Source organism: Amborella trichopoda, chromosome 8, assembly GCF_054954075.1.
Source record: "Amborella trichopoda isolate Santa Cruz 75 chromosome 8, AtrichopodaSantaCruz75HAP2 v2.0, whole genome shotgun sequence".
In the NCBI taxonomy this organism is placed as follows: Eukaryota; Viridiplantae; Streptophyta; class Magnoliopsida; order Amborellales; family Amborellaceae; genus Amborella; species Amborella trichopoda.
In genome coordinates, this window is record NC_142343.1 from 25,869,696 (window position 1) to 26,013,874 (window position 144,179).

Below are 144,179 nucleotides of genomic sequence, written 5' to 3' on the forward strand. Positions count from 1 at the left end.
GGATTTACTTGATTTTAACCATTTTTGGAGTTTAAAATTTTATAATTAGATATGACAATAAACTTTAAGATAATCCACATAACTATTTTCACCAAAATTACATGTTATGATACAATTTGGAGGTTGCCTTAACTGGATTATCTAAGGCTGCAACTTTATAGAAGCCACACCTATTAGATTTTGTCCGAGAGAGTAAATAGATAGAATATTCCTACAAGAGTAAAGTAAATGGTCTCTTTGTATCAGGTTGTAAATAGGTATCTGTAACTATTTCATTAGAGTATATATATTTTATCTACAAATAAATAAGTGGTGTCATTGTAAAATGAAAGATAACCTCGCAGCAGTTCTTGGAGGCCAGCCAACATATTTTGTAGAATTGGAGGGTTGGCAATAAATAAATATTTTAAATATTATTTGATCTTAATTTTTAGAGAATATATAGTCTTTAATATGGAGATCATGAATAAGGAAAAAACAAAAAATTGAAAACTGCAAATAATAATTATATTAAAAAAACATTTGGACAGTTAGTTACAATTGTTTTAAATGGACTACCTATTTGTATCGATCTTTAAGATGGATGTTTTGTACCTCTGAATCGCATATTGCAGAAATGAGATCCAACCCATCCGAAGCAATTTTCCTTATAGTTTTGGGAGAAGAAATGTTGGTAAACTATGGGGCATTTTGTGAAAATCGTGAAAGTTTTATGACAATAAAGAATCAGTAGTGTAATAAGAGTATGTTGACTGCCTCATTGGGCTCTGGATATCTATTGTGGAATGGGCTTAGCTCATGAGCCTTCTTCCGCTCTGGATCTCAGTATGGGGTGGGGCTTTGTTAATGAGCCAATAGGCCTAGCTTGGGCCAAAAGCTTATCTGTTGCTAATTTTTGCAATTGAAAACACAAACGTAGAAAAGTATATAAAGAGATTATTTACTTTTAATACGAGTCATAATGATTCATGTTTGTCAGATTTCAAATGAGGTGGAAGTGATACCTATAGAGTGAGACTATTTACCTTCGATACAAGAGGGTCATAATTCCTTACAACTATTTGATGTGAAATTTGATAGTTTGGATGTGTCACAAAGTTTGAAATTTTTTTTTTTAAAATGTATGCTTGGTCAATGGAATAATTGTAGCCACCCAAAGTCGCATCCAATGGTCAAGATTAATGTGACCACCTTGTATCAAAGGTAAATGATATCATTCTATACTTTTTCCAATTATTTTCGCAACCCTAATGTTCAGTGTAATGGTTTTCCAATGCTTGAATTGCAATGTGCGATAAGTTATATGGTAGGACTTTGACTTAATAGGGCTGCAGCCCTATGAAACAATTTTCCTTAATTGTATGTCTCAAAGAAACAACCACCAATCGAAGATTGCGTACCATCCCACAAATATAGGAACGTCCTACTAAAATTGAGTTAGATAACCAATCTAAAACAATTGGAAAGGGCTTCACGTATCCAACATTCTTGAGCATATAGATATTGTCCTCTAAAAATTAGAATATTAGGATGTTTATTTTTTAGGCATATAGAAAGTGAGCAGTTTTTTTTCATCCCAAAATTTGAGATCTAATAAATATCCTATCCAAAATAATATCCTAATATATAGTTTGCCTGAGGAATAAATTAGCAGTATACTACCACGGAAATATGAAATCTTTTGGCATAACAAATTCAAAATCTCTAAACCAACTTGCATGTACCAACAAGTTAATATCAAGAAATGTAAACACACGTGAACAATATATCATGTAATAAAATTCGGAAAAAAATACCCAAAAAAAAATAATTTAAAATTACAACAAATCCCTCCAGACCACAACCTAGACACTACCGACATACAAATGTACGTGATTTACCTTAATTAATCAACTTGGGTAACTTGGGAAGGATATTATCTTAATTACCTTAAAGAATAAAATTCGTAATTAGAAATTTCAAAAAACTAAGAAAATTCCATTGCCTTATTTCATTATAGAAAAAGTTTATATAAGGATCCTACCTTAAAATGTAGAACTATGGATGCCCCTCAAAAATCCATCGGAAAAGGTAGTTTTAATGTTGAAAATCCCTTTGATTGATCATCTCGACATCGAGATGTATGACTATAAAAAATAATAAGATTTTAAGTCTCAGAACTAGTGCATTTTACAACATATTATCCACACCGTCCATTTTCAAGATTTTCATATGTTTATAGATCTACTTGATTTTAACCATTTTTGAAATTTAAAATTTTATAATTAGATATAAAAGTAGATTTCGAGATAATCCTAAGATCATTTTACATCAAAATTATATACCATGATAAAATTTGAACGTGCACCTTACCTCTACAGCTATGGATGCATCCGTATGCCAACTGCACCCAAAAATAAATCATCATCATCAAGGTTTTTTTTCCAATTAATTGGGGTAGGCGACATGAATCCTAGTCCTCCACCATCTCTTTTTGGACTACTTCCAACCATGTCCTTTTGAGTCTACCCCTTGTCTTTTTTTATCTTTCCACTTGAACTAACTCGCACCTCCTAACAAGTGTTGTACTATAGGGTTGGCACCATACATAACTAACCCACCTAAGCCTACTCTCTCTCATCTTATAAAATAAAGATTCAAATCCTATAAGAGAGTTACAAGCTGGAAATTAAATCACAAATCATACTTGCATTGATTTTAAACTTGTACATTATCTTACTTTGTTTCCTATTACAAGTAGAATTCTTGGTTTCTAGAATATAAGTGCTTATTAAATATCAAATAAAAAATAAAAAAATAAATATCAAATAGAATATAAGGGCTTATTACCTGGTATTATAAATAGGGAGACGTAACTTATATTTCTTAACAACAAAAATTGGAGTTCGGCTTCTTCTTTAAGGTGTTCTCTTCTTGTTTCTTACAAATTATTTGAATGTAAAATTAAGAAGGTAATGCATGGTTTAATTTAATGGCGATGTTCTTCACTTCATTAGTTTGATTGTGTAAAAAAAAAAAAAAAGAAGGTTCATGTTCATAGTTCCTTAGTTGCAGTTAGTTTCCATTCTCAACAGTTGGAGTGAGATTTGATGTTTAATATTCTGTTGGGTTGGATCCATTGTCCGATATTCGGGTTCTAAATTCAGTGATTTCTTTCCTCCTGGTTCTACTTTTTAATGCCATCTTTTTTATTTTCTTCAGTTCATCTTGATGGTGCAATTAAAAATATTTAAAAGAAAAAATTAATTATATATAGGTCAGATTAAAAAAATATATTTTCTTCTACTTTATGTACTTTTTTCTCTTCTTGGGATCTAAGTTCTGGTTTTATTTGACCATGTATACTGTTTCAAACTTTCGATCCTAACGTATTTTTTTTCGTTTTCCTTTTGCATTTCTTTCTTCTACATTATACTTTGATGCTCGGGCCTCAGCCTCAGCCTCGGTCAAGTGGATCCAGCTGAGTTATGCACAAGCCCATGACATGGCCCAAGTCCCATATTTAAGGAGGATACTTCTATAGAGGGGCTTGTAGATGCGCTTTTGAATTTCCTATTTAAACTGAAATTTGGTTTTATGATGTACACTGGTCCTTTATGTGCCATGCTGTGTCTATTGATGGAGCTTAAGTCCCATAGCATATTTCAACCTATTTATTCAATTTTCTGAAAATAAAGTACATTTCAAGTGTTAGGTCATGTATTATGTGTTAAATCAAACATTGGTCCTGCTCCAACTGACCAAACGGTTATTTTCTCTCGAATTGAAGACTTTTGAACTTTCAATTCATTTAAAATTATCTGTATTTCCAATTTTTCCCTTCATTTTCATGTCTTATTGTCATCATGTTTAAGGTTTTAGAGGCTTCATGTCTTATTGTCATCATGTTTAAGGTTTTAGAGGCAGAAAGTATATCATGTGGAAGTGTTTCCTGTGGTCAAAACAGGATTTAGTTTGTGGTTTGTTAGAAATAGAGGAAACAGTAACAGTAGTAGTTGTTGGATCCATTTCGATATGAAGACTATGTTTTCTAGGCAAATCCCACCCTTGTTGGTGGTGTTGATGGATCCATTTCGATATGAAGACTAGGTTTCTCTAGGAAATTCCACCCTTTTTCTGTGATATATTGTTAATTTGGTTTTGGTGTCCACTCCGTGTCATTGTGTGTATCATCTTCATGCACGACTAAATTCAGCTGCTGACTGATGTTCTAAAGTTAGTTCTAATTGAAGCTCTACTCCAATTTTTGAATTAGGGTTCATTTGATATGAAGGGTTCCCATTTGATTTTAATTAGGCTTTAATCACCGTGTTATATTGTATGTGTCATGACTAATTGGATTCACCTTACATCAAATAGGGCTCACTCTATTCTGTGTTTTATCGTGTCCATCATGCCTTCCTCGTTGAAGTTTTGAAATCTTGATTGTTTGATACTGCTTTATCCATATTTCGAATTCTAAATGAAGATTGTTCTCTTTCAGATTATAAGAAGAAAAGATTTTAAGAGGTAATCATACAATAAGGATCAAGTCTTTGTTTGAAATTTGTTTGTTCCTTCTTCTTTTTTTTGGCTTATTTTATTGACTATAGGAGCACAATTTGCTATGTAGAAAAATGCGGGTATCGATCTCTTTTTGTTGTATTTTTTCTGGTTTTAGACAGAGAGAGACTCTCGTTGTTTAGGCAATTTATGGAGCAAAAGCTTATCCCAAGTCCGCCAGAAGCTTCAAGCTTTGTTTTCTTCACCACAGCCTTGGGTCCAAAGCTTACAGGTCAATTTTATGTCTTTTTGGTTATGAATTTTATATACCTTAAAGCTTTCACGTTTGAAATTTTAGCACAATTGATCATTTTTGGCAATATCAGTGAGATCAACATTTTCTACGGAGCAAACTGTGGTAAACTAATTAGTTTACTGTCTTTCTATTTTTGAGGGATTTCTGATAATTATAGCCTTGATTGATTTCTTTTATTTGAGGGATTTCAGAAAATTTATTAATTTTGAAGTTTGAAAATTTGATGAATTTTGATGCGAAAGCCTCAGCAGAGAGTTTAAAATACTCTTAATATTTGAAGTTTGAAGTTTGAAAATTTGATGTGTTTAAAATGCTCTCTTTTTTCTTATCATATTTAATTCTTACATGAAATTTCACTTTCAATATTTTCTTTTGATTGATATCATGTACTCCAATGGAAAAACTAATGAACTTGCATTTCAGATTTCGTTCACACTCTCCCTGTTATTTGTCACTAGTTGCTTAGACATTCTATATGTTATGAGTATCTACGATTAGTCTTGGGAGAAAGTTCAATGCAACCATCTTGTGGTTGCACTGATTAGCCCTCTGATGAGGGCTGTTAGATATATAATTTGATATTGTAGGTTACGTTTTGAATATTGTTAATAGCTTGCATCAGGAGGAAGTATATCTTTCATCCAGTATGTTCAAGATCATCCTTGTTCTTGAGGGAGATGTTGGGGCCCCATCCTATGTAGGTTACTTTGGTGATATTTGAAAAGGGATTTTGACATTGAAGGTTCCAGTTTGAATATTGTTAATAGCTTACATCAGGAGGAAGTTTATATTTCATCCAGTATGTTCGAGTTCATCTTTGTTGTTCTCGAGGGGGAGGTGTTGAGGCCCATCCTATGTAGGTTGTTTTGGTAATATTTGAAAAGGAATGTTGAACATAGTTGGCATGATTCTTCTTAATAATAATGGTTGCCATTGTTGTTAGAGGCTTGGAGACATTTTTTTTTCTTTTCAATGCATCTATAGTCATGGCTTACACCTTATATCATGCCCGATTATTATTATTGTTTAATAAAGTGAACCAAACTTATGATTTAAACTTTTCATTTTTGTTCAAACATAATATGGATTAAATGTTTTTAAAAAATCATCTTAATTGGATAGACATCGATATCAAATCATCTATATTGCAATAAAATGGTTAAAAGTACGCATCAGTCTAGATTCTGATAGATAGTTTACAGATTGGGTTTACAAACATAAAAAACTGGGTACACGAAAATTCCAGACATGTGAACCAAACATGGAAAAAAAAAAGCATTGGAAAATTCTTGCATAGGGAACTGTTTACAGATGAAGATTGTTTTATATATGCAAATTGTTACGCATGAACCAAGTGAGCCCTCGGTCTTTTCTTGTGGATTTTCTCTTTTAACTTGCTGAGAGAATGAGATTGCTTTTAGGGAGTTGGGTATTAGTAAACTTGGTACCACGATTCTGGCAAGTTTATGCTGGCTTCAAACCTAACACAACCCTCCTCCTTTCTCCGAGCTTGGGACCCGGCATGACTGGCTGGGATTGGCCACGGCAGAGTTGAACCGGCTTAGGACCAGCCATTGCTCTACAATGAAAAATCTCATTCCCCTTGGTGATTTGTAAGGAGGATACTTCCCCAAAGAGGCTTGTAAATGCACTTTTGAAGTCCTTATTTAAATTGAAATTTGTTTCTTTGATGTACACTAGTCCTGTATGTTGTGCTGCATTTATTGATGGTGCTCAAGTTCCGTAGCATATTTCAACCTGTTTCTTCATTTTTCTCAAAATAAAACATATTTCAAGTGTTATGTCTTGTATTATGTGTTAAATCAAACATTGGTCATGTTCCAACTGACCGAACAAGGTTATTTTCTCTCGAATGAAGACTTCTGATATTTCAATTCATTTAAAATTATTTGTATTTCTATTTTTTCCCTTCATTTTCATGTCTTATTGGCATCATGTTTAAGGTTTCAGAGGCAGAAAGCATATCATATGGAATTGTTTCTTGTGGTCAAAACTAGAATTTAGTTTGTGGTTTGTTAGAAATGGAGGAAATACTACTAGTAGTAGTTGTTGTTGTTGGATCCATTTTGATATGAAGACTAGGTTTCTCAAGGAATATCCCACCCTTGTTGTTGTTATTGTTGGATTCATTTCGATTTGAAGATTAAGTTTCTCTAGGAAAATTCGACCCTTGTTGTTGTTGTCTTTGGATCCATTTCGGTATGAAGACTAGATTTCTTGAGAAAAATCCCACCTTTTTTCTGTGATTTATTGTTTAACTTGGTTTTAGTGTCTACTCCATGTCAATGTGTATATCATCTTCATGCATGACTAAATTTAATTGCCAACTGACGTTTTAAAGTTAGTTCTAATTGAAGCTCTACTCTTTTCATATTTGAAATAGGGTTTATTTGATATGAAAGATTCCCATTTGTTGTTAATTATATTTTACTCACTATATTATATTGTGTGTGTCATGCCTAATTGGATTTATCTTCCATCAAATAGGGTCCAGTCTACTCTATATTTTATTGTGTCCATCATTCCTTCCTTGCCGATGTTTTGAAATGTTGATTGTTTGACAATGCTATATCTATATTTCAAGCCCTAAATGAAGATTGTTCTTTTTCAGCTTTAAAGAAAAGAAGAATTTAAGAGGGAAACATACAATACGGATCACGTATTAGTCATAGTAATTCAAACGATTTGAAAAATGTCAAGCAAGAAAGAGGAAAAGGCGCAGGCTGCTGCCGACCGTATCAAGGCAGCAACATTGACTACTGCCAAAGCGCTCAGCCATGCTCAAGCTGAGCGAGCTGCAGCTGCTACAAGGAATTTGAATGCGTATGGTCAAAAAGAGGAGGGCCCGAGTCGATGGCAAGAGAGAAAAGAAGCAAAAAGATAAATGTACTTAATGAGTACTGAAAAGTCCGTGAAATTAGGAGATAGGAAGGACCTTAAGGCCACCATCTCTTTGGGGGCTTCCTCCTATCAATGCCAGAAGTGCTTCCAAGCAGGTCAATGGACATATGAATGCAAGAACGAGCGTGTATCTATATCACATCCCTTAAGGACCCAACAACTCAAAAACCCTGAATCGAAAATGAGGCTCTTGGTTTCATATGAACTTGACAATCCCGACAATCCCTTACATGGGTCAAACCCCAAAGTGGGTCAATCTGAAAATAGTGATGGGAAGAGCAAAAAGAGAGCGAAGAAGACCAAGGAGAAAGCATGATTTAGATAGTGATAGGAATGAGGCCTCTATTTTTTCCAGTGATAGTGGGGTTTCTAGTGAGGATGGTTCAGGTTCTGATTATCTGATGTAGGTTCAAGTTACAGTTCTTCGGTGTCTGACTCTGAGGGTCATTGGCGTTCTAAGAGGAAGAAAGAGATGATGAGGAAGAAGAGAAGGCATCATCGAAAGTACATGAGCTCTTTCGATTCTTCAGATTCAGATCGCTTCTGATTCTGACTCTGATTCTAATGATAGGCGAAGAAAGGGCAAGAGACATAGCAAAAGGCGTTGATTTGGTGGGCTTGGATTCATTGCAATTTTGCTCCTTTTGTATGTCGCTCCAAGGTTCTTATGAAGACGGTACTTGTTAAACATGTTTTCCATTTATTAATTGTTGACTATGAAGCTTTTTGCGGTTGATGGGTTTCTCTCTAAAGCCAAGGTATTAAATAGATAATTTGTGAATACACAGATGTTGAGCAAGTGTTCATGGGCACTCTCTCTTTCTCTCTACCCACACACACACTTTAACACATGTTGTTTGTATTAATTCCAAAGGTGTTGTGATTTATGAATATCTATTAATGTAATTGCGACTGGTTTTGTTTTAGAGAGCTAGAAATAGTGTAACATAGAGGTATGCTAGTTCCTAACAATGTTGTTATCGGACACCAATGAAAAAATTGGTTTTGGAATTGCTAATATATCATCTGCATTCTTGCATGTAAGTAGTTTCGTATCCTTATCTTTGTTTTGCGTAACGTTTTCCATGCAGGAGATGGAATTGTTTCTGGAGTACTATTCGTTTTTACTCTACTATCATGTGCAATTTGTTTAGTTATTATGGGTGTATTCAATCAATATGGCACCACCCTTGCATGCTATGCGTTTAGAATCCTAGGGCGCCTCCATCAATCACAATTATGCCCTAGAGATATCATTTTAAGCCCCCATGATTAAATCGGTGATCTATACTCCTTTTGTAACTTGTATTTTTTGTTTCAATACAAACAAAAACCTCCTTTCAAGGAAAAAAGATATCATTTTAGGGATGCTACAACACATTGCAGTTTCAATAATTTATCAAACTCTAAATGTTAATTTCACCTACTTCAACATGATACAATGCACTTGACAACTGAAATTCAGATATTGCTTTTGAACATTTGCAATGACAAAGGCAATCTTTCCTTTTCTTGTTTCTCTGGGCATAATCATCCAATAGTTGGTCATATAAGCACTTGCGTTTGCGTTCTTTTCATAATGCTTATCAGGCAGTTTTTATGCCCTCACACTTTAACTAAGACCATAATTCTAAGAATGATTCACCAAACCAACTTATTAAATGAGTTCGATAGGAATTTCTGATTCTCATTGCACAGAAACAATAATTCTAGCATCCAAATTCATCAAAAATATGATATTAGTTGGACAAAAGTACTACATTTTTCAAGTAGGTAAAGGGCACGAGATATCTTAAGAAACTATTTGAATACATTGCTTGCTCATTTTGTGCAAAATTACAGAAAGTGATCCCTGGAAATATTATTGTCCGGCAAAGGGGCACTCGGTTCCACCCTGATGACTATGTAGGCATGGGCAAGGACCATACTCTCTATGCTCTAAAGGAGGGGGAAGTTAAGTTTGAACAACATAAGTTGAGCTGCCGCAAGTGGGTGCACGTCAAACCAACCGGGGGTCATGTTCTCCATCCCATTGACAATAATGACGCTCTCAAATCGGCATAGATCACTCTTTCCCTCATGTCTGCCTTATTATAATGTCATTATATGAATCAATTCTGGATGTTGTTGCTCTTCCATTCGCAGCTGGTTTTGAACTTACAACCTCAAGATTGCAACAAGAAGAGCCTTCTAAATGAGGGAGCTATGTATTCAAATAGTTTCTTAATAGGCTTAAATCTATTCAAGATCTCTCATGCCCGTTACCTACTTGAAAAGTGTTGTGCTTATGTCCAACTATTATCATGTTTTTGATGAATTTGATCCTAGAATTATTATTTTTGTTGAATGAGAATCAGAAATTCCTATCAAACTCATTTAAGGAGTTGGTTTGGTGAACGATTCTTAGAATTATGGTCTTAGTTAAAGTGTGAGGGCATGGAAATTGCCTGATAGGCATTATAAAAAGAACGCAAGGGCTTATATGGCCGACTAATGGATGATTATGCCCAGAGAAACAAGAAGTGACAGACGGCCTTTGTTATTGCAAATGTTCAAAAGCAATATCTCAATTTCAGTAAAATGATATCTTTTTTCCTTGAAAGGAAGTTCTTGTTTGTATTGAAACAAAAAATACAAGTTACAAAAGGAGTACAGGTCACCCATTTAATCATGGTGCCTAAAATGATATCTCTAGGGCATAATTGTGATTGATGGTGACGCCCTAGGATTCTAAACGCATAGCATGCAAGGGTGGTGCCATGGTGATTGAATACACCCATTATAACTAAACAAATTGCACATGATAGTAGAGTGAAAAAGAATAACCAGAAACAATTCCATCTCCTGCATGGAAAAAGTTATGCAGAACAAAGATAAGGATACAAAACTACTTACATGCAAGAATGCAGATGATATATTAGCAATTCCAAAACCAAATTTTCCATAAGTGCTAAATAACAACATTGTCAGGAACTCTCTCAAAAAAAACCAGTAGCAATTACATTAATAGATATTCATAAATCACAACACATTTGGAATTAATACAAAAAGCATGTGTTCAGGTGTGTGCGGGTAGAGAGAGAGAGAGAGCATCCCATGAACACTTGCTCAACATCTGGGTATTCACAAAATATCTATTTAATACCTTGGCTCTAGAGAGAAACCCATCAACCTCAACAAGCTTCATAGTAAGCAATTAATAAATGGAAAACATGTTTAACAAGCACCGTCTTCATAAGAACCTTGGAGCGAAATACGAAAGGAGGAAAATTGCAACGAATCCAAGCCCACCAAATCAATGCCTCTTGCTATGTCTCTTGCCCTCTCTTTGCCTATCATTAGAATCAGAGTCAGAATCATAAGCGGTTTGAATCTGAAGAATCGAAAGAGCTCCTGTACTTTCGATGATGCCTTCTCTTCATCCTCGTCTTCTCTTTCTTCCTCTTAGAACGCTAATGACCCTCAAAGTCAGACTCCGAAGAACTGTAACTTGAACTTGCATCAGATGAATAATCAGAACCTGAACAATCCTCACTAGAAACCCCACTATCACTGGAGACAACAGAGGCCTCACCCCTATCACTATCTGAATCAAGCTTTCTCCTTTGTCTTCTTCCCTCGATTTTTGCTCTTCCCATCACCATTTTCAGATTGAACACACTGTGGGGTTTGACCCATGCAAGGGATTGTCGGGATTGTCAAGTTTATATGAAACCAAGAGCCTCATATTCAATTTAGGGTTTTTGAGAGGGACGTGATATACACACGCTCGTTCTTACATTTGTGTGTCCAATGACCTGCTTGGAAGCACTTCTGGCATTGAGAGGAGGAAGCCCCCAAAGAGATGGTGGCCTTGAGGTCCTTCCTCTCTCTTAATTTCACGGCCCTTTCAATACTCATTAACTACATTTTCCTTTTCGCTTCTTTTCTCTCTTGCCATCGACTCGGGCCCTCCTCTTTCTGACCATACGCGTTCACATTCCTTGCAGCAGCAGCAGCTCGCTCATCTTGAGCACGGCTGAGCCCTTTGGCGGCAGTCAATGCTGCTGCCATGATAAGGTCAGCAGCAGCCTGCACCTTTTCCTCTTTCTTGCTTGACATTTTTCAAATCGTTTGAATTACTATGACTAATACTTGATCCTTATTGTATGATTCCCTCTTAAAATCCTTTTTTCTTTAAACCTGAAAAAGAACAGTCTTCATTTAGAGCTTGAAATATAGATAAAGCACTGTCAAACAATCAACATTTCAAAACATTGGCGAGGAAGGAATGATGGACACAATAACTGAGCCCTATTTGATGGAAGATAAATCCAATTACACATGACTCACATAATATAACATAGTGATTAAAATATAATTAACAACAAATGAGAACCTTTCATATCAAACAAACTCTATGTCAAATATGAAAGGAGTAGAGCTTCAACTAGAACTAACTTTAAAACATCAGTTGGCAACTAAATTTAGTCATGAATGAAGATGATATACGCAATCACATGGAGTAGACACTAAAACCAAGTTAAACAATAAATCACAGAAAAAGGGTGGGATTTTCCTAGAGAAATCTAGTCTTCATACCGAAATGGATCCAAGGACAACAACAAGGAATTATCCTAGAGAAACCTAATCTTCAAATCGAAATGGATCCAACAACAACAACAAGGGTGGGATTTTCCTTGAGAAACCTAGTCTTCATATCAAAATGGATCCAACAATAACAAGTACTACTACAACTATTTCCTCCATTTTTAACAAACCACAAACTAAATTCTAGTTTTGACCACAGGAAACAGTTCCATATGATATGCTTTCTGCCTCTGAAACCTTAAACATGATGCCAATAAGACATGAAAATGAACTGAAAAAATGGAAATATAAATAATTTTAAATGAATTGAAAATTCAGAAGTCTTCATTCAAGAACAAATAACCTCATTCGGTCAGTTGGAACATGACCAATGTTTGATTTAACACATAATACAAGGCATAACACTTGAAATATGTTTTATTTTGAGAAAATTGAAAAAACAGGTTGAAATATGCTATGGGACTTGAGCACCATCAATAAATGAGCACAACATACAAGACCAGTGTACATCATAAAAACAACTTTCAATTTAAATAAGGACTACAGAAGTGCATTTACAAGCCTCTTTGGTGAAGTATCCTCCTTACAAATCACCGAGGGGAACGAGATTTTCCATTCTAGAGCAATGGTCGGTCCAAACCTGGTCCTAAGCCGGTTCAACTCTGCCATGGCCAATACCAAGCCAGTCATGCCGGTCCCAAGCCTGGAGAGCAAGGAGGAGGGCTGTGTTAGGTTGGAAGTCGACATAAAACTTGTCAGAATCGTGGGTACCAGGTTTACTAACACCCAACTCCCTAAAAGCAATCCCATTCTCTCAGCAAGTTAAAAACGAAAATCCACAAGAAAAGACCAAGGGCTCATTTGGTTCATGCGCAACAATTTGCATATATAAAACAGTCTTCATATGTAAACAGTTCCATGGGCAAGAATTTTCCAATCCCATTTTTTTTTCATTTTGGTTCACATGTTTGGAATTCCCGTGTACCCAGTTTTTTATGTTTGGTAACCCATCGGTAAAGTATCTCCTAGAATCTAGACTGATACCTACTTTTAACCATTGTATTGCAATATAGATGATTTGATATTGACGTCCATCCAATTAAGATGATTTTTTAAAACATTTAATCTATATTATGTTTGAAAAAAAATGGAAAGTATAGATCATATGTTTGGTTCACTTTATTAAACAAAAATAATAATCGGGCATGATATAAGGTGTAAGCCATGACTATAGATGCATTGGAAATAAAAGAAAGGTTTCCAAGCCTCTTAACAACAATGGCAACCATCATTATTAACAAGAATCAAGCCAACTAAGTTCAGCATCCCTTTTCAAATATTACCAAAGCAACCTACATAGGATGGGCCCCAACACCTCCCCCTTGGGAACAACAAGGATGAACTCGAACATACTGGATGAAATATATACTTCCTCCTAGTGCAAGCTATTAACAATATTCAAAATGGAACCTACAATGTCAAAATCCCTTTTCAAATATCACCAAAGTAACCTACATTGGATGGGGCCCCAACATCTCCCTCAGGAACAAGGATGAATTTGAACATACTGGATGAAAGATATACTTCCTCCTGGTGCAAGCTATTAACAATATTCAAAATGTAACCTACAATGTCAAAATATATATCTAACAGCTGTCATCAGAGGGCTAATCAGTGCGACCAAAAGATGGCTGCATTGAACTTTCTCCCAAGACTAATCGTAGATACTCATAACATATAGAATGTCTAAGCAACCAGTGACAAATAACAGTGAAGAGTGTGAACGTAATCTGAAATGCAAGTTCATTAGTTTTTCTATTGGAGTACATGATATCAATCAAAAGACAATATTGAAAGTGAAATTTCATGTAATAATTAAATTTGAGAAGAAAAAAGAGAGCATTTTAAACTCATCAAATTTTCAAACTTCAAACTTCAAATATTAAGAGCATTTTAAACTTTCTGCTGGGGCTTTTGCATCAAAATTCATCAAATATTCAAACTTCAAAATTAATAAATTTTCTGAAATCCCTCAAATATAAGAAATCAATCAAGGCTATAATTATCAGAAATCCCTCAAAAATAGAAAGACAACAAACTAATTAGTTTACCACAGTTTGCTCCGTATAAAATGAGGATCTCACTGATACTACTGAAAACGATCAACTGCACTAAAATTTCAAATGTGAAAGTTTTAAGGTATAAAATTCATAACCAAAAGGACATGAAATTGACTTGTAAGCTTTGGACCCAAGGCGGTGGTGAAGAAAAGAGAGCTTGAATCGTCAAAAAAATGGTAGACCTGGGAAAAGCTTTTGTTCCATAAATTGCCAAAACAATGGGAGTCTCTCTCTAAAACCAGAAAAAGTACAACAAAAAGAGACCCATACCCGCATTTTTCTACAGAGCAAATTGTGCTCCTATACTCAATAAAAGAAGCCAAAAATGGAAAAAAAAAAAAAACAAAACAGCGACAACAACAACAAATTTCAAACAAAGACATGATCCTTATTGTATGATTACCTCTTAAAATCCTTTCTAATAATCTGAAAGAGAACAATCTTCATTTGGAGGTCGAAATATGGATAAAGCAGTATCAAACAATGATTTCAAAACTTCAATGAAGAAGGCATGATGGACACAATAAAACACAGAGTACAGTGAGCCCTATTTGATGTAAGGTGAATCCAATTAGGCATGACACATACAATATAACATGGTGATTAAAGCCTAATTAACAACAAATGGGAACCCTTCATATCAAATGAACCCTAATTCAAAAATTGGAGTGGTGCTTCAATTAGAACTAACTTTAGAACATCAATCAGCAGCTGAATTTAGTCGTGCATGAAGATGATATACGCAATGACACGGAGTGGACACCAAAACCAAGTAAACAATAGATCACAGAAAAAGGATGGAATTTCCTAGAGAAACCTAGTCTTCATATCGAAATGGATCCAACAACACCACCAACAAGGGTGGGATTTGCCTAGAGAAACTAAATTGAATAAATAGGTTCAAATATGCTATGGGACTTGAGCTCCATCAATAGATACAGCATGGCACATAAAGGACCAGTGTACATCATAAAACCAAATTTCAGTTTAAATAGGAAATTCAAAAGCGCATCTATAAGCTCCTCTGGGGAAGTATCCTCCTTACAAATCACCAACGAGCGTGAGATTTTTCATTGTAGAGCAATGGCCGGTCCAAAGCTTTGGTCCTAAGCCAGTTCAACTCTGCCAATGCCAGTCCCAAGCTGGTCATGCCGATCTCAAGCCAAGAGAAAGGAGGAGGGTTGTGTCAAGTTGGCAGCCGGCATAAAACTTGCCAGAATCATGACACCATATTTAATAAGACGCAACTCCCTAAAAGCAATCCCATTCTCTGAGTAAATTAAATAGAAAATCCACAAGAAAAAACCAAGTTTTTTTTTTCCCAATAGGTTCATAAGAAAGAACCAAGTTCTTTGAACTAGCACCCACATATCCAATCCTCATCCATCCACTAATACTTTTCGTTTCGAAGCTTAGTTGCCATTAGTAATCACATTATTATCGTCTCAAAAATCTAATAAACCCCATATTTTGCATCAAATCAAAACTCAAATTGGTGAGAACAATGATCCAAATAGAAAAACCATCATTCCAATAAAAATTGGGTCATTGTAGAGAAGGAACAGCAACTAAAAAACCAATAAACCAAAGCCCCGAAACCAGTAGTCATCCCGCCTTTCTCTATAAAATGAACAAAAAGAAACCAAAACACCCTAGAAACTTATTACCTTGAACCCATCTGCATAATCTCTATGACTACCCATGAAGCCAAGCTTCAATAAAATAGGTAAAAAAAAAAACCATACATCTTCTCACTAGTACCATGAATTAGACCTTTTTCTATAGAAAAGATGACTGCAGAAGGCCATCAGAAAGCTAAATCTCCAATTAGTACATGTTTTTTACCAGAACAAAACCCTAGCAAATCCCAACCTCATTGTACGTTAACCTCACACATGCAACCCTAAAAACTCACATTTATTGCAAAAAATTCTTTTTCGGCATCACAATACAGCTCGAAATCAAAGCATGATAAGGGAAACTAAAGATCTATATTAGACCGTTTTGATTTCATATACAGAACCTCGATAATAATACAGGGGAGAATGAATTTTTGAAGGAAAGGAATCAAGTTCCTCTCTAAATTGTTACAGAAAAATTAACCATTTCAATGAAGAGAGACAGAGAAAAATTACTTGGGATCTTGAACTTCGTCTCGAGAAACCGTGACGTGAATTGAAATTGTTTCAAAGGAGTTCAATATAAGTTATTTAAAAAAAATACTTTAAAAGTAATCTTCGAAAATAATGGTTACCAGTTTTATCACCGTTTAATATGTAAATGGATCGTGATGAGAGAGCGAATACTATGACTTGAGTTATTCATGTGAGGTGGGCCTTTTCTCTTTCAAGAATCAAGGGCGATCAATTGGACGGTGATGATGCTTGTGACGGTCAAGGTTTCCAAAAATGCTAGGCGGCCTCCCTGGCGGCCCGCGCTTAAGCGGGCGGCCCATAGTTTTAAAAAAATGAAAAACGCCTTACGACCCTCGTTGCCCGCTTAGCCCACCAGTGTAGGGCCATCTGGGTCTAGGCAAGCGGATTTTTGGTCCAGGCAGCCTAGCCGCCAGGCAGACCGGTTTTTAAAACATTGATAATACCCATGCAAAAGTCTATCGTAGAGAGAGAAAGTCCATTTTTAGTGAGAGAGGGAACGCGACTACCATTATTTATGCAATTTATGGAACAAAAGCTCATTCCAAGTCCATCAATTTTTTGAAGCTCCAAGCTCTGTTTTCTTTGCCATAGCCTTTGTTCCAAAACTTGTACAGGTCGATTTCATGTACTCTTGGTTATGAATCTTATACCTTAAAGCTTTCACTTTTGAAATTTTAGTGCAGTTAATCGTTTTCAGCAATATCAGTAGCCTCATTTTCTACAGAGAATTTGTGGTAAACTAATTAGTTTATTTTCTTTTTATTTTTGAGGGATTTATGATAATTATAGCCTTGATTTGATTTCTTTTATTTAAGGGATTTCAGAAAATTTATTAATTTTGAAGCTTGAAAATTTGATAAGTTTAAAATGTTCTCTTTTTTTGATAAAATTTAATCATTGCGTTAAATTTCATGTTCAATATTTTCTTTTGATTGATGTCATGTACTCCAATAGAAAAGTAATAAATTTGCAGTTCAGATTAAGTTCACACTCTTCCTTGTTATTTATGACTGGTTGCTTTTTGTATGTGTTATGGGCATCTACCATTAGTGTTCGGAGAAAGTTCCATGCAGCTATCTTTTGGTTGCACTGATTAGGCATTTGATGACAACTGTTAGATATATATTTTGACATTGTAGGTTCCATTTAAAATATTGTTAATAGCTTGCACTTGGAGGAAGTATATTTTTCATCCAGTATGTTCAACTTCATCCTTGTTGTTCTTAGGGGATGTGTTAGGGCCCCATCTCATGTAGGTTACTTTTGTAGTATTTAAAAAGGGACGCTGAACTTAGTTGGTATGAAAGCTTGCAAACATATCCTCCCTTGAAGAAGATGAGGTACTTTGACACAGGTGTTTGAGGGTATTTTTCAACACTTAGATCCTCCCTTGAAGATGAAAGGATACTTTGACACAGGTGTTTGACGGTATTTTTCAATACTTATATCCCCGATACAAATAAGGAAAGAGCAGTTTGCGACCTAGGGCCACAGGACCAAAATGCTTGTGGACTACGAAAGCCATAGGACAATAAGCCTTGATCCAGAAGTAAAATTTTCGACAGTCTCAGAATGGCCCAAGAAGGTTCAAGATTGTGCCTAAGGGTCTCCTAAGAACACTTGCCAAGTTTTGTCGCGATCCGACAAATTTAAGGCAGTGTAGATACAAAAACAGTTTTGGAAAATCGACCTTTGACGTGCTGGAAATGGACCTTATCAATGTTTTAAAAAATAGACCGCCCGATGCTTAGGCACCCAAAAAACATTTTTCGCACGCCTAGACCTAAGTGCCCCAACTTGGGCGGCTGTACCTGGGCGGGCGCCCAGGCGGGCTAGGTGGGCACCCAGCGCTCAATCTGGGCAGGCGCCCAACATAGTTTTACTAATTTTTTTTTTTTAACTTTGCCCAAAAGGGCAAAGGGGGTCATTTTGACCCCCAAGTTTGTATAAAATAAGTTTAGGGGTTTATTTTCAACCCCAAACTGAAAAAAAAACAAGAAACCCTCAATCTTAAACTTATTTATTGGAATCTAAAGCAATTTCTGAGAATAAAAAATAATACTTGTGGATTGAAAAAGTTTGTTTTTCTTATTGAAATTATTTTTAGGGTGTTATTGGTGGTATTAGAAGACTTTTAAGTTGATTCGTAGCTCGACTGAGATAGCCAACATCGAAGATCAGAGATTGGGTAGAAAAGGTCAGTCTGTAATCTTTATTTGAGATTTATTTTTTCAATTTGAGATGTTTTCTGCGGGGTCTACTAGAGGTGGAGATCCGGGATGGAAATATTGTGTTAACCCAGATAAGAATGACAGAAATAAAATTATGTGTAATTTCTGTGGACATGTTTCTAATGCCTACATAAATAGATTTAAGAAACATCTTGCCGGTATTAGAGGTGACGTCGTCCCATGTAAAAAAGTCCCAGATCTTGTAAAGAAAGAAATTTTGGAGTATATTGAAGCTGAAAAGAGTAAAAAAGTTGCAAAAAAGAAGGATATAACAGAATTAAAGTCAGGGGTTCATATTTTTGACAATAATACTGAAACTGAAGAAGAGGATGATGAAGAGGGGGAAGAAGAGGTAGCCATGGTTGGTACCCATAGCTCTAAGATCAAGAGGGCTTTTGGGTCTAAGAAGGCTCGTACGAGAGGGCCTATGAGTTTCTTTACACTTAGCCCTGAGACAGTAATTGAGAAAGGCAAGAGAAAGGGGAAAAAACAGTTGACAATTGAAAATAGGTTTAAAAAGGAAGATAGAGCTAGGGTGATTCAGTATATTGCTCGGTGGTTTTACTATGCAAACATTTCTTTTAACTCTGCTAGTTTGAATAGCTCCATACAATGTTGGAAGCAATTGGGCAATTTGGGCCAGGTTTGAAAGCTCCAAGCCACTATTGAAGAAAGAAGTCGAGTATACTAATGAATATCTCAAGACTCATAAGGAGGGATGGGCTAAATTTGGGATTTCTTTGATGACAGATATGTGGAGTGATAGGAGGAGGAGGAGCAACATGAATTTATTAGTAAATTGTCCTACGGGTATAGTTTTTTTTAGCACAATCGATGCTTCCAATGATGTTCATGATGCGCATTATATTTTTTTTTTCATTGTTAAGGGTATTGAAGAGGTTGGGGAGGAATAATTCAAGTGGTCACAGGTAATGCTGCTCCCAATCTAGCTGCAGGTCGTTTGCTTCGACAAAAGAGGCCTCATATATTTTGGACTCCTTGCGCTGCACATTGCGTAGATCTTATGCTTGAGGCAATTGGTGAATTGCCTCTTATTAAAAGAATTATTTTTAAGGCTAAGGAGGTTACAATCTTCACATACAATCACATAATTACCATAGCATGATGCGCAAGTTTACAAAATAGAGAGGGCTAGTGAGGCCTGGGGTCACTAGATTTGTCACTGCCTACCTTAGTCTACAGAGCGTATATAAGAGGATGATCACATTAAGGTCTATGTTTGCTTCAGATGAGTGGAGTAGGTGTAAGTGATCTAGAGATGCCAAGGGAAAGAAGACAAGAGACATTATTCTTTCGAAATATTTTTGGCGTGGGGTGAAGCATGCGATATTAGTATTTCTTCCTTGGTGAAGGTCTTGCGCTTGGTTGATGCTGATAAGCCCTCCATGGGCTTTATATATGATACAATGGAAAGGGCTAAGAATGAGATTGCAGAGAATTTGGATGATGATGCAGCGAAGTATGCCCCAAGATTATAGATTGGGATATGCAGCTCCATAGACCATTGCATGCAACGAGGTACTACTTGAACCCCAAATTCTTTTATGCAGATGCAAATATTGAGTCAAAAGGGGTAATTATGGATGGTTTTAATGAGTGCCTTGAGAAATTAGTTCTTGATCCAAATATCCAATATAAGATATCATTTGGAGAGCTAATTTCGTACAAGTGTTCGTTGATGTCATTTGGGAAAGATATGGTATTTTAAGGCAGAGAAACAAAGACGAACCAGGTAATATTCTTTTGATTATGTACTTTTGTTTTATAAAATATAAATTTATAATTTTCTTTCAAGTTTTGATAACGTTAAATACCTAAATTAATTATAAAGGTTGCCCGCATATTGCAGCCCGATGGTGGAGACAACATGGGAGTAGCGCTCCAAACCTTTAGAAGATGGCTATGCGGATCTTGAGTTTGACAACCAGCTCTTCTGATTGTGAGCACAATTGGAGTTCATTTAAGATGGTATTTTACTATTTTAAAGGAATAAAATTTTTTATGCTTTTTTTGTTTATAAGGTCATATTCATTTTGTAATATAGCTTCATAAAAGGTAAGAAGATCATAGACCTATAGTAGTTACTTATGCATTATTTTTCCTTATAGTTGCATACAAAGAGAAGAAATAGGCTTGAGCAAAAGAAGCTCAATGACTTGGTTTTTGTTAGAGAAAATCAAAGGCTCAAGGAGAAGAAAAACCAGCCAAAGGAGGACCCTATCTCTTTGAAAGACATGGAGAATGCTTTAGATTGGCTAGTTAGTGACCCTAATACTGAGGAGGTCTTCCCTGGGGAGGGTTTGACATGGGCAATGGTCGATGAGGCTTCAGGGCAAGCTTTTGATCTCAGGAGGGCCACTCGAGCAATTTCTTCTGCTGGTACTTCACGGAGGGAGATAGAGGAAGAGGAGGCAGATTCAGAAGAATCTATGGAAGAAGAGGAATATGTTGAAGAGGGTGATGATTATGATGATGACGGCCTCAATTCTGATGCAGATGAAGGCAATGAAGATAATGATTCTGATTCTTATCGATGTCTTGATTGTCTTCTCTCTTCTTTTGAAGTAACTTTAATACTTAATTGCACCATCTTGGTTTGGGCTTTAGACATTTGGAGTTTGAATGATTTTTATTTAGTTATGTGGTTTGTAATTTTTTTTGCCTTTTTGGGCTTTTTGTTGTGTGGTTTACTGATTTTTCTATAGTTTTGGAAGTCAGTTTGTTGATGACTTAGAGAGTTGGAGACTTGGAATCTTGGATGTTATTGTGGTTTATTTTATGGATATAGAATATGCCAATATGGAGAATTTCTGAATTTGAGAGTTGGAGACCTTATTACTGCCTATTAGACTTTTAAATGTTTTGTATGGTTCAAATTTTGGAATAAATTACAAATTTTGACACAAATATATGCATATATGTGCATTTGGATAACAAATATATATAAAAAAAACTAAGAATTTGCACCGCAAGGCGCCCGAGGTTTTGGGCGCCCGCTTAGGCGTTGGGCGTCAGGTAGGCCACCTAGGGGCCGCCTATTTTTGAAACCTTAGACTTTATAACTACAATCCTATCACCGGAGAGTCAAACGATTGTGGGACCACTGTCATTGGATCCGAAACGTTTGAAAACCCCCAGGAACCAAGTTTCGACTTGATCGGACGTTTTTGGACCAAGTTATGGCCAAATTACCCAAAACGGGTAAGTCACAAATATTGCAGTGCACCCTCATTGAACAAAATTCCATTAATGGAAACAGAGTTTTATGATTTTGGGCTGAACTTTGGAAGGCCATATCTCTCTAGTCCCAGGTCAAATCAAGCCCAAATTTTGGAAGCATGTTCGTCTCGTCGGTCTGAACGTTTCGATATATGGCACGACCCATGTCGTGGCTTGAGCCGGGAGAAAAACTACAGAGAAGATCATGATTGAACAGCCATATCACTACGCTCGCGTATCGGATCGGCCTCAAACTAGATCCGTTACGACCACAGCATCGGAGGGTTCATCCGGACCTAACATCATGTACGATGGACGGTTGGATTCACTGTAAAAAGGTGATGAAGTCACTGCAATTTCTAGCCACCATAAACCAAATTTCGGCCACCAAATCGAGCCACGTTCGTTGCCAAATGTTCATGACAACATGCTCGTCAAAATACAGTGAAGAAATCTTCGAAAGATAACAAGAAACAGACGTGATCTTCAATCAAAGATCGCACATTTCTTATAATTTTCACACCTTGTGATCGTGACCGAAAAACCCGATCCATGGCTCGAAATAGGTATCAAAACGACTGTCTCCCCTGAGCTAATCAAGAAAGAAAATAATCTTTTGGCTGGATAGAGATGGGAGAGACCCTGAACGGATCCCGAAAGATCGCAAGGGTTGCATGTTCATGATAGGGACTAAATTGAAATTTCAAGATTTGTGGGAGTGGGGCAAAATAGTCATTTTGCCCCTATTTTATTATTTTTATTTAATTAAATTAAATATTATTTTTTAGCAATTAGGTTAAAAATTGGGCATCGACCCATGTTTGTATTCAATTTCTATATAAGCACGTGATGCTCTCTTGTAATAGGCCCCATCTTGATGAATTAGAAATTTGGGATTTTGCTTAACTTTTGGGTCGCGATTTTCTTCCTTGGAGAGAGAGAGAAAGGAAAGAGAAGATTTTAGGCGGGTACCCTTGGACCATCAAGGTAACATTCTCTCTCCTCTCTTCTTTCCATTCTCTCTTCTTTCCTTTCTCTCTCGTCCTCTTTCCTTTCTCTCTCTTCTTCTTTTCTTTTCTCTCTCCTCTACTTTCTTTTCTCTCTCTTCTTTCATTTAAATTTCTTCTTTTCTTTCTCTCTCTTCTTTCATTTATCTTTCTTCTTTCCTCTTTCTCTCTTCTTTCATTTATCTTTCTTCTTTCCTTTCTCTCTCTTTCTCTTTTTGCTTGCTTGATTGGATGGCAGGCTGAGCCTTTTCCCGTGTGGTAGGCTCAGTTGTCATCTATGTCTTTTATCTTCTCTCTCTTGTTTGCTTTCCCCTGATTGGCACGGCAGACTAAGTCTCTTCTTGTGTAGCAAGCTCAACTGCCGTCCATGTCTTTCTATCTTCTCTCTATTGTCTGCTTTCCTCTGATTGGCACGACAGACTGAGCCTTTTCCTGTGTGGCAGGCTCAGCTGCCCTCAATGTCCTTTTATCTTCTCTCTCTTGTCTGCTTCCGCTGATTAGCATGGTAGATTGAGAGCCTTTTCTCGTGTGGCAGGCTCAGTTGCCATCCATCTCTATCTCTCTCTCTTTCTGGCACGACAGATCTACCTGTCGTGCCCAACTTTTTTCTTTTTCTTTCTCTTATTTTTCTCTCTATTCTGTCTAGCACGACAGGGTCAACCCACCGTGCCTGACTTCTCTCTGACTACTCTCTTTTCTCTCTCTGTCTGGCACGGCAGGGTCAACCCTCCGTGCACAACTGTTATCTCTCTCTTCTCTATCTGGCATGGTAGGGTTAAGCCGTCGTGCACAACTTCTTTCTTGTTTCTCTCTTCTCTCTGTCTGGCACTACAGGGTCAACCCGCCGTGAACGACTGTTCTCTCTCTCTTCTCTGCCTGGCACGACAGGGTTAACCCGCCGTGCACGACTTCTTTCCGTCCTCTCTCTCCTCTCTGTCTGGCATGACAGGGACTCCCCACCATGCCTATTTTTCTTCTCTCTCTTCTTCTCTCTTCTCTTTCTCTTCTCTTCTCACTTCTCTTCTCACTTCTCTTCTCTTCTCTTCTCTTCTCTTCTTCTCTCTTTCTTTTCATCTCTTCACCCTTTTGGAAGGTTTAGCGAGAGCCAAGCTAACCTTCACCCTCTTTATTTTCTCATTCCTTTTCTTCTCTCTCTACTTTCTTCTTCTTCCCTCCTTCTTTCTTCTTTCTTCTCCTTTCTCTCTTACTTCTTTTTGTTTCTTATCCCTTTTGGAAGGTTTAGCGAGAGCTAAACTAACCTTCACCCTCTTTCTCATCCCTTTTCTCCTTTCTCTCTTTGAAGAGCTAGGTGAAAGCCAAACTAGACTAGTCTTCATTTCCCTTTTTCCCTTTCTACAAAAATATTTTCTTTCTTTACCTCTGAAGAGCTAGGTGAAAGCCAAACTATCATTCGTTTCTATTTTATTTTTGTCTATTCTCCCTTTTGGAAGATTTAGCGAGAGCTAAGCTAACCTTCACCCTCTTTCGCATCCCTTTTTTTCTTCTTCTCTCTGAAGAGCTAGGTGAAAAGCCAGACTAACCTTCATTTCCCTTTTTCCCTCTTTACAAAAATATTTTCTTTCTTTAATTGAAGAGCTAGGTGAAAGCCAAACTAGCCTTCGTTTCTATTTTCTTTCTTTACTCTCTTTCTTTGAAGAACCAGATGAAAGCCAAACTGGTCTTCGTTCCTTCATTTCCCTATTCTCTCTCTATTTTCTCCTCGTTCTGTCTCTTTTTTTTCCCTCTTTACTTTCTTCATCTCACCCCTTTTCCCTCATTATTTTAATTAAGGAATGATATCTGAGTCCCCTATTAAGAAGACGACGAAAGGCTGTTCAATTGACATGGACTTAACGACAATATTCCCCATTTTCCCTTTTGAATGTACACACTTGTGTGCATTCACCCAAAGATAAGATGGGGTCTTCTGACCCACTTGTCTGTATCTCTAATGTGTGTGTGTGGTTGCAGGAAAAAAGAAATAGGTCAAGGGAGGTGATTCCGAACCGTCCACAAGCCATGAGGCATTCCGCGTGATCTAGGAAGATGCCCACGTGAGCTGCCCGAGTGTGTCACGGACCCACCTTAGGTGAGTCCCACCTCACTATCCAAATTCCTCTCTCATCAGTTGGTATTCCTACCCACGTCCTCTTTTTGCAGTTCCCTATAGAGCAATCTCAGGTCTCGGATCCGTCTCGAACTCGAAACCACGCCACTAGGTCATCTCGACCCAGAGGGTGAGATCGAGGCATCTAACCAGCACGAGGTTTAGAGAAAGACGATGCATGGGGTCGAGACAAAAAGAGCAGGGATTTTAGGGCATTGAGAGAGAGGGGAGGGTTTGGTTAGAGAGGCCCTAACGGTAAAACTCAAACAGAATGCTATTTCGGATCTGGGCGAGTGATAATTTCCGGGAACCTACTGCCCACCTCCTAACGTGGGGATTACATTTCCAAATATTTGCTCTCTATCATGGTAAAACTTCGTCCTATGAGACAAATTTACATTGGCTTTAGGCAAGAAGCAAACTTCGTCCATGCTTGACTGCTGGCGTAGGCAGTAAGAACACTTCCACGAGATCGCATGCCAAAAGTGTATCCCAATGCCCCCACGGGAGTCTCACAACCCATCCAGGATTTCCCATGTGGGCATAAGGTATCCCAGATGGGTTAGCCAATAAGATAAAATAACATATGATTTGGTTTATTGCATTTCCTTTCATTGTTATGCATCTTTCTTTGATAGTTTCCACGCACACAACACACACACACACACACACACACACACACATATATATATATATAGGAAGAGACTAACAATGCCTATAGGTGAAATGCTACAGTGATTTTGCCTATAGGTTCATAACCGTCCGAAAAAAATTAGACGGCATGGATAAAATGATCGTTACGGACCTAGCATGACCGTGTCAACAATTCACGCAAAAGCGCCACGGACATTACACCATCTGTTGCGGGTATGTTCAATAAACCGCCATGTACATAGCAAGTCCGTGGCAGGGTGAAACACTATTCATTTTCGCCTGTAAAAGTTTTCAAGAATTTGTCATATATATATATATATATATATATATATATATATATATATGGGAGTCCCTACTGTACGCCCATACGCGACTGCTACAGTAAACGCCCACGGCCCAGATTGAATTTGGGCCGATCTGACGGTTACGACCTCATTTCGTGTTTGAATTTTCATTTTTTTCCTACAAATCCAAATCACTTGAAATTTGGAGCATCTATTATTCAAAAATAGGAGAATTTAATAAAAATATAAATAATAATAATTTTTGGGGGCATTTTAGTCAATTTATATTTCGCGAACTATTTTTTTATATTCTTAGTAGGTGTGCCATGATGAGAAGAATGAACGCTCCAAATTTCAAGTGATTTGGATTTGTAGAAAAAAATAAAAATTCAAACACGAAATGAGGTCGTGACCGTCAGATCAGCCCAGATTGTATTTGGGCCGTGGGTTGTCATGAACGCGAGCCTTTGTGATTCACCTAACACCGTGATCGCATTGTACATTGTACAATGTTGTTCAGTGTAACCTTAGGGTTGTCCTGGACGCGAGCCTTTAATCTTATTTGCCACCCAATAACTTGAAGCAAGCGGCAGATGAACCCTTTCCATTGGATCAATACAAGTGTGCTCATTAATCATGGATTTCACTTTAAAGTATGTGGTGATGCCTAATCTTAAGCATCGTACTTGCCACATGCATCCCTCTACCTTGCAATTTTCCCAAACCCCACCCCTGCTTACTTTTGACAAGCTTCAAAACTAAATTATTGTGCACAACAAAATGAACCAGATGACGCCGACACTTATTTACATTTTCGAAATATTGGCAAATTTCCAAAACAACCTCTATACCAATTCCTCTAAATGGACTGTCAATTGGTTCAATATCGTCCATATTACGCTCTAGTACAAGCTCGAACTCGTTCTCTATTTGGACAACACCACTTGACTGCCCTCCAAGTAAAGGTGCATTAGACCGTATGTTAACACAACAACAATAAGCTAACCTAACCAAATAACAAATATTTGTGAACATGGATGATTCACATACCTCTTAATTGTAGATAGGCCATCACCATTAGGTTTTGCCGTTTGAAATTCTATTCCATAAAAAACGATAGAGGAATGTTCCTAGGATCAAACTATTTCACGGAAATTTAGTGAAATGACCATAAATATAATTCTGGAGCTTTCTAATGTACGAAAAATCTGAAAAACATTAATATATATAACCATATACTTGTTTTAGAAGCCTTTTTGGTTTTTTATAATAAAATCTTATGCATGTCCCTTTACTATAAGATAGATTTACTTTTGGGTTTTCTATTCCTCAATCTATATTGCTTTCAATAAATCTGAAGAGGCCAAAAAGGTAGTATTGACAAGCCCTATGATGATGTCTGTGACTCGATTCTCACCAAAGGGTAGAGACCCAAAATCTCCACTGACTTACCGGTTTTTTTAGAATGACCTGGGGCCAAGCCCTATGATGAGGTATCTGACTCCATTCTCACCTAACGCATTAAAAAACCACTAATGATTTTAAAAACAGGTAGGGACTCATCATCCTCATTGAATTACCCCAAAAAAAAAAAAAATGGGGTCATGGTGGTAGCATCACTTGTGCCCCAGAAAACGTCTAGGATTCCATTCTCACTTAATACATTAAAAAATCACTAATAACCTAAAATGGATATCACTTAACACATTAAAAAATCACTAATGATTTTAAAAGGGTAGGGCCTCATTATCCCTACTGAATTACCAAAAAAAAACAAAAGGGTTACCGAGGAAATGAGCCTCAAGGTGCTCATATCTCGTTTGACATTGACAATGAAATGGGTTGTGCCATATTTTGGTCGGTCTCTATGTATAGTAAGTGCTTATGGTTCTTAGCCACTTCAGGAATTGCCCTTAATGAGGATTTTAGAAACATTTATTAGGAGGTGAGTCATAAAAATTGTTCCTAGTTTTGATAATAAAGGGTTTTCACAATACTTATTCGGCTATACGTAATTTACTCCAGAAACTGGGAGGTCAACTAATTCATGGTTCTGAATGAACTTTGCCTACAACATGCCATCATACCAGGATATTAGATTTATTTGGCCATCATGCCAAATTATAATCACCTGCACCACACCATGGAAGATCACCCACCAAATTATAATCAAACATGCCCCTAATATTCCAATAGAGTATCTTCATCTTCATATGAAATATAGCATGTTCCTTTTACTGTGATTGAGCCAAAATGTGCAGGCAGTGGCTCATTGTTAGATTACACATCTATGACATGCACTCTGTCATAGGTAATTTGACTCACTAGCCCTCAGGCTCTTTGTTTATACATTTCCTTTACTGCGTCCATCATGCCTTCTATTGTCGTGTCCTCCTTCTTGAGCCACCTCTTATGGCAATAACCTGGAATGCTCCCGCAATCTCTTCCATCTCACACACTACATTCATAGTTAAGAACATTTCTCCCATATTGTCTCTCGGCATAGAGATCCTTCATTCCTTAGCCGAGTTAGCAAACCACTGGTTTTCATCTTCTAGTGTGTCATCTTCTGGACCATTGAGCCCCTCCAATTTAGTCACAGAGACCACTGATAGAGGGTCTACCTCTAACTATTTGATCAACTCCATTCTACGTTGGAGCAGGTCATAAGCCCTCAGGTGATGGAGAATGGATGTTTTCTCTTTCTATCAGAAAGGCTTCCAATAGTTATAGAGCACTTCAAAACCCTTGAACACCACTGCTACAAGCTTGGCTTATCTATAATACGAGGGCTGAATGATCCAACTATGACTATTTTTAGCAAAACCTCCCTCTCTCAAACCACCTCTTTCTGCATATCGAGCATTGTGGTTTTAAGAAAAGATATCCTACTTAAAATGTTGCCCTCTTATCTATCTCTCCAATAAGAAAAAGGGCAAAAAAAAGGAAAACAAAGAAACAAAGATTGATAGTGGGACAAAGATCCCGACTCATATCAAATTAATAAGAATTAAACATGCAAATATCGATATTGACAGGAGTATGTATCATAACAATGGACATTTCGTTGATTCTGTTTACATTAAGATTTACGATAGAATGTGCATGACTCCATTCTGGATAGAAATTAGCCAACTTCATTAATTTTTGATGGCTTGACCATGTTTGATCTATAAGCTGGTTCATTGCAGTACGATGTGACTTTGGACATCATTTCTTGGCCTATTCCAACTCAGTTTTTTGGTAAGACGACCTCATCAACTGGCTTAGCTAGGGACTCACCCCACTGTGCCTCACTAGAATTTTTGGAGACATCACGGGGTCATTGACTGGAAGCTCTCTTTGATGACTCAAGCTTGAAGGGAAGAATACATTTCTTTCGACCTTGCTGGGCCCGGGTAACTAAATTAGCTGGGGTGAAAGTATTGTTTAACTACGGGATGAGAATGAATTTGCATTTAGCTCCTTTATTTTATCTCTACCTTTTGGCGCCTCATCTCCCCCTCACCCTCCTTGAGCTCGTGTCTCAAATACAAAATGTATAAATTGTGTTTCTTTGACCCAATCTTGAGATGCTTGATATGGATATTCTCTCCTTCAAATCCTGCTCGAGCTCCAATAGGTCGTTGGGATTTTAGAGATTACTGAGATTTGAGATTCTTGGGCATGATGAACAACTGATAGAGATTCGTCACCACCATCAATGGATGAAGAGCTAGTCCGCCCCTTCCTCTTGGAGGAAGCCCCTTGTGGGTGGTGAGTGCTGTTAAAATCGCACCTTGAATACTTGCAGGAGAAGAACAAGTTGTGGCATGCATAGAGATGGATAGAGAGGAGGCCAAAGGAGAGTGATGCGACCCCTTATTCTTTTTTAAGTGAGGGGCTGCAGTCAAAACATATATGTTTTCTAACTCTAATTAATTGAGGGTTAGATACGGATACAACTAAATCTTGAAATTACATAATTTCCCTTTATAATGAAAACAAAACTATAAATACAATAGTAAGCTGTAGCAGTATACGAAATTGCCGATATTTTCTTGATCACTTATGGCTAAAACTCCCCCTAAACCTGTACATCATGTTTTGACATGTACAACTTGTCCTTCAAATACAATGTTGCTCCTTTGGTAGCCCTTTTGTAAGTATATCTGCTATTTGTTCTTTTGTGCTCGATCTTGCTACAATTTCTTCGGCTTCAGCTCGTTCCAACATGAAATGATAACCTATCTGAATATATTTAGATCGATCATGATCTATTGGATTTGCTTCCAAGGCAAAGGCACTCTTATTATCACGAAAGGATTTTTGAATATTTTTTTCATGCCCAATGTGGTCATCAGACTGTGGATCCATAACATCTCTAATATACTAGCTCCCTGCGATAGATATTTTAGCTTCAACACTTAGCTAATGTCTTGTATTTCTTACTTCTCCACGATATCACGTTTTTCCCAAATTAAAAACAAAATCCAGAGACTGAACTTCTTGAATTGGAGTCACCAGCCCAAGCAGCATCCGAGTGTCCCATTGTTGATGCAATTTGCAAGTTGACGAGTGACTATAGAAAATGGATGGGAGGAAGACATTTTTGTAAAATGAAGAATATGGGTATCCCATTGTTGATGCAATTTGCAAGTTGACGAGTGACTATAGAAAATGGATGGGAGGAAGACATTTTTGTAAAATGAAGAATATGGGGCACAGTAGGTCAAAGGAAGAACGTGGGTCAAAGTAAGTCCAATTGATTTATCACAAATTAATGGCGGATCTTCTTGTAGTACACATAAAGTTCTATCTTGGATGAGGAGATATTTCATCTTCCTCTTCCACAAGCCAAAATTAGACCTATTCAGTTTTTCTATTTTTGAAATTTCAATCATAACAATTCTACTAGTCAGGTCCAATATTTTTTAAGTTCTAAACAAGTAAGTTTGCAAAAAGGCAAAAATGAAGCACCAAAATTATTTAATATGTGGTCAATTCCTACACACAGAGAGCTCCAATTACTTGATAACCAATATTAATGATACTTGAGTATCCATTAGAGAAAAAGAGAAAGAAGAGAAAAGTATTAAAGGATCGTTTTTTCATTAAAAAAATTGAATCGTAAATCTAAATTATTCTTGATCAAAAAAGAGAGAGAAGAGAAATAATTTAAAGGATCTTTTTTTTAGAAAAAATATTGAATCGTAAATCGTAATTATTCTTGATCGAAGGTTGCGATATCAATAGAAAGCTTCGGAGAGAAGTTTAGAGAATGAACAGAAAGCGAGAGACCTTGAGAAATTAAAAAGATCACATGAACATGCGTTCTAGTAACTAAATAACACCTAAACTAGGGGATATATCGAGGGTATCCTCATTGTCTATGTCAAACGAAATATGAGCACCTTGAGGCTCATTTCCTCGGCAACCCTTCATTAGTGATTTTTTCATTCAGTGGGATAACAAGCCCTACTCTATTTAAATCATTAGTGATTTTTTAATGTGTGGATGAGAATGGAAGCCTAGACATTAGCTGGGGCACAAGTTATGCTACCACAACGACCCCTAGTTATGCTACCCTATCCTTCTTGACATATCACATTCTTTATTCCCTTACCCCATTATCATCATCTACCAACCTTGCCCTCACCTTCTTCAGAGTGTATTTCTGACTCTACTACATACTTGACATCTTCAATCAAGCATGCGTTTAGAACGTACTTAGTCTCTATATGGGGGCTAAGCAATATATTTCAAGGTGATCATTGGAATGTATCGAGTCTTGTATAAGACTAAAAGTACACCACTTACCCAAAAAAAAAGATTAAAAGTACACCCAAAAATGATGAAAAGATCCATAGAATGCACTGTTATGATCACTGGTTATGGAAATCATAGGTGTGGAAGAGCCTCTCTCTCTCTCTCTCTCTCTCTCAATGAAAGAAAAAAAAAAATCTGGTTTCTCAAAAGGCCATGGTCACAGGGTATTCTCAAAATGGGCTTCTAAATCAAACCATGATAAATGAGGAAGGCATTGTAACCCGAGTTAGCTACCATTCCCTAACATCCGGTCAAATGGGCCCTCCAAAAAACCATGCAAACAGTAAGTAATCATGTTGGGTCTTTATGTGCAAGTATACACATGTAGGTTCCGATGTGTGTGCATGCCCATGCATATGGAAGGTATGTTTCTTTGTTACATAAAGCCAAGCTCTTAGACCATCTGAAATACAGAGCGTGAATCATCTTTCAAGGACCAAATAAGTTAACAGGAAATATAAAGGTAATCATATTGCCGTAATATTAGCTTTGGAAAAAAATTAAGAAAATAAACTAATTTTTATGGGTAAAATTCATATACATCATCAGACAATTCGAAAGATATATTCATTTAGCCATTGTTCAACAATAATGGACATAGTCATAAAGTTGGAAAACAACTGGCCCCTTTTTAGATAGCATTCAACTTTTATGAATGACACATTAGTCAGGAAGGGGTATTCAAATATCAAACTTCAAATACTCAAACAAGCTATCTCATTGCCCCATTAACTAGAAATAGTTTGTGACATAGGTCTAGTGAAAACTTGTGCCCTCAAAATCAAGAAAGAGTTGGCTGCTCATTCAATTATTGAGATGATTAGACTTGCAAGAACTATGGAAACTATGGAACATGTGCATACAAAGGATCCATATGAAAAGCCAATAATTTAACAATAATTTACTCTATTTATATCAGTTATGGTGCATATCTGCAACGAAACACACAAGATATATCAACCAAAGATTACGAAAATGCACCTGTTGGAACCTCCAAAAAGGAGTTAAACCAACAAGGGCACCACTGAGTTCATTCCAATGCAAAACCCCAACAGTAGGCACCACTGAGTTCATTCCAATGCAAAACCCCAACAGTAGGCATCACTGAGTTCATTCTGATGCAAAACACCAACATCTGTCATGCGCTTTACAAGGCCAATATGAGTCGGTGAAATTCTCATACTAGTAAAGCAATGTTCTCATAAAATATTCTCATACTAATCATGGAATATATAAGGTATCACTAATAAGAAGAAGACACTTTTCTTTATAAAACAGTGATGCAAAACTCACTATCAATCTATGAAACATTACACTCAACTATGTTTCATGGATTTTTTTTGTTTGGGTGTCATACCTATGTCTAACACGTATTGACCCACTACGGATTCAAATTCTTCTAGCTTCGACTTGTTCAATAAACATTATTACATCATTTTAGAGACTTGCTTTTCTTTTTTGATTTGAGTAGACGTATGCGAAATTTGAAAATGTCCATGGAATTTTAAAATAAGTTATGGACTCAGCCAATTAAGTTTTGTTGATTGTTTCGAGCTACTTATAATTAGATAAGATAGTAAACCTTGTCAAAATTTGTTCTCTTCATAATATCTTCTTCCTCGTGGCATGACGAATCTGACACTCTATACCCATAGTCATAAAACATCGCTCCAAAACAAAGCATTCAAATCAAGTTCCAAATCGAAAGCATGAAGTAAACATTTATTTGAGGAAGCCAAAAAGGTGAAGCTTCAGGGCTAAAAATAAAGCTATCCCTATATGACCGAATTCTTTGTTCAAACATAAGACATTGCCTAGGGCAGTTCATCAGCAATAGTGCAAATTCTTGTTTTTCAACCCAAACAAAATAGATGATGAAGATCAAGATCAGAATAGGAAACGAAGAAAGTTTAATCTAAGGAGCAATTTAATTGGTGGATAAAAACATCCTTAGAGACAACCAGGAAAAGCGCCAAGAAGATGCATTCCTAGCAGACAAATCATATTGTGATAATGTGAAGCACAATGTATAACATATTCCTTGTTTTTCAACCTAGACAAAACACATGACGAAGATCAAGATCAAAATAGGAAACTAAGAAAGTTTAACATACAGAGCAATTTTAACGCAAAAGCAAAAAATTTTATGGATAAAAACATCATTAAAGGCAACCAGAAAAAGTGTCCACAAAATGCATTCCTAGCAGACAAATCATATTGTGATAATGTGAAGCACAATCATGTACGTAACATTACGTTGGGATAAATATAATAAACATAAACTATTTTAGTATATAATTGGGTAGACGCTATGCACTCTCAAGGAAAACAGTGAGGTAAACAGTAGTTTCAAAGACAAAATTTCCCAACGTAACTGTATTGTACACTGTGCACAAGACGTAACTGTTTCCATGTGTTTTGTAATGGTAAAAACATGTGACTAGGCGCTAAGGGCATATAATGGAAATGAGATGACGGGTGACAAAGCTACTGGTAAAGAAAATCTCGGCAAGAGAAATATTCCCATTGCGAAAAATTGAAAAGCGACTTTCAAATTTCGAATCAAGTACGAGATAAGAAGATAAAGATCAAATGATAAAAATCAACATGATCTCGGAAAATTAAAGCGAATAAATATGAATAAGGAATTGCCACCACAAATAAAAAGGGACAAATGAAGTTCAAATTCAACTTTCAATCGACAATGAAGTGAATAGGGTGGCGCAGTGTTTCAAAATACGGACTGCCCAGTGCCAAGGGATCTGGGCGCATCACCCAAGCCTAGGCACACGAAAAAGGCCGAAATCCCTGGGTGCTAGCCTAGGTGCCCAGGATCCTGCCTAGGCACCCGCCCAAGGACTGTGCTTCGCTCAGAGGTGGAAAACACTTTCGGTAGGGGCATTTTTTGCTTTTTTTTTATACTAAGGGATCAAATTTGTTGTTTTTAGGTTTATTTGTAACCTGAAACATATTAGAGACCATTTTAGAGAGAGAAAAACCCCGAAAAACTAATTTTTTGTGATTTCTTTAGGATCAAAGGGTTTCTAAAAATTATGAGAAATTGACCAAAGCATCACCCATTGATATTAAATTTAATTTTTGATGTTTTATAAATCCATTGGAGGGTTTTTTAGAAGATTTTGAGTCCTTAAAAGTATCTTTGAGGTGGAAATTTGGAGATTGGGCAAGTAAGTGATTTTTTTCTTTTATTGCTTGTATAAGTTGTATTATTTTGAGATGTCTTCTTCGAGATCTAATAGGAGTAGTGATCTAGAAACATCTTGTCGATATCAGAGGGGATATTGCCCCATGTAAAAAGACTCTTGATGTTGTTAAAGAGGAAATAACCAACTTTTTTAGTATGGTAAAAATGAAAACAGATGAGAAATTTAACTCTATAGTGGAGATTAAGTATGCGGTTCGAGTTAGTTATGATGATGATGATAGTCATGAGGATGGGCAAGGATGTCAAGAGGTAGAACAATCCATTACTCGGGGGAAGGGAAAGGGAGTTGTAATTTCTTCCGGTCCTGAGAGTAAAAGGCCTCGGGTTTGAAGCCTAAAGATAGTTATTTGCCCTGCCTGACCCTGAGGTTGCAGAAGAGAAAACAAAGAAATAAACCACCATTGAAAATAGAACGAGGAAGGAAGAGAGAGATAGAGTTATGTTTCATATTGCTACATGGTTTTATGAGGGAGCATTCCTTTCAATACCACTCGCTTAGGCAGCTTCTATAACTTGGTAGACCAATTGGCCAATTTGGGCCTGAGATGAAACCACCAACCCCATATGAGCTTTTAGAGCCTCTTTTGAAAAAAGCAGTGAGTGTCACGAAGGATGTTGTTGAAGTTAAGAATGATGCAAGCTGTTGAAGTTAAGAAGAATGCATGGGCTCAGTATGGAGTTTCTATTATGATAGATGCTTGGAGTGATAGGAAGAGAAGAAGCCAAAGGAATTTGCTTGTGAATTGTTGTCACATCCCAAGAATTTACAATACTGTTATTCCTGAGATGTGACAGACAAAACATATATACATCTATTGATAGGACAAATTTACAATTGCAAGGTCTTACAAAGTGAATAAAGAAAGCTAGCACAACAACAATATCTTCCAAGGTTGATCTTGATTAGCACTCAAAATGAATCCGCAGTTATCCTGAAAAATATTTACCATAGTTTGATGAGTTTGGCTACTCAATAAGTGATCATCATAATCCTAAAAATAATCATGATTGAAAGATATCAATATTTTCCAAAATGAGATCTATTAACAGAAATGCATCAACACTTTCACTTTCAATAAATGCATAATTAAGTATAATCCGAGTAATTGAAATGCTTATAACACTTTTAACGGCAGTACATAATTCAAAGGATTTCGCAAAATACCCTACTGACGTCCCAAGTAGGTCACCTATATACCCCATCAGCGTCCTGATGAGTCCACTTAATCCCTATCGACGTCCCAGATAGGTCCACTTAATCCCTGCAGGTCCACTTATACCTCACCGGCGTACCGGATGAGTCCACTTAATCCCTACCGGCGTCCCAAATAGGTCCACTTATACCTCACCGGCGAACCGGATGAGTCCACTTGCATACTTAAATTATTTCTAAATCTCTTTAAACATTCGAAAGCAGCAATATCATGTACTCAACATATCACTGAAATCATTAATATGAATTTCACTTAAACCATTAATAACAGTCACTCTCTATAACATTTCAAAAATAACCAATCAAATATTTTGGGCTCAAATTTACAAAGGTAGCAGTTTGTAAATGCATTCTAGCATAATTGCCAATTTAATATGTATAGAAAAACTCTTATAGAAATTCAAGAATACGGAATTATCACAATTTATGGGATATCAATCCACAAATAAATATTTCACAACAATACTATAATCAATTGCAAAAATGTCAATTTTTTAAATAATAAGGCAGTCATTTGCACATGAATTTTACAATATCTAAACATTCAAAACAGCAGAAAGAAATATCACAATTTTACTAAAAGCAGAAATATCACATTTATTTCTAATAATTTGATAGTATCTAAAATTTTCTAATAATAGCCTAGAAAAATAAATAAATTTATTTTTCTAAGAATTTACAGCATTTAAAATTTCTAACATAGATAAAATATCACAATTTTTATTAAAAAGAGTATTTTTCAAGATAATGAGGTCGTGTGCGCATAAAATTTATCGCACCTAAAATTCATGATAATAAGCAGAAATAATTATTTCATTTTATTTTTAAAAAGAATGGATTATTTTTCGAGACAATGAGGTCACTTACACATAAAACTGATAAAATAAAGATCCTAGACGAAAATATCACTATTTATTAGAAATAGACTATTTTTCAGGAAGACGATGTCACTTACCTTAACTTCGAAACTGGGGAAGCAGATAGAACTAAGAAAACCAGTCTTCTGTTTTTTTTTTGAATGGGGCTTTTCTACGATTGATCATATTTTAAATTCAAAGAAAAAGGAAAGAACCTAAATGATTTTCTATCCACTGATTTCAATTTGTAGGATGGAACGCCATTAACGCGATTCACAGGTTCTTGCCGCCATCAATCACTATTGATCCTAGCCACTTTTGTATTTAGAGAGAGGGTGGGAACAAATTTGTTAAAAGAGATGTGCATAGGAGAGAGAGAGAAAAAGACGTATAAAAAAGAAACACCTCAATGCAAGGTGTCGTTTAAATGAGTGTTCTTATAAACCTTTAAGGTGGTGGACCTAAGGTCCACCCAAGTAAAATTGGACCCTCAAATATATTAACAATAATATCTTTTATTTATTGTTGATATAAAATCAACAATATTCTAACGGTATATTAGTATTATTATTATTATTATCATTACTAATATATACTTATTATTTTATTTATTTATTTTATTTTATTATTATTTTATTTTTTTTTGTATTTATTTCTGTTAACAACATTATTATTATTATTATTATTATTATATATATATATTTTTGAAGGTTTAGGATTGGTACATTCTTCCCTCCTTAAAGAAATTTAGTTGTCTAAATTTGTGTACCTGATTACTGAAAAAGATAGGGGTATTCTTCTCTGATTTCGTCTTCTCGTTCCCAAGTCGACTCTTCTCTTGAATGGTACTGCTTTAATACACGGACCAAAGGAATCTCCTTGTTGCGCAACACTTGCACCCTTCTATCCAGTATCAAAGTTGGCTGCTCAATGAAGGATAGGTCCTTCCTGATCGGTAAATGTTCATATTTCAAGATATGGGATGGGTCGGGCTGATATTTTCGTAGTGAAGATACATGAAAGACATTATGGACGTTTGCCAATTCGGGTGGTAAGGCAAGTCTATAAGCGACACGTCCGATTCTTTCCAGGATTTCAAATGGTCCGATGTAACGTGGGCTCAACTTTCCTTTCTTGCCGAATCTCATAATGCCCTTTATTGGTGAGATTTTTAAGAAAACTCGATCACCTTCTTCAAATTCAAGATCTCTCCTTCGGTTATCGGCATAACTCTTTTGCCGACATTGAGCTGTCCTGAGCCTTTCACGAATTAATGCTATTTTATCTGTGGTTATCTGGACAATTTCTGGCCCCAAAAGCTTTCTTTCACCAACCTCGTCCCAACATATGGGTGACCTGCATTTCCTTCCATACAGGGCTTCATATGGTGCCATCTGAATACTGACTTGGAAGCTATTATTATAAGCAAACTCAATCAGGGGTAAATGGTCATCCCAGCTTCCTGTAAGGTCAATAACACAGGCCCTCAGCATATCTTCCAAGGTTTGGATGGTCCTCTCCGATTGTCCATCAGTTTGGGGGTGAAAGGCAGTACTAAAGGTGAGTCTCGTCCCCATGGCTGACTGTAGTCTAGCCCAAAATTTAAAAGTAAATCGAGTATCCCTGTCCGATACAATACTGACAAGAACTCCATGCAACCGCACTATTTTCTTAATGTACTGCTGAGCCAGTCGATCCAAAGTGTACGTCGTGCGAATCGGTAGAAAGTGGGCAGCTTTGGTCAACCGGTCCACAATGACCCAAATGCTATCATGTCCTGAATTTGTTCTAGGCAAGCCAGAGACAAAATCCATAGAGATGTGCTCCCACTTCCATTCTGGCACGGGTAAAGGCTGCAACAACCCAGCGGGCCTTTGATGTTTAGCTTTTACTTGCTGGCATGTTAGGCATTTAGACACAAATAGTGCTACCTCTTTTTTCATATTATTCCACCAAAAGGTTTTCTTCAGGTCCTGATACATTTTAATACTTCCGGGATGTATCGTATAACGAGAATGATGTGCTTCTTCTAAGATAGCTTTCTTTACACTCTTATCATTCGAGACACAAACCCGACCTTTAAATCTTAGCAAATCCTCACTACATATAGAGAATTCATCTCTCTTTCCTTGCTTCACCTCTTCTATAATTGTTATAAACTGAGGGTCTCTCTTTTGTGCCAATCGAATCTGTTGGATTAATTGAGGTTCCGTCTTAATGTTGGCAATCATACTTACCACACCATTAATGGACGGAGTTGGATGTCAATCCACTATTTCCTCTAACAATCACATTTCTTGGATCATTAGATGAGCTAAGACTCCCGTAGATTTTCTACTTAGATCGTCATCCACAACGTTAGCTTTTCCTGAATGATAATGGATTGTACAATCATAATCTTTTAAGAAATCCATCCATCTTATCTACCGCATATTTAAATCCTTCTGAGAGAAAAGGTATTTCAAACTCTTATGATCCGTGTATATTACGAATTGCTCACCATATAGATAATGCCTCCATATTTTCAAAGCGAATACTATTGCAGCTAGCTCCAAATCATGAATTGGATATTTTTTCTCATATTCTTTCAACTGTCTGGATGCATATGCCACTACTTTCCCATATTGCATTAATACACAGCCCAAACCTTTATGTGAAGCATCACTATAAATCACAAATTCCCCACTCCCCTCAGGAATAGTTAAAATAGGTGCTGAAGTTAATCGAACTTTTCGTTCTTGAAAACTCTCCTCACATTCACTTGTCCACTCAAATTTGACATTTTTCTGTGTCAATCGAGTCAATGGAGTTACGATTCGAGAAAATCCTTCTACAATTTTTCTGTAATATCCTGCCAATCCCAAAAAGCTTCGAACTTCAGTCACATTACTTGGTTGTTTCCAATTAACAACGGCTTCAACCTTTGAAGGATCAACTGATAGACCTTCCTTTGATATGACATGTCCTAAAAATGTCACTTGTTCAAGCCAAAATTCACATTTACTAAGTTTGGCATACAATTTCTTTTCTCTTAATATTTGCAATATCATTCTTACATGCTACTCATGTTCTTTCTGATTCTTGGAATAAATTAAAATATCATCGATGAATACCACAATAAATTTATCCAAAAAGGGCCTAAAGATTCGATTCATCAAATCCATAAATGCAGCCGGTGCATTGGTTAATCCAAAAGGTATGACTAAAAATTAATAATGGCCATACCTTGTTTTGAAAGCTGTCTTGGGAATATCTTCACTTTTAATCTTAAGTTGATGGTATCCAAATCTAAGTACTGGAGCACCCCAAGGTGACACACTGGGCCTGATAAAACCTTTATCTAATAATTCTTCCAATTATTGTTTCAGTTCTTTAAGTTCTGCAGGAGCCATTCTGTAAGGTGCCTTAGAAATTGGTGCTACCCCTGGCAATAATTCAATGGAGAATTCAATTTCCCTGTCAAGCGGTAATCCTAGCAATTCTTCTGGAAAAACGTAGGGAAATTCTCGAATAACCGGAGTGGTATCCAAATTTATTTCTTCCTTCCTATCTTCTTTGATATAGGCAAGAAAGCCTTGACACCCTTTTCGAAGAAGGCGATTAGCTCGAATACAAGAGATTAAATATGATGGGGAGTCTTCTTTGACACCATTGAAGTAAAATACTGGTTGATTCGGAATACTAAAGGTAACAATTTTCTTATAACAATCAATACTTGCATGGTATGCAGAAAGCCAATCCATGCCTAAGATTACATCAAAATCTTGAATTTCCAGGAGTATTAAATCATCCAACAGTTCCTTTTCTTCTATCTTTATTACACATGATTTGTACACTATATTGGTGTTAATTGAATCTCCCATCGGTGTGGCTACCTCTAGAATGTATTCTAATTGTTCTGGTTCTACCTTTAAGTGGCGTGCAAAGTGTTGTGACACAAATGAATGAATAGATCTAAGATCAATCAAAACATGAGCTACTTTTTGGAAGATAGTAAGAGTACCTTGGATCACTGATTTTGAGGCCTGAGCGTCTTGCTCGGTAATCGCAAATACTCTTCCCTTCATCTGAGGCTTTGGAGCTATCTCTCCCTGCTTTGGAAGCTGTTGTGTCTGTAAGCTAGGATATTATCTAATCTGGTGTCCCAATTTTCCACATTTAAAACAGGCTCCGGTATTCCAATAACAAGGGCTTGATCCATGATTTTTCCCATATTTTCTACATGGTTCTATTGGGTTTTGAAATGGCGAGGGCCTTGGCTTCTTGTTTGGCCTTTCAAACTGTTGTCGATTAGATGATGTAGGTCTAACATGACTGTTTTGATTTTTCGTCTTTTGGTAATCTTCAAAATCTTTTTCGACAATTTGGGCACGATCCACTATTTCAGCATAAGTTCTTAATTTCAAGACTGATATTCTGCTTCTAATAGCTGGCCTGAGACCCCTTTCAAATTTCTTCACCTTTCTTGCCTCATTGTTAATCATATGTGGTGCAAACCTGGCCAATTCAGTAAACTTGGCCTCGTACTGTGCTACTGTCCTATTTCCTTGGATTAATTCTAGAAATTCCATTTCTTTTTGGTCTCGAATAAAATCTGGGAAATACTTTTCATTAAATGCCTCTAGAAATACTTCCCAAGTCAAGTTTTTATTTTCTTTGACCAATACTCCTTTTGCCATTCGCCACCAGTGTTGTGCCTCACCTTCTAACATAAAAACTGCCAAGGCCACCTTCCTATCATCAGGACATTCCATAACCTCAAATATTTTTTCCAATTGCATAATCCATCCCTCGGCTTCCAGTGGGTTTACAGCACCCTTAAAAGAATGTGGGTTTAATTTCTTAAATTGTTCGAAATTACTCCCACCATTTCCGGTAACTGACTGCCTGGGTGGATTGTTGTTTTCCATCTGATGTTGCATTAGAGCAACCATATTTTTCAAGGCTTTGTGAATTCCTTCCATATTGGCTTCAGCTATTCTGGATCTTGACTTTATCCCGGTCTGTACACACAATAAATGTGATTTTAAGTACATTCTTTTTAAATTTCCTAAGAATCTTAAACCAACTTGGCTCTGATACCATAATTGTCACACCCCAAGAATTTACAATACTGTTACTCCTGAGATGTGACAGACAAAACATATATACATCTATTGATATGACAAATTTACAGTGGCAAGGTCTTACAAAGTGAAAAAAGAAAGCTAGCACAACAACAGTATCATCCAAGGTTGATCTTGACTAGCACTCAAAATGAATCCGCAGTTATCCTGAAAAAATGTTTACCATAGTTTGATGAGTTTGGCTACTCAGTAAGTGATCATCATAATCCTAAAAATAATCATGATTGAAAGATATCAATATTTTCCAAAATGAGATCTATTAACAGAAATGCATCAACACTTTCACTTTCAATAAATGCATAATTAAGTATAATCCGAGTAATTGAAATGCTTATAACACTTTTAACGGTAGTACATAATTCAAAGGATTTCGCAAAATACCCTACTGGCGTCCCAAGTAGGTCACCTATATACCTTATCAGCGTCCTGATGGGTCCACTTAATCCCTATCGACGTCCCAGATAGGTCCACTTAATCCCTGCAGGTCCACTTATACCTCACCGGCGTACCGGATGAGTCCACTTAATCCCTACCGGCGTCCCAAATAGGTCCACTTATACCTCACCGGCGAACCGGATGAATCCACTTGCATACTTAAATTATTTTTAAATCTCTTTAAACATTCGAAAGCAGCAATATCATGTACTCAACATATCACTGAAATCATTAATATGAATTTCACTTAAACCATTAATAACAGTCACTCTCTATAACATTTCAAAAATAACCAATCAAATATTTTGGGCTCAAATTTACAAAGGTAGCAGTTTGTAAAGGCATTCTAGCATAATTGCCAATTTAATATGTATAGAAAAACTCTTATAGAAATTCAAGAATACGGGATTATCACAATTTATGGGATATCAATCCACAAATAAATATTTCACAAAAATACTATAATCAATTGCAAAAATGTCAATTTTTTAAATAATAAGGCAGTCATTTGAACATAAATTTTATAATGTCTAAATATTCAAAACAGTAGAAAGAAATATCACAATTTTACTAAAAGCAGAAATTTCACATTTATTTCTAATAATTTGATAGTATCTAAAATTTTCTAACAATAGCCTAGAAAAATAAATAAATTTATTTTTCTAAGAATTTACAGCATTTAAAATTTCTAACATAGATAAAATATCACAATTTTTATTAAAAAGAGTATTTTTCAAGATAATGAGGTCGTGTGCGCATAAAATTTATCGCACCTAAAATTCATGATAATAAGCAGAAATAATTATTTCATTTTATTTTTAAAAAGAATGGATTATTTTTCGAGACAATGAGGTCACTTACACATAAAACTGATAAAATAAAGATTCTAGACGAAAATATCACTATTTATTAGAAATAGACTATTTTTCAGGAAGACGATGTCACTTACCTTAACTTCAAAACTGGGGAAGCAGATAGAACTAAGAAAACCAATCTTCTGTTTTTTTTTTGAATGGGGCTTTTCTACGATTGATCATATTTCAAATTCAAAGAAAAAGGAAAGAACCTAAATGATTTTCTATCCAATGATTTCAATTTGTAGGATGGAACGCCATTAACGCGATTCACAGGTTCTTGCCGCCATCAATCACTATTGATCCTAGCCACTTTTGTATTTAGAGAGAGGGTGGGAATAAATTTGTTAAAAGAGATGTGCATAGGAGAGAGAGAGAAAAAGACGTATAAAAAAGAAACACCTCAATGCAAGGTGTCGTTTAAATGAGTGTTCTTATAAACCTTTAAGGTGGTGGACCTAAGGTCCACCCAAGTAAAATTGGACCCTCAAATATATTAACAATAATATCTTTTATTTATTGTTAATATAAAAGCAACAATATCCTAACGGTATATTAGTATTATTATTATTATTATCATTACTAATATATACTTATTATTTTATTTATTTATTTTATTTTATTTTATTATTATTATATATATATATTTTTTTGTATTTAGTTCTTTTAACAACATTAATAATAATATTATTATTATTATATATATATATATTTGAAAGTTTAGGATTGTTACAATTGTCCTTGAGGGACTGTTGTTTTTAGGTCTATTGATACATCTGATTATAACCATGATGCCCATTACATATTCTAAGTTATAGAGAAGGGAATCAAGGAGGTTGGAGAGCATCTTGTTGTACAGGTTGTCATAGACAATGCTGCTCCTAATGTTGTTGCTGCTAATTTGTTGCGTACAGCTTATCCTAGAATCTTTTGCACATCATGTGCAACACATTGTATAGACCTCATGCTTGAAGCTCTTGGGGTTTAACCGAGATATCAGGTGCAGTGAATAAGGCAAAGTCAACTACGAATTTTATTTCTAGCCACAATCTCACCCTCAACATGATGAGTAGATTTACAAAGAAGAAAGAAATTGTGAGCTTTGGGGTCACAAGATTTGCGATCTGGTACTTATGCCTAGATATCATACATTTGAGGAGAGTGCAGTTGAAGCAGATGTTTACCTCAGATGATTAGAGAGCAAGCAAGTGATCTAAAGATCAGGTTGGGAAAAAGGTGAGAGATATTATCCTTTTTAAGGATTTGGTGAGGGGTGAAGGGCACTCTTAAGATATTTTTTCCTCTTGTCAAAGTCCTTCACATGGTTGATAGTGACAAAGCTTCTATGGGCTACATATATGAGGTTATGGAGAAATGCAAGAGCGAGATAGCCCAAAATTTAGATGATGATGAGAGTCTAATGGCAACGAGGCAAATGACCAAAATTGATCCAGGTAATAATATTCTTAAGTTCATCAAGTTCAAGTAATCCTGTTTCATTTCTACAATTCTATTATTTATTTATGATTTTATTCTATATCTTTGCAGCCAATTGGTGGAGCCAACATGGGTGTAGTTCCCAAAATTTACAAAAGTTGGCCATTTGGATCTTAAACCTAACCACTTCTTTATCCAGTTGTGAGTGCAATTGGAGAATTTTTCAAGGGGTAAGGATAATTTGTATAATTGTATTAGTAATTTAGAAACTTTAGTAGTTATTAGTTTTGTTTCATTGATAGTTTTGTTGTATTACTATTATATATTTAATAATTTTAATTATTTAATATTTATATTAATTAGTTTCATTTGATTTTGTTAGATTAAAGAGATTCAATGACCTATTCTATGTCAAGTATAATCGAATCTTGAAAGAAATGTTTGCTAAGAGAGATATACGAGACCCCTTCAGATCAAAAAATATAGATAATGATATGAAGTGGTTGGTTGATGATGATGAGGTCGAGGGGCATGAAGGATTGACATAAGACATGGTCATGGATGCTTCAGGGACATCAGCAGACCCTTGTAGGGCCACCAGATCTTTTGCATAAAGGACAAGGGTGGAGGAAGAAGAGGCAAATTCAAAAGAGACGGAGGAGGGTGATGACTCCAATGCATATAATGCAAATGCAACTGACCCTACTTTTTTTTATGATGAATGATGATTAAACTTTGAATATTGATTGAAGATTCTTTTGAGTCTTCAGGTTTTACTTTCATTTCTGTTTTTTCTTCCTCTTGGTTGTGTATTATGGATAGTGGATTTATAGTTCCACTGGTGGTATTTGCCTATTTGATAACTTTAGTTTGGTAATTTGGTTGGTATATTTTAAGTTTTAACTGGATGTAGACAGACTTATGGTTATACGGATTATCTGCTAATGTATAGTTACTTTTGAATTTTGATGTGACCTAAATACCTAATTCTTATATTTTATACAATATACAATTATACTTATATTATTGGAGACTATGCAGTCCTTTTTTGTTTCTACTAGGCCGCTCAGGTTCTGGGTGCCCACCTCGGCTCTAGGGGATTTGAACCCCCCAGGCCACTTAGGACCCGCCTAGTGTTTTTTGAAACATTGGGATGGCGTTGACCAAATAAAAAGGAAAGTATCATCTGGTAAAGGCTGGAAAAGATTGGTTACAAAAAATCTTCCCGCTCGAAAATGGTTATGTAAAGAAATTTAGACAATAGGGCTGGGAATAGGATCACTCTTGAGTGTTACATCACTGTGAAGTGTGCAGTTACAGTAAGAAAAAAGAATGAAACTTTTTCTCTATATTGGCCACAGTGACAATCTACACTTCCATATGTCATCAGAAGGATTCTCATACACTAAATTGGTCCCATGCATATTATATATCGTCTCTTTCTTTCTTGTCGAGCTAGTTGATCTAGGGTGTTATCTATAAATGTACTTTGACGTAAAAGAAATAGATGATCTTCTAAGCATCTGGAAATCTTCTCAAACCCCAAATCATGTTCTAATAAAATTTGGACTCATTTTCCCATTTGTATCCTGTGCTCTTGTTTTGGTTGGACTTATTTTGTTTTGTCATCTTTCTATTCTTGCCTTTATCATTCTCATAGGAATACATTTGGGGCAAAACAATAACCTTACCACAAATCTATACAATAAAAATGTATACCACTGGAATTTAACTAGAACGGATGAAAAGTTGACCTAAACAATAAACATGTTTTCCTTATAAATCATAGCATGCCTTGATGTTGTATATGTTAGGTAATTAAACCTGAAAAACTGTCATAAGGTTTTATTCCCAATTTGAGAATAAACTCATGATAACCTCTTTCTCTCTCTCTCTCTCTCTCTCTCTCTCTCTATATATATATATATATATAAACAAGCCTGGCTTCACATAGTTCTAGCTCGGGAAAAAGCCCAGCTTCCCAATCTTCTCCAAAAGCTTTAATATGAAAGCAAGTTCAGGAGAATGATCTATCTCCCCAATCCCCTATAAGCACAAATAATCAAAGTGCAAATAGAACCACGTTCCTTGAAACAACATATATACCGTTGATAATTATTGAAAATTATCATCACAGGGAAAAAAACCCTGTTGAAATAGCAGCTAGATACATACTCAATCACCTTCATCCCAATATGGGAGACATTTGCAGAGAATGGTATGAAACCATACTGATGGAAACAGGGTTGGTGTCTATAGTACACCTTTATAGAACTAATGACTCTGAAATGGCATACTCAAAATTTAAATCCTTAAAAACATCTTTTATAGAGACTGGGGATTAGAACCTTTAAAACCAAGGATGTTGAATACTAAAGGATTTAAGAATAAATCCTACCATTATTTTGAATATATAAAGGCATGAGATGAGGTTTTTTCCTCCAAAATACAAAAACCATGCATAGCTGGTACTTACAGTTTAAAAGAACTGAATCAATAAAGTTTTCCTAACTGGTTTAAAAGTTGGTTCCTGTTATGGGGATCATGCAGCTAGATACTTCCTCAAAAATTACAGATTTCACAGAGAAAATTCTCTAATTATAATAAAAATAGTCTCAAGAAAGACTATCATCTCTATTTTATAGCCTTATATCAGGTCCCCTGGATTTTAAATGGGCGTATCAACTCTCTAAGGACGACATGGATCGATGGGATTATATCCCAGAATTAACAAAGGCTAGGTTTTGTGATCTTGGATCCATATCAAAACTTTGAGGTTTAAGGTTAAGAGTTAAAACTTTTAATAGATTAGGATCCGACAAAGCTATTGAGAAATTTGGAAAGCAGTTGAAGTAGATAGGTCCATCATACAGAGTAGATTCTACAATTCCAAACAAAGAATCGGTAAATCGTCTATGTCTATTATCTCTTAAACAAAGTAGAACATAATTGACTTTTAAAAAAGAAATAGAATTGGACTATTCCTAAAATCCCTAGTAGGAATTTTACTGTTAAAAACTATAGTAAGATTGGAAATAGTTTTACTGTTAAAAATGAAATTTTAGCCAAAATCCCAAACACTTTTTGGAGGTCTATTGTAAATTGGAATATAGACGGCATGTCAGAAAACCAAATTTATGACGATGTATGCCACCGCTTGTAAAGTGAACGGAAATAAAGATCATGAAATAGCCAAAGCCATTATATGTGGTTTTACATGATGGCTTAGAGGTTGGTGGGATTTTTATATGGATGAAGAAGCTAAAGATCAAATTTTAAATGCTACTAAGCAATGGGTTGTGAAAAGTGAAATTGTACCTGAACAGGTACAAGAAACCATTGTAGACGAGGAGACACAGTTAATACTCTAACCTACACAATTACACTCCATTTTGTAAGAAGTACAACTCTTTTATTTGCTAGGTTACTGTAATAATTCTAAAATTCCAAAAAAAAAAAAAAGGGAAACTTTTAATTAAGTGATGGTTCGTATGAGCATGATAGTCCTTAGGGACCATCACTATTTTCAAAACCTTTTGGTTTAACACTAAAGGACGTGGGCTTTAAGCGTTTAAAGTGTAATTTAACGGTTACACCTCATGTGTGAGGTGTAACTTAATAAAAGAACATAATATAGTATCCTAAGAATTTAAATACGAGAGGCGAGGACTCCCACCCTAACAAATTTTGAGATCTCTCTCTCTAGCCGAATTTTTATCGGAAGCTCCCTCTCAAATATTTTAGGTAAGGGACTTCATAATATTAAAAAATAATCCGTTCTTTTTAAAAAAATGAAATGAAATAATTACTTCTGCTTATTATCATGAATTTTAGGCCCGATACATTTTATGCGCAAGTGACCTCATTATTTTGAAAAATAATATTTTTAATAAAATTGTAATATGAGAAAATTTAAATGCTGTAAATTCTTAGAAATAAATTTATTTGTTTATTTTGTTAGAAAATTTTAGAAATAAAATTATTTGAAATAAATGTGATATTTCTGCTGTTAGTAAAATTGTGAGATTTCTTTCTACTGTTTTTGAATATTTAGACATTGTAAATTTCATGTGCAATGATTGCCTTATTATTTGAAAATTGATGTCTTTGCAATTGATTATAGCATTGTTGTGAAATGTTTAATTGTAAATTGACATCTCATAAATTGTGGTAATTCTGTATTCTTGAAATTCTATAAGAGTTTTTCTATACATATTAAATTGGCAATTATGCTAGAATGTCTTTACGAACTGCTACCTTTCCAAATTTGAGCCCAAAATATTTGATTGGTTATTTTTAAAATGTTATTGAAAGTGACTGTTATTAATGGTTTCAGTGAAATTCATATTAATGATTTCAGTGATATGTTGAGTTCATGATATTGTTGCTTTCGAATGTTTAAAGAGATTTAGAAATACTTTAAGTATGCAAGTGGACTCATCCGGTTCGACGGTGAGGTATAAGTTGACCTATCCGGGACGCCGGAAGGGATTAAGTGGACTCATCTGGTACGTCGGTGAGGTATAAGTGGACCTGCAGGGATTAAGTGGACCTATCTGGGACGCCGATAGGGATTAAATGGACCCATCAGGACGCTGATGGGGTATATAGGTGACCTACTTGGGACGTCAGTAGGGTAATTTTGTGGAATCTTTTGAATTATGCACTGTTGTTAAAATGTTATATGCATTTCTATCATTTGGATTATGTTTTAATTGTGCATTTCTGAAAGTGAAATTGTTATCTATAAATGCTTGTACTCGCATTGTTTTTAATTGACTTCCATTTTGAAAGTTTGTTTATATCTTTCATCGATGATTATTTTTAGGATTATGATGATCACTTACTGAGTAGCCAAACGCATCAAACTATGGTAAACATTTTTCAGGATAATTGCGGTTTCATTTTGAGTGTCCGTCAGGATCAACTTTGAAAGTTATTTTAGTTGTGCCTAAGCTTTCTTTTGTTACTTTCTAAGAATTCGCCACTGTAAATTTGTCCTATCATGAGATGTATATATGTTTTGACTGTCACATCTCAGGAATAACAATATTGTAAATTCTCGGGGTGTGACAATTATGGTATCAGAGCAATAGGTTTAGGATTCTTAGGAAATTTAAAAAGAATGTACTTAAAATAGTATTTATTTTGTGAACAGACTGGGACGAAGTCAAGATCCAGAATAGTGGAAGCTATTATGGAAGGAATTCACAAAGCCTTGGAAAATATGGTCGCTCTAATGCAACATCAGATGGAAAACAACAATCCACCCAGACAGTCAGTTACGAGAAATGGTGGGAGTGATATCGAACAATTTAAGAAATTGAACCCACCTTCTTTTAAGGGTGTTGTAAACCCACTAGAAGCCGAGGGATTGATTATGCAATTAGAGAAAATATTCGAAGTAATGGAATATCCTGATGATAAGAAGGTGGCCGAAGGAGAAACACAACATTGGTGGCGAATGGCAAAGGGAGTATTGGTCAAAAAAAATAAACCCTTGACTTGGAAAGTATTTAAAAAGGCATTTAATGAAAAGTATTTCCCAGATTTTATTCGAGACAAAAAAGAAATGGAATTTCTTGAATTAATCAAAGGAAACCGGACAGTAGCACAGTACGAGGCCAAGTTCACTGAATTGGCCAAGTTTGCACCACATGTGATTAACAATGAGGCAAGAAAGGTGAAGAAATTTGAAAGGGGTCTCAGACCAACTATTAGAAGCAGAATATCAGTCTTAAAATTGAGAACTGAAATAGTGGATCGCGCCCTAATTGTTGAAAAGATTTCGAAGATTACCAAAAGACAAAAAATCAGAAAAGCCATGTTAGACCCACACAATCTAATCGACAACAGTTTGAAAGGGCAAACAAGAAGCCAAGGCCTTTGCCACTTCAAAGCCCAATAGAACCATGTAAAAAATGTGGGAAAAACCATGGATCCAGCCCTTGTTATTGGAATACCGGAGCCTATTTTAAATGTGGAAAATTGGGGCACCAGATTAGACAATGTCCTAGCTTACAGATGCAACAGCTTCCAAAGCAGGGAGAGATAGCTCAAAAGCCTCAGATGAAGGGAAGAGTATTTGCGATCACCGAGTAAGACGCTCAGGCCTCAAAATCAATGATCCAAGGTACTCTTATTATCTTCCAAAAAGTAGCTCATGTTTTGATTGATCCTGAATCTACTGATTCATTTGTCTCACCACATTTTGTATGCCACTTAAAGGTAGAACAAGAACAATTAGAATACATTCTAGAGGTAGCCACACTGATGGGAAATTCAATTGACACCAATATAGTGTACAAATCATGTGTAATAAAGATAGAAGAAAATGAACTGTTGGTTGATTTAATACTCCTAAAAATTCAAGATTTTGATGTAATCTTAGGCATGGATTGGCTTTCTGTATACCATATAAGTATTGATTGTTATAAGAAAACGGTTACCTTTAGCATTCCGAATCAACCAGTATTTTGCTTCAATGTTATCAAAGAAGACTCCCCATCATATTTAATCTCCTGTATTCGAGCTAATCGCCTCCTTCGAAAAGGGTGTCAAGGCTTTCTTGCCTATATCAAAGAAGATAGGAAAGAAGAGATAAATTTGGATACCACTCCGATTATTCGAGAATTTCTCGACGTTTTTTTGAAAGAATTGCCAGGATTACCGCCTGACAGGAAAATTGAATTCTCTATTGAATTATTGCCAGGGGTAGCCCCAATTTCTAAGGCACCTTACAGAATGGCACCAACAGAACTTAAGGAACTGAAACAACAATTGGAAGAATTATTAGATAAAGGTTTTATCAGGCCCACTGTGTCACCTTGGGGTGCTCCGGTATTGTTTGTTAAAAAGAAAGATGGGACTATGGGATTGTGTATCGATTATAGATAGTTGAACCAAGTGACAGTAAAAAATAAGTATCCATTACATAAAATTGATGATTTATTTGATCAATTATAAAGATCACGAGGTTTTAAAAAATTGATCTTAGATCTAGATACCATCAGCTTAAGATTAAAAGTAAAGATGTTCTCAAGATAGCTTCAGAACAAGGTATGGCCATTATGAATTTTTAGTCATGCCTTTTGGATTAACCAATGCACTGGCTGCATCAATGGATTTGATGAATCAAATCTTTAAGCCCTTTTTGGATAAATTTATTGTAGTATTCATCAATGATATTTTAATTTATTCCAAGAATCAGAAAGACCATGAGCGGCATGTAAGAATGGTATTGCAAATATTAAGAGAAAAGAAATTATATGCCAAACTTAGTAAATGCGAATTTTGGCTTGAACAAGTGACATTTTTATGGCATGTCATATCAAGGAATGTCTATCAGTTGATCCTTCAAAGGTTGAAGCCGTTGTTAATTGAAAACAACCAAGTAATGTGACTGAAGTTCGAAGCTTTTTAAGATTGGCAAGATATTACAAAAAATTTGTTGAAGGATTTTTTAGAATCGCAACCCCATTGACTCGATTGACAGAAAAATGTCAAATTTGAGTGGATAAGTGAATGTGATGAGAGTTTTCAATAACTAAAAGCTCGATTAACTTCAACACCTATTTTAACTATTCCTGAGGGGAGTGGGGGATTTGTGATTTATAGTGATGCTTCACATAAAAGCTTGGGCTGCGTATTAATGCAATATGAGAAAGTAGTGGTATATGCATCCAGATAGTTGAAAGAATATGAGAAAAAATATCCAATTCATAATTTGGAACTGATTGCAATAGTATTTGCTTTGAAAATGTGGAGGCATTATCTATATGGTGAGCAATTCGAAATATACACAGATCATAAGAGCTTGAAATACCTCTTCTCTCAAAAGGATTTAAATATGCGGCAGATAAGATGGATGGATTTCTTAAAAGATTATAATTATACAATCCGTTATCATTCAGGAAAAGCTAACGTTGTGGCCGACGCTCTAAGTAGAAAATCGACGGGAGTCTTTGCTCATCTAATAATCCAAGAAATGAGATTGTTAGAGGAAATAGTGAATTGGCATCCGGCTCAGTCCATTAATGGTGTGGTATGTATGATTGCCAACATTAAGGCAGAACCCCAATTAATCCAACAGATTCAATCGGCACAAAAGAAAGACCATCAGCTTATAATAATTGTAGAAGAGGTGAAGCAAGAAAAGAAAGACGAATTCTCTATATGTAGTGAGGATTTGCTAAGATTCAAAGGTCAGATTTGTGTCCCGAATGATGAGTGTGAAGAAAATTATATTGGAAGAAGTACATCACTCTCGTTATACTATACATCCCAAAAGTATTAAAATGTATCAAGACCTGAAGAACACCTTTTGGTAGAATAATATGAAAAAAGAGGTAGCATTATTTGTGTTTAAGTGCCTAACATGCCAGCAAGTAAAACCTGAGCATCAAAGGCCCGCTGGGTTGTTGCGGCCTTTACCCGTGCCAGAGTGGAAGTGGGAGCACATCTCTATGAATTTTGTCTCTGGCTTTCCTAGAACAAATTCAAAACATGATAGCATTTGGGTCATTGTAGACCGACTGACCAAAGCTGCTCATTTTCTGCCAATTCGTACAACATACACTTTGGATCTACTGGCCCAGTTGTACATTAAGGAAATAGTGCGGTTGCATGGAGTTCTGGTCAGTATTGTATCAGACAGGGATACTCGGTTTACTTCTAAATTTTGGGCTAGGCTACAGTCAGCCATTGGGACGAGACTCGCCTTTAGTACTGCCTTTTATCCCCAAACTAATGGACAATCGGAAATGACCATCCAAACTTTGGAAGATATGCTGAGGGCCTGTGTCATTGACTTTACAAGAAGCTGGGATGACCATTTTATCTTTATTTGAGTTTGCTTATAATAATAGCTTCTAAGCCAGTATCTAGATGGCACCATATGAAGCCCTGTATGGAAAGAAATGCAGGTCACCCATCTGTTGGGACGAGGTTGGTGAAAACAAGCTTTTGGGGCTAGAAATTGTTTAGGTAACCACAGATAAGAGAGCATTAATTCGAGAAAGGCTCAAGACAGCTCAGAGTTGGCAAAAGAGTTATGCCGATAACCGAAGGAGAGATCTTGAATTTGAGAAAGGTGATCGAGTTTTCTTAAAGATCTCACCAATAAAAGGCATTATGAGACTCGACAAAAAAGAAAAGCTCAGCCCACGTTACATCGGACCATTGGAAATCTTGGAAAGAATCAGAGGTATCGCTTATAGACTTGCCTTACCACCCGAATTGGCAAACGTCCATAATGTCTTCTATGCATCGTCACTGCGAAAATATCAGCCTGACCCATCCCATATCTTGAAATATGAACCTTTACCGATCAAGAAGGACCTCTCCTTCATTGAGCAACCAATTTTGATACTGGATAGAAGGGTGCAAGTGTTGCGCAACAAGGAGATTCCTTTGGTCCGTATATTATGGCAATACCATTAGAGAGAAGAGTTGACTTGGGAACGAGAAGACGATATCAGAGAAAAATATCCTTATCTTTTTCAGTAATCAGATACACAAATTTAGAGGACTAAATTTCTTTAAGGGGGGAAGAATGTAATAATTCTAAAATTCCAAAAAAAAAGAAAAAGGGAAACTTTAATTAAGTGATGGTTCGTATGAGCATGATGGTCCTTAGGGACCATCACTATTTTCAAAAGCTTTTGGTTTAAAGCTTTTGCTGCCTTGCTTTTGCCATGTCCACTAAAGGACGTGGGATTTAAGTGTTTAAAGTGTAATTTAACAGTTACACCTCATGTGTGAGGTGTAACTTAATAAAAGAATATAACATAGTATCCTAAGAATTTAAGTACGAGAGGCTAGGACTCCCACCCTAGAAAATTTTGAGATCTCTCTCTTTAGCCGAATTTTTATCGGAAGCTCCCTTTCAAATATTTTAGGTAAGTGAGTTCATTATCTTGAAAAATAATCCGTTCTTTTAAAAAAAATGAAGTGAAATAATTACTTCTGCTTATTATCATGAATTTTAGGCGCGATAAATTTTATGCGCAAGTGACCTCATTATTTTGAAAAATAATATTTTTAGTAAAATTATAATATTAGAAATTTTAAATGCTGTAAATTCTTAGAAATAAATTTATTTCTTTATTTTGTTAGAAAATTTTAGAAATAAAATTATTAGAAATAAATGTCGTACTTTTGCTGTTAGTAAAATTGTGAGATTTCTTTCTACTGTTTTTGCATATTTAGACATTGTAAATTTCATGTGCAATGACTGCCTTATTATTTGAAAATTGATATCTTTGCAATTGATTATAGCATTGTTGTGAAATGTTTAATTGCAAATTGACATCTCATAAATTGTGGTAATTCTGTATTCTTGAAATTCTATAAGAGTTTTTCTATACATATTAAATTGGCAATTATGCTAGAATGTCTTTACGAACTGCTACCTTTCTAAATTTGAGCCCAAAATATTTGATTGGTTATTTTTAAAATGTTATTGAAAGTGACTGTTATTAATGGTTTCAGTGAAATTCATATTAATGATTTCAGTGATATGTTGAGTATATGATATTGCTACTTTCGAATATTTAAAGAGATTTAGAAATACTTTAAGTATGCAAGTGGACTCATCCGATTCGCCGGTGAGGTATAAGTGGACCTATTCGGGACGCGGGTAGGGATTAAGTGGACTCATCCGGTACGCCGGTGAGGTATAAGTGGACCTGCAGGGATTAAGTGGACCTATCTGGGACGGCAATAGGGATTAAGTGGACCCATCAGGACGCTGATGGGGTATATAGGTGACCTACTTGGGACTCCAATAGGGTAATTTTGTGGAATCTTTTGAATTATGCACTGCCGTTAAAATGTTATACGCATTTCAATCATTTGGATTATGTTTTAATTGTGCATTTCTGAAAGTGAAATTGTTATCTATAAATGCTTGTGCTCGCAATGTTTTTAATTGACCTCCATTTTGAAAGTTTGTTTATATCTTTCATCGATGATTATTTTTAGAATTATGATGATCACTTACTGAGTAGCCAAACGCATCAAACTATCATAAACATTTTTTAGGATAATTGCGGTTTCATTTTGAGCGCCCGTCAGGATCAACTTTGGAAGATATTTTAGTTGTGCCTAAGCTTTCTTTTGTTACTTTGTAAGAATTTGCCACTGTAAATTTGTTCTATCAAGAGATGTATATATGTTTTGACTGTCACATCTCAGGAATAACAGTATTGTAAATTCTTGGGGTGTGATAGTTACTATGCAATTTACGTTGTCCAACCCTCTCACACTTTAAATGGTATAAATATGTTTTTTACTCCAGATTAGTATCTAGAGAGGATAGTAAAACCGATCATTGGAAAGAAAAATTCATAGCTGGATTTCCCCATCTGCTCGCCCAAAAGGTCAAGACAAGGCTTAAAAATAAGCATGAAGGAACTATTCCTTACTACCTCTATACCCTTGGAGAACTCTCAACAGAAATCTGTGCTAAAGGTCTTGGGTTATGCACAGACCTAAAACTAAGAAGGCAATTAGGAAAGCAAAGAACGATTGGGAAAAAGGAATTAGGAGATTTTTGCGAACAATTTGGGTATAATACTTTACCTACTTCCAATTTTACCCACAAACAAAAATATAAAGCCTTACATAAAAAAAGATCTAAATATTTAAGAGGAAAGAAAAATACTTTTCTAAAATTTTTTTTACAAGACCATTCTTTCATACAAAGGGGAAAAAGAAAAATACCAGTTTGCTACAACTGTAGAAAGGCTGGACATTACAAAAATAAATGCAGAGTAAAAAAGAAAATTAAAGCACTCAAAATAGATTCAAAATTAAAAACCAATTATTTGACATCCTTTTAATAAAAAGAGATGACTCTGATGCGTCTTCTAACTTTGATAGTGAAATGCTTATTGGAGAAATAAATGATGAAGATTTGATCTTTACTAGTTCAGACTCAGATGCAGATTCAAAGGATATGCTTGATAATAACTGCTATTGTAAGTTTTTAAAGGCTACTATTGATATGAATGGTTTAAATTTAAACACACTAAATTTATAAAATAAGTGACCCAGAGGTTAAAAAAAAACCTTGGTGCAACATATAAATATGGCCAGAGAACCTTCTAGTTCCACAACTCCAAAATCATCTCTCATCCCTTCTAGGGAAGAATATAGTTTTACTGATATTTTAAAAAGAGTCCACGAACAAAACACAAACTAAAAGGGCACCTTCGATCCCTGAGTTAAAGAGTGAAATAAACGAGGTACGCAATGAACTTATAACTCTAAAGACTAAAGTCCAAATCTTAGAAATAGCAAAGACCTCTCTTGAAAAAGAAGAATATCATAATGAAAATACTGAAGAAGAATTCAATAACCTAATAACTTATTACGATTATAAACTTCTACCTCCTGAAGCTAAAGATACTTTGGCTAAACTTCTAAAAAATGATATTCCTAACGCATCAACTAAATGTTATTATGTTAGAAAATTGTGAACATGTGAATCTATTGGACAAATTCATAACACATAGATGGTTCACCATTGTTAAAATAGTTGTCCAAAACGAATATACTTTCCAAACCACTGCTCTCATAGATTCAGGGGCAGATTTCAATTGTATAAATGAAGGCCTAGTTCCAACAAAATACTGTAGCAAAACCACACAAGTCTTAAACACCGTTGACAGAAGAAAGATGTTGATAAACTATAAACTGTCTGATGCTGCGGTCTGTAATAACCGTGCATGCTTTAAATTTCTATTTATCATGGTTAAAGGTTTAAGCCAGCCGGTTATTCTTGGAACCCTTTTCCTAAATATGCTTTATCCCTTAAAAATTGACAATACTGAAATAAAAGCTGATATTGGGGGACATAAGGTAAAATTTGATTTTATAGATAAATCCAGAGTGCATAAGAATAATAATATTAAAAATAAAATATCCACAAAGGAAAAATTCCTTTTTTGTTTAAAAGAAGAAGTCAAATATAAGACCATTGATGAAAAGCTTATGTCATCTCAGATGCAAAGTAAAATCAGCAATTTTAAAACAATGATGGAAAAAGAAATATGCTTTGATATCCCTAATGCTTTTTGGAGTAGGAAACAACATATTGTTGAGCTTCCTTATGAACCAGATTTCAATGAACAAAAAAATCCTACTAAAGCTAGACCTATTCAAATGAATAGTAAGCTCCAGGAACTTTGTAAAACTGAAATTCAAGAATTACTTGATAAGAAACTTATCAGAAAAAGTTCCTCACCATGGAGTTGAACAGCTTTTTATGTTGAAAAAGCTTTCGAAATTGAAAGGGAAGCTCCTAAACTGGTTATAAATTACAAACCTTTAAACAAAGCCCTAAGATGGATTCGATATCCCATACCAAATATAGGAGATCTCTTAGATAGATTGATCAATGCCTGTATTTTCTCAAAATTTGATTTAAAATCAGGATATTAGCAGATTCATAACATAAAAAAAGATAGATATAAAACAGCTTTCAATATTCATTTCGGGCACTATGAATGTAATGTCATGCCTTTTGGTTTAAAAAATGCCCCTTCTGAATTCCAAAATATCATGAAAAACATTTTTAATCCCTATACTAAATTCATGATTGTTTACATTGATGACGTTCTCGTTTATTCAGAAACCATTGATCAACACTAGAAACATTTAAATATATTTCTAAACACTAAAAAAAATATTGAACTAGTTGTTTCAGCAAAAAAGATAAACCTTTTTAAAACCAGAATAAGGTTTCATGGGCATAATATTTACCAAGGAAGGATTATTCCAATCGTCAAGGCAATTGAATTTGCATCAAAATTCCCGGATATTATTAAAGATAAAACTGAATTGCAAAGATTCCTTGGTTGTTTAAATTATATCTCTAACTTTTTCAAAGACTTGTCTTTAGATGCTAAACTGTTATTTCAAAGGTTAAAAAAGAACCCTCATGATTGGACAAATGAACATACAATGGCTGTTAAAAAACTAAAACTAAAAGCTAAGGAATTACACTGCTTAGCATTATCGGATCCTACAGCCTTTTGTCGAAACTGACGCTTCTAAACTAGGTTTAGGGTGAATACTCAAACAAAAATCCCAAAAGCATGAACAGCTAGACGGTTTACTTCCAAAACCTGGAATCCTGCTCAACAAAACTATTCCATTGTTAAAAAGAAAATTTTAGCCATAATTCAGTGTACTATTAAAAAGCGTTGGAACTCTTTTTAGAATATCAGTAAAACTATGGTCTTCCCTAGTAGGGATGAGAGATGGTTTAGGAGTAGTGGAAGTAGAAGGTTCTTTGGCCATATTTATATATTGCACCAAGGCTTCTTTTTTAGCCTCTGGGTCACTTATTTTAACTATATAAATCTGTAAAGTCGCTGTGCCCGACGACCACCATTAGCCAGAAGGATAGCAAGGTGTAGGGACCGTTTCCAGTTGACTCTGGGTAATACCATGATTTAATTGCCAAATTTATTCAGGACATTATCAAATAGAACCTCTTCTAGCTCCAATAGTAATACTCTCCGAGTGAATAATAAGGAAGAAGTGATTATCGATAACATAGAGAAACAAATTCATAATTGGAATATCCCAAAAGTTCCCACAACTGATGATTATAAGAAAAGGACTTTTGATTTTCGAAGTAGTTTTTCAATTAAAACTATTGAAAAGACTATTTCTGTAATAGAGACTCAAGATAGTTATCAACTTTTATCAACTAGAATGATTCACAAGCATAAAAAGAAGGATTATTAATAACTGTCAGTGTAACTTTTTAAAAGGCTATTATCGATATGAATGTTTTAAACTTAAACACAGTAACAAAAGAAGAGAATTTAATCATAGACTTAATTGATAAAATAAGTGATCCAGAGGCTAAAAAAGAAGCCTTGATGCAATATACCAATATGGCCAAAGAACCTTCTAGTTCCACTACTCCTAAACCATCTCTCATCCCTACTAGAGAAGATTATAGTTTTACTGATATTCTAAAAAGAGTCTAAAACAAAATACAAACTCAAAGGGAACCTTCGATCCCTAAGTTAAAGAGTGAAATACACGAGCTACGCAATTAACTTATAACTCTAAAGACTAGAGTTCAAGTCTTAGAAATAGCAAATACCTCTCTCGAAAAGAAGATGATCATAATGAGAATACTGAAGAAGAATTCAGTAACCTAATAACTTATTACGACCATAATCTTCTAACTCCTGAAGCCGAAGATACTTTGCCTAAAGTTCTAAAAAATGATATTCCTAACACATCAACTAAATGTAATTTGTTAGAAAATTGTGAATACGTGAATCTAATGGAAAAAGTCATAACACAGAGATGGTTCACCATTGTTCAAATAGTTGTCCAAAAAGAATATACTTTCCAAACCACTACACTCATAGATTCAGGGGCAGATTTAAATTGTATAAATGAAGGCCCAGTTCCAACAAAATACTTTAGCAAAACAACACAGGTCTTAAACACCGTTGACGGAAGCAAGATGTTGATAAATTATAAATTGTCTGATGCTGCGATTTGTAATAACCGTGCATGCTTTAAATTTCCATTTATCATGGTTAAAGGTTTAAGCCAGACGGTTATTCTTGGAACCCCTTTCCTAAATATGCTTTATTCCTTAAAAATTGATAATGCTGAAGTAAAAGCTGATATTGAAGAACATAAGGTAAAATTTGATTTTATAGATAAACTCAGAGTCCATGAGATTAATAATATTAAAAATAAAATATCCACAAAGGAAAAATTCATTTTTCATTTAAAAGAATAAGTCAAATACAAGACCATTGATGAAAAGCTTATGTCATCTCATATGCACAGTAAAATCAGCAATTTTAAAACAATGCTGAAAAAAGAAATATGCGCTGATATCCCTAACACTTTTTGGAGTAGGACACAACATATTGTTGAGCTTCCTTATGAACCAGATTTCATTGAACAAAAAATTCTTACTAAAGCTACATCTATTCAAATGAATAGTAGGCTTCTGAAAATTTGTAAAATTGAAATACAAGAATTACTTGATAAGAAACTTATCAGAAAAAGTTCCTCACCATGGAGTTGTGCATCTTTCTATACTGAAAAAGCTGTCGAAATTTAAAGGGGAGCTCCTCGACTGGTTATAAATTACAAACCTTTAAACAAAGCGCTGAGATGGATTCGATATCCCATACCAAATAAAAGAGATCTCTTAGATAGATTGATCAGTGCCTGTATTTTTTCAAATTTTGATTTAAAATCAAGATATTGGCAGATTCAGATAATAGAAAAAGATAGATATAAAACTGCTTTCAATGTTCCTTTCGGGCACTATGAATGGAGTGTCATACCTTTTGGTTTAAAAAATGCCCCGTCTGAATTCCAAAATAACATGAACAATATTATTAATCCCTATACTAAATTCATGATTATTTACATTGATGACGTGCTCATTTATTCAGAAACCATTGATCAACACTTGAAACATTTAAATATATTTCCAAAGGCTATGAAAAATGTTGGACTAGTTGTTTTAGAAAAAAAGATAAACCTTTTTAAAACCAGAATAAGGTTTATTGGGTATAATATTTCCCAAGGAAGGATTATTCTTATCGACAGGGCAATTGAATTTGAATCAAAACTCCCGGATATTATTAAAGATAAAACCAAATTGCAAAGATTCTTTGGTTGTTTAAATTATATCTTTGACTTTTACAAAGACTTGGCTTTAGATGCTAAACCGATATTTCAAATGTTAAAAAAGGACCCTTCTGAATGGACAAATGAACGTACAAAGGCTGTTAAAAAACTAAAATTAAAAGCTAAGGAATTACCCTGCTTAGCATTATCGGATCCCACAGCCTTTAAAATTGTCGAAACTGGCTCTTTTGAACTAGGATTAGGGTGAATACTTCAAAAACTTGGAATCCTGCTCAACAAAACTATTCCACTGTTAAAAAGAAAATTTTACCCATAATTCAGCGTACTGTTAAAAAGCGTTTGGACTCTTTTTAGAGTATCAATAAAACTATAGTCGTCTGTAGTAGGGATGAGAGATGGTCTTGGAGTAGTGGAACTAGAAGGTTCTTTGGCCATATTTATATATTGCACCAAGGCTTCTTTTTTAGCCTCTGGGTCACTTATTTTAACTATATAAATTCCTAAAGTCGCTGGGAACCAACGACTACTATTAGCCAGAAGGGCAGTGAGGTGTAGGGGCTGTTTCCAGTTGACTCCGGGTAATACCAAGATTTAATTGGCAAATTTATTCAAAACATTATCGAATAGAACCTCTTCTAGCACCAGTAGTAATACTCTCCGAGTGAATAATAGGGAAGAAGTGATTATTGATAGTATAGAGAAATAAATTAAGAATTGAAATATCCCAAAAGTTCCTACAACAGATGTTTATAAAAAAGGGACTTTTGATTTTCGAAATAGTTTTTCAATTAAAACTATTGAAAGGACTATTTCTGTAATGGAGACTCAAGATAGTTTTCAACTTTTATCAACTAGAATGATCGACGAGCATAAAAAGAAGGATTATTAAGAACTGCTAGTATAATTTTTTAAAAGGCTACTATTGATATGAATGGTTTAAACTTAAACACACCAACACAAAAAGAGAATTTAATCATAGACTTCATTGATAAAATAAGTGATTCAGAGGCTAAAGAAAAAGCCTTGGTACAATATATAAATATGGCCAAAGAACCTTCTAGTTCTATTACTCCTAAACCATCTCTCATCCCTACTAGGGAAGACTATAGTTTTACTGATATTCTAAAAAGAGTCCAAAACAAAACACTAACTCAAAGGAAACCTTCGATCCCTAAGTTAAAGAGTGAAATAAACGAGGTACGCATGAACTTATAACTCTAATGATTAGAGTTCAAATCTTAGAAATAACAAATACCTCTCTTGAAAAAGAAGATGATCATAATGAGAATACTGAAGAAGAATTCAGTAACGTAATAACTGATTACGACCATAATCTTCTACCTCATGAAGTCGAGGATATTTTGCCAAAAGTTCTAAAAAATGTTATTCCTAACACATCAACAAAATGTAATATGTTAGAAAATTGTGAACATGTGAATCTGTTAGACAAAGTCATAACACAAAGATGGTTCACCATTGTTAAAATAGTTGTCCAAAAATAATATACTTTCCAAACCACTGCTCTCATAGATTCAGGGGCAGATTTAAATTGTATAAATGAAGGACTAGTTCCAACAAAATACACAACACAGGTCTTAAACACCGCTGACGGAAGCAATATGTTGATAAACTATAAACTGTCCGACACTGCGGTCTGTAATAACGGTGCATGCCATAAATTTCCATTTATCATGGTTAAATGTTTAAGCCAGGGGGTTATTCTTGGAACCACTTTCCTAAATATGCTTTATCCCATAAAAATTGATAATACTGGAATAAAAGCTGATATTGAGGGACATGAGGTAAAATTTGATTTTATAGATAAACCCAGAGTACATGAGATTAATAATATTAAAAATAAAATATCCACAAAAGAAAAACTCCTTTTTCATTTAATAGAAGAAGTCAAATATATGAAATGTAAAGTAAAATCAGTAATTTTAAAACAATGCTGGAAAAAGAAATATGCGCTGATATCCTAATGCTTTTTGGAGTAGGAAACAACATATTGTTGAGCTTTCCTTATGAACCAGATTTCAATGAAAAAAAAATTCTTACTAAAGCTAGACCTATTCAAATGAATAGTAGGCTCTTAGAAATTTGTAAAACTGAAATACAAGAATTACTTGATAAGAAACTTATCAGAAAAAGTTCTTCATCATAGAGTTATGCAGCTATCTATGTTGACAAAGCTTTCGAAATTGAAAAGGGAGTTTTGTCGGATCCCAATCTATTTTAGCTCTTAAACTTAAAACTCAAAGTTTTGATATGGATCTAGGATCACAAAACCTAGCCTTTGTTTATGTTATGAACACTCTTTGCCCAAATGCTAGGCAAATGGATACTAAAGGACAAACTATTTTCTTTCAAACTAATAGGGACAAATCCAATTAGTAATACCTAGGTCTGTATCTTGGAAATAGGTAAAATCACCTGAAAAATGGTCACTCCAGTTTGAAAGGTTAAGATCCCTGAAAATAGGGAACCTGAACAAATAGTTGAAATAAGTGACCCAGAGGCTAAAAAAGAAGCCTTGGTGCAATATATAAATATGGCCAAAGAACCTTCTAGTTCCACTACTCTTAAACCATCTCTCATCTCTATTAAGGAAGACTATAGTTTTACTGATATTCTAAAAAGAGTCCAAAACAAAATACAAACTCAAAGGAAACCTTCGATCGCTGAGTTAAAGAGTGAAATAAACGAGGTACGCAATGAACTTATAACTCTAAAGACTAGACTTAAAATCTTATAAATAGCAAATACCTCTCTTGAAAAAGAAGATGATCATAATGAGAATACTGAAGAAGAATTCAGTAACCTAATAACTGAAAAGACTTTTTTTGTAATGAAGATTATTTCTGTAATGGACACTCATATTAGTTTTCAACTTTTATCAACTAGAATGATGCACGAGCATAAAACAAGGACTATAACTATCTTCATATAGGTCTTGTCCAAATAGCAGTAAAACCTTTAACAAGGAAAGGATTAAACAATTCTATTCTACTTTTTTAAGAGATAATAGACATAGACGATTTACCGATTTTTTGTTAGGAATCATAGAATCTACTATGTATAATGGACCTATGTACTTCAACTGCTTTCCAAATTTCTCAGTAGCTTTGTCGTATCCCAATCTATTAAAAGTTTTAACTCTTAAACTTAAAACTCAAGGTTTTGAAATGGATCCAGTATCACAAAACCTAGCTTTTGTTTATAGAATCTGTTATAAGGTTATGAACACTCTTTGCCCTAATGCTAAGCAAATGGATACTAAAGGACAAATTATTTTCTTTCAAACTAATATGGACAAATCCAATTTAGTAATACCTAGGTCTGTATCTTGTAAACATGTAAAATTGCCTGAAAAATGGTCACTCCAGTCTGAAACCCAAACTAAGATACTTGAAAATAGGGAACCTGAATATATAATTGAATATCTTGATGGAGAAATAGAAATACAGTTCCCATCATCAAGGAGAATTAGGCTGAGTATTTCCAATATACATCCCAGAGTTTCACCTAGAACTTCAACCTCCTCTATTCCTCAAACTGATTATGAAAAAGCTCATAATGAGAGGATAGTTATTGAAGAATTAAGAAAAGCTTCAAACCAGGTCCAACACCCCATTTATAAGGTTGATACCCCCAGTTCTTCTCAGACTGAACATGAAGAACCAATTCTTTCTGAATTCGATTTTGAAATTCTCACCATCCAAATATCCGATGAATTTATTATCGATAAAGAGTGGATCCGAAAAGATTTCCTCTTAGAAGAAAAAAACAAATAAGAGAATGGTATTTTCAAGAGTTTGATGAAAAATTGAAAAATGCTGTTAATATAAAATTTAAAGTATTATACCCAAACTACTCGCAAAAATCTCCTAGTTCCTTTTTCTCGAGCTAGAACTATGTGAGGCAAGGCTTTTTCCTAGAGTATTATATGGGGCCAGGCTCTAGCCTTGGCTGAGGATTATATCCATTGGCTGATGTTGGCTTCTCCTTCCCTCCTTGTAAAAATTCTTGAGTCAAAAAGTCAGGAAGATGGTTATATTCACCATTAATATGCTCAACATCAAAATCAAACGAAGAAAGAATACCTTGCCATCGGACAAAAATTTGTTTTGCGATGAGATTTTTTACGTCTTTCTCAAGAATATCTTTGGCTGACTTGCAATCTGATCGTATAAAAAAAATTTATTAACTAAATCACTTTGAAATTTAGTTACACAACGAATTATGGCTAAAATTTCCATTTTAATAGTGGAATAGTTTTGTTGAGTAGGATTCTAGGTTTGGGAAGTAAACCGTACCAATTGTTCATGCTTTTGGGATTTTTGTTCGAGTATTCCCTTAAATCCTAGTTCAGAAGCGTCAGTTTTGACAATTTTAAAGGCTGTGGGATGCGATAATGCTAAGCAGGATAATTCCTTAGCTTTTAATTTTAGCTTTTTAACAGCCATTGTACGTTCATTTGTCCAATCAGGAGGGTTCTTTTTTAACATTTGAAATAACGGTTTAGTATCTAAAGTCAAGTCTTTGAAAAAGTTAAAGATCTAATTTAAACAACCAAGGAATCTTTGCAATTCAGTTTTATCTTTAATAAAACTAAATGGCCCTGTCGATAAGAATAATCCTTCCTTGGTAAATATTATGCCCAAGAAACCTTATTCTGGTTTTAAAAAGGTTTATCTTTTTCGTTGAAACAACTAGTCCAGCATTTTTTATAGCCTATAGAAATATATTTAAATGTTTCCAGTGTTGATCAATGGTTTCTGAATAAACGAGCACGTCATCAATGTAAACAATCATGAATTAGTATAGGGATTAAAAATATTGTTCATGATATTTTGGAATTCATACGAGACATTTTTTAAACCAAAAGGTATAACATTCCACTCATAGTGCCCGAAAGGAACATTGAAAGCTGTTTTATATCTATCTTTTTCTATTATCTGAATCTGTCAATATCCTGATTTTAAATTAAATTTTGACAAAATACAGACATTGATCAATCTATCTAAGAGATCTCTTTTATTTGGTATGGGATATCGAATCCATCTCAGCGCTTTGTTTAAAGGTTTGTAATTTATAACCAGTCGAAGAGCAGCCCTTTCAATTTTGGAAGCCTTTTCAATATAGAAAGACGCACAACTCTATGGTGAGGAACTTTTTCTGATAAGTTTCTTATCAAGTAGTTCTTGTATTTCAGTTTTACAAATTTTCAAGAGCCTATGATTCATTTGAATAGGTCTAGCTTTAGTAGAAATTTCTTGTTCATTGAAATCTGGTTAATAAGGAAGCTCAACAATATGTTGTTTCCTACTCCAAAAAGCGTTAGGGATATCAACGCATATTTCTTTTTCCAACATTGTTTTAAAATTGCTGATTTTACTTTGCTTATGAGATGACATAAGCTTTTCATCAATGGTCTTCTATTTGATTTATTCTTTTAAATGAAATGGAATTTTTCCTTTGTGGATATTTTATTTTTAATATTATTAATCTCATGGACTTTAGGTTTATCTATAAAATAAAATTTTACCTCATGTTCTTCAATATCAGCTTTTGTTCCAGTATTATCAATTTTTAAGGGATAAAGCATATTTAGGAAAGGGGTTCCAAGAATAACCGGCTGGCTTAATCCTCTAACCATGATAAATGGTAATTTAAAGCATGAACCGTTATTACAGACCACAGCATCAGACAGTTTATAGTTTATCAACATCTTGCTTCCGTCAACAGTGTTTAAGACCTGTGTTGTTTTGCTAAAGTATTTTGTTCGAACTAGGCCTTCATTTATACAATTTAAATCTGCCCCTGAATCTATGAGAGCAATGGTTTGGAAAATTTATTTTTGGACAACTATTTTAACAATGGTGAACCATCTCTGTGTTATGACTTTGTCTAACAGATTCACAATTTTCTAACATATTACATTTAGTTGATGTGTTAGGAATATCATTTTTTAGAACTTTAGGCAAAGTATTTTTCGGCTTTAGGAGGTAGAAGATTATCAATTTTTAAGGGATAAAGCATATTTAGGAAAGAGGCTCCAAGAATAACAGGCTGGCTTAATCCTTTAACCATGATAAATGCAAATTTAAAAGCATGCACCGTTATTACAGACCGCAGCATCAGACAGTTTATAGTTAATCAACATCCGTCAACGGTGTTTAAGACCTGTGTTGTTTTTGTTAAAGTATTTTGTTCGAACTAGGCCTTCATTTATACAATTTAAATTTGCCCCTAAATCTATGAGAGCAGTGGTTTGGAAAGTATATTCTTTTTAGACAACTATTTTAACAATGGTGAACTATCTCTGTGTTATGACTTTGTCTAACAGATTCACATATTCACAATTTTCTAACATGTTACATTTAGTTGATGTGTTAGGAATATCATTTTTTAGAACTTTAGGCAAAGTATTTTCGGCTTCAAGAGGTAGAAGATTATGGTCGTAATCTGTTATTAGGTTACTGAATTCTTCTTCAGTATTCTCATTATGATCATTTTCTTTTTCAAGAGAGGTAGTTGCTATTTCTAAGAATTGAACTCTAGTCTTTAGAGTTAGAAGTTCATTGCGTACCTCGTTTATTTGATTTTGTGTTTTATTTTGGACTCTTTTAAAAATATCAGTAAAGCTATAGTCTTCCCTAGTAAGGATGAGAGATGATTTAGGAATAGTGGAACTAGCAGGTTCTTTGGCCATATTTATATATTGCACCAAGGCTTCTTTTTTAGCCTCTGGGTCACTTATTTTATCAATGAAATCTATGATTAAATTCTCTTCTTTTGTTAGTGTGTTTAAGTTTAAACCATTCATATCAATAGTAGCCTTTAAAAAATTACACCGGCAGCTATTATCAAGCATATCCTTTGCATCTGAATCAGAATCTGTGCTAGTAAAGATCAAATCGTCATCATTTATTTTTCCATTAAGTATTTCAATATCAGAGTTAGAAGATTCATCAGAGTCATATCATTTTATTAAAAGGATGTCGAATAATTGTTTTTTTAATGTTTGAATCTATTTCGAGTGCATTAATTTTATTTTTTACTCTACATTTATTTTTATAATGTCCCACCTCTCCGCAGTTGTAGTTAACTGGTATTTTTCTTTTTCCCCTTTGTTTAAAATAATGGCCTTGTAATAAATTTTTAGGAAACGTATTTTTCTTTCCTCTTGAATATTTAGACCTTTTTTAATGTAGGTCTTTATGTTTTTGTTAGTCGGTAGGATTGGAAGCAGGCAAAGTATAATACCCAAATTGCTCGCAAAAATCTCCTAATTCCTTTTTCCCAATCATTCTTTGCTTTTCTAATTGTCTTATTAGTTTTAGGTCTGTGAATAACGTAAGACCTTCAACTAAAATTTCTACTGAGAGTTCTCCAAAGGTATAAAGGGAGTAAGGAATAGTTCCTTCATGCTTATTTTTAAGCCTTGTCTTGACCATTTCGGTGAACAGATGGGCTATAAATTTTTCTTTCCCATGATCAGCTTTACTATCCTCTCTAGATAATAATCTAGAGTAAAAAACGTCTCTATACCATTTAAAGTGTCAGAGGGTTGGACAACGTAAATTGGACAGTAAGTCTTCAGATCTAGCAGATAAAAGAGCTATACTTCCTACAAAATGGAGCGTAATAGTGTAGATTAGAGTATTAACTGTATCTCCCTCGTCTACAATGGTTTCTTGTACCTGTCCAGGTACAATTTATGTTTTCACAACCCATTGCTTAGTAGCATTTAAAATTTGACCTTTAGCTTCTTCATCCATATGGAAATCACACCAATCTATAAGCCATCCTGTAAAACCACATATAATGGCTTTGGCTATTTCATGATCCTTATTTTCACTTGCATTACAAGCGATGGCATACATCGGCATATGTTTCATAGGTCAAGAATTTGGTTTTTCGACATGCCGTCTATATTCCAATTTACAATAGACCTCCCTGAATATGACACAGAGCTAGCTATAAGGTCTTATTCTATTTGGAGATCTACCGAAGTAGGTCTAGGATAATACATCCTAGTTGGGGCTACAAGCCTAGTTTTTCTTCCATAATCTATTTGATTAACATCTAAGCTTTCAAGTTTAAATGCCTTTTCTATCTTAGATATTTTTTGGTTTGAAAAACTATCATCTTCCTGAAGAACTTGCGCCTCACCAATTGTTTTCCCCTTTCCATCTATGTTTAATTTTTCAATTCCTTTGACCAGCTCATTCACCAATTCTTTATTGTCCTCTTTTTGTTTAATTCCTTGCAGTCTAAATTTTCCTGCTGCTATACTTGGGGGTGGTATAAATAAGACTGTTCCTTTCTCTTTTTCCTCCATTTTCTCTTGGGATCATAATTTATGTAGTACATTTTCTATTCTGCTAGTTTGCTTTCATATGGTTTGTAGAAAGAGATTTGTGTAGTTATTTTGTTCGATTATATGAGGTATTCCTTCGAGTTTGGCCAAATGATTTTCAGATTGTTTAGGCCCTAACTTAAAAGGTGAAGCTTTATTTCATGTTTTTCCCCTCTTAATTGTAAGCTTTTATTTCATGTTTTTCACCGTTAACTGTATGAAAAGTTTAAAAGGTATTTTGAACTGTATTTACTTTAAAATCTGGATACCGAATCCCTTTTTTTTTTAGAATATCTCCAAGTCATTTCAAGAATTTGGCATTTGTTTTGTGTTGTAACATAAATTTATTAAGTTTTATATGAAAAGCATTTTTAAATTTTTCATCAAACTCCTGAAAAAACCATCCTCTTATTTGTTTGTTTTCTTATGAGAGGAATCTTTTCGGATCCACTCTTTATCAATAATAAATTCATCGGATTTTTGGATGGTGAGAATTTCGAAATCGAATTCAGAAAGAGTTGGTTCTTCATGTTCAGTAGGAGAAGAACTGGGGGTATCAATCTTATAAATGGGGTGTTGGACCTGGTTTGAAGTTTTTCTTAATCCTTCAATAACTATCCTCTCATTATGGGCTTTTTCATAATCAGTTTGAGGAATAGAGGAAGTTGAAGTTCTAGGTGGAACTCTGGGATGTATTGGAAATACTAAGCCTAGTTCTCCTAAAGGATGGAAACTGTATTTCTATTTCTCCATCAGGATATTCAACTATTTGTTCAGGTTTTCTATTTTCAAGGATCTTAGTCTGGGTCTCAAACTGGAGTGACCATTTCAGGTAATTTTACCTGTTTCAAAGATACAGACCTAGGTATTAGTAAATTGGTTTTTCCATATTAGTTTGAAAGAAAATAGTTTGTCCTTTAGTATCCTTTTGCCTAGCATTAGGGCAAAGAGTGTTCATAATCTTATAACATATTCTATAAACAAATGCTAGGTTTGTACTGGATCCACAACAAAACCTTGAGTTTTTAAGTTAAGAGTTAAAACTTTTAATAGATTAGGATCCGACAAAGCTACTGAGAAATTAGAAAAGCAGTTGAAGTATATAGGTCCATTACACACATTAGATTCTATGATTCCTAACAAAGAATCGGTAAATCTTCTATGTCTATTATCTCTTAAACAAAGTAGAACAGAATTGTTTAATCATGTCCTTCTTAAGGGTTTTACTGCTATTTGGACAAATCCTATATGAAGATAGTTATAATCTTTTTTTTACGCACGTCAATCATTCTAGTTGATAAAAGCTGAAAACCATCTTGAGTCTCTATTACAGAAATAGTCTTTTCAATAGTTTTAATTGAAAAACTACTTCAAAAATCAAAAGTCCTTTTTTTATAAACATCAGTTGTGGGAACTTTTGGAAAATTCCAATTCTGAATTTGTTTCTCTATATTATTGATAATCACTTCTTCCCTATTATTCACTCAGAGAGTAATACTACTAGAGCAAGAAGAGGTTCTATTCGATAATGTCCTGAATAAATTTGCCATTTAAATCTTAGTATTACCCGGAGTCGACTAGAAACAATCCTTACACCTTGCTGCCCTTCTGGCTAATGGTCGTCGTCCGGGTCACAACGACTTTAGGGATTTTGACAAGATTTATATGAACAAGAATGTTCAGTTCGCCACTAAATATATCCTGGCTTTGATATCATAAGTAGGGGAAGAGACAAAGGGAAGATAGAAATAACAATTTAGATACGGAATGAGTAACTAAATGGACGAAAAGTTAAAATACATATTTAATACAAGGTTATAATATAAAACAAAGTTGTAACACTTACATGATAGCCTTGAAGAAAAAAATGATATACCAACTGAGTGGTTCCTCTTCTTAAGAAGACTCGAACAACTTAAGCAAAGTTTACACTCAGACAATAAGCAAACACTCGGACAATAAGCAAACACTCAAAAGACTCGAAACGAAGGTGTTCTCCCCTTTGGTCAGGCCTCCTTATATAGAGGAGGGGTCGGACTTCAAAGGGTTTCAAATCCGCACCGACAGAAAGTAAGATGCTTTGAAAAAGTAGAATGCTTTTTTTAGAAAAGAAAAAGTAAAAGTAATATTCTTCTACTGTGACCAATTTATCAGTGACAATAATGCTCCTTTTTACTGTAGCAACAGTGACCAACTTGTCGGTGCTCTTTACTGTAGATTTAGGGACAGGTGTCCTAAATGTATTTGGAGTCGTATCGTCCCTTGCTTTTAATTCATTGGGAAGAATGTAAAGGGGAGAATGTAATCCCTGCAAAAGTCATCGTCATTTAACAAGCTATAATCTTCTATTTCTTCGTCTTTTGTTGTGGTAGATATTTTGTCTTCATTTTCTTCCAGGGCTAAAAGCAGCTTCTTTTTAAGCTCGGCTTTTGATAGTGTAGGGTTTTTATGTTGCATTAATGTAATGTATTCAGAAAATCCATATTAAAACTTGGTGAGGAAGAAGGTATCATTTTCATGTGAATTTTCTCTGGGTCCAGGGAATCATTCTTGTAATTATCTCACCATTTTATTGATATCTGTCGGCGTAATTTCGGGATATAATCCCATTGATCCATGTCGTCCAAAGAGAGTTGATACGCCCATTTTAAAATCTAGGGGACCTGATATAAGGCCACAAAATAGAGATGATGGTCTTTTTTGAGACTATTTTTATTATAATCAGATAATTTTCTCTGTGAAATTTTTAATTTTTGAGGCAGTATCTGGCTGCATGATCCCCATAATAAGAACCAACTTTTAAACCAGTTAAGAAACTATATTGATTCAGTTCTTTTAAACTGTACGTACCAGCTATGCGTCGTTTTTGTATTTTGGTAGGAAAAAAAACTCATCCCACTCCTTTATATCTTCAAAATAATGATAGGATTTTTTTTAAAATCCTTTAGTATTCAACATCCTTGGTTTTAAAGGATTTAATCCCCAGTCTCTATAAGAGATGATTTTGTGAATTTGAAATTTCAAGTAGGCTATTTCAGAGTCATTATTTATATAATGGTGTGCTATAGACACTGACCCTGTTTCCATCAGTATGGTTTCATCCCATTCTCTGCAATTGTCTCCCACATTGGGATGAAGGTGATTGCGTAAGTATATAGCTGCTATTTCAACAGGGTCTTTTTCCCTATGATCATTTTCAATAATTATCAGCAGTATATATGTTGTTTCAAGGAACGTGGTTCTATTTGCACATTGATTATTTGTGCACATAGGGGATTGGGGAGATAGATCAATCTCCTGAACTTACTTTCGTATTAAAGCTTTTGGAGTAGATTGGGAAGCTAGGCTCTTTCTCGAGCTAGAACTATAGATTATTCCAATAGTCTATAGTAGGGATGAGAGATGGTTTCCAGTCTAAAAAGGAAATTTCTAGTTGACATTTCTGCTATTTAGTTACTCCTTCCGTATCTAAATTGCATCTAAATTGTTCTTTCTATCTTCCCTTTGTCTCTTCCTCTACTTATGGTATCAGAGCCAGGATATATTCAGTGGTGAACTGAACATTCTTGCTCATATAAATCTAGTCAAAATCTCTCAAGTCGCTGTGACCCGATGACCTCCATTAGCCAGAAGGGCAGGAAGGTGTAGGGACTGTTCCAGTTGACCATGGGTAATACCAAGATTTAAATGACAACTTTATTCAAGACATTATCGAATAGAACTTCTTCTAGCTCCAATAGTAATACTCTCCGAGTGAATAATAGGGAAGAAGTGGTTATCGATAATATAGAAAAACAAATTCATAATTGAAATATTCCAAAAGTTCCCACAACTGATGTTTATAAAAAAGGGACTTTTGATTTTTATAGTTTTTCAATGAAAACTATTGAAAAGACTATTTCTGTAATGGAGACTCAAGATAGTTTTCAACTTTTATCAACTAGAATGATTGATGAGCATAAAAAGAAGGATTATAACTATCTTCATATAGGTCTTGTCCAAATAGCAGTAAAACCCTTAACAAGGACATGATTAAACAATTTTGTTCTATTCTTTTTAATAGACATAAACGATTTACCGATCCTTTATTAGGAATCGTAGAATCCACTATGTGTAATGGATTTTATATACTTCAACTGCTTTCCAAATTTCTCAGTAGCACTGTCGGATCCTAATCTATTAAAAGTTTTAACTCTTAACCTTAAAACTCAAGGTTTTGAAATGGATCCAGGATCACAAAACCTAGCTTTTGTTTATAGAATCTGTTATAAGGTTATGAACTCTCTTTGCCCTAATGCTAGGCAAATGGATACTAAAAGACAAACTATTTTCTTTCAAACTAATACGGACAAATCCAATTTAGTAATACCTAGGTCTGTATCTTGGAAACAGGTAAAATTACATGAAAAATGGTCACTCTAGTCTGGAACCCAGACTAAGATCCCTGAAAATAGGGAACCTGAACAAATAGTTGAATATCCTGATAGAGAAATAGAAATACAGTTCCCATTCTCTATGAGAACTAGGCTGAGTATTTCCAATTTACATCCCAGAGTTCCACCTAGAACTTCAACCTCCTCTATTCCTCAAACTGATTATGAAAAAGCCCATAATGAGAGGATAGGTATTGAAGGATTAAAAAAAGCTTCAAACCAAGTCCAACACCCCATTTATAAGGTTGATACCCAGTCTTTCTCTGACTGAACATGAAGAACCAACTCTTTCTGAATTCGATTTCGAAATTCTCACCATCCAAATATCCAATGAATTTATTATTGATAAAGAGTGGATCCGAAAAGATTTCCTCTCAGAAGAAAACAAACAAATAAGAGAATGGTTTTTTTAGGAGTACGATGAAAAATTAAAAAATGCTTTTCATATAAAGTTTAATAAATTTATGTTACAACACAAAACAAATGTCAAATTCTTTAAATGGCTCAGATATATTCTAAAAAAAAGAGGGATTAGGTATCCAGAATTTAAAATAAATACAATTCAAAATACCTTTCAAACTTTTCATACAATTAAAGGTGAAAAAATAGAATCTATCCACCTCCCTGAATCACGCTTACAATTAAGAGGGGAAAAACATAAAATAAAAGCTTCACCTCTTAAGTTAGGGCCCAAAGAATCTGAAAATCAATGGCCAAACTCGAAAGAATACCTCATATAATAGAACAAAATAACTACACAAATCTCTTTCAACAAACCATATGTAAGCAAACCAGTAGAATAGAAAATGTACTACATAAAATATGACCTCAAGAGAAAATGGAGGAAAAGGAGAAAGGAACAGTCTTATTTATACCACCACCAAGTATAGCAGCAGGAAAATTTAGACTGCAAGGACTTAAACAAAAAGAGGACAATAAAGAATTGATGAATGAGCTGGTCAAAAGAATTGAAAAATTAAACATAGCTGGAAAGGGGAAAACAATTGGTGAGGCGCAAGTTCTTCAGGAAGATGATAGTTTTTCAAACTAAAAGATATCTGAGATAGAAAAGGCATTTAAACTCGAAAGCTTAGATGTTAATCGAATAGATTATGGAAGAAAAACTAGGCTTGTAGCCCCAACTAGGATGTATTATCCTCGACCTACTTCGGTAGATCTCCAAATAGAATAAGACCTTATAGCTAGCTCTATGTCACATTCAGGGAGGTCTATTGTAAATTGGAATATAGACGGCATGTCGAAAAACCAAATTCTTGACCTATGAAACATATGACGATGTTTGCCACTGCTTGTAATGCAAGCGAAAATAAAGATCATGAAATAGCCAAAGCCATTATATGTGGTTTTACAAGATGGCTTATAGATTGGTGTGATTTTCATATGGATGAAGAAGCTAAAGGTCAAATTTTAAATGCTACTAAGCAATGGGTTGTGAAAATTGAAATTGTACCTAGATAGGTACAAGAAACCATTGTAGACGAGGGAGACGCAGTTAATACTCTAATCTACACTATTATGCTCCATTTTGTAGGAAGTACAATTCTTTTATTTGCTAGGTCTGAAGACTTACTGTTCAATGTACAATGTCCAACCGTCTCACACTTTAAATAGTATACAGACGTTTTTTACTCCAGATTATTATCTAGAGATGATAGTAAAGCCGATCATTGGAAAGAAAAATTCATAGCTGGACTTCCCCATCTGTTCGCCGAAAAGGTCAAGACAAGGCTTAAGAAAAGCATGAAGGAACTATACCTTACTCCCTCTATACCGTTGGAGAACTCTCAGCAGAAATCAGTGTTGAAGGTCTTGCATGATGCACAGACCTAAAACTAAGAAGACAATTAGAAAACCAAAGAATGACTGGGAAAAATGAATTAGGAGATTTTTGCCAACAATTTGGGTATAATACTTTGCCACCTTCAAATCCTACCCACAAACAAAAATATAAAGACTTACATAAAAAAAAGGTCTAAATATTCAAGAGAAGAAAAATACTTTACCTAAAAAAATTTTACAAGACCATTCTTTTAAACGAAGGGGAAAAAGAAAAATACCAGTTTGCTACAACTGCGGAAAGGTAGCACATTATATAAACAAATGCAGAGTAAAAAAGAAAATTAATGCACTCGAAATAGATTCAAATATTAAAAAACAATTATTTGACATCCTTTTAATAAAAAGAGATGACTCTGATGAGTCTTTTAACTCTAATAGTGAAATACTTATTGGAGAAATAAATGATGAAAATTTGATCTTTACTAGCTCAGACTCTAATTCAGATTTAGAGAATATACTTGATAATAACTGCCAGTGTAATTTTTTAAAGGCTACTATTGATAAGAATGGTTTAAACTTAAGCACACTAACAAAAGAAGAGAATTTAATCATAGACTTAAATGATAAAATAAGTGACCCAAAGGCTAAAAAAGAAGCCTTGATGCAATATATAAATATTGCCAAAGAACCTTCTAGTTCCACTACTCCCTCATCCCAACTAGGGAAGACTGTAGTTTTACTGATATTCTAAAAGAGTCTAAAACAAAACACAAACTCAAAGGAAACCTTCGATCCCTGAGCTAAAGAGTGAAATAAATGAGGTACACAATGAACTTATAACTCTAAAGACTAGAGTTCAAATCGTACAAATAGCAAATACCTCGCTTGAAAAAGAAGATGATCATAATGAGAATACTGAAGAAGAATTCAGTAACCTAATAACTGATCACGACCATAATCTTCTACCTCCTGAAGCCGAGATACTTTGCCTAAAGTTATAAAAAATGATATTTCGAACACATCAACTAAATGTAATACGTTAGAAAATTCTGAATATGTGAATCTGTTAGACAAAGTCATAACACAAAGATGGTTCACCATTGTTAAAATACTTGTCCAAAAAGAATGTACTTTCCAAACCATTGCTCTCATAGATTCAAGGGCAGATTTAAATTGTATAAATGAAGGCCTAGTTCCAACAAAATACTTTAGCAAAACAACACAAGTCTTAAACACCGCTGACGGAAGCAAGATATTGATAAACTATAAATTGTCTAATGCTGCGGTCTGTAATAACGATGCACGCTTTAAATTTTCATTTATCATGGTTAAAGGTTTAAGTCAGCCGGTTATTCTTCGAACCCCTTTCCTAAATACACTTTATCCCATAAAAATTGATAATACTAGAATAAAGGCTGATATTGAGGGACATGAGGTAAAATTTGATTTTATCAATAAACCCAGAGTCCATGAGATTAATAATATTAAAAATAAAATATCGACAAAGAAAAAATTCCTTTTTCATTTAAAAGAAGAAGTCAAATATAAGACCATTGATGAAAAGCTTATGTCATCTCAGATGCAAAGTAAAATCAGCAATTATAAAACAATGCTGAAAAAAAAAATATGCGTTGATATCCCTAACGCTTTTTGGAGTAGGAAACAACATATTGTTGAGATTCCTTATGAACCAGATTTCAATGAACAAAAAATTCCTACTAAAGCTAGACCTATTCAAATGAATAATAGGCTCTTGGAAATTTGTAAAACTGAAATACAAGAATTACTTGATAAGAAACTTATCAAAAAAAGTTCCTCATCATGGAGTTGTGTAGCTTTCTATGTTGAAAAAGCTTCCGAAATTGAAAGGGGAGCTCCTCGACTGGTTATAAATTACAAACCTTTTAAACAAAACGATGAGATGGATTCGATATCCCATACCAAATAAAAGAGATCTCTTAGATAGATTGATCAATGCATGTATTTTCTCAAAATTTGATTTAAAATCAGGATATTGGCAGATTCAGATAATAGAAAAAGATAGATATAAAACAACTTTCAATGTTCCTTTCAGGCACTATGAATGGAATGTAATGCCTTCCAGTTTAAAAAATGCCCCATCTGAATTCTAAAATATCATGAACAACATTTTTAATCCCTATACTAAATTCATGATTGTTTACATTGATGACGTGCTCGGTTATTCAGAAACCATTGATCAACACTGAAAACATTTAAATACATTTCTAAAGGCTATAAACAATGCTGGACTAATTGTTTCGGCAAAAAAAATAAACCTGTTTAAAACCAAAATAAGGTTTCTTGGGCATAATATTTAACTAAGGAAGGATTATTCCTATCAACAGGGTAATTGAATTTACATCAAAATTCCCGGATATGATTAAAGATAAAACTGAATTGCAAAGATTCCTTGGTTGTTTAAATTATATCTCGGACTTTTACAAAGACTTGGCTTTAGATGCTAAACCGTTATTTCAAATGTTAAAAAAGAACCCTCCTGATTGGACAAATGAACATACAATGGCTATTAAAAAACTAAAATTAAAAGCTAAGGAATTACCCTGCTTAGCATTATCGGATCCCACTGCCTTTAAAATTGTTGAAACTGATGCTTCTGAACTAAGATTAGGGGGAATACTCAAACAAAAATCCCAAAAGCATGAACAGTTAGTACGGTTTACTTCCAAAACCTGGAATCCTGCTCAACAAAACTATTCCACTGTTTAAAAGGAAATTTTAGCCATAATTTATTGTGTAACAAAGTTTCAAAGTGATTTACTTAATAAAAAATTTCGCATACTAACTAAATGCAAATCAGCCAAAGATATTCTTGAGAAAAACGTAAAAAATCTCCACGCAAAACAAATTTTTGCCCAATGGCAAGGTATTCTTTCTTCATTTGATTTTGATGTTGAGCATATTAATGGTGAATATAACCATCTTCCTAACTTTTTGACTTTCGAATTTTTACAGGGAGGGAAGGAGAACCCAACATCAGTCAATGGATATAGTCCTCAGCCAAGGCAAGAACCCGACCCATATAATACTGTAGGAAAAAGCCTGGCCTCACATAATTTTAGCTCGGGAAGAAGCCCAGCTCCCCAATCTATTCCAAAAGCTTTAATACAAAATCAAGTTCAGGAGATTGATCTATCTCCCCAATCCCCTATAAGCACAAATAATTAAAGTGCAAATAGAACCCCGTTCCTTGAAACATCATATATACCCGCTGATAATTATTGAAAATGATCACAGGGAAAAAGACCATGTTGAAATAGAAACTATATATACTTACGCAATCACCTTCATCCCAATATGGGAGACAATTGCAGAGAATGGGATGAAACCATATTGATGGAAACAGGGTCGGTGTCTATAGCACACCATTATATAAATAATGACTTTGAAATAGCATACTCGAAATTTCAAATCCATAAAATCATCTCTTATAGAGACTGGGGATTAAATCCTTTAAAACCAAAGATGTTGAATACTAAATGATTTAAAAATAAATCCTATCATTATTTTGAATATATAAAGGCATCGGATGAGGTTTCTTCCTACCAAAATACAAAAACGACGCATAGCTGGTACGTTCAGTTTAAAAGAACTGAATCAATACAGTTTCCTAACTGGTTTAAAAGCTGGTTCTTGTTATGGGGATCATGCAGCCAGATACTTCCTCAAAAATTACAGATTTCACAGAGAAAATTCTCTGATTATAATAAAAATAGTCTCAAAAAAGGCTATCATCTCTATTTTATGGCCTCATATCAGGTCCCATGGATTTTAAAATGGGCGTATCAACTCTTTGAAGACGACATGGATCGATGATACTATATCCCAGAATTAAGCCGACAGATATCAATAAAATAGTGGGATAGTTACAAGAATGATTCCCCGAACCCGGAGAATATTCACATGAAAATAATACCTTCTTCCTCACCAAGTTCTAATATGGGTTTTTCTGAATACATTACATTAATGCAACATAAAAACCCTACACTATCAAAAGCCGAGCTTAAAAAGAAACTGCTTTTAGCCCTGGAAGAAAATGAAGACAAAATATCTACCCCAACAAAAGACAAAGAAACAGAAGATTATAGCCCATTAAATGGTGATGACGGTGCAGGGATTATATTCTCCCCTTTACATTCTTCCCAATGAATTAAAAGCAAAAGACTATACGACTCCAAATACATTTAGAACATGCGTTCCTAAATCTACAGTAAAGAGCACCGACAAGTTGGTCACTATTGCTATAGTAAAAATGAGCATTATTGTCACCGACAAATTGGTCACTGTAGAAGAATATTACTTTTACTTTTTCTTTTCTAAAAGCATTCTACTTTTTCAGAACATCTTACTTTTTGTCGGTGTAGATTTGAAACTATTTGAATCCGACCCCTCCGCTATATAAGGAGGCCAGACCAAAGGGGAGAACACCTACATTTTGAGTCTTTTGAGTGTTTGCTTATTGTCTGAGTGTAAATTTTGCTTAAGTTGTTCGAGTCTTATGTAGAAGAGGAACAACTCTGTTGGTATATCATTTGTTTCCATACTGATGGAAACAGGGTCGGTGTCTATAGTATACCATTATAGAAATAATGACTCTGAAATAGCATACTTGAAATTTCAAATCCATAAATCATCTCTTATAGATACTGCGGATTAAATCCTTTAAAACCAAGGATGTTGAATACTAAAGGATTTCAAAATAAATCCTACCATTATTTTGAATATATAAAGGCATGCGATGAGGTTTTCTTCCTACCAAAATACAAAAACCACGCATAGCTGACACGTACAGTTTAAAAGAACTGAATCAATAGAGCTTCCTAACTGGTTTAAAAGTTGGTTCCTATTATGGGAATCATGCAGCCAGATACTTCTTCAAAAATTACAGATTTCACAGAGAAAATTCTCTGATTATAATAAAAATAGTCTAAAAATGAGCATTATTGTCACCGACAAATTGGTCACTGTAGAAGAATATTACTTTTACTTTTTCTTTTCTAAAAGCATTCTACTTTTTCAGAACATCTTACTTTTTGTCGGTGTGGATTTGAAACCATTTGAATCCGACCCCTCCTCCGCTTTATAAGGAGGCCAGACCAAAGGGGAGAACACCTTCGTTTTGAGTCTTTTGAGTGTTTGCTTATTGTCTGAGTGTAAACTTTGCTTAAGTTGTTCGAGTCTTCTGAAGAAAAGGAACCACTCTGTTGGTATATCATCTGTTTCCATACTGATGGAAACAGGGTCGGTGTCTATAGTATACCATTATAGAAATAATGACTCTGAAATAGCATACTTGAAATTTCAAATCCATAAAATCATCTCTTATAGATACTGGGGATTAAATCCTTTAAAACCAAAGATGTTGAATACCAAAGGACTTAAAAATAAATCCTACCATTATTTTGAATATATAAAGGCATGCGATGAGGTTTTCTTCCTACCAAAATACAAAAACCACGCATAGCTGGCACGTACAGTTTAAAAGAACTGAATCAATAGAGCTTCCTAACTGGTTTAAAAGTTAGTTCCTATTATGGGGATCATGCAGCCAGATACTTCCTCAAAAATTACAGATTTCACAGAGAAAATTCTCTGATTATAATAAAAATAGTCTAAAAAAAAACTATCATCTCTATTTTATGGGCTTATCAACTCTCTGAAGACGACATGGATCGATGGGATTATATCCCAAAATTATGCCGACAGATATCAATAAAATGGTGGGATAGTTACAAGAATGATTCCCTGGACCCAAAGAATATTCACATGAAAATAATACCTTCTTCCTCACCAAGTTATAATATAGGTTTTTCTGAATACATTACATTAATGCAACATAAAAACCCTAGACTATCAAAAGCCGTGATTAAAAACAAGCTACTTTTAGCCCTGTAAGGAAATATATATATATATATATATATATATATATATATATATATATATATATATATATATATATATACTATATTCTAGTACCATGTGGCAAGAAAAAACAACTTCCAAAACTCAAATGCAAAAAAGCATATTTCATGGTCAACAACTTACTATAAGAGAATGACAAATGAAGACAACTGACACAAGCAAACCTTGACAACCTGATAATGTAAAACTTCCATTTTCCATATGAGCCATCCACCAAAAGTTAGCTTGAAGCAAAAGAAAATTGGAAGAAACATTAAATCCTTACAAGGATGGAACAGGAACAACTGTAACTTCAAAGAGATTACCTGATAGGATGGAAAAAGAAAGGCTCTAGATTTTGTCCAAGTAATCTATGTGGTCATATTTCTTCATCGCTTCCTCCAACTGAGTCAAGTATTCCTACATGAGATTATTTTCAGCATTAGAAAAACTAATATCGCCAACAACTTGACATAGAATACAAGGACAAATTAGGATAACATAATAGAAAATTGAAGTTCCTAACTTGATCGTGTATTGAAGTTAGGTGAAATGATTCAATGATTACTGCCAATCTCTGTAAGAAAATAGTTCTCATCAGTACCATTCCACTTTTTTTATGTGACCTCCGGAAAATCAGTTCCATTCATTTATTTACGTCGCTCTTAAATAAAATGGGATTACTAGAAACCCACTTCTCAACCTTTCCCTTTGTATTTTCTGTGGAAGTAAATTGCCTAGTCTCTTCCTCTCTAATTTACATAAAAAAAATTATACTAGATAACTCGAAAAGAGAAATTTTATTGTACATCCTCCTCGCAGCCTTCCAAATCACTGCATTTTCAGAAATTTTCTGGTTTCTAACCATTGGAAGTCAATCTTATTTTCACCTTCTTCAAATGGGCTGCAGACTGTTGTCTTATTGTTCTTTAATACAATTTTTGTCATAATTCTTGTAGAAAAATTTTGATCTTTCCTTAGTCCATGAGAATGTCATGGTCTTCTTCACTAGTAGAACTTTCATCATGGAATACATGAGCTATGTTGTGACAGAAAATGGATCATTATTGTTTTGATAAGAAAAATTTGTACTACTACGTGAAATTTTGTACAATTGCATATGGTTACATAAACAATTAATTAACAAGATCGAAAACAAAAAAGTTCAATGTGAGTTTGCAAAATTTGTGTGATAGGAAACTTGTCCCATCCTTAGTGTAATTTACGAGGTTGAGCAGGAGATGACGAGAGATACACTGGATAATTACGCCATATGATTTACTGAGGATTTGTTTAATTTTTATGCTTGATCATGTCTTATGCACAGAGATTACACGTGTGGAGCCTTGCTTTTCAAGGGACATGGATTTTCCAATGTGGATTTCCAATGGCTTTTGGCATATATTGTTTTGCCAATGGAGAGAGGACTATATGCTCGGTGAAAATCAAATTTGTAATAGAAGAAAGCTCAAAATGATACCCTTTTTTGACAAATAAACACTACATAAAGTTGAAAACTTCAATTATTTTAAAAAATATGACTTATAGGTAGACAATTAAAATGTTAAATAGATGCAAACATAACATGTTGCCATAATTTATAATCACAAAATGTGGAAAGCCTATGTAACATTCATCGCATTTTTCAAATTTCATGGTATTCTATATTTTATTTTGTCAACAGACCTTAAGTTGTCCATGTAATCCTGCTAGATGTATATTCTAAGAAAAACGATGAAGATGGGCTTAATCTATAACACAATAGATTTAAGTAGTACTATAGAAGAAACAGTCCTATACATTGTTTGTATTTTGAGTTCACTGTTCAGCTCAAGGAAACTAATTTTGAGAACAGCAAATATGAGAAAAGCTAAATTTTCATAATAAGGAACCCATCTTTCGTAACAGTTCAGTAAGCCTTTAAACATACAGGAAAACGTCACAAATTAGGTCTTGCTAAATATCTAAAACCTCACAAATTAGGTCCTGCCAACATAAATAATCCTCTTAAATCCCATATAAAACCTTTCAACCATTTGGTTCTCATATACAAACTAAACCACCCAAATCACTAGACAAGAACTGGACATTCATTCTCCTTCATTCAAATGCATTCTCTATCGCTCAAACACAAAAAAAACCCACAGAGTTAACAGGACAACATATGAAAGATAGTTGATTGTCAAATAATGATATTATCGAAGAAACCTGCTCACCAGAGTACTCATTTACTAATAAATTACTTTGGCAATCCCCTATAACACTGCAGAGCAAGACAGTACCTTTTTATAATCTTGAAACCATAGAAAATAAAAAAACCCACAGTAAATCCAATAAGCAAGCAACTGAAATTTCAGGAAGCATTCATCATAAAATAAAATAAACCCTAAAATTGTTTGTTACCTCTGGTTTGGGAAAATCAATCCTGGCTGCTGCCATCACCTCTTCCTGATTTTACACAAAAACAACAACTCTAAGAAGAAAAGAGAAAACTGAGAAGAGAAATCAGCACTCACCACGGAGAAGAGGGGCTCTCCTCTCTCTCTCTAATCTGGCAGACTTTGGTTTCCAAATGGGCTCCAAATGAGATGAAAAACTCGTTGAACGGTCATCTATTTTTGGCCGTTGGATTTGTTTTTTCCAACGATCGGGACGGGGTAAAGCTAAACCTATTTCCAACGTCACGGTAGAATTTTCGTTGTCCTTTTAGGTGGAAAATAACCGTTTGGAGTGGCAAAACTAAGTAACATGACATCTTGTCTCTATGGATGAGTTTTGCAGTCCTCACTCCCTCTACCTTACTTCTTTCAAAACTGATGGTGATATACCTACAATTTGAAAGATGGTGGTATCTCAAACAAAAATAAATTTGTGAAAGGAAACATAATAGAAAGCCCAAAAAGATCAGGGTGCCTAGAGGAAGTATAATGTACTTGCATTTTTTAGAGCTTTCTTGGAAATTTGACATTTAGAATTTCTCAATTCAAAAGTGGATGAAGTTGAAGGCTCAAACTATATATTCTCCTCTCTTTTTCCCCTTAAAGGCCGGATTGTATTTTCTTTTTTCATTGCTTCCCTTAAAAGGCCGAATTTAATCCTTTCAAGTCGAACTATGGGAAACAACCCTTCAAGGATCAAACTAACATGGGTCACGCCACTAGTATTGAACCCACTGCTAGTTTGACCACATGTAGTTGAACTAAGCTTCTAGTTCGATCCTCGGTCAAACTGCTCTTCCAAAACCGAATTCAAACATTGAAGGATCAAACTAGTTTTTGGTTTTTCCCGGTTTGACCGACGCTAGTTAGCTCGGCCCTTGAAGGGGTCGACTTCGAACTATATGTGAAAGTGAAGAAATGAAGTTATAGTATTAAGGCATTGTACTATTTCTTAAGAAAAAAGAGGAAATTCACGTGCATGTTCTGAATCCTTCATATTAAAAAATACCCACTTTTTTAAAAAAAATTACCAATTTACCCTGCGTTGGACATTGAAGGCTCGAAGTTTAATTTCCTAAAACATTAACCGAAAAAAAAAATAAGAGAAAAATAAGAAAATTGCCCTGCTTTGGACATTGGAATAGAGTTAATTTAGGAACTTTAGAGTCTGAAGTTTGGTTTCGGGAATTAAACTTCGAACATTCAAGGTTTGAGTAGGATCAATTTAATAAAAAAATAAAAAACGGTGTGAACAGAAAAAATAGAATTTGGAAGGCATCAGTTTCAACTATTTTGAAAGCATTATGATTTGATAATGCTAAGCAGTTTTTCTAACAGCTTTTGTATGTTCATTCATCCAATCTGGAGGATTCTTTTAAGTCGTTGGAAAAGAGGTTTTGCATCTAAGGCAAGGTCTTTATAAAAGTTGGAGATGTAGTTTAAACATTCGAGAAATTGTTGTAAGTCTTTTTTATCTTTTAAAACATCAGGGAATTTGTCTGCAAATAGAATAGTTCTATCAATAGGAAGGATTCTCCCTTGGTAAACATTATGACCAAAAAATCTTATTTTAGTGTGAAATAAGGTAATCTGTTTAGCAGATACGACCATACCAGCATTCTTTATGGTCTTTAAGAAAATATTTAAGTGTTTCCAGTGTTGTTCAATAGAGTTGGAAAACTAAAACTTCCTCAATATAGACAGTCATGAATTTAGTGTAAAGGTTAAAAATGTCATTCTATATTTTGAAATTCTGAAGGAGTATTTTTTAAACCGAATAGCATTACATTCCATTCATAATGTCCAAACGGAACATTAAACGCTGTTTTATACCTATCATTTTTGGCAACTTGAATTTGCCAGTAACCAGATTTTAAATCAAATTTAGAGAACACAAAAGCCTCAACCAATCTATCAAGAAGATCTTTTTTATTGGGCATTGGATATCTAATCCACCTTAGGGTTTTATTCAGAGGCTTGTAATTTATAACAAGTCTAGGGGCATCTCTTTCAATTTCGAAAGTTTTTTAATATAAAAAGCTGAACAACTCCATGGAGAAGAACTTTTCATAATAAGCTCTTTATTGAGCCAATCCTGAATTTCAATTTTACAAATCTCTAAAAGCCTACTATTCATCTAAATAGGTCTAGCCTTAGTAGGAATATCACGCTCATTGAAATCATGCTCATAAGGGAATTCAACAATGTGTTGCTTCATGCTCCAAAAAGCATTTGGAATTTCTACACAATCTTCTTTTTCAAGAATAGTTTTAAAATAACTTATTTCACGCTAAAGTTTGGGAGAAACAATTTTTCTTCAATTGTTTTGTATTTCATTTCTTCTTTTAAAGAAAATAAAAAAATTTCTTCAATAGAGTTTATATAAGGTTGCAACCTTGTATGTAGAACTACGGATGCACCTCAAAAATCTATCGGAAAAAGTAGTTTTAATGTTGAAAAACCTTTTGATTGATCATTTCAAATTCGAGATGTATGACTATGAAAAATAAAAAGATTTTAAGTCTCAGAAATAGTACATTTTACAACATATTATCTACACCTTCCATTTTCAAGATTTTCATATATTTATATATCTACTTGATTTTAACTATTTTTGAAATTTAAAATTTTATAATTAGATATAAAAATAGATTTTGAAATAATCCTAAGAAAATTTTACATCAAAATTATATACTGTGATAAAATTTGAAGGTGCACCTTACCTCTACAGCTACAGATGCATCAATATGCTAACTGAACCCTTATGTTATTTATTTCATGAACCCTTTGTTTATCAATGAAACCAAATTTAACTTTGTGTCCTTCAATTTGAGCTTCAATTTCAGTATTATCAATTTTTATTGGATATGACATATTTAAAAATGGTGTTCCTAAAATAACCGGTTGACTTAGACCGGTTACCATAATACAAGTTAAGTTAAAGCATGCTGCATTATAACAAACAACAACATCTGGAAGTATGTAGTTTATTAGCATTTTGTTACCATCAACAGTGTTTAATACTTGGGTAGTTTTGCTAAAATATTTTGTTGGAACAAGTCCTTCATTGATAAAATTTAAATCTGCTCCAAAATCACTAGGAGCAATGGTTTGGAAACTAAATTCCTTTTGAACCACAATATTTATTATAGTAAACCAACATTGGGTAATAACCTTGTCTATAAGGTTAATATATTTAATATTTTTTATTTGAGTTTTCTCTAGGGTATTACAACCCTGTGACTCTTCTTCTTCAATATGGGGAAGAGTATCCTCAACCTCAGGTGGTATAAGTTATGATGATAATTACCTATTAGGTTTCAAAATCTCCTTCATTAGGTAAGTCTTTTTTTTTCTTTGAAAGAAATTAATTGTAAAGCTTGGACTCTAGTTTTAAGAGTTATAAGTTCATTTCGAACTTCATTAAATTCATGTTTGAGTTCGGGAATAGAGGGTTCTCTAACCACTTGGTTTTTAATGTTGAACTCTTTTCAAGATTTCATAAAACCTATAGTCTTCTTTTGTTGGTACCTAAGAGAGTTTAGGAGTAGCAAACCTATATTGAATTTTGGCCATATCTATATATTGGATTAAAACTTCCTTTTTAGCTTCTGGGTTACTAATTTTATCAATCAATGCAATGATCATGCTTTCTTCTTTAGTAAGCACATTTAAACTTAAGCCATTCAAATCAATAATAACTTTATAGAAATTACAATGGCAAGCATCGTCTTTCTCATTTTCAAAATCGGAGTCAAAACTAGAAATAATCAGACCTTCATCCTCAATTTCTCCGATCTGCATATCACCATTCGATTTAGAAGAGCTGTCAGAAGAATCTTCTTTTATTAAAAGAATATCATAAAGTTGATTTTTAATTTCATGTTCGATTTCAAGAGCATTTATTTATTTTTAATTCTACACTTATTTTTATAATGTCCTAATTTTCCTCAATTATAACAGACTGGTATTTTTCTCTTGCCCTTTTGCTGAAAGGATTTGTTGTTTGTAATTTTTTTATAAAATTTATTTTTCTTAGAGGAGGGATTATGATTGGTTTTATGAAAAATTTTCTTCTCCCTAGATTTTCTTCTAAAATGGAATTTTACAGGTAGGAGAGTATTGAGTCCAAATTGCTCACAGAAGTCTCCAAGTTCTTTTTTACATGACCTCTTTTGTTTATCTAATTGCCTTTTTAGTTTGAGATCAATACAAAGAGCAAGACCTTTTGCGCAGATTTTTGTAAATAATTCTCCTAAAGTATATTGAAAATATGGAATAATACCACCATGCTTATTTTTAAGCCTAGTTTTAACCTTTTTAGCAAAAAAGGTTGGGGAGGCCAGAAATAATTTTTTCTGTCTAGTAATAAGCTTTACTATCCTCTCTTGATAGTAATCGAGAATATAAAACATCCTTATACCATTTAAAATGTGAAAGAGTTGACAACATAGATTAGATAATAAATATTCCGATCTAGCAGCTATAAGAGCAGTGCTACCTACAAAATGAAGGGTGATGGTATAGATAACTGTATTAATAGCGTCTCCTTCATCAACAATAGTTTCCTAAACTTGTCTAGGGCTATTTCGGTTTTGACGATCCATTGCGTAGTCGCATTCAAGATTTGATATCTGGCATATTCATACAGGTGGAAATCCCACCAACCTCTAAGCCAGCCAATAAAGCTACAACTATTGCTTTACCTATTTCGGAATCCTTATTACCACTCGTTTTGCACGCTGTAGCATACATTGTCATATGTTTCATTAAATCAAGAATTTGATTTTCTGACATACCATTTATGTTTCAATTAACAATAGACTTGCTTGAATAAGTGACTGAACTTGCTATAAGATCTTCTTCTATTTGAATATCTACAAGAGTGGGCCTAGGGTAATATATTTTAGTCTGAGACACAGGCCTGGTTTTTCTCCCCTAATCAATTTTATGAAGTTTTAAGCTTCCAACTTTAAAAGCACTTTCAATTTCAGATATCTCATGATCAATATAGTCTTGGTCATGTTGTAGGACCTGTACATTTTCCATAATAGGGGTTTTCCCTTTCCTCTTTTCAGAAATATTTAATCTTGAGAGTCTTTTAACTAATTCATTAACAAGTTCTTTATTATCTTCTTTTTTTTTAATCCCTTGAAGATTAAACTTTCAAGTTTCAATAACAAGTGGAGGTTTAAATAATAAAGCCTCTTTAGGTTTTTCTTTGGGTTTATCTGTCTTTATTATTTTTGATGTTATTTAATGTATTTTCTATTCTAGTGGTTTCTTTTCTCAGAGTTTATAAAAATAGATTTTATTTTGTTCAATAATGTGGGCTATATCATCTATTTTTGCAATTTGACTATCACCCTCTTTTAATCCTAATTTAAAAGGTGAAGCATTAGTTTCTATTTTTTCTCCCTAAAGTTGTAGAGTTTTATCCGGAGGATGTATAGATTCAATAATTTTACCATCCTTGGTGTGAAAGGTTTGGAATATTTTTTCAACCATACAAACCTCTGGTTCAGAGAAAGTTGGAACAGGTATTCCTCGGTCTTTAAGAATATATCTGAGCCACTTAAAAAATTTTACATTTGCCTTATGTTTTGTCATAAACTCAATAAATTTTTCGTGAAAGGCAGTTTGGGCTTTTTCTTTAAATTCTTTAAAGAACCACTCCCTGATTTTTCTATTTTCTTCAGAACAAAAATCTTTTTTAATCCACTCTTTATTAATTTGAAATTCTTTTGGTCTTTGAATAACATTAAGTTCAAATTCGAAATCTGAAAAAGTAGGTTCATGTTGTTCATCTTTTTGTTTAGATAAATAATCAAGAGTTTTAACTCTAAACATAGGTTGCTGAACTTGTTGAGAAGATTTTCTTAAACCCTCAAGTATAATTTTCTCATTATGGGTTTTTTCATAATTTGTTTCAGGCACAGAAGAAGTGGAAATTACCCTCATAATGATAAAAATAGCAAACTCAAAGCGGAAATTACCCTCATAACATCTTATGCCCACTTCCACTAGAGTTTCCAAAGGAATTCTCAGTTGCAAAGATCCAACTACGCAACTTACGGCGAAACAACATTTTCTAGGTGGATCGGGTTTTCATTGGCTTCCTATGCAACTACAATACCTAAGGAGCAATCAAGATCAGCACATATAGCAATCAATGACTCTCTACTGAAGAAAAAGTTCATCAATTGTTCCAATCAGCAAGTTAGTAACACACATGTTCCATGCTAGACTAATGGCGCAGGCAACAAGAACACTTCCAAGAGATCGCATGCCAAAAGGGTATTCCAATGCCCCCACGTGAGTCTCACAACCCATCCAGGATTTTCCATGTGGGCATAAAGTATCCTAGATGGGTTAGCCAATAGAATAAAATAACATACGATTTGGTTTATTGCGTTTCCTTTCATTGTTGTATGTCTTTCTTTGATAGTTTCGACACACACATTTATAGGAAGAGACTTTGCAATACCTATAGGTGAAATGCTACAGTACTTTTGCCTATAGGCTCATCACCGTCTGAAAAAATCGGATGGCGCAGATAAAATGACTGCCACGGATCTAGCATGTTCGTTTTAAAAATTCACTCGAAAGCGTCACGGACATTGTGCCGTCTGTTGCGGGTCCTTCAATAAACCGCCATGTACATAGCAAGTTTGTAGCGGGGTGAAATACTATTCATTTTCGCCTATAGGACTTTTCAAGGCTTTTCCATAGATATATATATATATATATATATATATATATATATATATATATATATATATATATATATATATATCTATGTGTGTGTAATAATCTAAAGTTAACAAAAAACAAAGGTAAAAGTCAAAATGGGTTGTGGTGGAGGGATTTACGAATGTGTGGATAGAGTTTCAAAAAATAAAAAAAATGTTTTATAGCGTCTGGGTCATCAAGTAAGGATATATGTGTAATTGTTAAAAAAAGATATTGGATTTTTGTTATATATATGAAGACAGACTTGAAATTTCATTAAAGGCAAGGGTATTTTATGGATAAAGTTCCAGGACACTTACTTTGAAAATGTCATTTGACTTGTATGAAATTTACCCTTACTTGGTAACATGATTTTATTTTTAAAATATATATTAATTAAAATTTTATTTCTAGATTTTTAATAAGTGTTTGTGATTAACCTAACACCGTGATCGCATTGTACATCGTTTATAATGTCGTTAAGTGTAATCTTAGGGTTGTCATGAACGCGAGCCTTTAATCTTATTTGCCACCTAATAACTTTAAGGAAGTGGCAGATGAACCCTTTCCATTGGATCACTACAGTGTGATCATTAACCATGGATTTCACTTTAAAGTATGTGGTGATGCCTAATCTTAACTATCGTACTTGCCACATGCATCTCTCTGCCTTGCAATTTGCGCAAACCTCAGTCCTCCTAACTTTTGACAAGCTTCAAACCGAAATTATTGTGCACAACAAAATAACCCAGATGATGTTGACACTTATTTACATTTTTTAAATATTGGCAAATTTCCAAAATAGTCTTTTTACCAATTCCTCTAAATGGACTCTCAATTGGTTCAATATCGTCCATATTACGTTCTGGTACAAGCTCGAACTCGTTCTCTATTTGGACAACACCACTTGGCTTCCCTCTATGTGGTTAGGTAAAGGAGCATTAGACCATATGTTAACACAGATAACAATAAGTTAACCTGAACAAAAAACAAATATTTGTGAACATGGATGATTCACGTATCTCTTACTTGTAGATGGACCATCATTATTAGGTTTTACCTTTTGAAATTCCATTCCACTAAAAACGATAGAGGAATGTTCGTAGGATAAAATTATGTCGCAGTAATTTAGTGCGGAAAATTTTGCTAAATTTTTGGATGCTAAATGACCAAAAAAATAACTCTGGACCATTTTAATGTACCAGAAATCTGAAAAAATTTAATATATAGAACCCTATACTTGTTTTAGAAGCCTTTTTTATTTTTTATAATAAAATCCTACGCATGTTCCTTTACTGTTAGATATATTTACTTTTGGGTTTTTTAATCCCTCAATCTATATTGCTTTCTCTCTCTAAAGTTGTAAAAATAAATTTGAAGAGGCCAAAATGGTAGTATTGACAAGCCCTATAATGAGGTCTCTGACTCGATTCCCCCGAAGGGTAAGGACATAAATCCCCATTGACTTACTAATTTTTTTAGAATGACTTGAGGCATTGGCGGTCGTATTGCTAAGCCCTATGCTGAGGTATCTGACTCAATTCTCACCAAAGGGTAGGGACCCAAATCCCCACTGACTTACGACTTTTGGGAATTTGACTCGTGGTAGTAGCATCACTTGTGCCTAAGCTAACGTATGGATGTCCATTCTCACCTATTGCATTAAAAAACCACTAATGATTTAAAAAAGGGATAGGGGCTGGTCATCCCCACTGAATTACCCAAAAAAAACAAAAAAAAAAATAGGGGTCATGGTAGTAGCATCACTTGTGCCCCTGAAAACATCTACGCTTCCACTCTCACCTAGCGCATTAAAAAAACCACTAATGATTTAAAAAACGGGTAGGGGCTCATCATCCCCATTGAATTACCCCAAAAATAAAAAAAAAACTAGCGGTCGCGGTAGTAGCATCACTTGTGCCGCAACAAACGTCTAGGCTTCCATTTTCACCTAACACATTCAAAATCACTAATGACCTAAAAAATGTGTCACCTAACACATTCAAAAATTACTAATGATTTAAAAAAGGTAGGGGCTCATTATCCCCACTGAATTACCGAAAAAAACATAAGGGGTTACCGAGGAAGTGAGCCTCAAGGTGCTCATATCTCATTTGACATTGACAATGAGGATACCCTCGATATATCCCTCAATTCAGTTGTTATTCAGTTACTAGAACGTGCGTTCATGTGATCTTTTAAATTTCTCAAGATCTCCCTCCAAGACCACCTTGCTTTCTGTTCGTACTCTGACTGACTTCACTATCAAGCTTTCTGCTGATAAAGCAACCTTCGATCAAGAATAATTACAATTTAGGATTTAATATTTTTTCAGAAAAAAATATCATTTAATTTTTTTTTGTTCTCTCTCTCTTTTTCGATAAAAAATAATTACGATTTAAGATTCAATATTTATTCTGAAAAAAATATCCTTTAAAAATTTTCTCTTCTCTCTCTTTCTCTCTCATGGATACTCAAGTATCATCAATCTCTGGATCGACATCCCATGGAGATGAAAAAGATTTGGATACAAGTACAAAACCGTAACCTTATACTTGTTTATTAAGCCTTGTTAATTTTTAACTATAAAATCCCATGTTTTTGATAGATTTACTTTTGGGTTTTCTCTCCTCTCTCTCTAAAGGAAATAAAATTGTTCTCTCTCTAATCTTGCTCATTGAAAACCCATCGAGAGTTTTTTTTTTTTTTGGGGTAGTTTTCCCATCTTCAACATCTTTAGTGACACCACACTGGTTTCATATATATATATATTTTTTTTAAGGTTCTCAAATACAAACTGTATAAATTGTGTTTCTTCGGCCCAATCTCGAGACGCTTTGATATGGAGATCCTTCTCCTTCAAATCATGTTCGAGCTCCAATAGGCAGTTGGGATTTTAGAGATTACTGAGATTTGAGATTATTGGGCACGGTGAACGGATAGAGATTCTACACCACCATCAATGGATGAAGAGCTAATCCGCCCCTTCTTCTTGGAGGAAGACCCTTGTGGGTGGTGAGTGTTGTTAAAATAGCACCTTGAATACTTAGAAGAAAATAACAAGTTGTGGCATGTATAGAGATGGATAGAGAGGAAGCCAAAAGGAGAGTGATGTGACCCATTATTATTTATTGAGTGAGGGGCTGCAATAAAAATATATATATTTTCTAACTCTAATTAATTGAGGGTTAGATAAGGATACAACTAAATCTTGAAATTATATATTTATCTTTTATAATGAAAACAAAACTATAAATACAATAGTAAGCTGTAGCAGTATACAAAATTGCCGATATTTTCTTGATCACTTATGGTTAAAAGTCCCCTTAAACCTGTACATCGTGTTTTGACATGTACAACTTGTCCTTCAAATACAATGTTGCTCCTTTGATAGCCCTTTTGGAAATATATATGTTATTTGACTTTTTGTGTTCAATCTTGTTTCAATTTCTTCGGCTTCAGTTCTTTCCAGCATGAAATGATAACCTATCTAAATATATTTAGATCGATCATCAAATATTGGATTTGCTTCCAAAGCCAAGGCACTCTTATTATGACAAAACACTTCGGATCCATGTGGTCATCAAACTATGGATCCATAACATCTCTGATATACTAGTTCCGAGAGATAGATTTTTTAGCTTCAGCACTTAGTTAATGTCTTGTATTTCTTACTTCTCCATGATATCACGTTTTTCCCAATATAAAAACGAAATCCAAAGAGAGAACTTCTTGAATTGGAGTCACCAACCCAATTAGCATCCGAGTATCCCATTATTGATGCAATTTGCAAGTTGACGAGTGACTATATAAAATGGATGGGAGGAAGACATTTTTGTAAAATGAAGGATATGGGTCAAAGTAGGTCAAAGGAAGAATGTGGATCAGGAGGTCCAATTGATTTATCACAAATTATTGGTAGATCGTCGTTTAGTACACATAAAGTTCTATTTTGGATGAGGAGATATTTCATCTTCCTCTTCCACATGCTAAAATTGGACCTATTTAGTTTTTCTATTTTTAAAATTTTAAACGTAACAATTCTACTAGTCAGGTGCTAAGTTATATGTGAGCAACCAAATCTTTTTTAAGTTCTAAACAAATAAGATTGTAAAAAAAGAAAAATGAGGCACCAAAATTATTTAATATATGGTCAATTTCTGCACAGGGAGAGCTACAATAACTTGATAACCAATATCAGTTATTAAGCAATGCCATAAAAGAAAAATTAGGCAAGCCCCCAATCAAGAGTAAATAAGTAAGCACTACATATATCAGCAGTATGAACGAACCATATAAGGGAGAGTATTACAACTCGTATAAGCAAATATATGAGAGCCTGTAAAAATTGGGCTTCCAACTAAATCAAGCAGCAAAATAATAGCAGGCTAAAAAAAAAATGGTTGCTCTCAAATTTTAGTGGTTAAGAAAAATAACAGTAGGTTAAAAGAAGGATATGAAAAAAAAAAAAAAAAAAAATCGAATAGGAAACCTGTGTAGCGTCACTAAAGATACTGAAGATAGGAAAACTACCCCAAAAAAACTCCTGATAGGGTCATGGGTTTCCAATGAGCAATATTAGAGAGAACGCTTTTATTACCTTTAGAGAGAGAGGGAGAGAAAACTCAAAAGTAAATCTATCAAATATATGTGATTTTATAGTAAAAAACAAACAAGGCTTAATACACAAGTATAAGGTTAGAGTTTTGTACTTCTATCTAAATCTTTTTCATTTTCATGGGACGCCGATCCAGAGATTGATGATACTTGAGTATCCATGAGAGAAAAAGAAAGAGATGAGAAAAATTTTAAGGATCGTTTTTTTATGAAAAATATTGAATCGTAAATCGTAATTATTCTTGATCAAAAAAGAGAGAGAAGAGAAATAATTTAAATGATATTTTTTTTCAGAAAAAAATATTGAATCTTAAATCATAATTATTATTAATCGAATGTCGCCATATTAGCAGAAAGCTTGAGAGAAAAGTTAATTAGAGAACACATAGAAAGTGAGAACGGTTTTTTAGGAAGACCTTGAAAAATTAAAAAGATTACATGAACGCGCGTTCTAGTAACTGAATAATACCTAAACTAGGTGATATCTTGAGGGTATCTTCATTTCCAATGTCAAACGAAATATGAGCACCTTGAGGCTCATTTGATAGGCAACCCTGCTTTTGTTTTTTTTTCGATAATTCAATGGGGATAACGAGCCCCTACCTTTTTTAAACCATTAGTGATTTTTTAATGTATAGACAATGGAAGCCTAGATGTTAGCTAGGGCACAAGTGGTGCTACCACCATCACCCCTAGTTTTTTTCTTGTTGGGTAATTCAGTGGGGATGATGAGCCCCCGTTTTTTAAATCATTAGTGGTTTTTTAATGCGTTAAGTGAGAATGAAAGCCTAGACGCTAGCTGGGACACAAGTGATGCTACCACCACGTCCCTTAGTTTTTTTTTTTTTTGGCTAATTCAGTGGGGATGACGAGCCCTTGCCCTTTTTTTAAATCATTAGTAGTTTTTTAATGTATTAGGTGAGAATGGAAACCTAAACGTTAGCTGAGGCACAAGTTGCTATCACCACGACCCCAATCCATTCTCAAAAGTGGTAAGTCAGTAGGACGAAGTAGATTCAAAGAGACGAGGGATGACGCTTAATATGTTGACGAGGACGATGACTCTAATGATGATGGCATGGCAACGTCATCATCAGATATTCCTCACGATCCAATTGAACACCCTTCGTGGTGACGCCGCTGATGCCATAGAGTTGTTTGGTTGATGAATGATAACTTGATATATTTGTTTTTTATTTTTCCTTGTTGACTTTGTGTATGATTGTAGCATTGATTTGTTTCTAATATGGATTTTTAGTTTCCTACAATAACATTTAGGATTTCAAGCATTTTAATGTCTTACAAATTACAACTTACAAGTAACAATTTTTATGAGACTTGTATTATTGTATCATCCATAAATATGTTATGTGAATGTACTCATTGTAGTTGTACAATTATGTTTTCGTCTATTTCATGATCATTAGGAGTTTGGGACTCTAAAATTGCCTTAAAAACTCCCTAAAGCTTTAAACCATGCCCTAAGAACCCCCATGTTTGTTGTGTTTGGTAGGAGGGGGGGAGGTTTGATTTTGGTGAGGGCACCCTATCTCTAGGGAGGCCAGGCACCCAAACTACCTAGGCGGCCAAATCCGTCTTTTTGGACATTGCAATTAGGGTCTCAACTCTTTAGATAAATTATAATTTATTGACAGACTCACACCTATAATGCCCTAGACATTGATGCTTGACACCACCATGTTTACTAGGAATGAAGACACTAGTAACGAGAGCTTTCCTTCACCGATCTCCTCTAGCGCCTTTGAAAATGGATCCTTTAAGAAAAATATATGTTGAAGTTATTTCTTTGAGTGAGTGATAGGGAGTTTCCTGCATGAGTGATAGGGAGTAAGAACTGATCTCCTATTACTACAAAACCATTACCAGAATAAATGGTACGAGATAAAAATTTACAACGGTCACCCTTGAAATGGTTGGCTGCCCTGCTGTAACAATCCATGCTACATCATTCCGTCAGGTCAAGAGCATATTCTTCATTAAATGGTAAGCACAGCAACTTTGTCACTAATGTTGGAGCTTTGTCCCCCTCAATTATTGTGATAGTAACAGTCCACGGTGATGCGGTTTCAGCAACAAGAAATACGATGTCACAACATTATTTCCAACTTTGAAATTTTGTCAAAATTTGTTTGCAGGGAATTAGCCTGGTGTATATGCAACCCTTGAAATTGCAGCGCCCCACTGTGTTAATTTCAGCAAGCTTAGTTGTAGCTGAGTTTGTGAGAGAAACAAAGTTATTGGTCGCCAATGAAGGGCCTTATGAGGCCCTTCCATATTATGGAATTTGACGAGATCAACTCTGCGGTGACGACAGAAAATGGATAGGACGAAGATATTTTTGTAAAATGAAGAATGTGGGTCAAAGGAATAAAGAAGGAATATGAATCTAACAAAGTGGTCAAGTAATTGAGAGATAAAAGAGAATATGGTAAATTGTTAAGTTCCTACATTCAACATTTTTCTTCTTTTGTTTTTCTTAGTGGAAAAATGCGAGAAAAATTAAGACTTTGAGAAATTAAGGTGTCAATAAGAAAGGGTCCCAGACTTGGAGACCAAGCTACAAAGTTGAGCGAGCAATTATGGCTTTTGAGTGCAAAGGATGACAGACAAGGCTTTTGAGAGATATTCGGATTTTTCAAAAATCAGGGCTTTTGAGAGATATTTGGATTTTTCAGAAATCAGGGCTTTTGAGGAATTAGGCTTTTCATGAAAAAAACCCCCTAAAGCTGGAGATACAAGCTATAAAATCCTCAATGACAGAGCACAATATGCTGTTTTAGCCTAAAATTGTCGGTCGTAATATAGGCAGGCCTCGGCATCAACATGGAAAAATTAAGACTTCTGAGAAATTAAGGTGTCAATAAGAAAGGACCCCAGACTTGGAGACCAAGCTGCAAAGTTGAGCAAGAAATTATGGCTTTTGAGTGAAAAGGATGACATATATTAGGATTTTTCTGAAATCAAGGCTTTTGAGGAATTAGGCTTTTCATGGAAAAACTCCCTAAATCTAGAGATACATGCTATAAAATCCTCAATGACAGAGCACATTATGCTGTAATATTTTCACATCCCCCAAGCCTCTTTCTTTATATATAAGAGGAATTGGTGGGGCAGAGGCAAAAAGAGATTAGGGTGGGCTAAGAAAGAGAGGGATATACTAATATTTGTTGGTCTGACTCAAGGCTGAAAGAAAGACAGCTATTAGGGTTCAGAGAAATAGGTAGATTTTGAGATTTGGGGTTGATTTCAAATTGAAAGATGGATATTTAAATTTTGAGCAAGAATCTAACAAATCAAGAATGAGGTTAAGGTTGGAGATTAGAGAAGGCAAGAAAGATATCCATAAGGTCATAGGATCACGTAGAATGTCTAAAGGCAAGTTCTACTCTAATACGATTTAAGTTTGACGTTTTGCCACCAAGAAAAGAGATAGAGAAGAACAAGAGTGAGTAGCATGAATCCCCAGTCAATGTGTTCAGTACGTTATTAGATATTCCATTGCTAAAGGTTAGGTCATTACAATTAAATAGATGCCCAGAGAAATTGCAAAGTAATAAAATAACAAAGTAATAATGACACCAATGCCCCTTATACATCATACAAAGTCATCTTACATAGAAACGTAAGGAACATATGAATCCCAGAAAAATCTCATCCTCGTAACAACACCATGAAACACAGACAGTTGTGAGTGGAAGCAGGATAAAGAGCAGATAGGAAGTGGGGTATTCTTGCTTTCTAGAGGCTCCCTATTAAAGGAGCGTCATGGGAATATCCATACAATAAATTTAAAAAAAACTAAATTTAGAACAAGATAAAAAGATAATTGAAGGATCTTGATGCAAAAATTCTCTATCATTTTGTTTTGGAGTAATAAGACCTAAAATATACCTTGTGATGCATTCTACAGGTCTAAGATGGACCTTGCCGAGGGAAAGCGGAGTTCTTCCTCAACAACATCAGTGGAAAGAGTTTCCAAGAAGATGGAGTATCCAGTCCTAACTAAATGGGAACATGTTCCTTCTATCAAACCACGATTGGGGAACCTTTTTCCGGTCTATGTAAACATAAATTAATGTATTACTAATCTCATTGCAAAGTTTCCACCCATAAGGCAGGCTTTTCACTAAAGGCACCAGAACTCAGGTGCTCCACACATTGTTAAAGGAGATACAAAAAATGGTGGGTTAGTATGTCCCACATCATCAAGAAAAAAGCAGGGACCCATCCCCCATGAGCTTCTGCGGACAAAAGTGTTGCTCGCTGACACTGGTGATCTCCTATGCAGGCCCTCCCAAGCACGAGAGTCAGGCATTGGTTGGTCTCCAGCCAAGTGTGCCATGATTTGGGAAACTTAGATGGAAGATACCATTAACGATGACTCGATTTGTGAATCATAGATAGAAGATCTCAGTAACTATGACTTCACTTGTTCAATTTAGTTCTTCCAATTTTGTTGTTCAAACTTAAAGTTGAACTGACAATGTTAAGATCGACTTGTTTATTTTACTTCTATGTCCGGGTTATCCATGCCAATTTGCTCCAAGCACATTAAAATAAAATAAAATAAAATAAGCTGATCCGCTTTCAACAAATCTAATCCTCAAACTTCGACAAATATTTTTTCAATGTTAACCATAATTCTGTTTGTATCAAATTGATGATATGGTAGATGCAAATTCTGTAATGTGTCTGTCCACTACTTGCTATTCTGTCCACCACTAGCTATTTAATCAAACATGAGCATCTGGTATTCAATTTTATAGACAAAATAGCAGCATCTTAAGAGAGTCCTAAACATGCACAAGAGATGGGCTGTAAAGCATTAGATTGCCCAAACAGTTGGAACATATAAACCAACGCCAATTTTGTTTAAATCACACATCTTATGATGCCAAACCCTCTGTACATTTACAAGATAGTGTTTTGACGTTTGAACGCTTTCTAGTTAAGCTTCACACAATCAATAACCCAGTAATTTGTGTAGACACCAGGAGAATATATAAGGTGTGAAATACATTTCCTAAGCACAGAATCAATTTAAGCAGACAAGAAATATTCAATCCCATCTCCATTATAAAGTAATATTGCTTTCATCAGTTTTGTACAGTATCAATCTAAGGCCCAGATGCCACAACCAACATTTGATAAATACCCTTATTTTTTTCAAGCAAAGAGGTACCACCTCAGATAGTGTTATTTCTTAACCATTTTTTAGGGGCGAAGAGATGGCTCATGCCAAGGGTATATCTCATGTTAGGGGTAACATCTCACAAATAAGGTCAAAAGAAAAAGAAAAGAAAAAAAAACCTCTTTCAACAAAGTTCACCTTCAATCTCCCGCATAGTCCTTTCCGTCATTGTTAACTATACTTATGTTTGTATCAAGTTGATGATATGGTAAATACAGAGTGCATAGTCATGTCTGTATACCAGTCTACTACTTGCTATTTAACCAAACATGAGCATATGGTATTCAATTCTATAGACAAAACAACAGTCTCCTAAATATGCATATATGGTTAGCATTAGATTGCCTAGACAGTTAGAACATATAAAGTGGTGCTAATTTTATTATATCACACATTCTATGATGCCAAACCCTCTGTAGTTTTACATGATAGTTTTTTGATATCTGAACTCTTTCAACTTAAGCTTCACACCAATCAGTAACCCACAATTCGTATAGACACTCAGTAGAATATATTATCATATTATTCTATTTCATCTAACGTGTGAAAGACGTATCCCAAGCACATAATTAATTTAAGTAGACCAAAGCATTCAATCCCATCTCCATTATAAAGTAATATCGCTTTCATTGTTCGATCAAACAATTCGAAAACCCATACGATATAAAAATATTCAAATTTCCTGACTTTCGGGATCGTCTTTTTCTTCAAATTTAGAAAATCAACATGAAGAGGTACAACAATCTCTCACTATTTCTAGAATTAAATTGGGAAAAGATGAAGAAACCATTTTTTCTCAACCAAAACAGGAAAAAATATGTATTTGTTTTGGGAGAGTTCAAATTTTTAGGGTATATAGATAGATATACAGATAGATACATGTGCAACTACATGTGCTTGTAGTCCAACTACATTACCATTAGAAAAATGGGAAAAAATGCATAGCCCCTTGAATGCAACTGGAATAGACGAAAATAATACTCAGATAGAGTACAAAGCCAAAAAGATTTTAATTTGGTTAGGGAAAAAAAAATTCACTATGCCAAAAATTCTATGTTTTCCTTTTATGCATGGTGATTTTATATTGGGAAATAACTTTCCACAGAATCACTATCCAATTGAAATACACAGTAATCTTTACTCAGAAAGCAGATAAGATACCATTCGTGTGCTTATCGAACATAAGTATAGATGCTTAGGTTTCGTTCCACAAAAACGTGTGGGAGAAATAATTCAAAAATTGAATGAAATAAAATAACTAAATTAAGAATATTGGGCCTACAAAACCCTTGAACCAAATTTTAGTGAGAACTCACGCAAATTATGCTAAAAAAACCCAAGATATTGTATTCTAAAACTCTGTGGTCAAAACATAATTATTGGGGTTAAACCCATGGTTTATACTAAAACAGATATAGACGAGTTTTCTATACAGATAAAAGATCGGTTGGAGAAAGGACTTATAGAGCCACCTATGAGTCCATATTCTAGTCCAGCGTTTATGGTAAGAAACCATAACAAAAAAACAAGAGGTAAAGCCAGAATGGTTATAAATTACCAAAGATTAAATCAAAATTTGGAATTCGACGGATACTTTATACCTAGAAAAGATGTTTTGTTCCATCAAACAAAAAATACAAAATATTTTAGTAAATTCAACTGTAAATCAGGTTTTTGGCAAATCATGCTAACAGAAGAGTCAAAGCCATTGACTGCTTTCAGTGCACCTTACAGTCACTATCAATGGAAAGTCATGCCTTTGGATTATGCAATGCACCTCAAATATTCCGAAGGTAAATGGACAAATCTTTTCAGGCCTAAAAGATTTTTGTGTTATATATAGATGATATTCTTGTATTTTCCAAAACATTAGAAGATATAAAAAGCATCTGAAGATAATATATGATAAATTCCTAGACAAATGAATTATTTTAAACCCTAAGAAAATAGAGGTAGAGAAAACTTCAAATGAATTTCTCGGAATAGTCTTAGACCAGAAAGGTATAAGATTACATGAGCATATTATTGCATAAATTAAAAATTTTCCTTATGAACTCGGAGATAAAAAACATCTACAGAGTTTTTTTAGGAATTTTAAATTGTGGAAGGAATTTTATTCCAAACCTTTACAGAAAGGAAAGAACTTTCCTAAAAAAGCTTAAAAAAGATAAATAATTTATTTGGGATGAAAATGACTAAAAAACAATAAAAAAAATCAAAGAAGAATTGAAAGATGTGCCAACTGTTTATTTTCTTATGGAAGAAGATAAACTTATTTTGGAAACTGATGCCTCGAATGAAAATTGGGGAGCGGTTTGAAAGCCGATATAAAAAGAAAAGAACTTGTATGTGGGTATGATCCTGGAAAATTCAAACCAAATGAAAATAATTATATCGCATATGAAAAAGTGCTTCTGGTAGTCTTAAATGGAATAAAAAGATTTCATATTTATTTGGCATCAGAAGAATTTGTTATCAGAACAGATAACAAAGCAGTAAGGGATTTCCTTAAAAATAAAATTCAAGAAGAATTAGATGGATGAATTCGTTGAACATTTATAATTTTAAAATAGAATTTATAAAAGGTACTAACAATTTTCTTGCAGATTTTCTTAACAGGGAAATATCCAATTTATGGATAAAGGAAAAACAAAACTCCTAGAAAAGGAGACGGGAAAGGAAAAAGCAGATAACCAGTTTGCTCAAAGCCAAAGTTTTAATACCATCTCTTACAAATATATTGTAAAGATACAACAACATCTGTAGCAGAGTTTTCCGGTTGAGGCAAGACAAGTCTCAAGCTTTTACAGAAATCCTAAAATTCATATTGCAATATATGAAGAATTAGACCAAGTATGGAAAAACCATATTCTTGAAAATAGGTCCTAGTTTAAAAAACATATTAGAAAGCTTTCAGATTTGGTAGCCAACCAAAGTCACGAATTTCTTAAATTAAAGGAAAAAGTATTTCTATCCTTCAAACAGATGGATTGGAATGAAGACTTTTCTTTTGAAAAAATAAACTCCTTTTTAAAAATTTCTCATTTACAGGATTATCAAACAGATGATCCTATTTTTGAAAAAATAAAAAGGATTTATTTATATGAGAATGCCAAAAAGGTACTTCCCTTAGAAATTTTGAAAGAATTTCTAAAAATGTAGATTTTGAACAGTTTTCGAAAATTCTAGAGCTATTGGAAGAATATTCTGAATATTTATGTAAAAACTTTATAATAATATGAAAATTGTACTACACATTAATCATTATGAATGGAACTATGACGTATTAGAATGGGGAATTGCTGGAAAAATAGTATTTGAACATCTAGACTGGGTGTCAATATGAAAATTTTCCAACTTCATTAAAAGTATGTCGTATAAAGTTTCCAAATCCTGGAGATTTAACAAATACTTAACTTTTGAGATCACTAGTAGTATTGGATGGAGATCTAGAGAAAGATTCTTGCAACCATATCAATTCTAGTACTTGAGAGAATCTCATGATTCTGATTTTGTTATCATAGAAGAAACTTCTGTTCCTGATGAGGAGGTGTACAATTTACAAATTGAGGAATATGCTATAAAAAATATAGTATCACTCTGCAAAGAAATACTCTCTACAAAAACTAGACAAAGTTTCAAAATAACAGAAGGCAAAAGGCAATTTGTAACAAATTTTCATATAAGCCATGATCTTGAAGCTAGTCAAGCTCAAGGTTTAGAAAACTATTTAAATCTCTGTGACACACCAACTAGAATGGAACTCCCATATGAGTTGTCACTTCAAGTTGAAGAAATGCTCAACTAGATCATGAAAATGCCTATCGAGCATGGGAATCGCAAGATTAGATTGTATGCCTAAAGTTTCCCTGAGTGCTCAGTAAAATAGTTAGGTTTTATTTTAAACCAAACTTTTTCAGTAACAAGATAAGATTGTTTGCCTCCTATTATTGCTTTAATAAGATCGTTAAATCTCTTATCCAATGTAACAACCAATAACGGAGTATCAATTCCTTGTCGAAATAATGCAGTTATTTCAATGAGGATTATTCTGATGTGCATGTATCGTAGCTTCGGATATTGTTTTATCATCTTAGCTACTTTGGCTTTATCAAAAAATGCTATTTCGACAGAGCCATTTTTTAAGGCTTTAGCTAATGTTTCTGATAAAATGTTCAAAATGTCTTGCATTCCAGAATCGGAATTTAGACAATTTATATATTTCCTATTTTTTGAGGGTTTTTAACTTTTCTAGCTTAGATTCATCGATGGTGATTTCTTCTTGAATTACATCACCCAGCTTTAAAATTTGATGTTCTTCTTCGTTATTTTCTTCATTTGTCATGAAGATTCTCTTAGAGTCGGAATCACTTGTCTCTGATTCAGTTTCAATTTCAAATAATATGGATTATGTATGAGATATTTCTTCTCCGAAATAATTTCACAATTATTTTCTTCAAGGGCCGCCTTTATCATTTTCTTGACATTTTTCCCTTTTTGAGGAAAATTGGAGCAAAATGTCCTTCATTGCAAAGGTAACATGGACGATTCTTTTTTGACTTGTTACCATTTTTCCTGACCACATCGCTTTTTGCGATTGAAAGTCTTTCTTTTATTCCATTTAAATTTTTCCTTTTTAAAAACATTCTTTTTCTTTTACTTTTTCTTTTCATAACCAAATTCTAAATTGTTTTTAAGAATCCGGTTACAATGATTTTCAATGCATTTGAAGACATATCTTATCCTGTTTCCAAGTGTATCTTTGGATACATTGTCATTGACATATTTATTATAGCCAATTGTACAAATTTCGTCCCAAGGGATGGGTAGTTTGTCAAAAAATTGTTGTCTCCAGAAGTCTTTTTTGACTTCGTCGTGAATCTGGTACCATTTATGGTACTCTTTTGATAATGCATAATATGCGTCTTCTCGAAGATTAAACTCGTCAAATTTCCACAAAATTCTTCTTTTAAAGATTTTTGTAAATTTTTTCAAAATATCTTCGTTGGACGTTTGTAATAAATAAGCTTTTTCCACCATTCCACGAGTGGAATTTTCCCAATTCCAAACAAATTGCAAAGTATCCCCTTGCAAAGTTCTGGTTAGGAAGTCCCGAAATTTTTCTTGAGACCATCCTCTATTCTGAGTCATGATTAGGGTCATCGATAAAGCCCAATCATTAATTGTTTGATTATATTCCAAGAAAGGAACATTTTTCAAATCTAAAAAGGAAAATTTTTCAAATCTAAGTATGTCCCATTAAGAGAGACATTATGTTTATTCAAATCATCATGTCTAGTGTTTAGATCTGGGATTGGATTAGAAAATGAAGTAGAAGGTTTATCTTCTTCTTCATTCTTAAAGAATTCTTCTTTTTTATGTAGGTAATCTTTCAGTTCTTGGGGTGTCCAAGTTCTAGTTTCTGGATCATACACAAAATAGTCTGGCGCCTCAACTTTTCTTTTTCCTTTTGCGACTGGTATTCCCTTTTCTGGGATTGTTGTCTCAGTTTCAGAATTTGATTCTCTATTAGGCTCGAAATCAGCTCCATTTATAGAATTTCTTTATTATCATCTAGGTTGATGATAAGTTGATAATTATTTTCAGTCATGAGTTTTTCATTTTTCAGAAAACAATTCCTGCATATTCTGAAGAAAATTATTTCTTGTTTTAATATCATTCTCTTTTATATACCTAGATTTGCAGTATTCGATTATTTCTTTGATGGCTTCAAAGTTTTTAGAGTTATCTTCTAGAGTTAAAATTTTCGTACCATAGAATAACCTTTTTCTAGGTTCGTATGGCTTTAAAATTAGGTAAAAGATTTTTAGATTCCCGATTTAAATCAATTTTTTTCATTAATCCTAAATTATCTAATTTTTCTTCAAGTTTTGTTAACTTATTTATTGTTTGTTTGTGATTATCATTTTGATTTTTATGACTTGATCTGAACCAGCTATTACAAATATCTATTAAACCATTTAATCCTCTACTGACACTTTTGATATCTTTTTCTTAGGTTATAATATGATAACTGTGATCGTAATTACTCTCATCTAATTTTAAATCCTAAATCCTTTGATAAACATGTAATATCACCCATTTAAGTTTTCTTTCTGGTACATAAGACCTCCTATGTAGTGATTTCCCTCCCTGTATCCTAGCCTAAATGCACCCAATAGCAAAACGGCTTGGACTACGAGGTATTTTTCACAGGTATATGGGTTTCGAAAGAAACTTAAATGAATAAGATTAACACGAAAATAAAAGGAAGTAAAATAGAAGAAAATACTTACCAAGGCAGTAGTATCACATAGACAACACCATCACGCTTTCATCACACTAACGCATAACACTGAAGCTTAAAATCTTAACAACACCGAGGTGATTGGGATTTCACCACTTGAAAATAATAACCATGAAACAAGGTAGAGTCAATATTATACTTAGCGGAGGGGCATATCAGTACAAGATATGGGGGATCAGAACCTTTGCATGACAAAGGCAACAGTTTATCCTGGTAAGGTGAAGAATATGGATGATCACATGGAAAGCAAATCCCCAGATTTATCATGGGATCAGTGAATACTAGTAAGGCAGTAAACTGATGGTTATGTCGCTTCATGGGGGACTATGCGATGTTGGGAATGATGAGATACAGGTTTGTGGGTCTTCGTGTGGGGGTCAGGCAAACATTCAAGGCATAAGGATGATGCAAAGACATCAGATAAAGGAAAGCTGGACACAGTAGCCCTTGTTATCAGAGACGACCTTCTAGACCAGTATTCCTTGCAGCATGTAGGTGGATCTATTAAGTTTTGTGGTGTGGTATCTCAACATCAATAGAAGAGCCACACAGGGATAGTATTGGTGGCCACTACTGACAAGGGCCTCCAAAGAAGTAACTATGCAAAATTTAAGAGCGTAAAATAAAAAAATTTATTTTTTCTTTTATTAATGTGTCTAAATTCCACTTACGAGTGCCACGAAGACTATTGTAAACAAGAAATAAACCCCAAATACAACCTAAGATTTTGTATTTTACTGCCAAATAGACAAAATCCAGAATTGAAAAACAAGCTTTGACTATCAATTTTAGTGCAAATAATGTTCATGAAAAATTTAAATATAATGACTAAAAATTTAAATAGAATGACTAAAAATTAAACCAAACAGCCGAAAAGACGAACTTTCATTTACCTAGCATCATCCTTAAGACTTAGTACATCCCACGTACCCATTTCCTGACCGATAGCACACTCTAATTCTATTGACCCTATTAAATTTTTTGAGTCGGGACGATTCCTCAAGTAGTACCTCACAAATCTAGGGTTTTTTAAGAACATCAACATGATTAGTGTTTCTAAACTCCTTTTGAACCTTTGGAGCATGCCACAATGTGGCACCTCCCCTAACCTAGACAAAGGCTAGGCGTACCCCATCTCTCTCTATCTATAGGGTGGTGAGTGTCACCCCTAGATCCTTATGGTGGGGTCAAGTCCCACCTAGAGAGAGAAGAGAGAGCTAGAGAGAAGAGAGAATGGGGCATTGAGGTGAGAGAGAGAGAAAGAGAGAGAGAGAGAGAGGCTAAGAATTGTGGTGAAGCGAATGATGGGGGGTCCCCTCCTTATATAGATCTCAAGGCCCTAGGTATGCCTATCCAAATTGTGACTCATCATGAGCAATATAATTTTAGAAAAATTCGTGAGGTGAGAGAGGATTAAATCTGAGTCATCCATCTCGTGAATCAACCGTCATGATTTAGAAAGAAATCTAAGAACGTTATCCCTTGAATCTTTAACTCATATCTAATCAAACTAGGATAAGACTAATAAAAAAACATAATCATCTAGAACTCCCCTATCTCTCACAAGATTGGAGGAATTCAGATGATAAAAGATTTAGTCAAACACAAAATATTCTTATCTCCCGCAAAATTAGGATAATCTTTTTCAAAAGATCTCCTAATCAACCAAAAACACATTTTACTTTTAAAACAAAATAAAAAAAGAGAGCAGGGGAGCGTGCGACCTCCATGTGAGGTGTGGACCCCATGGGCTCCACGCTCCACCCATGTGAGTGTGGCGCACATGGGGCTAGATCCAAGGGCCTCATAAGTGTACCTAAAAGCCCCTCCATTAAAAGGAAATTACTAAAACGCCATTTCAAGAGATTTTAATACCCTAAAAAAAATTTAAAATTCACAAAAACATATCTTACACTGAAAATAATATATGTGGAAGTGGAATGGTACCAATGCGTATTAGGGCACTCTACCCTACCCAATAACAGCGATCCTCGAGTATCTTCTCAAACCAACCCTACAAGACCAATCTCTTAAAATGCCCTGGAAAAATTTTAAAGTTTAGAAAAACATCTCTGACACTGAAAACATTATATCTAGAAGTGGAATGGTACCAATGAGTATCAAGGCACTCCACCCTACCTAGTAAATGTTATCCTTGAGTATATTCTCAAATCAAACCCTATAAGACCCATGACCTATAGTCTTATGCAGGGGCTCACAATTGGCTCGTTAAAACTGACCAATTAATAATAGAACCATGGTCCCAAAATGTGGATTACTGGTTTCCCCCCTTAAAACAAGACATGCGTGCATATCTCTCTTTTGCAAGGGGGACTCTCTTTATACATATGTACATGTATCCCTTTTCAGAGTTGCTTCTCTGTAACGTCGTCGTCAAATATACATGTCATGTAAAAGTTTGTTGAGGATTTAGCTTCCATACACACAAGCTTACATTCGAACACAAGAGACCACGATGCTATCCTGGCCCACAAACCTTCTCCTGACATCTCTCCAACTCAACAATACATGAACATCTGAAAATCTCCTTCGACAGTACTATATGACCAGGGGTGGGGACCTTACTCTCCCTTCCTACCTTAGCCAATACTCCTCACAGTCCTTCTCTATCTTCATAGCTAGGTCTATCAAAGAAGAGAACGCCTTAAGAATGGCTACTATCACTCTCTCCCGAATATTTGGTCTGAGGCCCCTCTCAAATTTGCTCGCCTTACGAGCATTTGTATTGATAATATGCGACGCGAGCTCCACAAACTTGGTCGCATACTATTCTACTGACATCTTCCCTTACTGCAGCTCGATGAATTCTACTTCCTTCCTCTCTCAGATGGAGTTGGGGAAATACTTCTCGTTGAATGTCACTAGGAAGTTCTCCCATGTGGCCGCAGTCTCTGGCTCCACCCATGACTGCTTCACCAAACTCCACCAGTGCTTGGCGTCCCCTTCTAGAATGAAGGCCCCCAATCTTATTTACTCCTTCGAACATTGTATGATCTCGAAAGCCTTCTCTATTTGCCTCCTCCGTCTATCATCCTTTTTTATTCCTCCAGGCCCCAAGATTGCGGCGCGTATCGGTAGAGCTCCACAAACATGGCCGCATACTATTCTACTGACATCTTCCCTTGCTGCAGCTCGATGAATTATACTTCTTTCCTCTCTCGAACAAAGTCGGAGAAATACTTCTCGTTGAATGCCACTAGTAAATTCGCCCATGTGGCCGCAGTCCCTGGCTACGCCCAAAACAGCTTCACCAAACTCCACCAGTGCTTGGCATCCCCTTCTAACATGAAGGCCCCCAATCTTACCTTTTACTCATCTGAAAGCTGTAAGACCACAAAAGTATTATCTACTTACCTCCTTCATCTGCCTTTTCTATTCCTCCATGCCCCGAGAATGCTGGTGCATACCGAGAGAGCTCCACAAACTTAGCTACATACTGTTCTACTGACATCTTATCTAGTTGCAGCTCTATAAATTCTACTTCCTTCCTCTCTCAAATGGAGGCAGGGAAATACTTCTCGTTGAATACCACTAGGAAGTTCTCCCATGTGGTTGCAGTCCCTGGCTCCACCCAGGACTGATTCACTAAACTCCACTAGTGCTCGACATCCCCTTCCAGCATGAAGGCCCCCAATCTTACTTTTTACTCGTCCGAACAATGTACAACCTCGAAAGTCTTCTCTACCTGTGTCCTCCATCTATCAACCTTTTCTACTCCTCCATCTATCAGCCTTTTCTACTCCTCCATGCCCAGAGAATGCAGTGCATACCAGGAAAGCTCCACAAACATGGCTGCATACTATTCTACTGACATTTGCCCTTGCTGTAGCTTGATGAATTGTACTTCCTTCCTCTCTTGGATGGAGTCGAGAAAATACTTCTCGTTGAATGCCACTAGTAATTTCTCTCATGTGGTCGCAGTCCTTGGCTCCATGTAGGACTTCCTCACTAAATTCCACCAGTGCACGACGTCCCTTTCCAACATGAAGGCTCCCAATCTTCCTTTTTACTAGTCCAAACACTGTAAGACCTCGAAAGTCTTCTCTACCCGCCTCCTCCATCTGTAAGCCTTTTCTACTCCTCCAATCCTCGAGAATGTTGGTGGTGGAAATCTCTTGAATCTTTCAATTAACCCACCATCTATATGGTCTAGGGCAAGGGCCATTACTCGCATTCGAATTGCTGGCACGAGCCCTCGGCATCTTGATTTGAAATAGGAACACTCAGACGCTATTTACTAATTAGCATATCCCTATACAACCTATGGAGCCTTCTAAGACTCTAGGCCAAGAATCCTAGCCTAGCTACTCTGATACCATAACTACTTATAACAACCCTGCATCCTATCATCCCCACCTCCTCCGGCAAGCCCAGGCCTAGAACTCTGCGGGTCCGGTGGGGACGGCTGGGGTCGTGATAGTTGAGCTCTCAAATAGGGCCACACCCCATATGCCTATGCTATTTCTCTTGAGATACCTCAGCTTTAGTGACTTTTCTGCCCTCATCAATACTTCTCGAATGCTCATATCTTACAAAAGTGCAAAATGATAGCTCTATACAATCAATTTGATAAGTTTTAAAAACAAAAGAACTTGGTTTACTGATGAGAGGATGTTACAATGGGAATGAATAAGAATCATGCTAAAAAAAGTAGTCCATCAAATAAATTAATTGAAAAGATTTCATTTGAAAATCTTGAAAATTAACGGTCCAAAAATATGTTACAAATAACACTATTTCCAAAACTTGAAATCCATTTTCTTTCTTGTGTCCATGTATCTTGATGTCAAGATGAACAATTTGAAGATATTTGAGCATCAAAACAACCTCTTCTACTTAAATTTTTGAGGTAGGCTCAAATATGATTGTTTCGAGCCTCGGCTCTATATAAACTTTTCCTATATATATATATATATATATATATATATATTGATTTCTAGAAAAGAGATTAAAAATTCAAATAGTAAAATGTATTTTGAGCCACCCAATGAAAGATCTAACAGCTAGGGTTCCACTTATAGTACTATGCATTATAGCTGCCAAGTGTGTCTTAGCTTTTTTCATATGTGCGTGTGTGTGCTATTTTACTTTATTTTATTTTTTAAATTGTTAGGTTCTAAACTCAGACCTAAACTAAGTAGCGTCTCAGTCGAAAACCTTCGATGCAAGTTGGGTTCGGCTTGAGGTTAAACCCAACCAAAGTAGGAAAAATTCGATGGTTAGAATTTTAACCGCTTTGTAAATCGAAATTAGCCACTGGTTGGTTCTGGTTTCGATGGGTTTTGGTGAACCGACCGGGTATTTTTAAAAAAAATCAAAACAATTTTTTATAAAATCCCAAAAATAAGGGATTTTGTTTGTAATGTATGTTTTTAATATTTTCATCAATTTAGAAAAGATTGGAAAAAGTTTTGGGCATTAATATTATTTTTACATTTTTTATCTTTTAAAAAAAAATCAAAAATACCCATGGGCACAAATTGATTATTTAATATCCATTTTTTCATCAATTTTCAACTTCATTTGGATGTGCTTTGTTTAATCATGCTTTAAATATATTTGTCATATTTTCTTAAATTTTTTTGTATTTTTTTTGTTTTTTCAACACTTTTTTTACTGCCACAAAACCTGCTCGGTTAGGCCCGTTGATCCATGTAGTTTACCTGTTAGACCATTTGAACAGCTTTGAGCCCCATGTCTGATTAACTATTCTGGTTCGATTTTCCTACATTGACCCCAATCCATTGCCACTCCTACACTGAAGACAATGACAGTCATGAGCCCTTTGTCCCATATATGTACTAAATATAAGAGCCAAAATGTTTTTATTTTTGGGTAAGCCAGTGGGGGAGACGTCCCCGTAACCATTTTTTCATTCATAAAAAATAAGAAGTGAAACAACTCATTAATTTACAACCCTATAATAAGACATTTGTGCCAAGTCATGAAGTCAAAGTAAAGAAATAAAAACTGACGATTGAGAGCGCCAAATAGTAGCTCCAGAACTAAATGAGGCTTTCTTAGCAAAGGCATCGGCTATCATGTTGGCCTTGCGAAAGATGTGAAGATTGACCATGTACGAGTCGAAAGTCTGCTCCGACAATTAGCTGCAATAATATGTAATCTCCATGGGGCACAACAATAATATGAATGCAATTCACAAGTAAGGATGAATCACTTTCAATTTGGAGAGGAAAGCAATTCCGCTAAATAGCTAGATGAATACCTTCTTCAAGGCAAGAAATTCTGCATAATTGTTAGAGGCAGTGCCAAATGGCTTGGCAAAAGCAGTGACAAATATACCATTACTATCCATGCGAACACCTCCCCCACCTGCTAATCGTGAGTTTTGCAAAGATGCTCCATTAATATCAACTTGAAATGCTGGGGCTCAGGAAATGACCATGCCACCGGAGTATTGAATTTAGATTTCTACTGCCGCCACGTGATCTAGAAATTTTCGATGATTGCCTTCTCTGACAAATGAAAAGCCCAATTTTTTGCATTTGCCAACTCCTTAATATGAGAAGAAATACGATGAACAATTTGCTCCCTTCTTGTAGACTTTGATTGAAAGATTCTCATATTTTTTTCCTCCCACAAAAACCTGATTGTTGTGCAGAAAATATAAGTCCAAATATTCAGAAGACTATCTAATTAAATTTGAAGACTAACCAACTTCCTAACATAACATGTGCTGAAAAACCAGGAATGAAACACCTACCACACCGCCATGGACCGATCTCCATACACCCTGTGAGAACACATAATGAAACGAAAGATGACAAAGGTTGTCATCATGATTTCTATAAAATGGGCATACATAATCAAGATCAATACCACGCTGCTGCAAAAGAGAAATATTGGGCAAGTGATTTTGAAGGGCCAGCCAAGAAAACAATTTGGCCATGGAGTGACATTTAGAAGTCCAAAGAGCTCGAAAAATAGGTTCCGGAGAATCTTTATCATGAATAAAGTTCCAAGCATCTTAAATTAAGAACATGCCACTAGCAGAGTGAATCCAAACTAAGAAATCCTTTTGAGGCTGTAGTGGTATAGTGACAAGCTCAACCACCCTCAATATATTAACAAGAGAAGCTGATGTGGGTGAGAGAAGAGCTCAAGACTTTAGTAGGCCTTTTATATAATTAGAAATCGTTCGCCCAAAGAAATCCCCCAAATCCTCATGTACCATGCCACCATATGAGGCCCACATGGACTGTCCTGATATCTAAGGATCTGCCCAAAAATGTATGAGTTGGCCATCCCTAATAACACATTGAACATTTGTTAGTCCCAATGAAAATAATAATAAATAAAGAAAATTGAAAACGATAAACAACTTACTCGGATATGTCCTTAAATCACACGAGGAACCTAAGGTTCCATACCAAATCCCATAGACCAAGTCATCTGGTGACAGACTACCTTGATAGTCCTCTTGGTGAAGCTCCTTCAACTCTTTTCTATTCTTCTCTATCTTTCTACTTGAGGGTTTAACCTCTTTTTATAGAGAACCATATTTTGTAATTCTCACATTCATGGTCTATAGGAGTTGAGATCCAAGTATACTTCCTTCTTTAATTTCCTTAAGTGCAGCCAATTAGGATTAACAAGTTGTCACCAAACTGTTAATCCTATACAATGTGTTAAACCTGTCATTAGTGCATTAATGACTCTCATAATAGATGTCATCCAAGCATTCCTACAACTTGATAAAATATATTTATAAATTATTTAATTTTGTACATCTATAATATAAAAAAACAAAATTTTTATAAAGAATCCAAACACATCACTTGGTTTTCCCTCCAATGACACTGGGTTTTTCCTCCAGTGCAACATCCTATAAAAGCTCCAAAATGGATTCTAGTATATGGCATTGCCTCATGTCAACCACATGGGATTTCACAAATACTATAAAATATGACTTTTGTACCATTATTGAAAAATAAATTCTTGGGATAAAAGGGCCTGATAGGCCATGTATCCAACATCTCCCACTTGGCCATGTATCCAACATCTCCCACTTGGCCTGAAGGCCTTTTAACTTCTTGTACATGACATTGCCTCATGCTTTCCACATGAGATTTTCATATACCTTGCCAATGTGGTTAAACACTATACTTTGATTTCTTGGCCTCAATGTTTTTATAAATGGCATTTGCCTCATGCTACCTGCACGGGATTTCTCATATACCTTACCAAAGTGGTTTTACACCACACTTGGATTTCTTTGCCTCAATAACCTTGTATATCGTATTGCTTCATGCTACTTGTATGGGATTTCACATATACACTGCCAATGTGGTTAAACACCACCCTTAGATTTCATAGCCTCAATAACCTTGTATATGGCATTGCCTCATGCTACTTATATCAGATATCATATATGCCCTGCCAATGTGGTCAAACACCAAACTTGGATTTCTTAGCCTTAATGGTTTTGTATATGACATTGCCTCATGCTATCTACATGGGATTTCTCATACACCTTACCAATTATTCACCAACACATTGAATTTTATTTACATCTATCTTTTAGCCAAGAGAAAAAAGAAAAAAAAAAAAAACAAAAGAGGCCTATTGCTTTCTCTTGTTTCTTAAACATGTCATCCACAACTGGTTTTTAAATCCAAAGCTCAGATTCGGATCATAGGTCAAATTGATAAAAACAATAATAATTTGACAAAGTTGTTGGTATTATTATATACATAAAGAAACCTTTAAGTGGTCTCAACCTTAACAATAATAAAAGAAAGAAATATGCTATCATTTCTTTTTGACATAGTTAATATGTTTCAAATTGATGATGTTATCAAACTATTCAATAATGGCTCCCACTATTCTCATTATGTGGTTGTCATCATAATAACAAAAATTAGTCCAATATAGTCTAGCATGATAGATCAATAATTGCTCTTTCTTGATGTGCGTTTGTAATTATAGCGCTAACAAATTCAATTCTAATTTGGTAAGTGATGATTTACTCCCACTATCTAATGAGCAGCGATCACCAACATGACAATTCAATCTATCATGGTACATCATTAAATATTTTTGATGTCATTTAGACATACGCAAAACTTGATAAGATTTTAATGATAATTATATCTCATTGAAATGAGTAGATCTGCTCTAAGATCTGTGGCGGAGCCAGCTTGATCGCAAGCATTTAAAATATGATTTTAAATCAAAATAACCAATTTCAGATCAAGATTAAATGAAGAAAACAAAAGAAATAATAGTAAAAGGGGAAGAAATGTTACCGAACGGGGCCAAATGGCGCTGGCTTCCCATGCCTTTGGGGATCGCCCGTATCAGAACTGGCTCCTCTTGCCTTTCTGCTCCAGATCTTTATCAGCAAGCCTTTGGTAGTGAGTTCCATCCTAAGGGTATATCTGGGGTTTCTCTCAGGAGGCCCAGGCTCCCTGACACAATTTCCAGGGGTTTTTCTCTTGTCGTTCACTCAGGTTTTTCATCCCTATCGGTTTCTTTTTCCTATGCTAGGGTTTCAGTCTCTATCTCTAGTCTCTCGTCTCTCACCCCAAAAATCTATTTCTCCAAGTCTCTGCCTGGGTTTCTCTCTCTGTTCCCCTTAAATGGTCCCCAAAAGATGCTAAAAGGGGGGAAAATTTCTTGGGGAGAATATCCTCCCGTAACCCACCAAAGGCTCGGCCAAAAACGCGTTTTTAAGAGGTCTCGAATCTGGGCGGCACGGCGCCTGTTGCCTGGGCGGCACGCCCCTTTTCTCCCAAACCAAACTTGTCGAAATTGATTTTTTCTTCTCAGGTGTGTTCTTCAGCCTCTTGTGAAGCTCTCAAGTGTGTTCTTCAGCCTCTTGTGAAGCTCTCAGAGAAAATTTGGGTCAAAAAAGATTTTTTTACTATTTTTAATGATCATTTTGGTAAAACAGGGCATTTACAGAAATCTGAGTCAAAACAGGGTTTCTGCAGGGTTCCGGGTAGGTAAACTGGTTCCGGATCACAAGGTAGGCTATGTGAACTATGGATTTGGGATTACTAGGTTAAGTGTGGTCTGAAGGGTTCAAACAAACCACAGAATTTGGCATATTTAAAATGGGGTGTCTACAGTTGCCCCTCTTTGGCAATCCTTGTTCTTCGAGGGATAGGCGAGTGGCAAAGAAGTAGACACTCTGGCTTTCCTTTTCCTTGGAGGGGCAGGTGAACGTCAGAGATAAAGCAAACATTTTAAATTTCGTCCTGAAGTCATGTAGTCAGGGGCACATCAACTATCCCTCCAAGTCATTGTGCTCCCAAACTCACCCACCTAGAGCATTTTCATCCAAGGGTTTTCAGCGTGAAATGACGGTGAGTTTGCAAGCTTGAAACTCTAGGTGGATTTTCCAGTCATGCCACTTGACTTCAGGGGTTTCTTAGTTTGAAAATTTTAACCCTGGCAATTTCTTTGATTTCCTTAGGAGTTTCCTAAGGTTGTCTATAGGAAAGTTTTCTATAGGACGAGACTTGTCTGATCAATTCTGAATAGAGAAGTGAGGCAGCAACGCGGTAATCGTGGCAACACGGTATTCATCATGTACGGGTGTCCAAGCTCCTTCGTTTTTTGAAAATGTTTTATAAATTTTGAAAGTAGGGAGAGATTTGAAATAGAACCCGGAGCAGCACAAGGCATATAGTGAAAAGTTTTGAAAAGATTAAGATATTTGAAAAATAAAGTTGGTTAGCAATTTTAACTTTTGCAACCATAAAGCCCTCTAAGTAGTTCAGCATCATGCAGCGATGGACCATACACCCGACCCTTTTACGTTATACGGAGATAGACGTTTGAACAGGGTGGTTGTGCCTTGAACATATCCGACATTTTATGTCATACGGGGCTAGATGTTACCTGTGTCTCGGCTCTTTAACGTCGCACAAGTTTGACGTTTTTCCTGTCTCGGCTCTTTAACGTTGCACGAGTTTGACGTTTTTCCTGTCTCAGCTCTTTAACGTCACACGAGTTTGACGTTTTCCCTATCTCGGCTCTTTAACATCGTACGAGTTTGACGTTTTTTCTGTCTCATCTCTTTAACGTCGCACGAGTTTGAATTTTTTCATTGAAACAGGGTGGTTATGCCCTAGATCGGACTTTGGTTGGCAGTTTAGGCTCATGCCACAGGGAAGTGTTCCCTCTTTTTAATTTTATTTTTTATTTTTTTGAAAGTTTGGAAACTTGGTTGATAGTTAGGCTCATGCCACTGCGGAGATTTTTTTTATTTTTTTTGAAATTTTCTAAAAATTGGTTGGCAGTTTAGGCTCATGCCACAAAGGAGCGTTTTTATTTTTTGAATTTTTTTTTTTTTTTTTTCAAAATTGGTTGGCAATTTAGGCTCATGCCACTGAGGAGTATCTGACAGGATGTCTGAAGCCAATGTACTTCAAAATCATTTGAAAACAATTTATTTCAAAAAGTCATTTATAAAAAAGATGATTTTTTATTATTAAAATGTCCTAGGATCAGACACGAGGCGTGTCGCCTAGAGCTAGGAGACTCAGGGCGTGTCGCCAGGGTTGGGAGACATAGGGAGTGTCTCCAGGGCGGCACTAGGCGTGTCGCCAGTGTCACCCACCTAAAAATTTAATTTGTTTTTTTTTTTTTTTGGCGTGAGTAAGTTGATCTCATGATTAGTACTATTTTTCAGTGGTTTTGTTAAAGTTGGTTAGGAATTTCGGTCTCAAGATCAGATTTGATCGTGAGAAAGCATGTAATGAAGCCACTTTCAAGGGATGAATAAAATCTAAAATTCTGACCTATTCAGAATTTTGTTTTGTATCCTGATTGATTTCCTGGGATGGTGGAATCCTCTTTTATTTTTCAAAATTTTCCAAAAATTGTTTTTGATTATAATGGGGTGGGGAATGGGATGGGCGACACAGACCGTGTCGCCGTGGCGGCAAAAGGCGCGCCGCCCATGTATATATATATATAGAATGGGGTGGGCGACACGAACTGTGTCGCCTTGGCAGCAAAAGGCGTGCCGCCCATGTGTGTGTGTGTGTATATATATATATATATATATATATATATATATATATATATATATATATATGAGGTGGGCGACACGGTTCATGTCGCTCGAGCTGCACGAGAAATGCCGCCCATATGTATTTTTTTTTTTTTTTTCATAACTAAGGTAGGCGACACGGGTCGTGTCGCCCAGGCGACAAAAGACATGCCTCCCAGGTAAATTTTTTATTTTTTTTTATTAAAGGGGTGGGCGACACAGTTCGAGTTGTCCGGGCGGCATGAGAAATGCCGCCCATATGTAATTTGTTTTTCATAACTGAGGTGGGCAACACGGGTCGTGTTGCCTGGGCGGCACGAGAAGTGCCGCCCATGTAATTTTTATTTTTTTTTTATTTTTTTTTTTAGCCCCGGCCGCCAATGTAATTTTTTTTTTATTATTATTAAAATGAGGTGGGCGACACGAACTGTGTTGCCCAGGCAGCACGAGATGTGCCGGCCATGTAATTTTTTTTTTTTAAATGAGGTGAGCGACACGGTTTGTGTTGCCCATGTTTTTTTTAAAAAAAAAAAAAACATATGAGGTGGGCGACACGGTTGTTGTCGCTCGAGAGGCACGAGATGTGCCGCCTATGTAAATTTTTTTTTTTTTTTTATGTCTATCACAAACTTTCTCATTTCATGTGTTGTTTCAACAGAACTTGGCCAGAGATGAATGTCACGAGCTTAAGGAGGATGTGAAGGGTCTTATGGCCAGGTGTGGTAGACTGTCAGGACTCTTATTGGCAGTAGGTGGCAACCCCTCTTTACCATATGTGAATCCTTATGTGAGGGTGCCATTACCATCTTCTGTTCGAAGTCAGTCACAGTCTTGGGCGTCTACTCAGATGATGAGGGGTCCGAGGCAGGTTCAACCGAGATTGGAGGGAGAGGCGAGTAGTCGTACAGCAGGGGTCGAGGAGGATTCAGCATCAAAGAAGTGACTTTCGTCTTTATTTATTTATTTATTTATTTTATTTTATTTTTTTATTTTTTTATAAGAGATCATTTTGGACCTTGAAGCACTTATAAATATATGGTTTTCCCCTTTCTCATTTATCTTGTCTGTTCCCATGCTTTACCCCTCTCTTTTTTTTCTTTTTTTTTTTCTTGCTCCTGTTTGAGGGTCTTTTAACTTGTGCATGAGCTATTGATTCGTCGAAGCATAGCGGAATATTTTCTTTGCGCACACTTTTCAAACTAAAATTTTACAAACTCAGTCCCCTAGTTGTAGGGTCTTTTATCTCGAATTTCCCGCTATTAAGTCATCATAAGCACACACAGGGATGAGCTTGCCTCATTTTCCCTCAGGGGATCCAGTCGAGAGAAAAATGCTCCCAGACTAGCCAATTTCATCATTGGCGAGATTCACTCATCTCTGATATGTGGTAGTTGGTAGTTATACTCTTACAACCATGGAGTGCCTGACTAGTTTTAAGCCTTCTTAACAGGCATATGAAGTTGGCTTCGAGAACGAGGCCAGATTGACTAACAGTTTAGCCTCTTGTAGTGATGGAGGAAGTCCTTTATAAAAGGATAAAGCTTTTGAAAGTGGATGATTGAAAAAACATTTTCAAAAGGGATGGCCTTATAGTTTTGCCACCTGTAGCCCCTTTGGTGGTCATTTTCTTTGTTATATTCTACCCAAAGATGATGAAAGGATTCCCTTGTGAGAATTCATAAATCACGAAGCTGTATTTTTCCCTTTTGAGCTTTCATCCTCTGCTTCACCGATCCATGAAGAGTCATCTGGATTCTTGCCGGGCTTTCTTCTTCGAGGGTCTCAATGTTTTCCAGGGTTTGTCGAAATCACTTCGGTTTTCCAGTCATGTCTCACTTCTACATCTTTTTGAGTTGGTTCTATTGGGAACTTGCAGGGTTTAGGAGGAGTCTTCATGCTCAGGGACTGCTTGTGTAGTATTATTAGAACTTGCAAGTACTTGTTTGTACTTGAGTGCTTTGCATCGAAAGCTCCTTCTTGGAGATCTTTTTATTTTTTTTCCCCGTGGTGCCTTTTCAGGTTTTTACCACATCAATTTTTTTGTTTTTATTTTTTATTTTTTTGTTTTCCTTTGTGATGCCTTTTCAGGTTTTCACCATGTTTTTTAGCCTGTTACGGGTAGTATTTTTTGAGATACATTGCATTAATGGGGTCGTTGAGTTTGTACCCCTCCTAATTTTTTTTCTTATAAGAATGCATGCATGCACTTGGGTAACCATGAATGGCCCCTCCCAATTAGGTTTTAGCTTGCCTAAAGGTTGTGGATTTGTAGGAGTGTAGAAGATTTTCTTGAGTACCATGCTTCCATCTCTGAATTGTCGAGGAACAACTTTTCTTTGGTATGCCCTCTTGGTAAGCAACGATATTTTGTGTTGCTCGTAGTCATTTTTCATCCAAAATAACTAGGGCAATGATTCGTGCTTCAATCATTTGTTCCTCATCTGAATTTTTATGATTAAGGATTCAGAGAGATGGTATCTCAACCTCGATAGGCGCTGCTTCCATACCATACACCAATGAGTATGGGGTCACGTCAGTAGGAGTCTTCTCGGTTGTCCGGTAGGCCCATAGGGTATCATTTAGCTTTTCGTGTCAATCTTTCCCGCCTTCTATTATTTTGTCTATGATTCTGAGAAGTCTTTTATTTTTGGCGTCCGTTTGTTCGTTTTATTGAGGGTAGTAAGGTGTAGAGAATTTTTGCATTATCCCAAACTTTTTGCACACCTTAGTGACCTTTTCATTTTTTTGATTGGATCCATTGTCAGTGATGATTGACTCAGGAACTCCAAATCTGAATACAATGCTATTCTTTAAGAAACGGGAAACATGTTGGCCTTCAATTTTAACAAATGATGTGGCCTCTACCCATTTGGTGAAGTATTCTGTAGCCGTTAATATAAAACGGTGACCGTTTGAGGCTTTTGGTGATATCATTCGAATGATATCAAGACCCCACATGGCGAAGGGCCATATGGTGTTGAGTTAAGTGATACGGAAGATGCATGGATGAGGTCTCCATAGGGTTGACATTTGGGACACCTCTTAACAAACTTCCAATAGTCTTCAGCCATGGCAGTCTAGTAATAGCCTTGGCTCTTGATTTCCTGAGCTAAGGCGGCTGCCCTAGAATGACCTCCTTCATTATGCAACTCTGTTAGTACTTGGTCAATTTCTGGCTGATCGAGGCACTGTAGAATGATGCCATCGAAGGATGTTTTGAATAGGAGATCACCTCTTACTAAAAACCCAATGGAAAACCTTCGGAGAGCTTCTTTATCCTTTTTGGTGGCTCCTTCTGGGTATAAACCATCTTTTAGCATGGACAAAATATCGTGGAACCACTGTTTTGCCTTAACTAGCGCCACTGAAGGCACGAGGGACACTTCTCCATCATTCTCATTTTCTTGCTCTATTTCTTTTTCGATCCTCGGTGGGAAAGGGTCATGTTTGTTTCTGATGTAGAATGGAAGCGTGGTGATTTCCCGAGGAATATTGACTATTGAAGCAAGGGTTGCAAGGGTGTCGGTGAATCGATTATTTTCCCTAGTCACGTGTTGAAAGGTGATTTTTTTCAAATGTGAGATCATCTTTTCCACCTTTTCTTGATAGGGTTTGATCTTTTCTTCTTTCACCCTCTAAATACCTTGAACTTGGTTTATGATGAGTAAAGAGTTTCCAATCACTCATATTTGCTGGATTTTCATTCCCATGACATTCTCAAGTCCAGCTATTAAGGATTCGTATTCAGCAACATTATTGGTACATAGGAAATTTAATCTGATGGCTGTTGACATTAAAATTTCTCAGGTGAGCATAGTATGACTTCTATACCTGACATGTAGTCGTTCTTTGCACCGTCGAAGTATAGCTCCCAAATTGAGTTCTCAATTGTAAAGAGGTTCTCATCAGGGAGATCCGTGTGAACATGAATATTGTTTGACAGTACGTGTTCAGCAATCGCTTGTCCTTTAATCGATTTTTGAGTGACATACTCGATCTCGAACTCCCTCAATAGCATTCTCCACTTTGCCAAACGTCTGTTAAGGACGAGCCCCTTCAATAGGTACTTGAGTGGGTCAATTTTTGATATAATCTTGACTGAATGAGATAAGACATAATGCCTTAATTTATGCATGGCCTACACAAGTGTTAAACAATGCTTCTCCACATCCGTGTATCTTGTCTCATAATCAACCATGGTTTTGCGGATATAGTATATCGTTTGTTCTTTTCCATAGTTGTTATATTGTCCTAACATTGCCCCTATGGTATGTATAAGAACATAGGTTTATCTAAACTAGGAGGACTAAGGATGGGAGGTTTGGTGAGGTACTCCTTGATTTGATCGAATGCTTCTTGGCATTCATTGTCCCATATGAATGGGGTGTCCTTCTTAAGGAGTCTATTGAACGACGTGCACTTATCCGTCAGTTATGAAATGAAACACCTTATGGCTTGCGTGGGACCTTGAAGCCCATGGATTTCTCTGATGTTCCGGGGAGGAGGCATTTCAGTGATGGCTCATATTTTGGACGGGTCGACCTTAATGCCTCTGTGGCTTACTATAAAGCCTAGTAATTTGCCGGATTCAACTCCAAAGGCACATTTTTGTGGATTGAGTTTGAGTTGATGTTTCTAGAGTCTCTCAAAAATGGTTCTCAAGTTGGTGAGATAATCAGACCTGGTCTTTAACTTGACCAAAATGTCGTCGACATAATCTTCCATAATGGTATGCATTAGATCGTGGAAGATGCTAGTCATTGCCTGTTGATAAGTTGCTCCTGCGTTTTTTAGACAAAAGGGCATGACTTTGTAACAGTAGGTTCCCCATTGCGTTATGAATGACAATTTGGTTTGGTCTTCTTCTGCCATGACAATTTGGTTGTAACCCAAGAAGTCGTCCATGAATGACAGCATCGCGTGCCCCCCAGTGTTATTGACCAAGGCATCTATGCTTGGTAACGGGAAGTTGTCCTTTGGACATGCCTTGTTGAGGTCTCAGTAGTCGACACACACAGAGATCTTCCCATCTTTCTTGGGTACGACCACTATGTTGGCCAACCGTTCTGAGTAATCGAAGGGGGTAATGAACTTCACCTTGAGCAGTTTGTCAATTTCTTCTTTAATTTTGAGCTTAATGTGGGTCTTTTGATGTTGGAGTTTCTGCCTTACGAGCTATGCCCCTTCGTTGAATATTAGGTGATGTTGCACCAATGTGTGCTCTAACCCTCGCATATCATCGTATGACCAGGCGAAGACATCGCAATATTCCTTGAGAAAAGAAATCACATTTTCCCACTCCTCAAAAGATAAGGAGGTTCCAAATGTTGGTTAACCTTGGGTCCTTCTCTGTTCCTACGTTTACGTCAGTCGTCTCTTCGATGATAGCCGTTGGGTCACCATCGAACCTCTTCTTGAATTGCTCAACATGGGAAGTAAGTTCCTCAGGTTGAGGGATTTCTTCAGACTTTTGACTCTCTAGATCTTCATCTTGGTCGTCCAATTCATCGTCTCAGGTATTATGCACCGTTATTGGGCTATCTTGAGTGTTTGCTATTTTGGAAAATTCTTTTTCATTATTATCAACTTTATCATGTTTTGAATTTTCAACGGTTTTTGAAATATTGCAAGAGGTATCCCTTATGGGACTCGCGAGAGAAATGTTGGGGACTAGACGCGTAGGGTGGTTAGATAGTCACCCCGCGCCTATCCGTTTTTTGGAATCAAGACTTGAAGGTTCCGCTGGTATGCTTCCAGCGATTCTCGAGATAAAGGAATGATCGACCAATTCTGTCCTTGAGTTGGTGTTGGTGGATGAGCACCCTTGGTTGTGTTACAGTCAACTGTGCACACCTCCTCCAGATCCAGGTCAGCGAAAAGGTCTTCAATTCTCAGTTCTTGTGTGTGCTGAGATGTGGAATAAGAGTTATTCCTTGTTGGGGAATTAAGGATCACCTTTGCCCGTTTTGATGGACGGGCATCGAGAGGATTGAGGCTTTGAATTCCCTTCCTTTGAAATAGGGTGAGAGTAAACCTAAGCCCTCTTCGATCCCCTTTTCCAGTTTTGGCTTCCGGTGATGCAGAAATCGCTTCCTTTACGCCTTGCTCTTGACTCCCCAAGCATTGGCCTCGTTGGAAGCCTTAAGAGAGGAGCATGTGCCAGGCTTCGAAGGACCCGAAGCCGTATTGACATTGGCATTGGATAATATCCTCCATCGATGCAGAAGTTTGCAAAATTTGAGGAACGGGGTCGCCAGCCTCTAGGCATAAAGTGGCACAATCAGCTCGCTCGAAGGAAGCGAACGGGATTTCCCCAAGCTCGACCCCTATGGCTAGTGTTTCGCTATGTGTCCTAGGATTAAGAAAAGAAGGGGGGTCGGCACAAAACTTTGCAATGCCATTTTTTGTTGAAAATTTTAGGTATTGATGTAGCGTGGAGGCGACCACAAGGTTTTGGTGGAGTCAAGGTCTTCCTAGCAGCATGTTGAAAGAAGGTTTTATGTCCAAGACATAAAACTTTACTGGCTGAATGGTGGGGCCAATCTTAAGTATGAGAGGGAAGATGCCCTTAACCTTCCTCTTGGTTAACTGACACGGTTTGAAGTCATCTGGGCTTTTGCCTATCTGCTTCACCGTTTTCATAGGGTATATATTCAGGGATGCCCCATTATCGACCAACACTCTCCTTATCTCATATCCTTTCATGAAACTAATGGTATGAAGAAGCTGGATGTGAAAGCAATTGACATTAGTCGGGATGTCATCGTTCGTGAATATCATTGGCGTTGGTGCCATTAGTTCATTGATCACCCCGCACAACTCATCCGGTTGTGTGTTGCTCAAGATGTGGGTCTTAGCGAGAACCTTTTCAATATGCGCTTTATGTGTGGGCGAATTCATAAGCAGCTCTAAGATGGATATTTGAGCCTAGATCTTCCCGAGATGAATCGGTAGATCATAGGTGGTTGCAGATCCTTGAGTTCTTTTATTAGGTTCATGATCCGCAACCCCTGCTTGTGGTTTGGCTGTTGAAGTAGCTCCTATTCTTTCATCAAGAGTGTCCGCCACTAATTGGACGAGTTTGAAAACTCGACCTCTCCGGGTTAAGGAATCAACTTCGCCAGCCTGGAGCTCGATAAGGTCAGCCCTAGCGAGAGTAATGGAAGGCCTCGGGGTGTTGGCCCCTTGTTTGGAAGATGATCCCTTTTCATCAGCTTTGACCCTGTCAATCTCGAAGGCATCATCTTTGTCATACTGATCCCACTTAGGAGGATCATAAGATTTCGGGGACGAAGAGTTTCCTCTAAGAAGACTCAAAAGATCTTCTTCAACTTCTTGGAGATGATGATCACAATCAAATATGAATTGGCTACGATCATCTTCTTCGTCTCCGCTTTCAATCATGTGAATGATAACATCCTCCTTTGAGTTACTCGGAGCTCCTGTTTCTTCGGTCGTTGTGGCTGTATTTTTGAGGAAAGGGTTTGTGAACATACCCATCTTTTGATTAGGTTCTTCAATAGGTTGATTTTTAGGTCCGACAGTGATGTCGCCCCTATTAATCAACCCTTAAATCACCCTCTTCAAGTAGAAACAATTTTGGGTATCGTGGGCATGGTTTCTATGCCACTTGCACCTTTTTGCCTTATTATTAACCTCAAATGGTGGTTCAAATGGCGGCGGGAGTTGAACCATGTTTTTCTTCAAGAGTAACTTCAACACTTTTTCTAACGGGTCCGTGAGAGGAGTGAAGTTGTCCTCTCACTTTCGATTGTTATTTTGAGCGTTAGCTCTAGGCTAACCCCTTCGATTTTGATTCCTATTATTGTGCTAGGTAGATGAACCCTAAGCCGGTCCGTTAATGATAATTTCGTTAACCTAACCGGAAGCTTTCCCCTTATCATTGCTCTTATTTTTATTCAGGGGAGTCGTGATGGGTTTGTTAACGAGCCTAGTACTGAGGGGTGTCCCTCTCGCCCTTTCGTGTCGTACCACCCACTCGATCATGGTGTCGAAAGAGTGGGGGATAAGGCCTTGGCTGAAAAAGATCATGTATTCAGGAGCAGCGTTCTCTAAGGCCATGGAGATTTTGGCCGGGTCTGTCAGTGGGCATTCTACAACCCAAATTGCTGCCTCACGAAATTGACGGATGAAATCCTCGAAGGATTCTCCTTGATTTTGCTTCGTTGCACTGAGCACGCCCAGGGAGAGAGATGTTGGTGTTGATCCATGATAATCATAGGCAAACTAGTTGAACATTTCGTCTGAAGTTATGTGTGGTTGAGCGGTCATTATTCGTCCATGCCGGTTTAAAGCCTCACCGATCAAAGTTTGTGAAAATAGGGCCTTCAACTGGTTAAGCCTGTCTCTCAAGGCTCAGACGGAGAGGAGGTATGTGTTGATGTGAATATCTAGGTCACTCTTCCCATTGAATTTGTTTTTAAACTTTGGGATGACAAACCCAAGGGGAAGGTCTTCCATGCCTCCAAGGGTCTCATGAACGTAGGCTTTTGGGGGTAGGATTTCGAGCATACGTTTCCTTACAAGCATATCTTGTATCGCTTTTAAGGTGCCTTCTTATTGGGTATTCGGCATGAGAGTAGGCCCACTGATCGGTGGGCTCCCAAGCATAGACTGATGAGTCGAGACTTGGGGTAAATGTTGGCCTGCTTGGGCCTGTGATGGATGAGATATGGTTACTGGGGCGTTTGGATACATTTGTGCCTGAGGAGCATACTGGCCCATAGGTGTCACCACCGATTGCGAAAATGGCACAGTTTGTTGGACCGGTTGGACTAAGGGGACCGATTGAAGAATCGACTGACTCGGTTGTGCCAGGGGTTGACCTATACCACTACCTTGGTTACCCTTGAGCTGGGGCATAAACAGTGTAACCTAAGTTAACTAAACTTTTAAGGGCAGCTTGGATGCCCATCTTGCCTAAGGGTTGATCTAAATTGACGCCTCTGCTCCGTACAGTGTTAAGAACATCGTAAGCGGTACTATGATAGCTCGAGGTTGGATTGGATCTATTAGACCTTTGTGGGTCTTGGTTTTGAGACCGCTGCATCTCGGGGTTATCTTGGTTCAAGTTGTGGGAATTGGCATTAGATGCCGCATGAATTTCTTCCCTCACTTGACTTCTACTTTGGCTACCTAAAATCCCAAATAGGACGACGCCTGGTCGGACACCCCGACTATTCAGAGTTTTTCTGGCTGAATTAGCTTTTTGGATCACGTCGATTCGGGACTAAGAGTGGACCCTTAGGACTCTGCCTCCAACTGAAGACCTGGGCGTTGGATAATGGATTGGCATGAGGTCTGTTGATAGTTCCAAGGGATTGCAACATATTGATCCCCTAGGTTTGGGAAGGTTTGGTTTAGAATCAGCTGTGGAGCAATCATCATGGTTGTCTTAAGTAACCAACATGGTGACTCTCTTTAGCTGGGTTCTAGAATCTAGACTTAGGTAAGGGCTAGCCTCGACGGCTTAAGGCAAACCTAGCCTGACTCTAGGGGCAAAACTTTGACTAAGACCTAGGCTAAGACTAAACTAGAATATAGACTTGCTAGACTCAATGGGTTTTGGTTCAGATCCTAAACTAAGGTAAGCCTAGTCTAGCTCTAGGGTCAACTCTATTCTTAGACCTATGCTAGAACCTAGACTAAGATCTAGACTAGATGGTGCACGAGTCTCGGCTCGGACCAAGGGTGGGTCTAGGTTCGGACCAAGGTGTGAGCCTGGTTCGGACCTAGACTGAGCTGGGTGCAAGCCTGGTCTTGGACCTAGAGGGTTTTGAAACTTAGACCGGATGTGGACCCGGACTGGATCAAGATTAAACTAGGAACGAGCCTTCGACTTAGACCAAGAGGGGGCCTAGGTTCGGACCTGGGTGTGAACCTGGTTCCGACCTCGTCTAGGCTGGGTAAAGGCCTGGACTTGGACCCATAGAGTTTTAATAATCAGACCAGGTGTGGACCTGGAACGGATCAAAAATGAGTCAGGAACGATCTTTCAGCTCAGACCAAGAGGGGCCTAGGTTCGGACCTAGGTGTGAACCTGGTTCGGACCTGGGCTAGGCTGGGTACAAGCTTGGACTTAGACCCAGCGAGTTTTAATGATCAGACCAGACATGGACTTGGACTAGATGAAAGATGAGCTAGGAACGAGCCTTCGGCTAGGACCAAGAGGGAGCCTAGGTTCGAACCAAGGCAAAACCTGGTTCGGACCTGGGCTAGGCTTGGCATAAGCCTTAACTTGGCATAAGCCTTAACTTGGACCCAGAAGCTTCAGCTCGGACCAAAAGTGGGTCCGGACTGGAATCTAATATTAACCGATCATGAATAAATAAGCAAGCACACAAAAATGTTTGACCTAGTCTGATTATGGGTAGGCTTGGCTTGAAAGTGGGTTCCTAACTATTGAAATGCGGCTAGGATGATATAGGTCCCCACATAGGTTCTGACCTCTTAAAGAACTTACCAAAAACCCTTTATAATTGAAACCTGCCAAAGTCTAATTCAAGGCAATAAAAAAACCTTTCCACAAATGCTTTATAATTGAAATTTGGGTAAATTAATCATCATAATATTCTTCAAAATCCAAGTCATAAAATACTCTGAAAGCATGTAAAGATGGTAGGCTAGAAGGATTGTTATGCCCGACACTTGATTTATATTATCGGTATCCTTCACTACTCATACATGAGTGGAATAACCAAAGGACCACTACAGAAGAAATAATGGATTCCTTTTTCTTTTTCAACATTAAATAATGATACAAAATACGTATCATCAACCTCGAATTCCCCTGTTTTCCATATCAAAATATCCACAATATTGAAACCCAATACACAACAAAGAAAAAATGAAATTCTTACCATAACAAGGAGGGTGGCTCTCATGATGAGCTCATTCTTGCCAATGGGCCCCATCTTCTGCAAGTTTTCCCCTACAAGCCTCGATGCATCAGAGCTACTTTCACCTCAGGTGGATAGACCAAACCGGGAAAAATGGCACCCACTACCTAAGCAGTCCATCTAATTGGTTACCCTAAATCCACACTAGCAAGCTTCACACTTAATGGATTAGCAGCCATGCCAGTTAAGAACATAGAGGAAGAGATACATGAGGTTTTGGAAACAAGTGATCATAAGCCATGAAACAAGCTTGTTCTCAGTTCCATCTTGTACATTGGAACCATAAGCTACATAGAGAGACATCACAATTGGTAAGAATATACCTCCTACTCTAGCTGAGACAGAGGGGATACCAAGAGCTAAAAGAGCTTCGTTAAAAACCAGGCTGTGACCTAGAGATGAATTTCCAAAAAAAGAGAGACAAATTGGTAAGCTATTCTGTTTCCCAACCCCGTTGTGATGAATCCTCTGGCAAAGAAGAAAGCCAAAGCAATTAGCCATGGAATTGGATCACCAAAGGCTGAGAAAGCAGCACCGTAAGTCAGAGTTTTGGTGAGAACAGTGACTCCAAGCCCTAAAAGGGCCACAACGTCAAGATGCAATGGTTGTGTGATTATGCTGACAACTATAGCAAGAAAAATAGAAAGAATTTTCCATGCATTTCTTGAAACACCAGCATGTGATGGGATGGAAAGCCCACATTATAGCCCTCTGTTGAAGTCAACACGTGCTAGAAAACCTCGCTCTAATATCATTATTAGTCCTAATGAAAATAATAATAAATAAATAAAATTAAAAACGATAAATAACTTACTCGATCTGTCCTTAAATCACACGAGGGACCTAAGGTTCCATACCAAATCCTATAGACCAAGCCATCCGGTGACAGGCTACCTTGAGAGTCCTCTTGGTGAATCTCCTTCACCTCTTTTCTATCATTCTCTATTTTTCTACTTGAGGGGTTAACCTCTATTTATAGATAATCATACTTTGTAATCACATTTATGGTCTATAGGAGTTGAGATCCAAGTATAAGTCCTTCTTTAATTTCCTTAAGTACAGCCAATTAGGATTAACAAGTTGTTACCAAACTGTTAATCCTATGCAATGAGCTAAACCTGTTATTAGTGCACTAATGACTCTCATAATAGGATGTCATCCAAGCATTCCTACAACTTGATAAAAGATATTTAAAAATTAAATAATTTTATACATCTATAATATAAAAATAATAATTCATACAAAGAATCCAAACACATCACTGGGTTTTCCCTCCGGTGACACTTTTTCGTCCAGTGCAACATCCTATAAAGCTCCAAAATGGATCCTAGTATATGGCATTGCCTCATGTCAACCGTATGGGATTTCACATATACTATACAATATGGCTTTTGTACTATTATTGATAAATAAATTCCCGGGATAAAAAGGCCTGATAAGCCATATTTCCAACAACATTATCCTTCAGATGAGATAAACCAATAAAATACCCAACAAATTTACTACTTTCATAGGAGTACACTACCCATCTATTCCTTTGGACAAAACCAATGGTTTAAAAAAAGGATCAGTGACCCGGATCGGGCACCCAAAAAACCGATCCGGATCGGCGAATCGGCGATCCGGATCGGGAATCGGGTGAATCGGTCATAATAAAACTTAAAAAAAATCCAAAAAAATTATTAAAATTCATTATAAATATTGTTTTTTAGGAATTCAATAAGAAATGAGGGTACTCCATTAAGAATTTTCATGTTTTTGAATGAATATGCGAATATTGATATGTTTTTTCCCTGCATGAACCGCCATTCAGCATTTAATTTACATCACACAAAAGGATAAACATAGAATTATCATGGAATAAGTATATCAACATACATGGACTACAATAAAGCATAAAATTAGTAACATATGATCTAAAAATAAAATGATAGACGACGTTATTGTTCTTCTTGGTTACGCTGGTGCCATTGATTGAATTCGTTTAACAATTCATTGATTCGATCTAAAAACGAATCATCGATATTAGCAGGCGTCTGACTATTCCCAAATCCCTGAGTGTTAGTGTTTTGTTGTGTTCTCAATCTAAAATCCCCAAAGCTTATCTATCCTTCATGCTCACCTGCACTGTCGTGCTCATCCCTACACTGTTGCTGTTGGGACTCGATATGTGAATAATATTGCTGGGATAGGGTGGCCTCAGAATCATCATCTCTCTCATTTTCTCTTTGAATAATATGGATTAAAAAAAAAAATTAACAAATTTTCAAAAAAATATATCATGGATTAAAAAAAAAAAATCACAAATTTTCAAAAAATTCTATCATGGATTATAAAAAAAAATTCGATCATGGATTAAAAAAAAAAAATCACAAATTTTCAAAAAATTCTATCATGGATTACAAAAAAAAATTCCATCATGGATTAAAAAAAAAGAATCACAAATTTTCAAAAAATTCAATCATGGATTACAAAAAATTCGATCATGGATTACAAAAAATTCGATCATGGATTACATAAAATTCGATCATGGATTACAAAAAAAAAAAAAACATAAAAAAACAAAAAATTCCATCGTGGATTACAAAAAAAGAAAAAAACAATTCGATCATGGATTACAAAAAATTCAATCATGGATTACAAAAAAATCTATCATGGGTTACAAAAAAAAAAAAAATTTGATCATGGATTACAAGAAAAAAAAACAAACATTTCGATCATGGATTACAAAAAGTTCGATCATGGATTACAAAAAGTTATATCATGGATTACAAAAAATTCGATCATGGATTACATAAAATTCGATCATGGATTACATAAAATTCGATTATGGATTACAAAAAAAAACAAAAAACAAAAAACAAAAAATTCGATCGTGGATTACAAAAAAAGAAAAAAACAATTCGATCATGGATTACAAAAAATTCAATTATGGATTACAAAAAACTCTATCATGGGTTACAAAAAAAACAAAAAACAAAAAATTCGATCATGGATTACAAAAAAAAAAACAAGCATTTCGATCATGGATTACAAAAAAAAAACAAACATTTCGATCATGGATTACAAAACATTCGATCATGGATTACAAAAAATTCTATCATGGGTTACAAAAAAAACAAAAAAACAAAAAATTCGATCATGGATTACAAGATAAAAAAACAAACATTTCGATCATGGATTACAAAAAATTCGATCATGGATTACAAAAAATTCTATCATGGGTTACAAAAAATTCGATCATGGATTACAAAAAAAAAACAAAAACAATTCAATCATGGATTACAAAAAAATCGATCAATTATTACAAAAAAATCTATCATGGATTACAAAAAAAATAAAAATAAAAAAAATAAAATAAAAAAAATAAAATCCCGTACGGAACTCGCCGATTCATTGTACGGGACTCGCCAATTCCGTAGAGTGAATCGGCGAGTCACTATGCAGAATCGTACGGTTCTCTCTAGAACCGGACGATTCCCGTTTTTTTCGTCGATTCGATCTGTCCATGGCGATTCCTGAGTCGAACCTGGCGACTCGGCGTTTTTTAAACACTGGGCAAAACTAATGCTAACAATATGTTTTCGATCCTAAATTTTGAAGGCATAATCTTTTGAACGTACGGACCAACCTCAAAGAGAAAAAAACGTTTAAAATCTCACTTGCTACATGTTTAAAAAAAGTTGACATCCCAAGATTGCACATGAAACGTCTAATATTTAAGGGAAAAGATCTAGATATTGAAAAAATTAAAATTTAAATTTGTTTTGGAAAAATAGATCCGTACATTTTTTTTTAGTTTTATTTCTCGACAAACCAAAGGTTTCAAAACATATCTCCCAACCTAGAAATCTCATATATTATATCTTCTAACCCATTGAACTAATTTTATCGATCTTTTAAATCCAAACAAAAGTTAAAAGGACATAGTTTTTTTATTCCTTTCTAAACCATTTTTTTTCTCTCTCTTCTCCTGTTTCTCTCTTCAAAGTTATCTTTTTTTTAACAGTAAAAAAAGCTAACAAAATAGGTGGGGGCTTGTTTTTCCCACTAAATTATCCAAAAGGTAAAAAATGAAAAATATCTACATCTTTTTAAGTTTTATTTCTTAACAAACCTAAGGTTTAAAAATATAAATCTCATGTACTATATCTTCTAACCTTTGGACCATCTTACCCCATCTGTTTAGTCCAAAAAAAAGTTCAAAAGACTAAGGTGTGGAGTACTACTACCACTACCCCAACCCCTATGGGAAATTCATATTTTCTTTGATGATAATCATCTATGGGTGTGGTTTATATAGAGTCAAAGGTCTAAAGAATCAAATTAGAACCCACCTTCAATTAGTGTCGAGAAATGTAATTTCAATACTGGAAATCTTTGACTAACCTTAAAATATATTTTCATCCTTAATTATAAAATTTAAAGCTTCAAAAATAGTGTAGACAGAGTAGATCTAAGAAAACTTGAATAACTTTAAAATTGACGGTCTAAAAATGTTTCACAAGATGCACTATTTCCAAAACTTGAAATCTATTTTTTTTCAAGTTTATGCATCTTGATGTCGAGATGATCAATTTGAGGATATTTGGGCATCAAAACAACCTCTTCAAATAAGATTTTGAAGGTACACCCTAATTTGATTGTTTAGAGCCTAGGTTCCATATAAACTTTTTCCATAATGTAATGATACTTAATGGATTTGTTCTATCAAATAGCAATTTTGCCAAGAGAGTTAACGTGCCAAATATCATTCACACACGATTGATGTATAATTTCTTTTCATTTTCCAAACCTAAATGAGAAAATTGCGAAAACCTTCCCAAAATAGACTTCTTAAGCACTTTAACCAAGCCAATTTTTCCTACCAAATACCCCATAAAAGCCAACTTTTCCTCCCAAATACCCCATACAAAAAGTTCTTTTTTTTGGTACAAATATACCCTTCTTTCACCTAACAAATTATTTTCACCGGAGAGGGCAATCCGGCTTTTAGAACAGACGGTCCGGTGATTATTTTTGCTGAAATGGGCGGTCCGACATTTGGAATAGGCGGACCAACGATTGGAATGGGTGTTTGGAACAGGCAGTTCGGCGATTGGAATGGGCGATCCGACATTTCATTGTGGCGGTTTGAGGATTATGCTATTAGAGAAATAGGCAGTCCGACGTTCTGAAGCACTTCGGCATTTTGAAGATGTCATTGTGAGCAGTATGGTGTTTTGATATAGCGGTCCTGCAGTTTGGAGAGACATTTCGGCGCCCATTTTGAAGTGAGCAGTCAGCATTATAGACGTACAGCATGCGTTTCCTTTTATTTTATTGGGACCTGAAAATGATCTGTTACATGAGGGACTTTTTTGTACAGGGTCTTTGCTAGAGAAGATGATGTTTTTGGGGAATGGCTAGGAGAAGTTGGGTGGAGGTTAAAGTGCCTAAAAAGTCTACTTTAAGGCGCCTCTGCACTTTTCCTAAAATCCTGCGTACGTGTCGAAACTCCCATCGTAAACTCTAGATAACAAACACCCTGCCTGAAGACCCATCTCCCTCTCCTTCAAAATACAAAAAATGCTCATCCCCCTCGGCGCCACTTCTCTCCGCCTCCGCCCCTCTCTCCACCGCCCCTCCCGTCTCTTTTGTGGCCGAAGCCCATCATTTTCTAGTGAAAACCTCCCAATTTTCGTCCAAAATCTTGGAACTTCCGGCCAAAACCCCTCAGTTTCTAGTCAGATTGAAACTCCCTTCCAGAGTCCTCTGATATCCGGCCAAAACCTCTCAATTTTCAGCCAGAGCCTCACGATATCCGACCAAGAGCTCGCCTCACGAGGCTTTATTGTCCATCACAACGCAGAAAACCTTGACCCAGACGACCTCAACTCTGTGTTCGTAAAAGTAGGGTTTCCTCGAAGACAGAAGGAGAAGATCGTGAAAGCCTTAGATAACACTCCCTCTCTCATATGGATCGAAGACACGAGGTCGAAGAAGCTAGTGGCCTTTGCCAGAGCAACAGGAGATGACATTTTCAATGCGATTATATGGGACGTTGTCGTGGACCCATCGTTTCAGGGCTTTGGTCTCGGAAAAGCGGTAATGGAGAGGCTTCTGAAAGGCCTTTTGGAGAAGGGGATTGTGAATATTGCATTGTATGCGGAGCCTGGGGTTTTAGGGTTTTACAGGCCGTTAGGGTTTGCCGCCGATCCTGATGGGATTAGGGGGATGGTGTACTCAAGGAGAAAGAAGAAGAAGCAGTGAGTGAAGATGAGCAGGCTCTCTCTCTCTCGCTCTCCCTCCCTCTCTTCTGTCGTGAAAAAAGAAAGGGTCCCAGTTTCTATGCGGCTAAGCCCGCATGTGTAGAAATGCGGGTTTATTATTAAATATATTTTTGAGATGGATTTTTGGATTAAATTTTTGAAAAGATGTAATCTCTAACATAGAAATAATGAATATAAATAAATAAATAAATTTTAAAAACCATAAATAATAAATAATAATTCTAATCATTTTTAAATGGAACACTTACTTGCATTCATTTTTATGCTTTTTACACTTTTTGGACGGTATAACATGCGATGAAACAATTTTCCAAAAAAAGAAGAAGCAGCGGGGATTGATGAGTAGTCTCTTTCACTCTCTCTCTCGTTGTTTATCTTTGTTTCTATCTCACCACGGTATCATTTTCTTGTTTCCTTCTTGTATTACACCCGTGGTTACGGTATTGTTCATTTGGTATTGTTCATTTGGGAGTTTTTATCCCTACCTCGAGGTGGTACGTTTACGGGGCAAATGAACACAAAGAGGCAATTTACTTTTTGAAGAAGTTTATAGAAGTGCGAGGCTTTAAACAATCAAATTAAAGCATATCTCAAAATTCATTAAAAAAGGTTGTTTCGATGCTGAAAAATCCTCGATTCGATCATTTCAACCTCAAGATGTATGGATATAAGAAAAAGAAGTTTTCAAGTATCGAAATCTTGTAATGTATTATCTAGATCGTCAATTTTCAAGTGTTCGTAGATCTACTCGATCTACACTATTTTCTGACTTTAAATTTTTATATTAGAGATAAAAATAAATTGACATACCATCATAAAGATTTCTAATATTAAAGCAAAATATTTCGGCATTATTTAAAGGTATGTCTTATTTTGATTGTTTAGAGCCTCGACCTTACACCAACCACACCTTTTACTTTTACTATAGAGAACAATTGCTCTTGTCTTTTAGTTTTTAAATACGGTAGTTGGAAACCTATCATTGACTATACTCAAAGCCTAAAAAAAAAAATTCTGAACTTTAACATCTAATGGCTAAAAGTAATTGTGACTTATTTGTAAAAAAGATAAATGGTATCGTAGTATAGAATCCCAGTTCATATTACACATGGCCGCAATGTTAACGTATGTATATGGATATGTATCATACTGATGCATATCAATACAGATATCCATCAGTATGATACATATCTCTTGATAACAATAGGATATGTGTCATATTGACAAATTTCAATATGGATATACAACTGTATGGATACATATCTCTTGATAAGATTAGGTGGTGTATATCCATAACCATTGATATTTATCTTTAATTGTTACTAGTTGTATATTTATATGGAGTCTTGTATATTCTTGATTAATCAATTTAATAGAGTTCTCTGCAGTATTCTGAAATAATCTTTTATGGGGACCTAAGGCCCAAATATACAGAAATACAGTTTCTAACATGATATCAGAGCCATAAGCTCCTCAACCTCAGATCTGAGGTTTGAGCTCAGATCTGAGGTTGTCGTAAGGTGCGAGCTTAGATCATAGTTTTGTTACGATCATTCAACAAAACCTTTACTACATAATCCTCCACCCGTCAATTTGCTTCACCTGCCCGTACTCCTTTTCTTCCCTTTTGCTTTACAATTTGCATCAAGAAATTATCTCCTAGAGAGAGAAAGTGTACTTATCACTTTCTTCCCAATTTGTTGAGACCTACTACGTTGAACACATCAACTCCCTATGGTGCAAAGGCTTTTTTGTATGTAGAAAATCTTTTGGCAAAGCAGCTGAAGAAGTGCTGCGTCTAGGAGTTAAAGCTTGGGTCACTCGTGCTCAAGTAGTTCGCTATCATCAACAAGATTTGCGACCTCATCTCACGAGTGTGGCTAAGGGATTTGTATCGAGTAGTGACCTTTCTCTCTCTAAATTTAAGTCTGGTGGGGTTGAGGCTTTGGTTCTTATTATTGTTTTTGGGCTATTGAATTCTTTCTTTGAGGGGAAGTTAGTGGCCAAATTGCCCTTTTCACCTTCTAGTTTTGTGTAAAAGGTGAGGCCTTATTTGCAACACAATCAAGCCATGGCCGATGAATCAAAGGCTCCAAGGCGCAAGCCGAGGCAGGTATGAATGGCGATCGGTGCCCTTTAAGCACCCTACAACTTTTGAAACCCTCTTTCTTACATTTGGCCATCCTCTCTCTCCCTACTTCATACTCTATTGGGCAGTTTTGTTTGGCAAAAAGAGCACCTCTAAGGTTCTTCTTATTCCAAAAGCCTGCATTCATTTCATAAATAGAAGCCTCTTTATTTGGGTAAATTCCTTCTTTTGTTGGGTGTCCTCTCTTTCATTCTACACGTTCAAAAAGTGCACCTTGAGCAAGTGCACTATTAGGTTCTTTACTATTTTATAAAGGTAAACGATTGCTATTGTGCTCCCTCTGATTTGTCTCTCTGCCAAATCGTGTTTCGACTCTTTGATATATTTTGGATCTTACTGTTCTCAACTCTTAATCTAAAGTCCAACAGTTTTTGTTGATCTGTTGCCGACTTATGTTGGCTCTTCCAAGTGCCTCATATTTGATGATCGAATTTCTTGATCCTGGTTGATGATCAAGATTCTGTTACTTGATCATGTTTAATGATTGAGTTTTTTGTTACTCAATCCTATTGGATGATGGAGTTTTCCCTGACTCCATCATGTTCGATAATCGTATGTTTTATTACTAGATCTTGTCTGATGATCGCATTTTTCGTTATTCAATCCTGTATATTGATCAAGTTTTTTGTTACTCGATCCCGGATGTTTCGAAGGCCTGTTTGTTTGCAATTGATCGAGTTTTTCGTTACTGGATGCCGGATGTTCCTTAGGCCGTCTGTTTGTGAGGTATGTCGTTTTTCTGTACTTGTTGTTCAAGCAATCTGAGCATGGAGACCACTGCTTCTATCGGTCACGCCATGAACCTGAAGACCTGAAGATCCAACTCTTTTGTTTATGCAACTTATTGCTCAAACTGCAGATGCATCTTTAGTTTGAGGGAGGGTGTTAATCTATGGACATGGATATGTATCATGGTGATGCATATCAATACGTATATCCATCTGTATGGATACATATCTCTTTATAAGATTAGGATATGTATCAGTATGATACATATCAGTACGGATATGCATCTGTAGGGATACATATCTCTTGATAAGATTGGTATTTATCTTTAGTTGTTACTGACCGTATATTTATATGGGGTCTTGTATATTCTTGATTAATCGATTTAATAGAATTCTCTGCCGTGTTCTGAAATAATCTTCTATCGAGGCGTAAGGCTCAAATATACAGAAATACAGTTTCTAACACATAATAGCAAAAGAGTTTTTTATTTTTAGTTCTAAAAAAAATTACTACGCCCACAACAAAAAGGTTAGATGTTCTCCCCCCCCCACCCCTCCCCACCCCACCGCACCCCACCCCACCGAAACTCCTCTTCTCTATCTCCCCTCTCTCCTTCTCTCTGTAAGCCTACTTTCACATTCAGAGCTCTGGTTCTTTTAAAATGGGAATAGGTTTATCCATTTCTCTCTCATATATCTCCCCAAAAGCATAAATAGCTTTGTTGGTTTCTCTCTTTAAAAATGTAAATGGGTTCGTTAGTTTCATTCCCTTTCTTTCCATGTTTTCTCTCTCTAAGTGGATACCATGCCCATCAGGTCTTTAGAGACAGAAACCAAGCCATTTATATTTTTAAAGAGATATGAATATGAACAGGAATGAAGCCTTGAGAGGGACAAAAACAATATTATACTGTTGAGTTATTGACACATGGGAATGACATAAGACCCCTCTTCTCCACCGTTAGATCTACAACCAATCTTAATATGCATATCGGGGGTTACCGGGTGAACTGGTCAACCGGTAGACCATTAAAAATATGTAATGTGACATGGAACAAAAACCACCAAACCCCAGTTCGCATCAATGCCCCCCGCTGTTTTTAATAGCCTGTCTGCATAGATCGAGATAGAGAAGAGAGAGAAAGGATTGAAAGCTTGAAAGACAAAAAAACATAAATGTTGACATACTATCTCCTCTCTCTTATCCATTTCAAACATCACAAAACAAAAGCTATAGTATTTATCATTTCTCTCTCAATCTATTTGGGGTAAATCATTTCTCTTTTTGTTTACTACTAACTTATAGATAAAAGTGAAACATTTTCGGTCACCATTCTTTCTAGATGCGTAGCCTTTGGTGAGTCGGGCCTTTGCCCTAGTTGGCTGACACAGTATGCTAAAGCAATTTCTACAAACAGCTGCAGTCTTGGAGCGGCTGAAACCTTAAAGAAACTTGGAATTTAACATCCATAAAAATGGAATGGGACATTGAACGGCCCGATGTTGAAGCCAATTAAATTCATTTAAAGGCATAAATTTTGATTAATTGTAAAACCACTACTTAGATTTCCATCTCTATTGTTTCTCTCACTTTTTTCCCTCTTGTGTTTCTCCTCAATTTCAGATTTTTCGCTCTTCTTTCTCCACTTTTTATTCTTCTGAGTTTCCTCAGTTTCCTCGCCTATTTCTGAGTTCAGGCCCTCTCTCTTTCTCTCTCTGGGTTAAGTGGGTTGACGCTAAGCATAAAGAGAGAAAAGGGATTTCTAGGTCATTCCATAAGGGGTCTTGTTTATCAAGGCTCATGACTCATATCTCGAGGAGTGCCCTGATCCAACGGACAATCCCTGGTGTGGCACAAAGGCCATCTTAATAGGAGGGTCCTATATATATATATATATATATATGGAAAAACGTCTATGAGTGAAATTGAACAATATTTTCGCCCATAAGCTCGATATTGTCCGATTTTTTCGGACGGCGTGGATTAAAGACCATCATGGACGTAGCATGTCTGTGATGGAATTTTTTCACGCAAAATTTGTACGGGGACAGCCATGGCTCTTGTAGAACCGTGATTGGTTTTAGAGTAAACCATTACAAACATAGCATGTCCGTGATGGGGGCGAACATCTTAGCAATTCACCTATAGACATTTTGAAGATTTTTCTTATATATATATATATATATATATATATATATATATATATATATATATATATATATATATATATAAAGCTTTCTTAAGCTATCAGCTATAACAAATAGTATGAGCTATTAGCTCTCAACCGTCAAATCTTTCTTCGAGTGGATCAAAATTTATATCACTATTTTACTTTTAATTTTTTTTCTATGAATTACATTAGGATGAAAGTTTGGATGTATATACCAAATAGTATTGCACACCATATAAATATATAAAACAATTACTTTCAATGATTTAAAATGACTAAATTGCCCCCATCAATTTTTAGGGGTACTTTGGTTATTTTATATTTTAGTACACCGAAATTTCATTACAATCTGATTTCTAAAAAAAAATTTAAATTTAGATACTGATATGAATGTTAAACACCTGATAAAGATCTGAAGACTGGGAGCTAGTAGCTTATATATATATATATATATATATATATATATATATATATATATATATATATATATATATATATATATATATATATATATATATATATATATATATATATATGAGAATACTACAAAACGCCTATAAGCAAAAATAAATAGTGATTTCGCTTACCTTCATCATTGTCCAAAGTTCTTCGCACGGTCACGTTTGTCTAGTAGTGTTCCATTTTTCAACAAATCAAAATGATATGAATTTTGGAGAGGGTGTTCATAAAAAATAAGAGAATCTATGAAAAATATCAAAAAAATATTTTACAAGAAATAAATTGAACAAAATACCTCCAAAAAATTTTAAGGGTATTTTGGTAAATTTTGTTTTCATAAATTATTTTTTTATATTTTTATTAGGTGCACCTCACTAAGATATACGTACGCTCAAAATTTCAGATCATTCTGATATATAAAAAAAATAAAAATTAAAACAATACCGGACAATCGTGACCGTGCGATGAAATTTGGATGGTGATGAGGTAGGCGAAATCACTGTTCATTTTTGTCTATAGGCGTTGGGAAGACTGTTCATTTTCATCTATAGTTCATCGCACTGACACGATTGTCCGGTAGTATCTTATGGAAGATACTACAAAACGCCTATAGGCGAAAATGAACAATGATTCGCCTACCCTCATTACCGTCCAAAGTTCATCGCACCATCACGATTGTCCTGTAGTATTTTATTTTTTATTATTTTTTCTATAAATTTGAATGACCTGAAATTTTGAATGTGTGTTCATAAAAAATAAGCAAATCTATGAAAAATATCAAAAAACTATTTTACATGAAAACATTGATAAAAATACCCCTAAAATCTATTAAGGGTATTTTGGTCAATTATTTTTTTGTGAATTATTTTTTTATATTTTTCTTAAGTGCGCCTCACTAAGATGTACACACGCTCCAAATTTCAGGTCATTCTGATTTGTAGAAAAAAATAAAAAGTAAAACACTACTAGACAATCGTGACCGTGTGATGAACTTTGGACAATGATGATGGTAGACGAAATCACTATTCATTTTTGCCTATAAGCGTTGGGAAAACTTTTCCATACATATAATTATACCATCATCACCGTCCAAAGTTCATCGCATGGTCACAATTGTCCGGTAGTGTTTCAATTTTCATTTTTTTACAAATCTAAATTATTTGAAATGTGCGTACATCTTCGTGAGGAGCACCTAATAAAATTATGAAAAAAATAATTTAAAAAATATAAATTAACCAAAATACCCTTGTAAATTTTTGGGGGCATTTTGGTCAATTTATTTTATGCGAATTATTGTTTTCATGTATTTTATTAGATACGCCTCACGAAGATGTACACACGATCCGAATTTCAGACCATTTTGATTAGTAAAAAAAAATGAAAATTGAAACACTACTAGACGATTGTAACAGTGCGACGAAGTATTTATAAGCGAAAATGAATAGTGATTTCACCTACCCTCATTACCGTCTAGAGTTCATCGCACGATGACGATAGTCCGATAGTATTTTCATTTTCATTTTTTTTTACAAATCTAAATTACTTAAAATTTGGAGTGTGTGTGTACATCTTATTGAGAAGCACCAAATAAAAATATAAAAAAAAAATTCGAAAAATTTAAATTGACCAAAATATCACTAAAAATTTTTTGGGGGTAATTTGGTTAATTTATATTATGTGAATTATTGTTTTCATATTTTTATTAGGTGCGCCTTACTAAGATGTACAGACGCTCTAAATTTCTGATCATTTCGATTAGTAAAAAATGAAAAGAAAAATGAAACACTACCGGACAATTGTTACCATGCGATGATGCGATGAACTTTGGATAATGATGAGGGTAAGAGAAATCACTGTTCGTTTTCACTTACAG

General features: G+C 35.5%; 1 protein-coding gene, 1 long non-coding RNA gene and 3 pseudogenes across 13 annotated transcripts; 2 read left to right on the top strand and 3 right to left on the bottom strand.

Moving 5' to 3' along the window:
* The first annotated feature begins 7,416 nt into the window (after positions 1-7,416).
* Positions 7,417-8,429, top strand: LOC148780975 (uncharacterized; annotated as a pseudogene).
* Positions 8,430-10,913: 2,484 nt separating this feature from the next.
* On the bottom strand, positions 10,914-13,002 carry LOC148780976 (uncharacterized; annotated as a pseudogene). Its single transcript, XR_016061471.1, has 3 exons — positions 12,869-13,002; positions 11,395-11,902; positions 10,914-11,350 (listed from the first exon to the last, which is right to left on the bottom strand). The product of XR_016061471.1 is annotated as an uncharacterized LOC148780976 (transcript).
* A 19,696-nt stretch (positions 13,003-32,698) lies between these two features.
* Positions 32,699-85,068, bottom strand: LOC110007160 (uncharacterized). Of its 11 annotated transcripts, none has more exons than XR_016061477.1 (5): positions 84,660-85,068; positions 82,583-82,676; positions 62,974-63,107; positions 61,892-61,986; positions 60,983-61,289 (listed from the first exon to the last, which is right to left on the bottom strand). It is a non-coding gene; the product is annotated as an uncharacterized LOC110007160 (long non-coding RNA). The 11 variants fall into 11 exon arrangements; XR_016061479.1 differs by lacking the exon at positions 62,974-63,107 and adding an exon at positions 71,651-71,788; XR_016061478.1 differs by lacking the exons at positions 60,983-61,289; positions 61,892-61,986; positions 62,974-63,107 and adding exons at positions 35,386-35,783; positions 35,993-36,075 and having other exon boundaries at positions 84,660-85,064.
* A 45,234-nt stretch (positions 85,069-130,302) lies between these two features.
* Positions 130,303-131,282, bottom strand: LOC148780977 (dicarboxylate transporter 1, chloroplastic pseudogene; annotated as a pseudogene).
* A 4,140-nt stretch (positions 131,283-135,422) lies between these two features.
* Positions 135,423-136,932, top strand: LOC18433148 (Acyl-CoA N-acyltransferases (NAT) superfamily protein). The gene has a single exon (XM_006843244.4). The coding sequence runs from the start codon at positions 136,096-136,098 to the stop codon at positions 136,777-136,779; it is 684 nt and encodes a 227-aa protein (XP_006843307.1). The 5' UTR covers positions 135,423-136,095; the 3' UTR covers positions 136,780-136,932.
* Positions 136,933-144,179: the final 7,247 nt, after the last annotated feature.

Excerpts from the sequence above, each read along its gene's own strand:
- LOC18433148 (XM_006843244.4), top strand. The coding sequence starts at position 136,096 with ATGCTCATCCCCCTCGGCGCCACTTCTCTCCGCCTCCGCCCCTCTCTC.